Consider the following 143,361-nt stretch of genomic DNA (forward strand, 5'->3'; position numbering starts at 1 on the left):
CTTCAGAGCATGCAGTGAAGCCACTAACTTGGGGTTTGTTGTGCTCACACAGTTATGGCTGGGGCCTGATTCATTAAAACCCTTTCTAAAAGGTCTTATCCTTGGGGCCAGGGCCCAGCTCCCAGTCTACACAAACCCACTGAATCCCAAGGCTGGAGCAAGTGATATGGGATTTTCATTAGGATATCCTTTGACCCTTCCTTCAGATCTTTAACAATGTTACACCAGATCTGATGCCAACAAGAGATGGCTACCAGCATCCCAATCCTGACATTTCTCATTTATCATTCTTTGTACTTTCAGCTGGTTTCCAATCTGCCAGCAATGCTCCTGCCCCATCACGTGAGCCTGGACAGCTGACAGATGGACTAATTAGGGACCACACTATTCATAGCAAAGCTGATAACAAGGTCAAAGCAAGGTCACTGTGAAAAATAGATTTGACTTTGCAAAGAACAATTGGTATTTCCAAGGCTGGGCACAACTTGTGTTTTCCAAACCGAAGCGTCAGCAGAGCTGCCCAAAAACACTCCAATAAAACAGCTTCCAAGTTAAGAGGCCTAAGAACAGACTGTAAGGATAAGGAAACACAGGGGCAGGATGTGCTTGGGACAACAGCTGTAACATGGATGGGCTGTTCTGTATGCAATGGAAACGTATTTCCTGAAATATTAAAATTGTATCAAATTAAAAATTAACTATATTTGCACATCAAAGGAAGTTAAATCCTCAGTCATGTGGATTTAGTAAAGGTTTTTTCCTATGTTCCATAATGCAGTGGTTTGACCCAATGTACACAATCATGCAAAAAATAGGAAAAACCATACATTTTTATTATATTATGGGGTAATAAAACACCTACTTAAAGGTTTTCTCAGATTCAGCAGCTGAGTTGTGAGCAATGTGTGTACTCTGCATAGCTGGAGTGCATTCACACATGTTCCTTCCCACATGGACTTTCTAAACAACACAGGACTTCCAGCCCAGTCACTTAACATATTCTTTCTCTACTACCTGGTTGCACATTTCAGGGAAGAATCTACAGATCATTTCTGTGGGATTTATCCAGCAACAGGCTTGGAGGCTATAGGGAAGGGCAGACAGGCAGCCCTACAAGCTCAATGTCTAGAAGCAAACAGCAATCTGAGAGCGTAGTCTAAGGACATGGAGCCACCACACTCCTGCTTAATAGGTTTCTAGGGTGACTATCCATCACCAAGTCACCTGGGTGTTATTACAAAATCAGCTAATTAAAACCACACCCTGGGATCTAAATGAGCATGGGGAGTGCTGATGAGTAATGACAAGTTACACAAAGCCTGTCAGCCTCCTGGAGCTGGGAACTTGCTTGCTGTAGAGAAAAATATGTGTTGTAATAATCCCTCACAAGCACCACAGTGATGGAGGAGCACAGACAGGAGCACAGAAAGGCTTGCTTACCTACAGAATATTTCTGAGAGCTCCTTCACTCCTAGCAAAGGAAAAGTTAAAGATCTCTTAGGTCACTGATAAAAGGCAGGTGTCCCAAAAGAGAGTTTGATTCTCTGACTCCCAGGGTGGAGATGAGCAATCTTCACTGAATGGGCAAGGAAGGTGGCTCTGCAATCAGCCTGGGAGAGAGTGCTCACTCCTCCTTTCCCTAATGACTGTAGCACCAGGCACCCTTCCTGGGAGAATCAGCCTGGTCTTTCAGGAAGTGCAGTGCACAGGAGAAGGGCTCATTATAAGGCATGCCCTGAGTTTATGGCCTGCATGTCAAAGCCCGTGTGTGCCTGAGCACAAGGCACATGGCTGGTCCTTGGAGAGCTGAGGAGCAGGCGTGGGACACGTGCTTGCAGAGGCAGCTCCTTGGGAGGGGCTGTAGGATGTGCTGGAAGATGTGCTGCCACCCACCTGGGCCTCACCTGCACACCCTGAGATTGCAGCTCCCCTCTCCCTGCCACCTGCATGCCCTCACTGGGGCTTCCTTGATGTGTCCTTACCTTGGGAGGTGTCCTGTGAGATGCACACCCCTGGATATCCAAGCAGACAGACCCCGCTCTGGATTTACACCTCAGAGAGTTGACTTACGCTGTAGTTTCACTTTTCAAACAGAAATGAAATCTTGAGTTGATATTGCGATTTTGCTGTCACATGGAAGTTATCCTGGGCATGGAACAGAGAAAGGAGAAATCAATCTCCAGTACTGCTGGATGCATTTGCACAGCAAGTCCAGCAGCTTCTGGATAGCCACAGATGGTCAATCACACCCAAACCCAGCCATGCTTGGTGGGCACAGAGTGATGCACCATGCAGGACCTCCTCAGCAGGTCAGACAGGTCCTGTTTGTGCTGGTCCATTCCATGTGCACTGTAAAGCTGAATGGCAAGTTGTCTACAGCCACAACACCAATGTCTGGCAGGCTTGGCAGACCCCTTGGACTATTAGCAAGGCTCTTTGGTCAATGTATTCTGGACTGCTTGGTCTGAAGTCCAAGATATTCCAAGTATCTTCCTGGGTTTTGCAGCTTCTGGCCAGAATTCCCCTCACTGCCAATCTGGATGTCTGAAAAATCTCCAAGAAGTGACATTGTTTGTAATCTTGTGGTTTCTTTTCCTTGCCCCCCAAAAGTTTGTCCAGAAAAAAAATTACCTTATAAAAGCTTCTTATAAAATACCCCTCAAACCCATGCAAAAGGATGAGTGTCCTTTTAGATACCATTACAACTACCACAATCAGAAATGTAAGCAGCAGGACCAATGAAAAGGGAGGAGCATAGGACAGACACTGTGCCCCTGGGTGAAGATGAACACCCTTGGGCAGGAAGTTACAGTCTGTCTTCAAAGGGCCCCAAAGAGCTTTATTATTTATGGATAGCATCATTATTTAGAGTCCAAAGGTCTGCCCATTTTCTCCAGCTTGTTTCAACAAAGATCAAAAGAAGATTCACCAGTGTCTTCCTCTGCATTGCCAGAAGGTAGTAGTAACAACAGTAATTGGGGTTCTTTACAGTCAAAATGCTTCTAAAATACCTTTTCTAATTATTTAATAATGAGACACTTGATGATCCACTGGAAGCAACATTCATTGCCTCCAAGAAAACAGAAGTATCCTCAAATGTTTGCTTGAGGAAAAAATGCCATGGAAGAGGGTGCCCTCTGTAGACAATAATCCATGTAGTGGAAAGAGCTAATGATGCCTGCCTTTCCAAAACTAATTCCAAGGCAGACTGTGATAGATATATACCTGTATCTCACTACAAGTTGGGGAGCAAGGCTCAGTTTTGCCATCCTGACAACTGAATGACAATATTAAGGACTACTGATGGGATTGGCAAATGAGGTTGTGTATTTATCTGGGATATAACTTCTTCCTAGAAGCTAAACCAGAGGATAAATGAAGAGGTAATATCCAGCATCAGGCAGATGACACAGCAAGGCATGAACCTCCTCACCAGTTCAGGCTGTTTGACTTGGGTGAAGAGACCTGAGGTGCACAAATAACAGGTAATAGCAGAAATCAGCAAACAGATGACTGTCTCCTTTTGGAAACATTTTTCATCTCAGCCCATGAACAGCCAATTGGGGACTCCATGATACTTAGACATGGTCTTCATTTGACTAATCCAGCTATTGTAGAATCAACAATTTATCTCCTGCATTTACATGAAACAGATACAGATTAATTTGGAACAAGGGTGGGCTAGCAATGGGACAAAATACTTCAAGAAATTCTGTGCTGCAGGACTATTTTCAGATTGCTTTGGACACAAAGGCTACCCAGGAGTTCATCACTTGGAGGCAGGCAGGAGCCTCAGGGCCCCACCAATGTAAAACAATGAGTTCTTATGCCTCTGGTGTTTATGGAATCTCCCCCAGTTCCGTATGTTAATGCCACTTGGATACAACTCAGTATTTTGTGACAGTGATCTTAAATTCCATGGAAAAAGTTGATGAAAACCATTACTTAAAACATCCTGATCAAACACTGGTTAAACAGTGGGCTTGGGAAGGGAGAGATTTTGGAAGAAAAAAACTCTGGCATGTAAGAACGTGGAATAACTCACACACACATAGCTACACACTGTAGTGTGAGAGCACAGGGAGTTTCAGTATCACCTTGCCTTGATCCTTGAAGAATTTCTATATTTGCTTTGATTCTTAAAGGTATACAGAGCTGTGGCTGCAATGCTTGGAGTTCACTATGAGCTGAGCTAGAATGGTGTGTCAGCTAACCACAGACACATTTCCACATTTCCTCAGTTTTCCTTGGAGTACGAGCAGGGCAAACTCAAACCTGCCTGCAAAATCCCTGGAAGAAACCATCTTAAAATGTATAGCACTTACATACCCAAAGTTTAAATAACCCACTTCTACAGTCATTTACACACATGCTTAACTCCACAGACAACTGAAAAGTGGAACAGCTCCCCACAAATGGGAAGAAAAGCCTGTGGAAAAAATCCTTGCAGGACTGGGGCACCAGCTGGGAGCCAGAGGCCTTTCCTGGATGGCAGGAAGGCTCTTGGCATGCTGTGGTTGCAATGCAAAGCACCACCAAAGTCAAAACTTCATATAAACACTGGTTAGAACTACTTCATTATTCAGATATCAGAAAAGCTGAGGAGTCAAACATTTCCTTTCTTACAGGAGAAAATGTGAAAATCCCACACTGTTTTTTTCCTGGACTGGGTGCTGGGAACTTTCAGGCAAGACCCTGTATTATGCATTGGCTTTGAGACTTTTTTTCCTCAATCTCTACAATCACAGAATGATAGAATGGCATGGGTTGGAAGGGATCTTAAAGATCATCCCAGCCTAAGTCCCTGACAAGGGCAGGGGCTACTTCACCACTTCCCCTAGATCAGGTTGTTCAGAGGATGCACAACAAGCATCTCTTGCAGTTTTTTTTTTTTTTTTCCACAGGCAACAACCAATAGCTCCAACCCAAGTCCAAATGCAGTTTGGTTCAAGTTTCAAAAAGCTTTCATGTTCTGTCTGTGGGTATGCGCATTTTCCTTTAGTGTGGCTACAGCACTGCATTTGAAGGGCTACCTTTAATTTTTAATTTTTTAATCTCCAAGGCAGTTATCTCTGACAGTGAGTGTGTCACAGGACAACATTTCTTGCAGGGATTGCACAAATAAGCCTCCAGCCTCTTGCCTTAACAAGCTATGTGACCCAGTGATGTTCAGCATGGCACTCCTTGTGTTTTACTGCTGGCTGCAAAGATTTGTTTTCAGCCTCTTTCAGTGCCAAAGGTCTGTATTGCTAAACAGCCCTTGCTGTTGAGAAATACATGAATTTAATGTACTCATACTGGAATGCCTGCTTGGAAGGTCATGGAAATTCAACTTAAAACTGCAATCATCTCTTTCTTCCCCTCTTTTTCATTCTGAGTTTCCTCTTTGCTGTTTGTAAACCATTTCCTGAGCTGGTTGCTGTAGCTGGTGCTGTAGCAGCTCTTAATGAAGCAGGCAGTCACCTCAGTGCTGCTCAGACACATGAAAGGGATGATCTGGAGGAGAAAGAGGCACTGGCAAGTCTCATAAAAGCAGCATCCTGCTTGTGCTGCTTTGACAAAATGTGAACTAGTTCCATTCATCCTGACCAATTTATTAATAATCAAAATCCATCCACAGAAGAAAGCAGTGCTAGCAACACTCTCCTTGGTTGTTTGGCAAGATGTCTGTAGGGAGGACATGGAAGAATCTTATGAAGAGGAGCACCAAAGCCCATCCTGGACTATTTCATACCTGGAAGAGGTCAAGGAAGGTTTCTGGAGGGCCTGTCTTTGGAGAGGAAACAGAAATCAGGCTTTTGAACATCCTGCATCAAAGCTCTCTTGCCTGTGCCACTGTTGCCTCTGTACCTTTTGATATGAAACAAAAAGCTTCCATGACAGCTACCAGCCATTCCAGGAGTGGAGCTCTGTTACTACACTGGGAGAGAAGTTCTAAGTATGAAAATGTGTCTGTGAATTTTTAAATAAGTCTGGCACTTTTCACGTTGCTTTTCAGCAAGCACTCTCCACTTCCAGCAGGAGTTCTGACAGTTTACTGGGAGTAAATCCTATCCTGTATTCTGAAAGTACATTTGCAGTTTTATGCTCTCAGGTATTTCATTTTTCTCCCTAGTGTTTCTGGTGCTGGCATGTGGGATATAAGTGAGAGTACTCCTTTACTTGAAGCAAAAGATTAATTTTCAGCTCTCACAACTGAAAAGAAAAGCTGACAACCACAGACTCTAAAAAGACATGGTAATCAGAAAGGCCACCACGATGTTTGAGTGGTTTGGGGTAGTAAAACTTTAATTGTGGCTGTCCCTCTGATGGTTGCACATGGGAAATATGATTCTAAGAGTTATGTTCCCATGGTCAGCGAAGAGAAGCACATGAAGTAGTTAAGCTATCCAGTTAATGCTCCAAATCTGATCACCAAATATTGCATAAGCTGCTCTCAAACTAGTTACAAATTCAGTATTAGCTGCAGAAATAATAACAACCAGCATTTGGCAGCCTCAGAGAAATCTACTGTTTTCAAATGGGCTGTTCACAGCAACCCCAAATAGACAAAATTAATCTAATAAGGTGTTCATTATGTATCATCTATCAGCTTGTGCAAGTGTCAGCCCAGAACTCAGGACCACACCTGACCTTTTAATAGACACGTTTTTCTAACCACCACTTTCCAGCGGGCTGTGTTGTAAAGCAGCTTAGCTTTTATCCTGGTGACTGATCGAAATATCCCTCCTCCCCTCCAGTGCTGAGCATCCCGCTCCATTAATGCTCCACAACTCTTATCACACCTCCTCACTCCTGCTCCTGTGATGAAGGGCAGGAGGTTCATTGTGCCTGCTGCTGGGCCCTCTCAGAACATCTCTATTGCAGGTACAGGCCATTAGAAACGGAGCACAAAAAGCACCAAGCACAGAAGCAGTGGGGAGATGAGAGGAGGGGCTGTCTCTGGCAGGTCAGGGGTGCTGGGATGGCCCATCCACGTCAAAGCCCAGGGACTGAGGTGAAACATCCCCCAGGTCAGGGCCTGACTCACAGGCACTGACGCAAACAACCGCAGCTGTTAAATGTCACTGCCTGTCCTGCCCCGGGTGACACCCGGCAGGGACAGCCCTGTGCCAGCGCTGCAGCACACCCGTGGCACCTCCCACAGGCAGCAGCCAGCCTCAAGCCAGGGGCTGGGGACACCGGGATGTGTGCCCTGCTGCAACCAGGCTTTGGCAGCAGCTGGGACTCCTCAGCCCAGTCTGGGGGGCTTCCATGGTGCACTGAGCTCAAGATGCTTCAACACCATTAGAACTAATCTCAACAGCAAATGGGACAAGTGGCACACCAGTTTCTTATAAAATAAATCATCACACTGCCTGGAACACTGACTCCTGAGCCAGAGCAGCAAAGCATGAAGCCATAACCTAAGTTTGCAAATACCCAGCAGCCCCAGAAATCTTGGGGCCTGTTCACAGCTACTGCATGTGGTTTAAGAAGTTCCTCTTTTAAGGCTTTGAAGGGGGGCTCAAAGTATCTTCCCCACTGTGGAGGAAGAGAGAGCTGTGTGCTCCAATCTGGTGAGACCCCACCTGCAGAGCTGCCTCCAGCCCTGGGGGCCCAGCACAGGAAGGATGTGGAGCTGTTTGAGCCAGTCCAGAGGAAGCACCAGGATGATCAGAAGGATGGAGCACCTCTGCTGTGGGGGAAGGCTGGGAGAACTGGAATTTCTCAGCCTGGAGAGAAGGTTTTGGGGTGACCTGACTGGAGCTTCCAGTGCCTGAAGGAGCTGATAACAAAAATGAAGAGACTATTTACAAGGGCAAGGGGAATGGCCTCCCACTGACAAATAGTAGGTTTAGATCAGATGTTAGGAAGAAATTCTTCCCTGTGAGGGTGGTGAGACCCTGTCACATGTTGCCCAGAGAAGCTGTGGCTGCCCCATCCTTGTACAGTGCCAAGTTGGATGGTGCTTGGAGCAACCTGGGACAGTGGAAGATGTCCCTACCCATGGCAAGGGGGTGCAAGTGGATGATCTTTAAGGTCCCTTCCAACTCACACCATTCCATGATTCTATTTCAAACCCAGGGCAAAACTAGAGCCATTCATCTGAAGTGATGCTATGAGGTACTCCCTGTTATGAACACCATGGTCTCCTGCATCACCTTCCCAGTGTTCTCCCTGGCCCTGTGTGTCTGCCTTTACCTTGGCTGCTCTGTGAGGTGACAGTCAACTCATGCTTAAGTGTGCTAACAAAGAGAGACACAGAATCATAACCAGCTTTATCTCTGGCACATTAAAGTCCAGCCCACATAGGCTGGGGGATTTTTACTATGGAAGATCCTTTCCTTTGGGGTTCAGTTTCCTCTCACTTGAATCAATGATCATTTGTTACATTAATTCAGAGACAGAAATCAGCTACACTGCATTCATGCTCTCTAATTGTCCAGCCGGAAAAATCAATGCTTTTATTGAATTAGCCAGTTGCCACAGCAAGTTTTCTTTGATTTCTATGGTTCCCATGAATCAATGGGAGTCTGTCATTGCCTCTAAGTGGAGCAAAGTCAGGCCCCGAGTCACGTGGCTGGATGACAACATAAATCTTCCTGCAGAGTTCTGTGCATTAGGGACTGCTCGGCAATTTTCCGAAAAAGTACCTCCAATGATTTCCTCCCCTGCCTCAGCAACTGCTCCCAGCTCCTAACTCCACCCCTGCTTAACACTGCTCATCTCTCACACTTTGTATCCTCTGTTTTCCTGCCTCCTGATCAAGTTTTTCTGTGCCGTAGGCAGGACCTCCTGCTGCTGTCTCCGTATTGTTTCAGGTGCAGGTGTCTGTGCCAAAACATCTTTCCCTGATAAACACAAATGCCTCCTCAGGACTCCCTTCCCTGTACTGTTGGCAATAAGTCATCTTTAATCACACTGTTGGTCCAAAATTTCGTTTGGTTTGGTTTGGGTTGGGTTGTTTTTTTTTCAGAAAGGTAATTTCGTTGCTCTTTTCCAGCCTTCCCATAAAAGTGGCCATTTTTTATCAGCACAGCTGGCTGGGAAGCATGACTCATACATAAATTACCTCTTTTACTGCCTTCCTTCCCTTTGTCAGCCCTTCTGCTGTCAGCTACCTGGGACAGGACCATTATTCTTCAGTGTTTAGCAAACACTCTACACATAATGGGCGACACTGTAAACAAATGAAAATCAGACCCGAAATCAAATGCAAGCTGACTGACAGGACTTTTGTGAAGCCCTCTGAGCTCTGCAGGGGTTTAATCAGCTGTGCTGCAGGGCTGTGCTACAGGGCTCTCACAATAGCTCTGCCTTACTGCCGTGCTCAGACAGGATCCCAGGAGGGGGATGGCCACGGAAATCGGGTCTTTAGCTCTGTTACCCGTGGCACGCTCGGCTTGATTAAGAACGATCGGCGCCTTCCAGGCTGAGAAGAACCCTGTGACTTGTGACTGGCATGAGATGATGGATAGCCCAGCACTTACTGCCTAATCAGAATTTCTTCCAGGGAAATCGGGGGAAGTGATAGAAATTAATGCTAAGGAATGGCAAACTGCAGGAGATGTCAAAACTGATGGGGGAAACTTCCCAAGACAAGTTGGCCCTTTTTTAGTGAGGGCAGAAGCTCATAAAAAATCCTGTGCAAACAAATTTTGGTCATGCTGTAGAGAAGAGAACACAGGGAAAGGCAGGGATTGTAAAAATGACTAAGTGCTAATCTGAGCATGAGTGAAAATCAGGGGGAAACAGGAAAGCAAGTTCAGAGGGCTGCAGTATTTCAGCTACCAAGTGTGAATACGAGAAATGAGAAGCAAAACTGCTGCATGGCATGGCACAGCTCAACTGTGACCATTATGCCATCAAACCATTATGAATAGTATTGCATGGTATTATTTGTAGGAGAAACAGCAATGCTTTCATAGTACCAACAATGAGAAGCTTGTGAATATACACGTGTTGGAAGTGGATATTGTTTCTGTGGTATTGCCTACCTCAAAAGTTAGGCTCAGGAAATGGTGAAAGTAGCTTGAAAATTGATGGGCTTATAAAAAAACTCCATACATTCTAAATGTTTCTCTTCTAATTTTCAACCTTCATGGTTTATTTCTGTAGTGCAAGGGTAGAGTCTGCTCCAAGTGTCTGCAACAGAGCCAGGGATCAGACTTCAAACACCAGACTTCCCTCAGCCTTGTGGTTTATCCCTTCTTGGGAATACAAGGAACCCCATGGAATTCAGCATTCAGGATCTTCCCAAGATGCTTAGAAGAGGATCTCTTCAGCCTAAAATGTCTGTGAAGAATAGAGCCACCCTCTTTCCAGATGGGATGACGCTAATGACTCAGCAAAATTACGAAGTGTGTCAGCAAAGGGAGGTTTTGGCAGGAAAATGTCAAAGCTGAACAGAAATACAGGATGTGAATAATTAACCATCCTTTCCCCAAACCACAACATTAGAGCCAAATCTCCATCATTAATTCAGGCGTAAAAACCCTTTCACATGATTCTATCATGTTCTTAATTCCTACTCTCAGTGTGCTCCTTGCCATGGCTTACGGCATCAGTGGAATTTGAGGCTGCCTAACACTGGAATTTCAGTCCCTTGCAGTGGTTAATTTGTAAAAGAACTTTCCATATTCTATTTGAACGATTTTTATCTAACCCACTAGATTAAGCTGCCTGTTACCTGGAGAAATAGTTCTTCTCCCTGTGTGTTTGTTATGATGCTGATGTGTGCTCATGAGATGAGTTAAAAGGAGTCTGTTCCCAGGTCTGACAAGGTGTGCATTTATGTGGAAAACAGTGTAAATAAAACCAACCAACCAAAAAGTCCTGCTTTCCAGCTCTCCAGAAATAGCTAAATGTTGCAAATTGTCAGCAGAATTTTATGTTTTGGGAATTCTGTCCCCAGCATGTTTGCTTCTTTTCATCTAGACAATAAAACACAGCAACACAAACTGAAGTGTGACCCTGTCCTTATTTGTCACCCAAGTCTTAACAGAGAATGAGATGAGGTCATAATTATGTGATTGATGATAGTATCGTGAATTAAAAGCAGGGCTGGAGAAGACATTAGTTAGACAAATTGAAGAAAGTAAATTGAAAGTCTGTAGCTGTGTTTTGCAGGAAGACCCATTAAATTCCCTCTGGCCCTGCTGCCTTGGCCTGAGTCCCAGGCTCAGTTTTTACCACCAAACTCATATAGGGCCAAAATTGTCACCCCCATGTGTCTGCTAATTTAGCTCAGGAAAACAGCTCCACACAAAACACCAGTGGCTCCAGAGCCACTGAGCACAGATGGGCACAGGGACACAGTTTGTATGCCTGAAATGCATGGAGACAGGTGGAGGAAAGCTGCACTACAAGCAGAGCCAATGCTGATCCTGCCCTTGCTCCAAGAGAGTCAGGAATCATCAGGACACAAGGCATGAGCAGCACCACTGGAGCTCCAGGTTAATTAGTACCTGCCTCAGCTCTGCCTAATGAGGGGTGGTGTTTGTCTTCCCCATCCTGAAGGCTCCCTGCTGCTTCTGGGGGATTTGCCACATGAGCGCGGGTGCCCTGTGCCCAGGATTGATGGAACTCAGTCCTGCCCAAGAGATTTCAGCTGTGAACAGGCTTTTCCCCCCTGTTTCATCCAGGGAAACTCCAACACCCCTCACTGAATTTGCACTGGCTTATCATAACCTTGCATTTCCCAATTCCCCAACAGCTGTACTAAGCTAGCTCAAAATATTAATGGAACCTAGTAAATGGAACAGAAGTTACATGATTAAATCCTACTTTCCTGAAAAGTAGTATCTGGGAAATGACAGTGCTTATTCTAGAACCTGGAAATGTTCATTTTAAGGCCTCCTGAACAACTTCAAATACTTGGTTTTTAATGAAAAGCTGAGAAACTTGGCTTTGAGGTGAAAAATGAAAAAGCTTGATTGAATAATGTTTTCTGGGGGGGAAAAAACCCTTCTTTTTCTAGCCATAAAGCATCAGGAAGACGATTTTGAAAAGCCAGGACTTGTCCTGTGACTCGAGACTTGTTGTGACTCAAGACTCTGAGCAAGGAAGGTCAGAACAGAAAGAAGGAACCACAACTGATTATGAATGCAGGTCATACAAGAGAACAGCATTTTCAGAAAGCACAAGAAACTCCTGAGAACCCAAAGTCATTGGGTTTTGAACACAGAGAAAACATTTATTTTCAATTTTTTGTCCCTACAATTCTTCATTTAAATGTTAACCATGTTTCTAAGGCCAAAATGCAGATACCTAATACAGTTACTAAGGAAGAAAAAAGAGGAAAGGAACAAGTGATTTATGAAAAAATGTCTCACGCTTTTCTTGTGTTATTAAAATTAGACTGTATAAAATCAGCAAAATCTGAAAATGGATGATTTGCTGCAACTAAAACCATCTGCCAGCTAGAGACTGCTCCAAGCCTCGCTGGCTGTGGCATTGCCTGCTGTGTGATGCTGGCCATGCCTCTTCACACAACTCTGTCTCTCTTCCCATCCTCCTATTTAGCCATGATTTCTATTCAGCTCACAGGGTCTTGCGGCAAGCCCTGTTTTTATCCTGCATCCCGGCTCTCCAGGGTCTGGATCTCAGTTAGCTCTAATGTAACAGATAAATAACCACCTATGGCTGTCTTTCCCACAGAGCCTTCTCATGCCACCTTTGGCAAGGTGCTGTTTGTCCAGGTATTTCAGGAAAATGGCAGCTCTGCCTGAGTTTGCTGTCAGTCTCCTGTGAGCCTGACAGTGTTCCTGTGGTTGCCCAGAACTGGAACTGAACACAGGCTCACAGCACTTCCTTTCCTGGAAGCCAGCTCCTGGATGTCACACGGAAAGATGAGTCCCATGGAGTGATGGGGTTTGTGCCTAAACCCTTCATGGCCAACATGGCTTGTCTGCCACTCAGGGAAATCACTGTTTCCTCCCTGCCCAGTCTCTCTCTTCTCTAGGTACGAGTGTCAGGGGTTTGTGAAGCAGAGATGATTGGGGCTGGATTGCTATGTAAAATCACTCTGTTCCTTCTGAATCCATTGCAGGCTCTCTCACCAGGCTTCACTGATTTCCAGATGCTTCTCAACTACCAGAGCCATGACTCTGTTTGCATTTTGTACTAAGAAAAGCTCCTCCTTTAGGATTTTTGCTTTTCACCTTTGCTTTGCTTTTTGCTGTAGATCTACCAGAGATGGTGCCTGGTGGACAGTAAAACTATGTCACCTATCGCTCCAGGCTCTCGCTGGGACACAGGAGAACACCCGCCCATTTCATCATCTTCCAGATCCTGTTGGAGCAAATTCCAGCTATCTGGGGAACCACAATGAATTAAAATGCAAATTGAAAGCTAAGCCAAGATTCATGTCACTGTCATCTTTATGTATTAGACCGTAGATCATGAAAGGAATTATACTTCAGCTGGCTAATTAAGTAAACATGAAGCAAACGAGGGTAGCAGACAGGGGTCTAAGGGCCTGGGTGGAGGCAGGAAATTCTCCTGTGAAGATGGGCAAGTTTGCTAGGGGTAGCTTCAAAATGCACAAATGACAACAGCAGACCAACAGTGGGACTTTGAGGTGGACCCCTGTCCATGTCCAGGTACTGCACGGATTTCCACTTCCTCTGCCTTACAGAGCAGCAAGCAAAGGGACTGTGAGATGAGACAGGCCTTGAGGACAAAGCTTCTCCCTGCTCTCTGTCCAAGCCAGGGCTTTCCAACAGGTTTTTGCCAGCACTCATCCCAAACCAAACCTCAGTGCTCTAAGGCAGCTACAGCTGGCTTTGCTGCACACTCATCCAGGGAAACTGTACTCAAAAGATGGGGAACTTAAGCAGAATCCCTGCTGAAAACCAGAAATGCTGTTCCTTACATAGGCATCTTTGATGGTTCCACCGCGATGCCAGCGGAAAACCAGCTCCATTTTAACTGTCCTAGCGCGCTCTAGTGGGAGCCGGTTCCCTGCACATTTGGCAGCATCCCGGCAGGATCCCGGCGGGAACAAGCAGGACAGCTCGCCCGGCAGGACAGCCCGCCCGGCAGCAGCCCTCGCACCCAGGGACACAAACACTGATGTCCAAAGCATTGGGGGCAAAGGGAGACACCGATGAATCGGTGATTTCAACTTCCCAGAGAAGCTGTGGCTGCCCCATTCCTGGAAGTGCCCAAGGCCAGGTTGGATGGGGCTTGGAGCAACCTGGGATAGTGGAAGATGTCCCTGCCCATGGCAGGGGTGGAATGAGTCTGAGGTCCCTTCCAACCCAAACCATTCTGGGATTCCATGGTTCTGTGAAAAGCTAAACCAGCCTGTTATTTATGCATAAAGTTATTTCTTTGCATTTACAGCAAAAATAGCCATACAAAGTATTTGCTCCTCTTTCCTCTTCTCTGGGAATTCTTCCTTTCACACAAATAACCTGACAAGGCAAGGAAGCTCAAAGTGGATAGGATTTTTTTTACTGCAAACCCCGTATTTGCAATTGCAAATAGACCTGTTCACCCACAGCCTATAGGTGGGGTTCAGATCATAGAGTAGGCACTGAGTCATCAACAGGAGAAACTATTTCATATTTTTTTAGTATTATTTTTCCTTCTATGCTTGGATAGGAACCAGCCTCTGGGAGGAAAGGAATGGGAGCATTCAGAAAATAAATCGTCCTTCAGTTTATGCACCTTTGGGTCTCATTCATAAACCAGAGCATTAGGAGAATAACTCAGGCTGAAATCTGTAATATTTATTCTATTAAAAGGAAATTGGTTCCTTTGCAAGAAAAGCATTAGACACTGATATCAGAGGTTTGGGAAAACCAACCAGTGGTGATGGTGAGTGAAGAGGGGATATAACCTTCACACCCCAGGTCAAATTGAATGTGCAGAGCTCTTTGGTGTCTCTGAACTTCAGCTAAAGGCTCACTGTCACCTCAGCCGCTCCATGGGACCCTGAGCAGGGATTTACAGTGACAGCCGACAGCTGGCACAGCACGGATGTGATTTAACTGGGACCTCCGAGGAGCACAGTAAAACAAAAGCTGCTCCAAGCTGATAAGGGCTGAAAAAGAAACTCGAAATGCATCAGGGCTCTTGAGCCTCTCTGTTATTGTGGAACACTCCTGGCCAGCTCAGTGCTGAAGCTGCCCCAGAGTTAACTCACAGTGAATGGCACAGGCAGTGTGATGCAGCTCTTAAACAAGCTTCAACAGAGCAATACTTAGCAGCCCTTTTTCTCCTGGAATACACCAAGAAGATTTTACCCTGAAGTTCTCATGAACCCCGAGAGCACAAGGCAGACAAACCAAAAGCCTGCATATAGCAGTAACCCTCGAGAAGCAGCCTGGATTCAATTCCACTCTCACCTCTACTGTTGTGCAGCATCTGAGATAGGGCACTCCAAGCCTCCAGAAGGCTTTTGCAGTAAGCAATCCCGTAATATTGAGTAAGGGGCATAGATAAGTGCTTGCAAGACTGTGGTCTCTGGGAGACTGGAGAAACTGAGGCCCAGTGCCTGGCAAACAGCATCCTCAAGGGAGACAGTAGATGTCAGAACAATATACTTCCTTGCTTCTCCTTGCTGCCAGGGAAGAAAATTTGAGTAGGAATTTGAGTAGGACAGAGGTGTATTTGTCTTACATTTTGCTGAATACCACAGCCTTTGCTTGAGGGCAACACAGAGCATAGCACAGGCTAGGGGTTGTTGAGGAAAAGCGTGGGGAGGGATGTAAATGAAAGCAGGGCCTGGTTAAGGAAGATAAGCTTGGCATGATGGGGAATTTCAAAGCTGAGGACTGTGTTCATACAGGCAGAGATAGCCACAGTAACATGTTTTTCCAAAGCAGCCTTCTGATGATGAGACACCTTTTCTGAGCTAAGACAGATCCAGATCAGACCACTGGTGTAATGCTCACCACTCATGACACTTCATCTCTGAAGCTCCAAACCAGGCCAGCCATGGATATCCACTTTGAATGGAGTCCTACTTTTTGGCTGGGTCTTCCTTGTCCACTGGCAGGCCCAGCCCACCTTCTGCTAGCCACTGGCAACTGCAGGTAGCTGGAGAATCCTACCTTGTTTGCTTCCTACCCTAACAAATTAATCAACAGACTGACCTGTTTTTCTACACCCTTCTTGGTCTGCTACATGGGAAAAAAAACAACAATAGAAAACAAGACTTACAACAGAGACTCAGAGCCAAGCTAAAAAGCATTGCTTGCTCCCTACAGCCTAAAGAGAAGGGAATCTAGGGTATTGTCCTAACACCAGCAACACAATCCCTTTTGTATACCTCTATTCAGCTTCAACCTCTTTTTACTTCTCCTTATTAACACAGCAGAGCACAGTGCTTATTAAGCCTGATTTTTCTTTCTTGGATGTAGGCCCTAGTATGATTTAGAAATAACCTTAATGTGGTATTTGTAATTCTAGCATTTACCTCTTCCCATTATTTCCAATATGATGTTACTGCATTCTTGGCTCAGGACGAGCTTCTGTAATGCTTTAAAACACCAGGAAAAAGCTCCAATGAGACCTCATTCCTATTGAATAAATGATGAGACATGAGCAGAGCACAGGATATTTGAATATCCTTTAAATATCACCAAAACAAATTAAAATTAAGCCTTATAAAGCAAAACTAAACCTCTGGGAGGGAGATTGTATGATTTCCCTGCAAGCCATCCACAAAAAGCCATCCAGGACATATCAATCACATCCAAATCCAGACACCCCTTTAGCACACAGCCAGAACGTCCCTTCTCAGACACAGAGTCACAGAATGGTTTGGGTTGGAAGGGCCCTTAAAGATCATCCAGTTCTAACCCCCTGCCATGGGCAGGGACACCTTCCACTATCCCAGGTTGCTCCAAGCCCCATCCAACCTGGCCTTGGGCACTTCCAGGGATGGGGTAGCCACAGCTTCTCCGGGCAGCCTGTGCCAGGGCATCACTACCCTCACAGGGAAGAATTTTTTCCCCATGTCCAATCTAACCCTGCTCTCTTTCAGTCTGACCCCATCTCCCATTGTCCTGTCACTCCTGGCCCTTGTAGAGAGTCTCTCTCCATCTTTCTTGTCAGCTCCTCAGGCACTGGAAGGCCACAATTAGGTCATCCCAAATCCTTCTTTTCTCCAGGATCAACAATCCCAATTCTCCCAGCCTTTCCTCATAGCAGAGGTGCTCCATCCCTCAATCATGTTGGTGACCTCCTCTGAACTGGCTCCAAAAGCTCCATGTCCCTCCTGTGCTGGGACAGGGATTAAGCCCAAACCACCCCCTGCCACTCGTGCACAAACAAAAACCTCACCTCAGGTGCCAAGGGACAACGAACTGCTGGACAGGTAACAGAGCCAACACCATTATTGACCATGATAACATCCCTCCCACTGTTTGTCTGAAGGCAGCAGCATCCCTGTCCTTGTGCACAGGCTGACAGGGCCACCAGGCACCCTGCTGGAATGTACAGTTGCTCTCCAACGTTAGGTTAAAATGCAGTGCTCTGTCAAATTGCTCATACATGCATCGTCATCAAAGCACACCTCAGCTGTACTCTTTGCACAACTTTTATTCTCTCCAAGGTGTGTATTTTCATAATGATAGTGCTCATGTACCACTTAACAGTATATTTTCATTTGGCCCCAGACACCCTCTGAGCAGTAATTTATTGCTGCTTGTCACTAGCTGCTACTGAGAGTAATATATACACTGGGTTTATTCAGTATGTTTGATATTTCTGGCTTGACTCTTCCTCACATAGACAATACTGCCCAAGCTCAGAGACTCACAAATCAAAGCAGCCAAGTGTCTGGACCTTCCAGCTGCACTTGCGTTGTATTTCCCACCTTTTTGCCTGCAAGAGCTAAAAACTTCCATTTATTCCTTCTTTTTTTAACGCAAGTGGAGAGCCTAATGCAGTCTGAGTGCTCTGGGAGCTGCAGGTGTACAGTGAACCCCTGCGTGGCCGATGGGAATGTGACATAAACACGCAGGGATGCCTCAGGGGCCTGCCCGTGCTGACATAATTGCTGATTCAATATTACCAGGTGCGGCCAGGGCTTGTGCTGCAAATTAACTGCAGAGCTCTCTACTTGCAGAGCACTGCTGATGCTGCAGCTAGACCCTGCTGGGCTGTACAGGGGCACAGCAGAGATTTTAACCAGTTAAAGCCAGCATGTCCAGGCAGTGTTACCTGTGAACCACATGCAAACAAACAAAGGAGAATCAGGAAATCTGAAGGCCCGCAGAGAGGAAAAAAGCTCCCCTTAAGGAGACAAATAAAAAATAAATAAAGAAAAGCATCATTTTGCTGTTTGCAAAAGATTTTTTACCTCAGACTTGGTAAATGAGTGCTTTGCCTCTGCCCGTGTGGAAGCTCTGCCAGAGGACTTTCCATAGGTGAAACTCTTGTCAGTATTCCTGGAAAAAATTAATGGGTCTTACTGCACCACCTTCCACTGTGAAGAGATATTGCCTCACTTGCACCTCATTTTTCACCTGTGTACTAAGCTGGGTTCCCCACCACCGAGGTGCACATACATGGACCTGCGTGGGCGTGCTGCACTCACATCAATGCTCACATTGCTCATGGATACACGAGTTGTGTGTGTGTGTGTGTGTGTGTGTGTGTGTGTGTGTGTGTGTGAGTGTGTGAGAGTGTGTGAGTGTGCGTGTGCAGCGGGAACGCCCCGGGCCACCCTCACCCTCCAGGGCGCCTCACGACACGCGTGTGTCCCAACGCACACGTGCCCGCCTCCCTCCATTCCCCGCCCGCCCGGGCCGCCCCTCCGCCTCCCGCGCCCAAATCCCGCCGGGCCGCGGCCGCTCGTCCTCGCCCGCCTCCCGCACGCACGGACGGCGCCATGGCGGCGCGGCAGCAGCTCGGTAAGGCGGGCGGCCGATGGCGGCGGGGAGGGTGTCCCTGAGGGCGGGGGTGCCGCCGCAATGGCCGCCGGCTGGCTCGGCGGGGCGGCCCCGGAAGGCGCTCGGCGCTGGCTCCCGGGCCGGCGGCGCGGGCCGTGTCCCCCGGCCGGCTGTGCCTCCTTCCCGCATCGGGCCCGCGCCCCTAGGCGGCCGCCCCGGGGCCGTGGCCTCGCCGGAGGGGCGGCTTCCCCTGAGGAGAGCCGCGAGGCTCCGGTGCTGCCTCCCCTCCCCCGGCACCGCATAAACTCCTACACTACGCAACTTCTAAAAGCTTTACTCGCTTAATCCTGTCGTTTTCTCTGTTCCGCCGTTGAAACCCGAACACTCGTGCTCTTCCCGCCTGCCAGCTTTACTCAGCGTCTCCGACAAGACCAACCTGGTGGAATTTGCGAAGAGCCTGAATGCGCTTGGCCTGGGTTTAATTGCCTCCGGAGGAACAGCCAAGTCCCTGAGGGATGCTGGCTTGCCGGTCAGGTACTCACACTCCCCTGTACATCACCACAAAAAATGCTCTTTTAGGCCTTGAGGTTGCTTAAATTGTTTTCTCTGTGAACAAAAATGCGTGAAAACTGTTCTGAAAGAAGTCTTCCCTTCAAAAACAACAACAACAACAAAAAAAAAAAAGAAAACCCTACCCCAAAGCAGATTTCAGAACTTTTTGTCTACGGGTCTGTCAGCTGAGGCTTAGGAGTGTTACAGTGAGGAGAGGTGTTGGAGCTTTTTGTTGGGATTCCTCGTCTGCCTTGAGCCAGTTTTATTTCCATGGGACAATCTGTTACCTTGATGTTCATAATCTGTCCTGAGTGCTGCTCCTCACAGCCAGGTGGAAGCTGATCTTTGCCTGGTCCTGGAACAGCACTGATATGTCAGGAACATGTTGAAGCTTGCTGGAGTTCCTTGGTCACAAATAATTTTCCCAGCACAATCACTTAATGCAGATGGAGCCTTTAAGTGCTGTGCATCCACCGTTGGAAAGAGGTCACGTACAGTCACTGGCTGGTTTAGCGCATGATTCTGGGGAAGTTTGTTCTGGTTTCTTCCATGCTGTGATTTAAAAAGCCAGCTCTGGCCAAATAAAAATGGGTTTTGGTGCAGTGATGAAAAAAAAAATATTTGTCAGGACAGGTGACTGTGATTCTGTTTTTGCTCCCTGTGAACACAGTGGTTTGCCCCTGTGACACATCAGCACGAATCTACATCACTTCCAGAGCTCACTGTTACCAGCCCTTGGTTGTGTCTCTCCAACCTGTTCCCTTGGCTGTGCTGTCAGTGAAGCCTGAAGCAAAGGATGCTCACATTTCCCCTTCCCTCATTGTTATTACCACCATAAACAGTCACAAGGAGTGGTGAAACTCAGCTGGGAGGAAGAGCACCTCCATTCTCTGTGTAAACCATTCTGACTTGGGGTTTGCTTATCTTGGTTATGCCAGTGTATTCAAGAAATAGCTGTACTGCTTAGTTGGCTGTGACCCATGAACTCTGTTTCCATCTGTAAGAAAAGCAGTTGTTGCCCCATTGACATAGGGGGGTTTTGTTGTGAAATCTATGCATTTTCTTTGGTTTGGGTTATTCAGCCTCTAGATAAAGTCAGTATGGCACATCTGTTTCCTTGCTGTTCTCTTTTTGGGCAGAGATGTCTCAGACCTGACAGGCTTCCCTGAGATGCTTGGTGGGCGTGTGAAAACCCTTCATCCTGCAGTCCATGCTGGTATGTTTTTGCTAATACATCTTTCACCCTAAAAGAGGGCAGGGAGGGTGAGAAGGAGAAGTTGACAGGTGCCTTTTTTAAGGGTTGTGTGGAAGAACCGAGTAATGAGAACAGATTTGCCCCAGGAACAGAAGGAGAGGTGAAAAGCCGCGGGGTGGAGAAGTGCAGGGTGGCTGAATTACCTCCTTGCTGCTATGCTGGGATCTCTGCAGTTAGCAGAGCTCTCTCCCCGGGGCTATAAGTAACAGAGCTGCTTTGTAAATGCCTTTGCAGAGTCAGCTGCATGGAGTTTAATCTGTGGGTGGGACTGGTGTGCAGCACAAGGAACACAACAGCATAGGCTCTAGAGGTGATTTCTGCATGCTCTGATGTTCTCTGACTCCTCTTCAGCAGGGAGGATCTCTGATAACTGGTTTGCCTGCACCTTAATCCATCTGCTCTTTCATCTCCTGTTGCTGTGCTTGAGGTGCCTCAAGTGGAACCTGTTGCCCATTGTACGTGAGGGCTGGAGACAATCTCCCATGACCCTGAACACAGGACTGTGCTGCTCCTCACACAGTGCCAGCCTGTCACCCTCGTGTTTCTCTGAGTTCCTATGTCCACCAGCCACCTGCACTGCTCATTCTCTCTTGCTTCCCTTGTCTCATAGTACTGTTGCCCTTTTTCTCTCCCCTTGATGATGGTTTCAGTCTTTTAAGGATAGTAACCGAGTGCTTAGAAAGTACAGTGTTGAGGTTGCTGGTCAGAGTTTGTAATACTCTAGGATTTAGCATTGGGGGAAAAACACCTGTTATCATGGAATTTGAACAGCCAAAGACTGTGAAGTGAAATAAAGGCGCAGGGGCTGAGGGTGCTGTCTGAACTAAAATGAAAAAATTAAGATAGAAAGGCTCTGAGGACAAAAGCACAGTGTGAAGGGAGATGTTGAATTAAAAACCTGTTGGTGATGTAGCTCTTTTTTAATGAAGATGCACTGGTTTTTTGTAACTAGGCATCCTGGCTCGCAATATTCCAGAGGATAATGCTGATATGAAGAAACAGGATTTCAGCCTTGTAAGGTAAATGTTGGGGGATGTCATGCAATCCATCAGTAATCAAAAACCAACAACAGAACTCAGTCAACACCAACGAAGGGGAGCAGTAGGAATTGTAACCTCTGCACACCAGCAGATCTGCAGTCTCCTTTCTTTGCCCTGGCAGGATGTAGTATGTATTTAAAAACATAATTTTCTACGGGCTCCTCTTCTCCACTTGTAACAAGAGAAAAGTCAAGCAAGAAAATTATGTTGTGGTTTCCACGGGGAATTCAAAAGTTTGAATTTCTGATGGTTCCCTGGGAAATTTGACACGTTACACACAGTCAGTGTAGGGCCATGTTACACGTGTTGCAGAGTTGAGTTCAGTGCTTTTGAAGCTGGCTCGTCTTCCCTCAAGTTGGTTCCACGTGTCTGATCAGATGGCAATCCCCGATTTTGAAATGCTTGCTTAGTAAATATACCCTTTGATATTTGCATAATGTTTACTGAGTTTCCACACATAAATAAAGAATAGACACAGAAAATGGGTCAGGAACACTGTGTTTGTTCAGACAGAAAACACACAGATAAGAGACAGAAAACTTAAACTTTGAGAGCCATCTTGGGAGCAAGTGAGCTGCATCCAGAAGCTGAAGTAACAAAGTTTGTGCACTAATGTACCAAAGTTTAGGGTTTTTTTCAGGTTTTGTTAGAATGTGTCTACTAAGTTCAGTCACACAGGGCAGTTGGGGGCTGAATGTAACTAACTGGTGTTAACATCCAATAACTGCTTGTGAATAACCAGTTGTAAATCAGAGAGTAGGTCCTGGTTCAGAAACAAATGGCTGAGCTGGACATAGCAAATTGTAGGTGTAGCCAGGGTGGGAGATACAGTATGACTGTGGGCCAGAATGCATCTGGAGTTTCAAAATTACTTTTAGAAACTGATGGATGGATTTCTGGGCTGAATTTGAAAACCTGAAATTTAAAACCACAGGAATCCTCTTAGATGGCTCAGCAGTGGTGGCTCTTCAGAGCATTCTGCATATTAAAGCAGGCTCTGCTGAATTGCAGGGGGAATAATGTGCCTGTACATCAGTGACTTACGGTGCACTTGCATGCGGACTGGTAATTTGGATTCAGGTTCTCTTGCAAAAGGCAGAAGTAGCTGATCCTCAGCAGGACTGCCTTTGCATAGTTGCATAAAATTTGCATATCCAAGTCAGTGAAGGAAAGCCTGGTTTTGATTGTCTTGGTTTGCACAGGTAAAAGCGTTAGCAATGTTAAAGTCCACTGGTTCCTGATGGTTTGCAGCAGGTCAGGAGCATGAATGGGTTGGGGGGAAGGGGACATTAGAAGAGACAATAAAAGACGTTGTAAGAAATTTAGAGACGGGAGTTTCTGAAAGCCATACTTATCATCCCTTCTGCTGGAGTTCACATGGAGTGGGAACAAAGGAATATTGTAAGTTGGACACAAGGGTACTCATCACAGCAGTTCTGTGCCACACTGAGCATACCTTGGGAGTTCAATACCTTCATGTACTCAGATCAAGAGAGTAAATTAATTCTCTTGGATTAAAAACCCTGTTATTGAAGGTCAGAACGAATCCCTCTTTTCACTGCAGTTCCTGTGGCTCTGGTGGGATGAGAGAGGCAAGTTATTACATCATGCTTGATGGAATACAGACCTGCTTCCAGATCAGATGGAAAAACTAATTCCAGTAAGGTCCAGTCTTAGCTTGAGAGGGAAGAGTCGATTTTCTCCCCCACTTTCATGTGCTACAGAAGCTTTATGGCATTTAGGCTGCACACTCGGGTTTCATATATTGTTGGTATTTTAAAAGTCCAGACGGTGACATGTCGGTCATTTTCTGCTCCTGGAAAAGTTGTGAAAAATTAGATTGATTGTACTTCATTTGTAATGGACCTTTCTTGGGTGCTTACACTCTTTTGAGAATTGGTGGATGCCCATTTTCAGTACTGGTGAGAGTCCATTTTGAAGTTCTTTGAAATGGTTGTGCACCGAAATCACTAAACATTTATATTCAGGCACACGTATTTAAAGAAGCTCTTCCTTCAATCTGATTGCTGTAAGCTGTGGGTCTGTCATTGTTTGTTGAATGTTATAATGCACTATACCATCACTTGCCCTTGGGCTGAGCACCACTCTTGGCCACAGGATTTTATGCTGGTCCCTGATCTGAGAGACAAGATCATAAAATCACTGGGGATTGTGCTTGCCAAACCCAGTTTGACACTTTTATTACTTGCTGAATAACCGAGTTTCTTAAATCTCAGAGTTGTAGTGTGTAACCTGTACCCCTTTGTGAAGACCGTGTCTTCTCCTGGTGTGACTGTACAGGATGCAGTGGAAAAAATTGATATTGGTAAGTTGAAGGGGGGAGCAAACCTGCTTTCGAGACAGACTCTATGCTTCTGAACTCTGAGTGGTCTTAGCTCTTCTCTTTTTGTTTGGTGGTCTTTGCACACCTGTAAAGGAAGTCTGCTCAGGAGCTGCAAGGAGCAGGCTGAAGGCATAGTTGGGTAAGCCTCGTTGCTTTTAAGCAATTAAAGTGTCAATAACAGGCTGGCAAGGCATGCTGCATGGGGGGCAAGTCTTGCACTGCCCTAAAGGAGCCTGAGAGCTCTGCTAGGAAAGGCCAGGTGGACCTGCTTCGTGCTGAAACATGAGAGCAGACTAAACCTCTTTTACAGCACGACAGTGTAATAGAAATTTTAAAAAACATGAGCTCTGGAGAGCAGAGCTGAGCCACTGGAAGTGCTCTGACAGTGAGCAGGACTGCTCTGAGTTCACTGCAGAAAGCCATTAGAAAGAAAGGGGTTGGTCTGAATGTGTGGGAGAGTGCTCAGGACCTGTGCTGGGAAGCATGGACACCTGCATTAGCATGTTTTCTCTTGCTGCTAGTTATTAACACCAAAGGCTTGCTGTGCCTTCACTGCAGCCTCTCTGCTTGGCAGCCTGTGAACAGCACAGGCACAGTTAGGTGCCATGTGGTTGGATTGGGATTGGATTTTCTTGCAGTAGTTTAGTCCAAATGATGCCCAGCAGAGCTCTCTATTAAATGTTTTATGGAGTAATACTTGCTCTGCAGGAAGCAATGCCAGCCTCTACTTTTCCTTTGCAGCAGCCTAGTATCTTGTGTGATTTAAAGAGTTGCAATAGCAGTGCAGTCAGACTGAAGGGAGAAGTGTGGCATTTTATCTCACATGGAGGACCTGGGCAAGATTCATTATTATTTGCAGAGACATTTGGGAACCTTTGTTGTGTGGCAGTGTGAAAGCAAATCTTTCTGCAGACCCAGTGTGCAGAGGATGGTGGTTAAACCATGTGTGGGGACAGCCATCTTCTTTGGGATGTGGCTGTGCTGTTGGAAGATACTCTTGCCCCAGTGTCTTAGGTTGGAAATTTCAAACCAAGACACCCCACATCCCGTTCCCTTGCCCCTGCAGCTCTGCCTGGGTCTGCCAAGCCGAGTCAGTGTGCACCTTCGCCAGCAGATTGTCAAACCCACCAGCCTTGAGCATTTTGAAGAGCACTCTCACCCCTCTCTGTGCTGGAGGGAGGGGACACGTTCATGTGGCACAAAGGAGCGATGGTGCTGTCCCTTCCTGGCCTCAGGCACGGTGCCTCCTGGTTGTGCTGTGTCCAGGAGGGAAGTGCTCCAGCCTGTGCCCCTCTCTTGCAGGGGGAGTGGCCTTGCTGCGGGCAGCTGCCAAGAACCACGCCCGTGTGACAGTCCTGTGTGACCCTGCCGACTATGCTGCAGTAGCTAAAGAGATGGCAGCGTCAAGGGACAAAGACACTGCCATGGAAACCCGGCGGCTGCTGGCACTCAAGGTTGGTCACGTTTTCCTGCCGTGAAGGGCTGGGCCAGGCTTGTGTTGGAAGAGGTTCTTTACCTCTTTAAACACCAAATGTTTCTGAGTTGACAGGTGTCCCCCGTTGTGTCCCCAGGCCTTCACCCACACTGCTCAGTATGATGCAGCCATCTCTGACTACTTTAGGAAGGAGTACAGCAAGGGAGTGTCGCAGCTGCCCCTGAGGTACGGCATGAACCCTCACCAGAGTCCTGCACAGCTCTACACCACGAGCCCCAAACTGCCCCTGACAGGTGAGGCCCCGGCTCTGCTGGCCTACAGGGAGCTCTGGGATAGCTGGGAATGGAGGTGCTTGGACAGGGCTTTGAAACTGAAAAAACATCTTGTACCTTAGTCCAGGGAATGGCCAGCAGTGTACTCACAGCTGCTTTGTTACTGAGTGGCACTAACTTCACACTTAAAAGTTGAGCTGTATGAGACAGGAAGGCTGCTCTGTTGAGCTCCACTAGATCAATTGAAGTTCCATGTTCTCTGTTGCTGTAGGATTGTTTGTCCCAGATGATTTGAACAGATGTATGTAGTGTACTTTCTTTTAAGATGCTTTTCTACTTGGAATTTTGTTTGTTTAGTATCTTCCCCATTTTTTTGTGCCACTATTTACTCTGCCTAGAAACCAAGCTGTTTTTCTCTAGGTTTGAATTGGTTTTGGTTTTTTTTGTCTTTCTTTCTTTGATGGATTTGAACAGGGGTTTTTATTACCTTGTGTTTGTAGAATGCTGCTTCTGCTGATGGTGGCAGCAGGAAGGGATACTAGTTCACTTGCAAATTTGGGACAAGTCTGGTGTATCTCCGTTACATTTTACAAGGCTGTGCCACTTGCCACAGCATTGTTGTAGTGAGGGAAATCCCTCTCTTGGAGGGAAAGTCTGGCTGCTCTTGTTCTTGAGATCGCTTTCAATGCGTGTGGGCATTGCCCTGCTGAATAAGCAGTGAAGCTTTGTGTTACAGCATTTTCCCCATTTCAACTCTGGCACCTCTTAGGAAGCTTTTCCATTCCTGCGCTGGAGGTTGATTTGCTTGCAAGTCTGCCTCCCAGTATGGCAGGAGAACACCCTTCCTGGCTGTGGATTATTGTTGAAATGATCTTTTCTTCTCCAGTCTCCTCAAATGCTCACCATGCTGCCATGTCAGTACAAGCAGTTCTTTCAGGGCCAGAGCAAAACGTTTTGAGAGCAGACTTTTAAATGGCCTTTACTCTTGGTGTTGATTTCTGGGCACTCCACCAGTTGCTGAGGAGCCAGGGTCATTGAACAAGAACAGTTAGTAGTGATTTGAATGCTCTCTGGGCAAATCCTTTGTGCTGGCTCTCTAGGCTCTGGGGAGAGGGGTTTGGCTGCTTTAATATGTCTGTGTGCTGTGTTTGCAGTGGTGAATGGCTCTCCCGGGTTCATCAACCTCTGCGATGCCCTCAATGCGTGGCAGCTGGTGAAGGAGCTGAAGCAGGCGCTGGGCATTCCGGCCGCAGCCTCCTTCAAGCACGTCAGTCCCGCAGGTAGGCCGGGCCCTGCTCGCCCCCGGGGGCGTGGGCAGCTCCTGGGGCAGGCAGCAGCAGCTGCAGCGCCCTGGCTCCTGTTTCCCACTAGGTGCTGCTGTTGGAGTTCCGCTCAGCGAGGAGGAGGCCCAAGTGTGCATGGTGCACGACTTCCACAAGAGCCTGACACCCTTGGCCTCTGCCTATGCCCGGAGCAGAGGTGAGGGCTCCAAATAACCACAGCAAAGCAGCCTGCCCAAAGAACTGAGCTTGGGGCCCAGCACCTGAGCAGCATCCTCAGCTATTGCCCTGCTCTTCCCGTTGCATCACACTCCTCCTCCAGAGGGGTTTTCTCCGTAAGGATTGTCCTGATTGCCTATTGGGAGCTGCTTTCCAAGAGAGCAGCCCTTGTATATGGTTTCAAAGAGCTAAAACTAGCTTGAATTCTGCTCCTTGGTGAATATAGAAGACCTGTAAGATGATGTATTTTTATATTCAAATTTGTATATACACACACACACATATATATATGGGGCTTTGACTAAGGGATCTGGATAAACAGCAGTGCTGGTAGCACACTCAGCATTGGGGTGCTCAGGAATATTTAACTTGAGTAGAGATGCTTCTGTCTGGTATTTGATGGGTGTTTTTTTAATGCTTTTGTACTGCAGAGCTCACAGAACGAAAAAAAGCCAAAAAAGTAAACAAAACCAGCATCCTCTGCTTAGCTGAGATACTTTGCTATGTGCCTCATTTTCCATGGCATTCCTGGAAAATCTGCACAGATTACAAAAAACAAGGCAGACTTGATAAAGAGCATGTTGGCTTGGGTTCATTTTTCACAGACCACCTTTGAATGTTGCTCTCACAAAACCATTGCATGATTGCTAGAAAAATAAACCCTTAGAATGGCAGGGACAGAAGAACTGACCTTCCTGAGCAGTGGAACATTTGTAATGGGAATTGATTTTGCCTTAGCTATGCCATTAAATAGAAATACTTACTTTAAAACAAAAGAAGAAAAAAATTGCCACATTTCTGGATCTGCTTTCTTGCAGGAAAAGCCAGGTGGGAGCATAGCCATCTAAAAGCTTTCCTCTTTTTCCAACTGTCTCCTATGTAAAATCTTTCTGTGTGATCCTTGCCTCTCCTTGTCCTCCTGCCACCAAGGGTACAGCTGGGCTGCTTGCAGTGCTGGAGGTAGTCATTACAGAGTTAGAGCTTTGACAGAGGCAGTGAAGAAGGAAGAATATCTGAACTGTGGGAATATATAAAGGTCCATGTGTTTGAGGTAGGATTTTTCATCCTCGTTGCTTTTATGGCCTCTTTTTCGTTATTTTTGCTGTGGGATTGAATTCTTAGCTCTCACAGCAATTGACTGGACTGTAGGAGGGAAGAGTTTTCTTTGTCTGATGCTGAAGTTTGACAAATGAGTAAAATCAGGGTTTTTCAGGTGCTGATCGGATGTCCTCCTTTGGTGACTTCATTGCCCTGTCCGATGTCTGCGATGTGGCTACTGCCAAGATCATCTCCAGAGAGGTCAGTGGCAGCAGCAGATCAATCCAGGGCATCAAGGAGCATCATTTCAGATGCAGCCATTGCTTTGTAACAGCCTTTTTGTTGGAAATTGACCATTTTACCAGGAAGACTTACTGGGCCATTGGTTTAATGCTCTGATCTGGAGTGCAGAATTTACACCAGTCTTTTCATGCTTTTTTTTTTTCCCCTACCAATTATCACCTGGGTGTGTGCTGGAACCTGTGAAATAGCAGAGCTGGCAGTGCTGCTTTCCACAAGGTGATTGCAAATCTCTGGAAAGGAACCCTGGTTAGGCTGTCACAAGTGCCTGGTTGAGCAGCTGTCATGGGAGAAGTGAAGGACTTGGAATGCTGATGGCCAGCCCCTTGCCCAAGGCAGGAATTTGGAAATAAGTTGCTACCTGCCACTTACATGTAGGCTCAGCCACTTCCCAGGCTGTGCTTTTTTTTCCTTAGAATCACAGAATCTTTCAGGTTTGGATCAACCTTGTCTGGTGGGAGGTGTCCTTGTCCACAACAGGAGGGTGGAGTGAGGTGGCCTTTTCCAAGCCAAACCATTCTGTGATTTTATGATACCAAACAAATGAAAGAGCATATTTAGCTGGTTTGTGAGGGTAGCGTTTGGTACAGTGCTGCTGAAAATGAAAAAAACCTCACCAACACTGTAAGGCACAGATGTGGAAGTTGTGTATTGCTTCGCAGCACTGATGAATGTAAACTCTGTTTCCATGCTCTTAACAGGTTTTTTTCCAGCGTTTTTGCCTCCTTAGGAGTGTCACTGTTGAAATGAAGATTTACTGGATTTTAAGCCACGTTTACTATTAGGGCTGAGAAGTGGGGATGTCATGGTCAAGCTGTTTCCCCTTGGAGGAGAATATTAGTTATTAGTTCCATTCTGATTAGAGGGATATGAGGTGTTTTTTACTAACTTCTGTGCAGAGCTCACAATGCTCTGCTGGTTTTTGTTTCCAGAACTGAAACCCATACTGTAACAGCGCTTTTGCTGTTGTAGGATACAGACAGACCCCAAGAGAGGTGTGTCTTCAGTGCAGGAAATGGCTGGTGCAGCTTCCAGGCTTAGCCCCTGTTTCATTTTTCTCCTGTGGAAGCTGAAATCTCTCTGTGTTGCAGGTGTCTGATGGTGTGGTGGCTCCTGGCTATGAGGAAGAAGCTCTCAAAATCCTTTCCAAAAAGAAGAATGGTGCTTACTGTGTCCTCCAGGTTTGTACCCCTGCTCCAGTCAGGGATGAAGCTGGAAGCACAGACTCTTTGGACCTGAGATGATGCACCTTCACATTCTGCAGCCAGCGTGCTTGTCAAGCAATATTAATATTGTGTTGTCGAGTCAGTGTCAGGTTGCCTTCCTAGTTCTGCAGTGATTATTGGAACTCCAAAATCACCCAGTTTTGGTGAACATGACTCATGGATCACAGATTGCTGTCAGGTGCTGTTTCTGCTGCCTCTGAGAGACAAATGAGCAAAGAACTTCACTATAGCCTCACAAAAAGAAAATCCAAGGCTTAGCTGAAGTTGCAATTGTAGTGTAGCTGCCAGGGGAGCTGGAGAAGATGGCTCAGGAGCTTCAGGCAAGAAAGAATGAAATTGCAGACAGTCTTGGCAGCTGATTACCTCCTGGAATTCAATTAACTTTGCAAGGATGAGGTCATCCATTGGTGAAGCCTGTATCTTCAGGGCTGAATGCAGAGCAGTGCTAAGGAAAGTTGGTCTAAAACATTTCAGTGCATTAGGGAAACCACATAAAGCATGTGCATGCTCCTATTTCGAGCTGGTCTCCTTAGTCTGGGTTGTTTCCTGTCTGAAACCTCAGCTAGGGTTCCCAAAATTCTGAATAAGGCCATGCATGGGTGGACTTGAGTGCAGCGTCACAGTTCCAGTTAACCTGATCCCTGGGCTGGTGTAAATGAATTGTGCTTCTAGCTGGGATGGAGATGTGCCCCGAGAGTGCAGCTCTGGAAAGAATCACATTCACTGTTCCTTGGATGTCACAGAGGGCTGGGAGTTGTAGCTTGAGGCATGTAGGAAGCAGCTCCAAATATTCCTGCCTTCCTCTGGAAGGCTCTGTGTGTGTGTTTTTCCCCTTTGTGTGGAAACTGGGAGGCTGTAGGTTTTGGTCTAAAAGTGCTTTATTGGGCTGTCCTTGGCTTTCAGATGGATCCCCACTACGAGCCCGATGATGTGGAGGTCCGAACCCTCTACGGCCTGAACCTGATGCAGAAGAGGAACAACGCGGTCATCGACCGGTCGCTGTTCAAGAACATTGTCACCAAGAACAAAAATGTGAGTGTGGGGGATAAATGAGCTTCAAGACACAGGGAATGAACGAGCTGCTGTGCCTTCATCAAGAAATTTACCACTGGGCAATTTCAAGAGCTCCTAAAATATTTTAATGAGGTTTAACTGGCTCTTAGTAAACAATGCAGTGGACTTTCTGGGCCTAATATACTTGGGTAAATCAAGATAGCTTTCCTTTCTTTTGATTCCTTGGATAAAAAGAGGAGCTGGACCTTTCCCATTTTCTCAGACTACCATGATACTTGTAAATACTCTTTGTAAATAAGAAGTTACCATGTGCAGTTTTTGATGGTGAGATAGCCATGAGCTAAGGATCCATCAGATCTCCTGATTCATTGTTTACCTCACCCTTTTGTGTGCATGGTGTTGTATAAACTCTGGCCTGGCTGCTATTGCTCATCAATTAGAGCCCACCTCACTAGAAAGTTTTCAGTGGTTTCTTTGTCTCTGATCTCATTCTCATTAAAAAACAGACATTAATGAGCACACGATTAGTCATGGGCTCAGAAGCAAGTTCAGGTATTGAGGTAATAAAAATCATTTTCCTAAATTAGGAATGGAACTTAAAAATAACAGGAACTTTGGGAGTTCTAATTCTTGTAGTCCTGGTTTTTGCCTGTGAGCACATCTGATGAGAGTAAATGCAGAGGAGTTTTCAGGCTGAAGGCCAGTATGGAACCCAATGAGATTGAGTCTTACCCCTGAGAGTTGGGAGATCAGCTGCCAAACCAATCATTCATGGGTTTTAATCCAAACAAAATTTGCTGGTAATTGACCAAATTGAGGGTATTTTTAGCTTCCTTGTTTTCCCTGTATGTGCTTCAGTAATGATGGCTGGGGGTGTCAGGGTGCTGTTGACAGTGGTGCTCTGTTCCAGCTGCCCGAGGCTGCTGTCCGGGACCTGATCGTGGCCAGCATCGCTGTCAAGTACACCCAGTCCAACTCGGTCTGCTACGCCAAGGATGGGCAGGTAGGGAGCTGCAGCAGGGCTTCCCCACCCCACTGCTCACAGGCAGGCCTGGAAAACCCTTCAGCACGTGGGGAGCTGCTGAGCAGGGCCAGAGGAGCTGCCCTGCACAGTGCTGTGCAGAACAGTTGCTTCTCAAGAGGCTGCTTCAAAACCTTGCTGCCATTTATTCATGGTAATGGCAGGGCTGGCTCTTTAGTTGGTGGGCTTGGAAAAGCTCTTACATGCTTCTGCACTGTGGCTTTGAGTCATTTCTTTCTAACTACACTGTTCTTTCATATAATTTTTCTCAGGGAGTGTTGTAGTCAGTGCAGAGCCTTAGGAAATTACAGTAGGTTTCTCAACTGGATTCTGACTGTGCAAATGCTTCCTTGTTTTCACTTTTTCCTTTGAAAGATGGGATATGCTCTCTTTTTTCCACCCTTCTGGAGCAATAAAAATCTTCTGTTCTCGCTGATTATATTTTTTTAAAAAGCTGATGATGGATATTGGAATTTATAGGGGCATTATCAAATGTGTAACTGAGATTATGAATCTTATGGTTACAAAGTGTTTTTGAGCCAGAAAGGACCTTAAAGCCCATTTCATTCCACCCCCTGCCATGGGCATGGACACCTCCTGTCCAGCCTGGCCTGGAATAATTCCAGGGATCCAGGGGGAGCCACAGCTTCTCTGGTCAGCCCGTGCTAGGGCCTCAGCACCCTCAGAGGGAAGAATTTCTAATATCTAACTTAAACTTCCCCTCTATCAGTTTGAATCTTGGAATTTTAAAAAAGTCCATTCTTTCCAAGTTGCCACCAGGGGTTCAGCCTAAATAATTTATCTAAAAGTTGGTTGTAAAGGTATTGAAAGTTTTGTATTGTTGCCCAGTAGATCATTCTTGTTGTGGTGCTGTTTAGCTGGCTCTTTGCTCTCCGTGGAAGTTTTTCAGTAGGCCTGGATTAATACAGAAGAACAATACAGAGAATGTTTTTGAGCTTTGGTACATCATAAATCAGCAAAATGGATCAAAGAGTGAACCCTTCAGGTAGAGACTGAGCTGCAGTGCTCTCCCTGCACTGGCTCCAATGTGTGTTTGTAAGGTTGTTGGTACAGCCTGAAAAGGCTGCAGTGTTGTCTCACAGGACTTCTGGGGTCATGTGCTGTGTGGTTCCTCATCTCTGGAGATCCTGCATTTGTCTTTTATTCTGCTTTATGTTGGGTATTATTTTTTTTTTTTTTGCTTTTAAATGATCCTCTGCACTCAGCAGTGTTAGGTCTCATAGCCCCAGAACAAAGGTGTCCCTGTCTTTGCTCCTTTCCCTTCATCACAGCAGCAATTTCCAATTTCCCCAGTGCTTTTGCAAGTCTGGGCTGAGCATGGTGCTGCAGATGTTTCCAGAGTGTGTGTGGTAATGGATGTACCATATGGAAGGGAGAGGGCAGGAGGAGTAGCCTGGGCAGGCAGGGATTCAGCTGGCTGGGCTGCAGAGGTGGCTTGCAGATTTTCTTGTGGAAAGCACCTTCCACATTGCTACTCTTCATCTGCTCTTCCAGGCTCTGCCCTGGTTTGGGTTACATGAGTCAAGCCTGGGAAGTCCAGCTTGCTTTCCAGGGGTTATTAAAGCCTCACAGCATCCCTGAGAAATGGGGATGCCAAGGAAAGCTCTGGTGTATGAGACATCCAGAATGGCCCCACTGGGTTCAGGAGTGGATCAGCCCCTCCAGCAAGGTAGCTGTGTTAGTACATTCCAGGAATGTGTGGAGTGGGAAGCATTTCTAGACCTGAGTGTCACTTCATTTGCAGGAAACCAGCTGCCACTAATTGCAGTAAACACTTCTCTTGTTCTGGCTGACTTTTAGCTTGTACCACGTTGATTTACACTTGCTTTAATGACACCATCATGTTTTAAATTAGCAATTTTAAATTATTCTTTCTTTAGTCTCTGTACAGTAGCATAAAACAAACCTGTTAATTTGCCTTACGCTTTCCCAGTGACTTCCCTGGTTTGTTTGTCTTCCCAATGGTCCAGTCCTTTATTAGATTTTTATATTTCCAAGTGTCTTTAGGGTTTTTGTTTTCATTCATTATCCAGGGTTAATCTGAGTAAACCCAGACCAGTCTGGATCATTTTGCAAGAATCCTTTGGGTATTATCCATCTCATCCACTCTGTGCTGTTGCACAGCATGCCGTCTATGGAGTGTGTTTGACTCTCTTGTGAACCAAAGTGTTTTTAGTCAAGTAATTCTTAATTTTCACCCAATCTTTTTTCTATTAAGTGATAGTTTTGGGGTTTTTTTTCCCAACTCACCCTGTGCTGCTGTCGCCTTTCACTGCTCACACTTAATAGGCTCTGCTTAAGCACTTTTGGATTCCCAGGAGATTAGGCTCTGAAAGAAACATAATTAATTTTTGTGTAGGAAAGGAGGGGAATGGCTCCTTTGTGGAAGCTTTTGAAGGTTCGGCTGTGGGTTTGTTTTGGTTTTTTTTTTTTTTGTGGGGGAAGGGCACCATATGGGGCAGGGAGTGATGAGGTGTAGGAAGAAGGATTTTATAAAGTGAAAAAGGCAGGGAATAGGTACAGGCCAGCCTGAGGGGAGATGCAGGTACAAGTCTAGAGGCTGCTTTATTAAGCAGAAGCTCAGCCTACTGATTTTTCTTCTTTAAACCAGAAATTCCAGCCTGGATTGAGGAAATCTTCCCCAGCAGCATTCTATCAAAACCTGTGCTTTTAAAAAAAAGCAAAACTGGTTTGAACCAGTGTTACAGACAAACCTCTGCAGATGTGGGGATGCTTGTGAAGAATTTACAGGCTGCATCACTTTGATCAACTGAAGTACAAAGTCCCTGCCATTTTGGAGTTGTTGAATACAAGCCAAAATTTAGTAACTCATCAGTTGACAAAATTTAGGTCACAAAAAAGGTGAAATACTTTGAGTGGCTCACAGAGGAGGGGAAAGGAAAAGAAAGGTTCTTGGATGCTGACAGGTAGCAGAGCAGCCTGTTCCATCACAGGAGTGCCAGGCCACAGCTTACAGAGATGTGATGAACACTGAGACATCATTCTGGCTGGGGAAGGACACAGAACATCCCAAGTATTAGAAACTTGGGAATGTTTCATGGTATTTTGGCCCCTGCTAGCAGCAGGTCAGTGTGGGGTACTCTCCAACATCTGCATCCCCAGCTAAAAATTCCTGTGGGACACAGCCAGCCCTCTCCTTGGTGCAGGGAGGGAGGATAAACCTCTATGGAAGTGATAACACACCAGTGTGACGCTGCTGTCGAGCTCCTTTGGGTCCAGGGTCCCTTGGAAGTGTAAGGGGGTGGGTTGAGAGCAGAGGCTGGACATCAGCAATGTTTGTCAGGGACAAGGTGCCACTAAACTGTAAGAAACTTTGTGTCTGGTCAGTGTTTGTGGTACCACCAATATCCCTGTGGCTTTATGGTTTATTACACACTGTGACTGCAGTTATGGCTGAGCAGATTATATCTGATAGCAGCCCAAGCTTCCCAAGCCTTTCATTTGCTCCCTGGGGGAACAGGATCCAGCAGAATGTTTTATGGTTCTGGTAAGAGGTGAAGTCACTGTGTCTTGATGAATGGGAAGAAAAATGACTCATTCCTTTGAGGGCAGCCTGCTACTTATGGCTTTACCATCTGTTCCAGTCTGGCCAGCACCTCCAGCCTCAGCACTGTGTCCCTGAAGAAGGTCTGGGGAACAGCTCAGCTGTGGCTGAGCAGGAAATGATGGGAGAGACTTGTTTCCTGTCAGATCTCCAGATTGGAATGGCAGGAGCTGTCCATAGGAAGCAGGACCCACAGGATGGATAAAAGTTACCAGCCCAAATCTGACATCCCTGGTGGCTGGATCTGGCTGCAGAAGCTGAGCCAGTGCTGTATTTTCATAGCAGCTTCCTTGATTATGGTGTGGATTTTGCTTATCTGTTAGAGATCAAGCACAAGTGCTATTAAATAGGGTTAGCAGCAGCTATTTCAAAAAGCCTGGATAGAGACAGATGGCAGCATAGAAGATGTGTGGTAGCTTCAGGGCCTTGACAATTCATGGATGTAATGGTGCCACTGAGCAGCATTCCTGAGTGAGCAGTGGGTTTATTTCCTTATCAGCCTTGCCAGACAAACTGCACCTCTCAGCTGATGTGGTTAAGCTGTGTGTGCCTGACTCAGTGGAGAGATGATGATTGGGTGGCCTGGGCTCAGGCATTAACACTGTGACTGAAGTGCCCCTTTCCAGAAGAGGCAGGAAGCCATACTTGTGTCACTCTCCTGAGGTTAAGGCTTTGACACTGATGGCTGGGGCTGTGTTATTTAGAAGGGTGAAAGAACATCAGTGTTTTGAGTGTGACTGTCAGCTCCAAAGAGCTGTAGAAGTTAGCAGGGCAGACAGGATCAGGAATGCAGGCATTCCCCCACTAACCACCTCCACCTTCTCTGCTTGGCTGGGGGAGGTGTTTCCTGGCAGCCTGTGTGGGGTGCAGCTCGGCTCTGATCCCGGCGCGCTGTCCCGCTGTGCTCCAGGTGATCGGGATCGGCGCGGGGCAGCAGTCCCGGATCCACTGCACGCGCCTGGCCGGGGACAAGGCCAACAACTGGTGGCTGCGGCACCACCCCCGTGTGCTGGCCATGAAGTTCCGGGCGGGCGTGAAGAGGGCCGAGATCTCCAACGCCATCGATCAGTACGTCACCGACACCATCGGAGAGGTGAGGGCTGCCCCTGCAGCACAGCTCCTGCCACGACAGCTCTTTGTGCTGGTTGTACCTGGGGTGTGCTGTAATGGGTGACTCCAGAGCTGGGCCGTTCTCGGGGTCTGGGTGCTGGGATGATCCCAAGATTGTAAAAGCCCTCGTTTCCCAGCCTGTGCAGCCGAAGGAGTCTGAATGCGTTGGATTGGCTTCTCAAGGTTGTTTATTCTTCCTTCTCTATAACATTCTTTCTCTGTCCTGCTGAGCTCTGTCCAGCAGGTCGGCCATGGCATTCTGTCTCCTCCCCAGGGCGGTGTTTACATTTTATACTCAAAACTACGTGCACTATGTTTACAATAATGTGCCAATATCTATCACTTATGTTAGACACTGTCTCTACCTTAAACCAATAGAAAAGTGTCACCATCACACCAAGACATGGAGGACAAGAAGAAGGCCAGGACACGCCCAAATCCCTCCATCTTGACCCCCTGAACCCCTTAATTTCAAAACTAAAATTCTACTTTTTCACCCTGTGTTAATTCAAATATCACACTACTCAAACCCTTGTGGCTTGCAATTCCTCATGCAAAGTTGGCAGCTTTTTCCATGGGCTAAAATCAAAGCCACAGGTGTTTTTGACTTTGTGCCAAGGGCTCCAAGCCCCCTGCCAGGGTCTCGAGACAGCCAGGGCAGCCAGAGGGATGTTCTGGACTCCCACAGGCCATCCTGGGCCCAGGATGGTGATCCATCCCCCAGAGTCATTTACTGGCCCTGTGACAAAGTGTCCTTGATTTGCACCTCCCATACTGTACCCACAGCCCTGGGAGCTGGAGCCTGCCCTGTGCCTAAGTGAGCAGCTTGGCTTTAGCTTCTAGTTCTTCCCAGCAGTGAGGACAGGTTAAAGCTGCAGCTGGTGTTCCAGTTCTCCCTGCCCTGTCTGTGGCTCCTTCTCACACAGAACTGTTTGTTTGTCTGGCATTTTGGATTCTCAGAATCCCTCTGACGTCCCTGTTACAGGCCATAGTGAGACAACAAAATAGTATGTCCTTTTTAAGTATCAAAAGCCAAGAGCTTGATTAGGGACCTTGTGAATCACCTTGTGAGCAGTTGCTTGTTTAAAGGGGTAAGAACTGCATCAGTTGCTGTTCAAAGGGGTAAGAACTGCATCAGTTGCTGTTCAAAGGGGTAAGAACTGCATCAGTTGCTGTTCCAGAAGGTGAATCATAAACTGAGCTGACATTGGTCATGGGTTAAGTCATCTACCAGATGCCTGCTGGCATTTATGGAGCAGCACGCTGCAGGCAGAGCATCTTGGAATTCTGGAGGGAGAGAAAGAAGCCCTCAGGTCCTGTGGTGAGGAGAGGGAAGGAGTTAAAAGGCTGCAGAAAGACCTGATGGTGCTGGTGTGTTTTAAACCCCCTGGTGTGAGGTTCCCAGCAGCAGAGTCATGGAACAGAAATCCCGGGAATCAGAGGAAGGCCATCACTCATCCCCCTGGCAGGGAACTGGGGGAGCTGTGTGCTCTGGGGCTGAGCTGGCTTCTCATGCCTGCAGGATGAGGACCTGGTGAAGTGGCAGGCCATGTTTGAAGAGGTGCCCCAGCAGCTGACGGAAGCAGAGAAGAAGCAGTGGATTGCCAAACTCTCTGATGTGTCCCTCAGCTCTGATGCCTTCTTCCCTTTTAGGGATAACGTCGACAGAGCCAAGCGGGTAAGGCCATGGCAGGGCCAGGAGGCTGGGGTGGCTCCAGGGGAATGGCTGTGCAGCCCATTGTCCTTTTCATTCTGTGTGCACTGCTGGGCAAAATCCCTGCACTAGGATAGCAGATCTGGGAAGGATGTTCCTGGTGGTTACAGCTCTCACATGGACAGTAATTATCCAGTCATTGCTCATTTTGTTGATTTGGGATGAATAGAGGATTAAGTTTATTAAACCATTTAGGAATATCGAGACAAGGCCTGTTGGTTCCAAAGGAACAATTTTAGAGTTATTTCTGAGCAGCAAAGAGAACTTCTGCTCCCTTAAGGAGCATCTTTGAGACTGAAAGCCTTTGTTGAGAGGGATGTGGATGAAAAACTGGGACTGCCAGCTCCTACTGAGGGGAATTTTGGGTTTCCATCCTCTAATCCTCTGACCCCTCCTTGTGTGCAGAGTGGAGTGCAGTTCATTGCTGCCCCGTCGGGCTCGGCTGCCGACGACGTCGTGATCGAGGCCTGCAACGAGCTGGGGATCACCCTCATCCACACCAACCTCCGTCTGTTCCACCACTGAGCCTCTGGGCACAGCCTCACCAGCAGCCAGATGTCACTGCTGTCACTGGGAGGCTCCTGCAGCCTGTGCTTAGCAAGAGGTGCTCACTCTGAAGAGGCCTTTCCCTGTGTTCAGGGAGAAGGAAGAGGTACGAGTTGGCTTCCAGCGTAGAAAATCAGTGTCTTTTGCAAATAAACATACACTTGTTAGTTACGTGCTGTCTGTGTGGTCCTTGTCATCCAAATTCTGTACTCTCAGGAAAAAGGTTTATTTTTGAGGTAGGTTTTATGGTCCAGACTGCTAATTCAGTAGATGGCCTGTGGAATGGTGTGAAAGCCTGGCTTCTGCTCAGCTTCCCGTGGAACTGATAAAGATCTGCATTGTCCTGAACCAAGTTGGCTTGGTAGGGGTTTTTTGGGTCAGCAGGTACTTTTAATCCATTATCCTCTTCCCTGGGAGGATAAGGGGGCATGAGCCACTCTGAGGTTTGGTGCCCTGAATCCTGCCCTGCGCTCTGCTTTGCCAGTTGATTTCTCCACGGTGGAAGACCCATTGACAGGCCTGTCTCTATTATGGGAGCAGAGTTCACAGGCTGGAATGGGGGAAGTGTCTGGAGCCAGTTCCCTTCTCTGCTGTCTGCAGTTTGCATTAAGCAGATTGAACTTCAGTTTGGGAAAAAGCAAAGTGAAAATCTGGAGCACAGTGAGAGAAGTGCAGGATGAGCCCAGGCACATTTTTGCTGGCAATCACTGTGCCTGTTCTAAAGGGATTTTCTCTTATTGGTTCCATTTTATAAAATCTGCTCAGTTTTGCCAAGAAGCAGCCCAGAGATTTTCAATAAACACTTCTGTGAGCTCGGCTCTCAGCTGGTGCAGAGCAGGAGAGTGCACTTGTGCCCTTGGCTCAAGCAGGGCTGCCCAGGTGGGAGATGGACTTGGGAGAGGGGAAATTTGGGGTGTGCTGCTGACTTGCTGTGACTGTGGCCATGCCTTTTGTTTTACCTGGTTGGTTGATCCAGACTGGTTCAAATGGAGCAAAGCAAAGAGACACTTCCTAGGTGAGTTATTTAAGGTACCATAATCCACACACTGGTTTTCCTTTAACACTCTCATTCCATCTGCCCCTGCTCCAGCCTGAAAGTGAGCAGACTCCTCTCTTCCCTGATCTCTACAATGGATCATTTTGTCTTTTCTGATCTCTACAATGGATTATTTCCAAGTGACTGGATGAGACAGGACAGGGTAGAGAGCCTTCTACTTTTTTCATATGGATTAACACAGCAATTCAAAATAAAACCGGTCCATTTCTGGCTGGTTCCTTTGCTGGGCTGACCCTGGCTTCTGACTGTTTTCTGTGTTGTTGCTTCCCTTGAATTGTCATTGCTTGGAGTTTTACTTTAAAAACTGGGGTTTGGGACTCTTCCACAGAGGAGAGTCCACAATGTTCCTCACGTGTCTTCTCTGTCCTGCTATTGTGGCTGCAGCTGGCACAGACCCTGCTGCAGAGATTCTCCAGGGAATCCCTCTGGCCATTCTTTACCTGCATCTTCTACAGCATTAGCTAAAACAGAGACTGGCAGCTCCCAGTTGTGTGTATTCCCCTGATCTTTTGTTTACTGTCCTTGGGGCACTGTTTGTTTTACTGAATGCAATTAGTAGGTACTGATCTTCCAGGTGAGATCTGCATGAGATAGGAAATACCGACCTCAGCTGATAGCTCTGTCCAGGACCTGCTTGCTCTCTAACTTGTGCTGCATGACTCGTACACACCATCTCAGCACCTGCAGAGGGATGGTTCTGCCTCCTGCAGTGGTAAGGTTGTCAGAGGGGGGAAATTGGATTGTTTTATGTCCCACACAAGAGCTCTTGACGATCCTGCCTCACTTGAGTGGGCACAGGTTGATAAAAATCTCTGGTCTGGTTTCAGGTGTGAGATGACTTCACAGGAATGTCTCTGGGAATAGCTTGTCCCCTGAGCTGCAGTGAGAGTTTCAACTAGCCTGGCACCCTCTCCCCTGAAGCTGTGAGAGTGGCTGTAGGAAAGGGCTGTGGTGGTCTCATGGTGTCCCTCCTGAAGTGTGCTGATCTGCTTCTGCCTTGGATGTTTGCAGGTATTAAGAGCAGACTGTGAGCTCTGCTTGGTGTCATTTCCCAGAAGGAATGTCGGGAATGTCCCTTCAGCCGACGTGTTCTGAGGAGCAGCTGCTGCCAGGCTGGGATTTGCACTGTCACCATGTGGCACCTTGCCCCTGGCAGGTCCTGTGCTGGCAGGACAACAGTTCCCAAAATGTGGATGTGAACACTGCAGGGAGGAATCATTCTGGGCCTTGGCAGCCACTAACAGAGGGGTTTTATTTTCTTTTTCAGCCACCAAGGGACTTTTCCCTGGATAGAGGGCCTGACTCTGGTTGTTCCTGGGCTCTACACAAAGCCCTGTGGAGATGTGCCTCATGTTCTGGAAAAGAACTGCCAAAGGCTTAAAGTCTGCAGGGCTTGGCATAGCTGTGAGCAGCATGTGCTTTAAGGCACGGACAAACCTCTGCGGAGAGCTTGGGAAAACATGCTGTTTAAATGATTTTATCTTGAAATGCTCCCTGTGGGCAGGGGAGGTGTTTGCTGCTGGTACAAGAGATGTGGCAGAGGAGGTGGGCTCTGACTCCCTTCAGTGTGTTGGCAAAGTGAATTATTTAGTGACAAAGTGAAAGGATTGTTGCAGAGTTGTTCTCTGGTCCAAACTATGTAGCCCTCACTTGGGAAAACCAATCTAGGTTAATGGGAAACTACTCCTCTGTGTCTCTGTCTACGCAGTTTTAGTTCTCACTTTTTTTACGGACATGTTTGGTTTTTGAACACTGGTGGGGTAGATCATCCTAGTCGTTGCAGAGGTTTTGGGTGCTCTGCAGATAGCAATCCCTGATGGCAGCTGCCACATGTCAAGAAGCCAAATGTTGTTTTCATGTGATGCTTTATTGGGTGCAGAGAACACCAGTGACTGGAGCAGTACAGTGCGTGTGCAGCCGAGGGGAGGGGGCTCAGCAATCCTGACAGGACCTGTCCTGTTCTGCATTTGCAAAGGCTGGACAGGTCCTGGCAGAGCAAGCAAAGGGACTCACTGCTGACTTGGTTCACTCTCAGCAAAAGGGTTTTTGTTTACCTCCCTCCCCATCATGAGGTAGAAGCACAGGAGACAAGAAAGGGCCCTGTGCCTGTAACACCCAGGCTTAGATCCAGCTGGTGCCTGGCTCCTGCTGGGTTTTGAAACTTTGAACACATTCAACTTCACAGGTTTGGACTGTCTCACTAATTCTAGCACCTCAGCCACTGAAAGCTTATTGAATTCTAGGTATGGAACCAGCTCTAGCTCAGTCCATGTGCAAAGCAGGGGCTGTTTGCCTTTCCCTCCCTTCCCCTGTTGCCCCAAAGCAAGCCTGTGCCTCCTGCCCGTGCCATACCTACCCACTATCTGCGCTCTACAGGGGCAGGGGTGCAGCTGGAAGCCTTTAATTAACAAACTGCTCTACCAATATTCTCTCCAGGTTTACTTCACTCTTCTTGGGGATGTTTGTTCCATCTCGTGTCAAGGCAATGTTACTCCAGCTCTGAATCATCCCGCTCAGAATTATCCACCTCAGAATAATCCAGCTGAGAATAATCATCTTCATCCTAAATTCCATGGCAGCAAAGAGAATCCCTTAAACTATATGTCTGGTTTGTAAATCTTTTTATTAAAAGAGTTGTTTTTTTTTTCCTTTTCCACAGTAGTAAAGCTTTGGCACTTACAGTATAAAAATAATCACTGATCATAATTACACCAAATTCCTCTTTTGTCAACTGCATACTAAGTGTCTTCCATACATTTTATTCCCATATAAAAACACTTGAAGGTCAGGGGAACAAAACTGATAAATAACAGTATGAGATATAAAGATACAGCTAGAAAAATACTAGGACCATCAAGAAAGAATTAGGACTGTGCATATTTTAAATATCACAGTGATTGGATTTGCTGTTCCTATCTTATTGCTGGCTGCACGCTTATGTGAAAGCAGAAGTGTTTGGTGGACTTTCCTATCCCTAAACCTCAGTATTGTTGTACTCAAATGTACTCTTGCATAGCACAAGAATCTTGAATTTCTACACCCTCCCTTCCCATTAGTATTTTGATCCCCCACCAAATTTGTGATTTACAACCTCTCCCCCTCCTCCCCCTTTTTTTTTTCTTGCCCTCTTTAAATTTGAAAATTTGAGCAAAACCAAGACAATCACTATCAATCATGAGAAAAGTCTGAAACACTCCAAGAGTGGCGCTTGGAGAAGCTGTGAGTTGAGCTTAAGCTGGGAAAATGGCTCCAGAGCAGGGGGCCATTCTCACTAGATGCAGTTTTGCTAGCATCACTCCAGTTTGGATGGTAATCGTGGCACATAGGGGTTTACACTTTGGTTTGTCTGTTGCCATGGCCGCAAGAAGTCTTGCTCGATGTTACTTTCCCCGTGGCTGTTGTGTGTCTGCCTGTACATCTAGGGGCATGAAACACTCAATGGGGCAGTTGACGTTCTGTCGGGAGGGAAGGAAATCAGTTAGAGCTCCTGGGTGTGGTTTGTGCTGGGAGCTGTTGGCAGTGCCTGGGGCTGATTCCCAGCACAAAGCACACAGCTGGAAATCACTCCATGCACTACTGCCTCAGAGCATGCATCGAGGCCCTGCTGGGACACTGTGTGTGTGGAGGGTGAGCTCAAGCAGGTGTGTGTGTACTGGGGGCTGCCATGCACTACTGGGGGAGCACGAACCCACAGCTGCTCTCGCCCTCGAGCCCTGCAGCGACCCCGCCACCACTGCCAGACTCCACCGGGACGGGCAGAAAGGAAAGCTGTACTCACAGTGTTGGTGGCCTGGTGGTACCTCTGTGTGAACTGTGTGTAGGTGTGGCCAGCAGAGCCTTCGGGGGCCACCTCCACGCTGGGCCTGCGGCAGTTGTCACAGCGCCAGCCCTGCAGGGACAGAACAGGTCTGTCAGTGCCATGGCCAAGGAGCTGCCAGGGCTCACAGAATCCCAGACTGGTTCGGGCTGGGAGGGAGCCTAAAGCTCATCCCATTCCACTCCCCTGCTGTGGGCAGAGACACCTTCCACTATCCCAGGCTGCTCCAAGCACCATCCAGCCTGGCCTTGGGACACTTCCAGTGATGGGGCAGCCACAGCTTCTCTGGGAAATCTGTGCCAGGGCCTCACCACCCCCACAGGGAAGAATTTCTTCCCGATATAAAATCTAAATCTACTGTCCTTCAGCTTAAAGCCATTAATGATCATTCATACATGAGGCTAGAGCCACCAGCACCAATGAGGCTGCTCCTGTGCTCACCAGACAGGCACCAATGCAAGTACTGCAGCCCTCCTAATCACTTCTCTCCTTATATGGGCCTGTTTTGGCCCCTTCCATGACCTGCAAGCCAGCAGTCTGTTAAGTGCAGCCCAGCACAGCTTCCTGTGTCCAGCATAACACCTCCCTCCTGCTTACCTGCTGTCCTCCGTAACAAGTGCAAGAGCAGATGGCCCCAAAGTATTCCTTCTGCCACTGCTCCCCAACGTGGTACATCTTCCCATCGTCATAGCACGTGGTCTCATCTGTGGAGGCACAGGCAGAGCTCAGATGCAGGGCCTGGGCTTGGCTTTAAGCATTCTCAAAGCAGCCAGGTGATCAGAAGAGAAGTGTGCTCCCCTTGTCTGACCAGAGGCTCCCTGACTAGCAGGGGAACATCGGACATGCTCACAGCTCTCCAGACACTTTAACCTACAGCAGGGGGATGTTTTCCTGACAAGAGCAATGCACTTTAAGTCACAGTGTGAAGGCCAGAGGAGCTTGAAGCAAGAGGCCCTGCAGGAAAGTCCAGCTGGGGTAATCCACCCCTCTGAGACAGTGACATATCCCTGGTGTGCAACTCCAGGGCCAGAGGCAGACAGGTGCTCAGTGTGCTGTGACCTGAGCTAACGAAAGGTTTTCTTCTTTTCCAGCTCAGGAAAGTGAGATTTATGTCTTCATCTCTTGTGAGAACAGACTAAAGCTGTCACCAGCTCGGCCTGAACCAGACACACCGATAATCTGCTTGTCCCCCTGGCAGGACAGAGCTGAGATGCTGAGACTTGCTGCATGAGAGCTCAGACTAACAGCACAAAGACACTCACGAGGTTCACACTTGAATTCTCCTTTTCCATTCCCAAGGCAGGTGCAGCTCATCATCTGGCCATTCTCTCCTTGTCTGTCCCACTTCTCCCCAATCTTGTAGTTAACTCCATTGTCATGGCACCACTCTGGAGAAGGTAGGGGAACAAGAATCAGGAGTTATCCTACATACAAACAGGAGGAAAAGAGCTTGGCATTGTCTCAGGAAAGGCAGGAGAAAGAATCTTCTCAGCTCATCTAAGTCCCAAGGAGGGAATGGGTTCAGCTCCTGCAGTTTTTAACTGCTGAAGGCTGTTTTAGCTCTGGAAAATGTGTAGAGGTTCTTGGGGAAAAAGTAGGATGTGACAGAGTGGGGAGAAGTGGTTTGGCTCATAGGAGATGAAAAGAAATGAAAAGGAATCTAATAGATGTGGGGCAGGAAAGGAGAGAAAAATATTTAAATGCTCTTTTTTGTAAAAATATCCAGCATAAAATTTACCACAATCTTGCAAGACACCACGGGTAAGCCATGAGTATCAAATAATGAAATATAAATATTAATCCTGTAAAATAAGCATATTTTCCTATAAAATTAAATGTCTACATAGACTCCTCTGAATCTATGCAAATTGCAAAAATACTCTTTGCTGAGCTTATTCCACTATTTAAAAGCATAATTTCAATTAGCTGGGTATGTGTTGTGTTAAACTGCTCAATCACAGACTTTTTGTTCCATTCCCTTGTGTCAAGTTGGATATTTTTCCATGTAAACCACACAGTTCTGCAAAGAATAAAACTTAATGCCCTGGGCAGAAGTGTTAGAAAAATTAGAAAACCGTTTTTGCAAGCTGCTTTGCAAAGGCTGCCTGCAATGCAAACCAGATTTATTGTAATACCAGCACTGGCTGTAATACCCACTGAAATCCACACTTTTCCATATTGCCAAGGCATGTCTGTCAAGGTAAGAAAGTCTCTTATCAATACAATATTGATTGTTGCTGGTGGCAATTCTAGATTAGCTGCAAAGCTCAGAGGCAATCAAGGTTTTCCATCACTTCTTATGATGCAAAACACCACTCTGGTTTAAGGACTTCAGATCCTGCCTTCATTTGCATCATGTTTGGATCAGGCTGAGTCTGTCAAACATGGCACTGGTGCTGGGGGAGAGTGGGCATGGGGATGGTTAACAGCAAGCTACTCACTAGAAGAGTCACATCTGAAATGGCCACTGCCAAAGCCTAAACACTGGCACCAGAGCTTAAAGCCAGTTTCAGATAAGCGCTCCCATTCCTCGCCAATGGAATAGAAGGAGCCAGTGTAAGTATCAAAGCAGGTGTCGTCAGCTGGCTGGTTTAATCCTTCAGACACTGGAACAAAAAGAGAAGAAACAGGCATCACACACAGCAGTGGGAACTGCTGAAAGACAGACTGATTTTCAGTGAATACACACTTTTTTCTTCTTGTAATATCCTGGCAGTAATGGAGTTACCCCATGGGCATATACTTGACGGTTGTCAGCAGCCGAGCTCCCTGTGATTTATTTTCCATTTGCATGTGTCAGAGCAGTTGAATGATAAAAAAACTGACATGAAGGCTATTTTCATTTTGATTTGCCAAGTTTCAAGCAAGTGTGAGTTTTTGCATTTGCTACTGGTCAGCATCAACCTGACTCTTCCTGTTTTTAGGAGAAAATGTGCTGTAAGATGCTGAGGAACAGCATGGGGTTGATAGCTGCACATGCACCTTTTTGGGGTGCTGCAGGTTCTGTGTCATGGCAGGGGGATGGGAGAAGGAGAGCAGACCCTGTTGTTTGGCAGTGACTGGTGCCTTGGCTGGTGGGTGCTCTACAGCCACCAGTTCAGGTGTGATAATCAGGGTCAAGAGCTGATGGTCCAGTCTATGACAGATACAAGACTCCCTTTAAGCACAGCAAATTCCAGATCTCTTGGGGCCTTGGGGTTTATCTGCAGCCTCAAAGCACACACTCTGTGCTTGCACAGCAGCTCAGGACAGCTCTCATCCCACCATCAGTGTGTGTCAGTTATCCAGAACCGGAGGACCTCACAAATCACTTGTCCCAGTGTCCTGCTATGAGCTGTCCTTGTCAGAAGTTTCCTTTCTGAACTTTTGTCAAGCTTGGGCATCAGGTAGGTGACCTTGAGTAAGGGGAATGAGGCAGAGGCTGCACAGGTTCAGCCAGACTCCCTAAGGCTGCTCCTTACCAGTGTTGCCAACTGTGACCACCTCCTCCAGCACCTTCTGCCTTCGGTGGTCCTTCAGGGCTTCCACTATGATGTTGTAGGTGGCCCCTCTTGTGAGACCCTTGAGTGTGGCACTAGAGGAAGTGCCAGGAACCCTGAACTGCAACAAGAGACAATGCCAGGTCACCAGAAAGGTGGGAAGGAATACCCTTTAGATGTTACCTCTCTCATAGGAGAGACAGGATGTTTAGGATGTCCCCTATGCTCTGTACCATGATGGAGCCAGACTACTCCCCTTCAATACTCTGGGAATTTCAAACAATACCAAGTCAGACTTGGCTACTTCGGACTATGGATCACGAGGGGTTAGCTTTGCCATTTCAAGGAAACCAAGGGAGACTTCCTAGGAAGAGTGGTGTAGCTTGGAGAAGCAGCACCTCAAATCTTTAAAACTCCTATTCAGCTAGCTGCCCCTTCCCTGGTGAAACATCACTGCTGACAGCATTTCAAACTTTTCTGGTTTTGCAGTTTTATCTTGTAGCCTTTTCCATAAAGGAGACAAGGGAGGCTTTCACCCATCCTGGTCTCAGCTGTGTGTTAAACAGACTCTTTAGGCTAATTCCTGGCACTCCCTTAGCACAGCAGAGGCACTGGGGCCCTGAGAGGCTCAGGTGAGGCTACACCATCCCTCTGCTGAGACAGCCCGTTACCTGCAGAGTGTCCTCATCCTGGCTGACAGGCTGGCAGGAGATGATGTACTCGGAGCTCTCCAGCAGCGGCCTCCAGGAGATGGTGGTCTGGCTCAGGGCCTCCTGCCCCGCGCTGTCGTTGCGCCGGGGCCCGCGCGAGTGCGGGTATGAGGGCTCCACCACGATGGGCACCTGGTAGCCCGGGATCTCGATGGCTTCATCCACGCTGGGCAGCGGCTGCCTGGATCCCGGCCTGAGGGGAGTGGCTGTGGTGGGTCCAGGCCGCCTGTAGCCGTGCTCCTCGAAGAAGACCTGCTGCCCCTGGTGTCCCACTGTCTGAGGGTGCCCAGAGGAGCCTGGAAGTTGGATACCGTTGCCGTTGTCATACCTGTTGTTCGTGAGGTAAGGGGTCCCCTCGTCAATGGAAGGCACGTCCAGGATGTCAGGCTGGTTGGGGTGTGGTCTGCTAATCAAAGTGGGGAGATCATCTGGCCAAGGAAAGGTTAGAGGCCGTCAAGCAAAGTGTGACAAAGCACCAATGGCAAATCAAACAGCTGCATTACACCACCCCAAGCATCAAATATTAGCAATTACCCTAAGAAGCAACACACTTTTTATGACCTTGCACTGAGTGTAAAGTTAATTTCCCTCTGCATCTTTTACACATAGGCAGAACTGTGCTGGTATGAAATTTTCATACAGCTGAGCAACACTTCTGAACACTGCAACCCAAAGAAGCCATCACCACTGCTCAAACTGAGAAGAAATTATTACAAGAGATAGTTGCAGGTTATAATTTTAAGAGGAATCATTGGTGAGGAGGAAGAAACTTGCTCCTTGATCATATCTGGATGTCCAGCTGATGTTTTGCTTGCTATAGGTACCTCAATCTTGTACTGTGAAAGTTGCAAAGCAATAGGAATGCAACAGGCAACCAATGGAATGGATTCTGCACTTGAGGCCATCGAGTGTTACACAGTCATGTTAACTCTTGATTTAATTATCCATTAGGCACCCAAGCAAGAATCCAGCATCAAGCACACTGTTCTGTTGCTAGTGTTCAAACACAGGTAAATGTTATTAATATAAATTTAGAAGTGTACCTCCTACATCCTCAGAAAGGAAAACCTCCTAACAAAGCCTATTTGACTCAAAGAAAAGGTGAGGCTGCATGGTGTGAACAGGACATTAAAAAAAAAAAAAATTTCAGTCCTTCACAAGTGTTCTTCAATGTCTTTCACACTGTATTCCCCAAGGAGAAGCTATCTCCTGTTGGCACACAACAATCCAGAGCTTTGTTTTACCTGTCCTTCTTCTGCCAACCAGTGGTTCACTCTTCTGACTGTTCTTCACAGCAATGATGTAGATGATGTATTCAGTGCCAGGTTCCAAACCTAGGGAGGGAGGAAGGACATAGAACAATTTCAGACTTTTGAGTTGCTTTTCTTTTAGGATTATGTGTGAGAACTAAGGCAGAATGACAGGTGGTGCGTATGGCTACAGTAGTATGTACATTTCACACCCGAGGTTTTCAGGACAGTGCAGAGTTCATTCTCCTGCTCCTCAGAGCAAGTTTGCAGTCTGACCATGTCAGCTGGGATCATGGGCCCAAATATAAGGGATGTTTAGCACATGTGACTGGTGGGTGCCAGAATCAGGGGCTTTTCTTCCTTTAAAGGACAACAATTGTGGTGACAGTGGAAACAAGCACCAGACTGTTCAAATCTGGTGGTTGTTCTGATCAGTGAAGTGCAATGTGTTTGTAGGACAGGTGTACTTATAGGACCGCTCTCTAGTACTAGAAAACCACAATAAAGGAGCACAGTTTTCTCTATTAGCTAATCATCAATGCATTTTATAATGCATCCCCCTCCCTCTCTCTTGAAATTCAAGTGTTTCAGGTGAAGAGCTCCCAGACAAAACAGAGTTACCAGTAATGGTAGCCTCGGTGGTGCCGGGCCGGGGCCGAGGCAAGACCTCCTTGACTGGCGAGCCAGGTTTCTCATATCTGATGATGTAGCCCGTGATCTTGGCTCGGGGAGGCTGCCAGGTGGCCAGCAGGGAGTTGCTCGTGGTTGTAAGGAAGCGCAGGTTAGAAGGAGCATCGATAGCTGGGTGGAAACAAAAGGGTTTAACAAGTCAAATGCAGGAAAGACCAGCATATTTTTCACCTGAGCTACACCTGTTTGACACCTTCTCAAACCTATTGCTCTAAGTCACAGGGAATATTAAATGTGATCAAATACAGATGACTCCTAACTGGCCATATAATGATTACTGTGCGTTAACATGAGCAAAAAGGTCAGACAAGATCATTACCAGTGGAGGCATCCAGTACCACCGGGGAGCTGCGTGCATTCTCGTTCAGAGTGTACAGGTAGATCTTGTAGTCAGTGCCAGGCTGCAAGCCTAAAAGAAGTTGAAACACAAATGTTAGCTAAGGAGAGGAAGCCATCTAAGATGGCCATCAGAAGTTTTTTTGAGAACCTCTTCCTGGAGCCTAGTCTTGATGCCTCAGATATTTTTTCTCACCTTTTGTTCCTATAGTATTCCTCATCAAGGATAGTCAATTCCAAAAGAAGCCAGTGTACTTTCTGATATGACCCTGCAGCTGCAGAAGGCCTCACTTACCAGTGATAGTGTAACTCCTGAGCTCAGGGCTGATGGTCCTCTGAATGGGGTTCTGGCCACCCGCGGGGACGGCTTCCACCAGGAAGCCAGTGATGGTCTCAGTCTTGGTCCTCCAGGTAATGGTGATGGTTGTCTCAGTGACATCTGTCACCCGGGGCCTGCGAGGGGGACTCACATCTGCACACGAGGGAAAGGGCTCCTGTCAGTACAGTGGGGACTGGCAATCTTACCAGCCAAGTGTTGGTGCAGCCTGGGATGGAGCTTTGGACAGAGCCCCACCTTGGACACAGCTCCTGGCCTCTGCACCCACATAGCACTAAGTGGTCATGTGTGGGGGGGCATCACTTACTTTCAAGGGTTGTGACCACCCCCTGGGCTGGTCTGCTGGTCAGGGAGTCCTTCAGGGCATACACACTCACTTCATACTTGGTTGCTACCTAGAATGGACAGAGTTGTACCACGTTAGCAGAAGGACCCAGCACGGGGGGAAATACTCCTGCCCTCAGTCAGTGTTTGGTGGAGCCATGTTTCTCAGTCACCACTTACTGAAACATGAAACCTTAAAATAAACTGGGGAAGGACTGATGGCATAATTCTAATTATTTCCAGCTGAAATAGAAGAGTAGGGACCCTGACACACTGTGCATATGTGCACTCAGGAGCAGAAGAAATCCTGGAAGATTATTTATCACCCCTCATTTCAGAATCTGTGCTTCAAAGCTGATTCTTCAGAGAAACTCTAATTTCCCTCCTATTTTTCCCAGGGTTAATGGATGCTATTTGCTATGATAAAAAATAAAATGATGCGAATAAAAGAGAATTGTGAATGTAACAGCATGGGGGGTTTTGTCCTTGGCTGCATCAAACCATGGATCCACTTAGATTAGAATGTTTTTTAAGGCTCATTTTGGAAAATGATTCATATAAAACTCCTTAAAAACACATCAGTAGCTTTTTAAGATCACAGGAACCATAAAAGCAGTTATTTTCAGCCTTCTCCAGTTCAGGAACTCCCGAAATGCTTCCAGCAGAGAAGATGGCTATATAGCAAATTTAAGCCTACTCACAAAAGACTTGTATTTTTAACTTATATTTTGCAGATGTCTTAAAAATAGGCAATAGACTGCCAGAGCTCCCATATCACAGCTTGAGATCTCTGTGTTAGATCGCTTTATCTGACCTCTTTTGTGAAAGATGAGTAAAAGCATTTTGCTGGGTTATTTTTGATTGTGAACCCAGTAATTTGCATTTGATTAGACATCTAGTCTCTCTGTGCTAGATGAGGAAGGGGGTAGAATGCAGCTTCAGAAGGCCAATTACTTGCCTTTTAAAAAAAACTACAGTGCTGAGTAGCTGCAGGCTGACTTGCTATGAGCTTCAGAGCCAGACCCTTAGCAGCTGTAATGATCTACTCCAACTGAAGCTCCTGACACAGGAATCTGAAATTTCTTCCAAAATTTCCTTCCCACAACACAAAGAAAGAAGTTACCATCAAGCCAGACACAACTGCAGATGTGCTGTCTGGAGAAAGGTTGATTTCTTTCATAGGACCAGTCTTTTCTTTGGGGTTCACTCTGACTCTGTAGCCAGTGAGGCGAACGTTGGGTGCATTCCAGTTGATGGTGAGACTGGTGGGAGTTACCTGAGTAAACTTCAGGTTTGTTGGAGGTGGAATTGCTGCAAAAATCCAGACAGGCACATAGTTACTTTAAAAAAAGACATTTGGATAAGACAATACTCTCTCCTGAACACAAGAGATTTAGGCCAGGAAAGTGGAATGCCTTGTGCAAACACAGGCATAAAGCACCGTGGGAGGGGATGATATTCAGGAGGAGATTCTCAAATCTACAGAAATACTTTTCAGCAGAAATAAGGAGATACAGATGCTTCAACCCTGCAGTTAAGTGAGCAATGACATTTGCTGTGATATAAGGTAAAGGCTTGGGAAGGTGCTTAAATCTCTAGTAGGCCAGCCTGTTTTAATTATTCTACCAGTCTCTGCTTTTCATCACACAGCTCACGGTTTAGTCCTGCTCCACTTGCCCCAGTTTCCAAAATGCAATAGGTGATTTACAAAACTAAGTAGGAAGAAGGCTCAGGAATTGCAGAAAAGATACAAAAATACTGCAAATGGAGAGGGGAAGCATTTCACAGCCACTTACACAGCGAGCAAGGCAATGGAAAAGCAGAGCTGTGGTGGCCATAAGCTCATCACACAAGCTCCTGTTCAGGAGCTAACACATCCACTATCCTTACAAACAAATGCTTGCCTAAAAAAAGGAGTGTCCATTGAAATATTCTCTTGCCTTACTGTTGGTAAGCCTGGGGCTGTAAACAGAGCAAAGATACACCTTAGCATAGTGCCCACACTGCTATCAATGCTTTCCAGTTTTACAAAGTGGAAATACAGGATAATTCTTCCTTCTGGCTTAGGTCAGAGCCAATCTAAAGCCCGTGAGAGTCAATGGAAAGTCTTGAATTACTTCAAATCCACTTTTGAACAGCCCTCAAAAGGTAAACCACAGAGGTGTGTTTGAAAAAGCATTATATTTGCATTTCTGGCAGGTAGTCAGCCAGCTGTTCCATCATTACATCATTTTGCTTCAGTTTAGCACAGCAGATCTCTACACTAGGACCCACTGAATTCACTCCACCCCTGGAATTAAAGTGCCAACTTTTCAGCCACAAATGAATGTGAAACCTTTATTACACAGGTGCTACCTGTCCTTGTAATAAAGTCACATCTGGTAATGCTGGAAGCTTGCAATGGATTCCATATTGGAAGCAACATTAAGCTAATTCCTTGCAATAGTTTTCCTTTTTCATAATGGAATTTTCAATGCATGGAATTGTAGCTGGATCAGCCTGGCACAGAAGGGACTCTCCTGTGGAGGTGATGAGGGTGTGGGCATGCAGTGGGCTGTGGTCCCTACGGCAGCGCCAGTGAGGGATCTGCAGACTCTGTGAGACCTGAGGTTCAGCAATCTGCCAGCCCTTCCTGCTGGTATTTGGCAAGGTCCCTGGAGCATAAAAGCTGCCCTCATCTCTCTTGTTGGTCACTACCTGTGCTTTGAGGTGTCCCATACCTTGAAGGCAAGACAAGAGCATTGTGAGAGCACTCACCATGGATCATGCTCCGTGACCAGGGACAGGACACCACTGGACACTCCTCCCTCCTTTCTCTAGGATCTGTTCCTGAAATCCTGCTCTCTTGCCTGCCTTCCCTGATGTGTATGCAGGCTGACTCTGCTCCAGGCAGTTCTCTGGCCGCAGCCAAGCCATCCCTCAGGAGCAATCCCATCCCCTGGGCTGCCCCCTTGGGCTGTCCCGCACGGAGCAGAGCTGCACATGGAAGCACACTTTACCCCTTGGGCAGAACCCACTGCTGCCACAGCCTGCTGGGGGTGGTGGGAGCTGTACCTGTGGACTGGGTCCCAGTGAGGGGCAGGCTCTCCATGTCATCGTAAATGGCAACGATATTGATAGTGTACTCAGAACCTGGCCTGAGGCCATGCAGCTCAGCAGTGTCTTCTTCGCCACCTGGGGCCGGCAATAGCTCATGGATTCCATCCTCAGGGCTTGAGTAGGTCACCCTGTACCTGGTGACTTGCCCCTGAGGGCTTTCCCAAGCAATTTTGATGGAATCAACATCCACCTCAGTGAATGTTAGTCCTTTAGGGCGGTCAATGTCTGTTAGGCAAATTAACGGTAAGAGGTTAAGTGATAAAAAGCAGGTTGTGGGTGAGGAAAATAAAAAGCATTTCGATTACATGCAAAGCAGTTTTCAGTTTGGTGTGGCAAGGGGGGCACTGGATTCTCCTCTGTGCTGCACTTTGCACACATGCTTACATCTCTAAGCCTGAATTTGCAGGTGCCAGGCAGCAGGAAGGCAATCTTGGCTTTGTTGAAACCAAAAGGACCTGCATTGTGACCTTCAAAGCAGCCAGAGCATCAATTCTCACCTATTTTTGAGTCCCCTCGGCACCAAAACCTCTTTCACACAACTCTAGTAGCATTAAGCTACCTTAAAAGTGGACAAGGGAAAAAAAAGAAATGGGAATGTTAAAATCCATTTCTCCCATGTAAATGGCTGCCAGTGCCAAAGGCAGACAGAGAACCCAGCTGGGTTCTCTGTAACTTGGAGTTCATGCTGCACTTGCTGTTCACTACTGTGAGCTGCTGTGCTAAGTGCCAGTCCACGGAGAATCCATCCCGCTATTTTCTTTCATAAATTAATATCCAATTAACACACTCATCAAGAAAGCAAAATTACTCAGCATATTATATTGCAAAATCAGTTAGAAAAACTTTTCAGCTTTGTATTGAGTGCACAGGGAACGTCCACAGATGCAACTGGGTGATATGCACACCTCCCAATTAAATCAATTCACAGGATTTCCTGGCAAGGTGGGAGCTCAGAGAAGGGGAAGTGAGCCTTGTTCCTCAGAAATCAGGAGTGGCTATCACAGAAATACACCCATCTGCTACACAAAATGGGAGGATCTAGCAGGTAATTTTTATATTGGCTCAAAATCATGCTTTTCTAGAAAGTTTCACCTAATACAACATTTGCCATGTTGTATTAGTCCTCATTTTTTTTTTTGCCAACATTATCTAGTTGGCAAAGGTGATTTTTGTCCAGGAATTTGTTGGTTTGAATGTGGACTCTTCACTCATCTCTGCAAAGCTCTGGAGAAGCTCCTGTTGTCTGCAGTGTTTGGGGCTGAGTCATGGCATTGAACACAAGCTTGAGGAGGGAAGTGAGAATCACACAAATCCCTACCCCAGAGGTATACCTGAGTTACAAGGTCCCTCTTGAGTCCCCTGTGTGACCTGAGCAGGACTGCTGTTTTGTACACAGCACCTTAGTCCTGGAATTATTCTTTGTTTAGCAGTGCTTCATACCAAGTTCTTGGTAGAACCCATGTGGTTTCCCTTACTCTCTCACACAGGGCAAGTGCTCCCAAGCCAAATCCAGTCCCTTAACAGCAATCACCTTTGCCACCTAGCTCCACACAAAATAAATCTTAGCACATTTTATCCACTGATTGGCTGATGGCAAATGAAACCCCAAAAGACTTTGCAGCTTTAGTGAAAGAAAATAAGAAGCGCAGCACTTTGAGGGGGCAGGAAATTGCATTTTGGCAGTGCTTGAGGCAGAGGGACTGCATTTTTGCCAGCATCTGCAGTTTAGGTGCATGGTACTTCTCACGGGGCAGACCACCTCACACTCTCCTGGAGACCAGACCTCTGGCTTTTGCTTTCCCTGGGAATGTGATGGTAGGTTCAGAGATCAATAGAAAACATGTGCTTGTTCCCATGAAGTGAAATACGTACTGGTGACAGCTGTCTGAACCAAGGGCTGGCTCTCCCCGTTCTGATTCTGAGCAAAGACACTGACTGTGTACTCCACGGTGGGCTGCAGACCTTCAATAGTGACTTGAGTTTGATCTGGCAGGAAAGAACACCATCAGTCAGAAAGAACAGCACAAAGCTGCAGAGAGCTGGCCTCAAAGTGGCCTCAAATGAATGGCCTGTCTGAGCCACACCATGAATAAATGTTATTAAAACAAGGTGGGACTGACAAATTTGCCTTTAAATTGCACCATGCTTCTCTGGCAGTGCACGACTGCTATTTGCACCTGCTCCAAGGCTCCACAGCTGAAAGGGCAGATTAGCACAGTGGGTAAACAAGGTACAGGGAGACCAGCTTTCATCATTTTTTAGGATAGACTGACCATCAGCATCACAAGCATCCCCAAGTGCCCTGCTGAGCACACAATGTGCATTTTTCCTGGGAGCAGACATGGCAGGTTCCACAGGTACAACACTACACACCTGTAGTGTGTGTGACTGAACCCATGCTGTGACCAAAGGTCACATTATGTGACTTCCAGAAGGATTTCAGAGCAAGTTTTTTTGGATGCTAGAAAATCCAGTGGTATTTCTTTGAAATGCAGGTGCTTTTCATCCACACTGAGGCTGCCAAGAACAAACTTTTGCAATACAGTGGTGTCAAAGAAATATGAAGCTTTTGGGGCAAAAATCTGTCCTGGATGAGACAGAACTGAAAATCAGCAGGATGGCAAAAAAGGTACAAGCAGCAGCAGGATTTTAGTGGTCACACCTTGCATTCTTTACAGAGCCAGTGAAGGATGACATGACTCTTACCTGCAGGGACATGTTTTGTTTTTGAGGGCCCATGTCCATTCTTAGGGACAGCAGAGACCCGATACCCTGTGACTGGGGATGTTGAAGGGAGCCATCTGATGCTGATACTGTTGTCTTGCACATCGGTGACTTGCATCTGGGATGGTGTGTCTATTTCTGGGCAACAAAAATAATTTTTTGTGAGTATGTTGGTACAGGAAACCTTCCCTCCATTGTTATGTTCTGGCTAGATTTTATTCTGCACTGCTTGGAAGAGAAAACATGCTGGTATTTATTTTTCTGTCATCCTAGCCCAGAGCAAAAAAGCCTTAACCATGATGTACGGATGAGCGATCTCATATAAATTAGTTGAGGATTTTTGTTGTTTTAAAGGCTACTTAATGTCTTTATCTGCAGCTACAGCACGAGTAGGATTCAGCTATATCCAAATCAGAAGTGAGACAACAGTCTTGGCATTAGAAAGTTAAGTCTCAGGATCACATAATCTGACAGAGAAGCACTGGAGATAAGCCAGCAGTGACCCCACATTATGAGAGCCCAACAGATTTCCACTCTGCCATGAGCAGTAGAGCACTGCTTTTATCTCCATCCGAACTGCATAGGGTTTTCCTTCTCCAAGTCTACAGGCCCCTTCTGTGCCACATCAGACACCATGCTGGGCCACCAAGATACACAGCTCCACAAACTGATGGCCCTACAGCCCATGGCTTCTAAAAGAAAACAGGGATCAGTGATATACATTTATGGGGAAAAGCCAACACTAAGCAAGGGCTTTTGCCTTGTTTGGTTTAATCAGGTCTCACCTGTCCTGTAGGTGACAGTGACTGGCTTGCTGCTGGCAGGGCTGTCTCCACGGCCAGTTACAGCATACACAGTGATGGTGTATTCAACACCAGGCTTGATGCCAGTGATAGTGGCAGTAGACACGGTGCCAGGCACTGTGAACTCCTGTACTGGGCTGCTTCCACCTAGCAAGAGCAGGTTAAGAAACAAATGTGATGGACCTGTAAAGCATACATTTAAAATCTCTACAAAAACCAGGACAGTCCTGCATGCATCAAGCTGAAGACAGGACCCTGTTGATTTCCATGGTTGTTGTGTCAAAATTGTTTTGAGGAAAAGAATTAAACATGCACATAGAACCACTTTCAAATTACTGGAATACTCCAGATACTATTTCTTTTGGGTAGAAAAAATATGACTTGCTCTTTTTTCAAAAAGGCACCTATATGTCTGCTACAGCCCAAGGTGCCTTTGCAATCTGCTTTCTAATGGCCTCAGAACAAAGTTTCTGTCTGTGACCAGCTGTAGCAGCCTGCCCCCACCTGTTTCACCATAAGTGATCCGGTAGTATCGGACTGTCACTGCAGGAGCATCCCAGGAAATCTTGAGGCTGGTTGGGCTGGTAGGGGTGACTTCCAGGTCCCTTGGAACATCAGACACTAGAAAAACAGAGGAGGAATTTAAATGCAGTTGTACATCAGCTACAAACTCCACTTATACCATGCTCCTCTGCTACTCATCTGTCTGTCCATCCTTTGGCTCAGGGCATACTCCTCTCCAAAGAGATGTATCTGGTTAAAAACCACATGGCATTGGACTGGATTTAATGAAAATAGTTCTGCTGGCCCTAGAAACATCTGAAAGCAGCATGGGTCCTCCCACCTTCTCCTAAATCAGGCCTACCTCAGTACACAGGCATTTCCTCACAAGTGAAGCTGGCAGGGGAGATGTGGTTACCAGCAAGGACTTTGCTAGAGGATGATCCAAATCTGGCATTCCCTCCAGGCTCACCTGTTGTCTGCTGGCCAACCAAGGGTAGGCTCTCCTCCCTGCCATTCATGGCAACGATGCTGACCACATACTCGGTGCCTGGCAGCAGGTTGGTGAGGGTGATGGAGTTCCTGGAGGGGGGCACACGGTCCTCCTTGGGCCGGGCCCCGCCCTGCTCGGGCTGGTAGCGGATCCTGTAGCCCGTGATGGTGGCACGAGGAGCGATCCAGTGCACGGTGAAGGAGTTTGCCGTTATATCCGAGAAGTCCAGGCCAGTGGGGGAATCAAGACCTGGGTGTTTCAAGAGACACAAGGCTGATCTCAACCAAACTGCTTGGCATCATCACAGGAAAAAAAATGTAAATCAGTCCCATTAATGAATTCTTAAAGGATGGCATTACCCACATGTGTATCCAAGTACCTGTTTTCTGGATTCCATACAAAGGTGCACTCTCATGCTGCTCAGAAACGCTGTAGACTCTCACCAGATATTCAGTGCCAGGGAGCAGGTCTGTGGAGTTGAAGAACAGGAATCTGGGTTAATGTTTCTTTGCTAACATCAAGAAGTTAATCAACCTATACAATTTTAACTGTGTTTCTGAGGAGACAATCAGGTTTTGCCTGATGGAAGATCTGAGCCTCTGGGACAATCAAAAGTTTAAATCAGTTATTTTTGTGGCATTACGGTTCCTTGCAGTGCTTTATCATGAATGAGCATGATATCCTACTTCATTGCTTCACTAGTTTGTGGAGATTGACTAGAAGCAATTACCTTTTTACAGGGTCCACTCTAGTTATCTACTAGTTTAGCTATGCACCAGGCCAGAGCTTTAGCTGACATAAGCTGAAACAGGGCCAAGGATTTCAAAAACAGCTGTCCTAAGTCAGACAAGCTCTAGACTTAGTTTTTTATTCTGAACACAGGTCTTGTATCTCACTTAACCAGATTCTCAGATAGAGTAAAAATCCCCAGCTATAAATACAAGACAACTTTTGCCCCAAAAATTAATGTCAGCTTTTGGTAAATGCCCATATTTTGCTGCCATGTCCAGTAAGGTTCCAAAACAGGATGTGCTTTCTGGTCTGAGCATACAAAGTCAAAGGAGCAATGACCTTTTGCATATTCTGATCCTCTCCTGAACCTCTACACTGCAAGTCCTTGACATTATTGGCAAACCAGGTTAACAACATGTATTTACTGTTAATACCTAACCAGGCTACAAATCAATGCAATTGCCTCATAGCCTGATTCACCACTGTCCTTGGATTGATAGAAAAAAAGCTTGCCTGTGGTTTGGCTTTAACTTGGGTAAAGCTACAGGCCACATCCCATTTGGTGTGGGTTTCTATGAGGCTACTTGCAACATCACTTTAGATCAGCTGAGAATTTGGCCAGCCACACTTAAACAATTTTTTTTGCCTCATCTTGCATCACACGGACCTTCTCACCCTCTACAACTACTTGAAAGGAGGCCATAGCAAGGTGGGGGTCAGTCTTTTCTCCCAGGTAACAAGTGAAAAGACAAGACCTCAAGCTGCACTAGGGGAGGTTGAGGTTGGGTATCAGGAAAAACTTCTTTCCTGAAAGGTTGGTCAGGTATGGAGTCACCATCCCTGGAAGTGTTCAGGTGGTGTGTGGATTGGCACTTGGGGATATGGCTTGGTGGTGAGAACAGCAGTGCTGGGTTGATGACTCAATGACCTTTGAGGTCTTTTCTCTTAGTAATCTTACAATTTTATGATGAGGGGCTTCTCATGTTAGTTTGACTTATGCAGGTAACCCACTTACTTGTTAAGATGACCATGTTGTCTGAGGGTGAGACTGTCACCTCCGCAACGTCATCCTCCTTCTTGGCGGGGGAGTAGCGAACCAGGAAACCGCTCAGCACGATGGAAGTCGGGGCAGTCCAAGTCACCCTCATGGTGTCAGGCCCCACATTAGTGAAGCGCAGGTCAGTGGGAGGAGGCACAGCTACACGGCAAAGAACAAACCTACCTCAGTTGTCAGGTTCATATTGCTCAAGATGTCTGTTAAGGGAGTCAACCACCAGAGAAAGTATCTCATGCACAACTGACTACGGCATCAGACTCATGCAAACAGACTTCTAAACTACATTTGGTTGTACTACAGTTAAGAGAAAAATGTGTCTGCACTACTGTCAGGCTGCTTTAACCTCCTGGCAATTCCCGATATGTTAAATGTACCCCACGGGGCTAATTTAAAAACAAGGTAGCAAGTTTCACTAATGTGCTTCTAGCAGCTGGATTTTGCATTACAGATGTGGTGCCAAGAGAGGTTTAAAGTTGCCATACAGCAGCTTACAGATGGAAAAGTAATCTCATCTAGAATCCATACATGCACACACAGGAGAGGAGAGGGTATATCACTAATTTCCTATGACTCTACTTCTACTCATGTTGAAGGATTTACAGCCTCAGGACTTTCAAACACAACAGGATTTCATGCAAGAACCAGTTTCCAGCTCTCCTTCAGCTCATGCACTATAGAGACCCTTAATGGTGTGGCATGGCTGTCACTGGCATGTACTCAGGGAGTGGTGTCCATCTGCATCCATTGGGGCATTGTGGAAAGAGTGGGGCCACCATGGAAATAGGCTGCTGGAAGCACAAACAGCTGTCAAGGCTGGAGGGTGTCTACTGAGCTGCTCTGCCCTTTAGCACTCCCATTTTGAGGCATCACAGTTTTAAAATCTGGCAAACACACAGCTCACATTTCAGGCTCTTGATTCCAACTGGATCCTGGAAAACTGAACAGCAGAAGGTGAATGAGCCTGGCAAGTCTGCAGCCATTCATGGTATTAGAATGCCTCCAATTCAAGAAGGAGCAGCGCCAAATCCATCCCCAGCTGCCATGTGGGGAAAGGAGCGAGCTGGGTCTGCCTGGCTTCCCCGAGCGAGCGGCTCAATTCCTCTTTGGACAAAGCCCCAGCACCCCAACAGCCAGTGACAGCCAGTGACACCATCCATGTCACAAAACACAGAAGTTTTCAAAATTCACCCGTTTGCTGTGTCAGAGTGGTAGGGGCGCTCTCTCCGCCATTAATGAGTGTGATTACACTGATGTCGTAATCAATGCCCGGCTCCAAGCCTGTCACTGTGTAGTATCCTACTGAGGAGTCCACAAAATCTTCAAAAATGGGGACACTTTCTCCTGCCGCAACTACTGTGATGCGGTACCCAATAATGGTGGAGGCATTTAACGGGGTCCACCTCAGGCCGATGCTCGAATCAGTTATGTCAACAAAGCTTAGGTCAGTGAGCTGGGGCACCTCTAATGAGTTAAAGAGCAAACGGGAGAGGCAGAGACACACGGAGGCAAAAGAAAGACAAAGGAGAAAAAAGCAGTGTTCATCACTATTAACATCGACAGAACTTTGGAAGCAATTGTGGTGATATGCACAATTTCTCCTGGGGTTTGGGGGAAAAGGAAGAATTTTGGTGGGGTGGTTTTTGTTGTGTTTTTGCTTTTGCTGGTTTCCATTTGTTTTCTTAGATTTACCCTTCAATGCAGTCTTCCAGCTGCTTCCCTGGGCAGACAGAAGCTGAAACCCCAATCCCCTCAGAAGCTGAAACCCCAGTTTATCTTTACACATATCATTTTTAAAGAGCCCTACATGAGGCACTTAACTTACAACAAATTTACTTTGAGCAATGATAGGCCACAAAGACCCATCATTTTCTGACAAAAACAGAAGCAGAAAAAACACAGCCCTTTTTTCTTTCTACAGGTAAATTACAAGAGAGCAAAATTTCCTAAAGTGTAAATAAAACAACAACTCTGTTGATTGACCCTCTAAAATTCTTGTTTTGTTCAAATGGTGAATCTAACTTTTATCACTGGGATCATAAAAATATCAACTCACATGAAGAGGCTAAATCAGACCCTCAGCTGGTGAGAACCTTCACAAAGTTCCAGGGCAGATCATCCACTGTCTGAACTATTTACGGTGCACTTGGAAAAAAAACCTCAAATCCCTGCAATGGCTTGAGGATCTGGCCCAGAATTCCTCAGGTTCTACTTACCAACTAACTACTGCAATATATGCACTAAAAACAGATGATATGAAACACTAAGTAACAGAACACTCCCCTTGGAAACATGGAATTTGTTAAAAATGACCTTTAGATGGTATTAATTTTGTAAGAGTAACAACATCCCCGAATTCAGAGGTTATGCCCAGCATATGATGTGGCCAAGAGCCTGACATACGTGGCTAAAATTGTTCAAAATACCAAGTTGTAGCCACTGAATAAGAATGCCCTTTAATGACCTTTTGGATGCTGCCTAAATTTCTATAGGGAAAATAAGCACAGCTGGGATTGTTTTCCCTACTGATATTATTCCATTAGCAAAGGTGTTCATTTCCTGCGTGTTAGGATCAGCAGAATTGGGCAGGGAATGGGGAATTTTAGATGCATGTTCAATTGACAAGGGCCAAACCTTCAGTTGCTCAAGTCAATAAACTGGTATTGATTTAAGGCACAAGATTTGGCTGTGTAACTTTATCAGGGTGATCCTGAAATCAGTGGGAACTAATGGATGTTCTTCCTCACTCAGGATCAGACATCAGTGAGTCAAAGATGCAGGACTCTGTATACAACCTGCTCATTACAAGTTAGTTTGAAAAGAAATTACGAGACAGAAATATTGCTTTAATAACAGTGGTTTTGTTCTATTTTGATGTCTTTGGAAAACACTTATTTTACAGAGCAGATAAAAACAAAAAAGCCAGTTTTCTGTAAAATAATTGTTTATCCACATGGAATGCATGTACCATATCACCTTTAAAGAGTTGTAAAAGCCAGACACATACATTCTTAGCTTTCCCCCACCAGAAGATGGTGAAGGGCTAAAGCCATTACTGCATAACTATGCAGCATCACAGTATTAGTTAACCCCAGGGAGCACACAGCACTTCAGTGAAGCACAGAAATTTTAAAGCAGTGTTACAAGAGCAAGCAAACATAGTAGCTGGCATCATCTCAGAGCAGAAACAAAAACAAACAAAGCCCTCACAAAGGAGAACTAAATGCAACCATTTGGGGAAATGCATATTAATTTTTCTACTGTGGCTACAAAGGCAGTTTCTGCAGTCCCCACAGATGTCATTTGAGGTGGCACACCCCACACTGTGTCTCAAGTGCTACAGTGATGAACCTTTCCATCTTGGCTTTCCTCTCTATTGTGCTCAAGTGATCTTCTGCAACTAGTACTGCCAGAATTTCTCCTGTGCTCACTTCCCACTCATATCTCTGCTCACCTACTTCTTGTTCCCACCAGCTGTGCTCCAGATGCTGGGGCACTTCAGGGCTAAGTTAAATCCCTGTTGGTGCTGCCCAGCTCAGTGTACTGATACAGAAGATACATGTGCTGACCACCAGCCTGTGAAGCACAACACAGGCTGCCCATGTAGAGAAGTACACGGGTGTAAGAAATTCTCTTACAGGTTGGAATGTGGCTATTCTGCTTCTTGAGACTAAATGTGAAGTCTAAGCCCTCTACCATCAGCCTAATACAAGTCCTGCATTGTAGAGCTCTTGTGCCATTTGAGCTTGGGCAGCTGAAATTGCTGCTCATCCTTTCGTTACCTGGTGTGATGGTTTCTGAGATGGGCACACTCTCCTGGTCGTCCTTGACAGAGTAGACACTGACATTGTACTCCACACCAGGGTTGAGGTTCTCAAAGGTGCAGGTGGTCTGATCTGCACCCACCACCTCCTCCAGGGTAGAGCCCTGCTGCCCATCTGTGGGAGCAGTGGTCACACGGTACCCGCTGATGCCTGAAATACAGAGCCCATGTCAGGAGTTTCCTAATGGATCCGCTTCCCTTAGTCATCAGTGCAACAGCTGAGGCAAAAGTGACATTTTACAAGTGATTCTGCCACCCTGGGCCCAGCAGGAAGAAGGTTGCTTTGTCAAGCACCCCTAATTGAGTTTCCAGGAGCTAGCCATGCCACCCTCATGGAATTTGTCTTCCTTCTGACACCTCACCAAACTGAAAATCTCAGGAGTTGAGAGGAATTTCGCTCAGGACTCACTCAGGAAAAGATTCAGCTACCAACAGAGGTTTTCAAAAACTTTCAATACGTCTTTTATGGGAGTCAGTTGTGCAGCTCCCATCAGCTACTGTGGGAGAAGACTTCATCCTGAACATTATCAGAACTTCCACATTCACTTTCCACAGCACAAACTCATTTGTCACTTGCAGAAATCTTTGTTGCCTATTCTCTTTCCTTCCCTCAGACTATTTTTCAACCACTGGAGATACTTGAAGAAAACCTTCAAATCCTTAAAACTGCTGAAATATTCTGTCACATTCATGCTCCAAAGCAGCATTTTACACAGAATGTATATCATTAAGATTCCTACAGCAAGTTGTGAATTAGAACTTTAAATATATCTAGAAACATGTACATTTTTCTTTAAATTAATCAACAGCTAATTTCTCATCAAACTGCAAGGAACCACCGAAGAAGTGTTAGCATTCTGCTACAAGAGGAAGTTTGAGCACAGTGAGTTCACATGGTTACCTGGAGATGTGCTTCTCTCCCAAGAGACTATCAGGATGCCAGTGTCAGGATTGGACTTCAGGCGCAGGCCGGTCGGTGGGGCCAGTGCTGCAAGTGTTCAGACAAATGGGTCACTGATAGCACTGACAATCATGCTGGCTGCCTCAACACCCCTTTCCCCATTATATCCTCAACCTTTAGAATTAGCCAAAAATACTCCCCTGAAGCTGTGTCCCTGCATTGCATGAACCAGTGCTACTATCACCTATGCATCGAAAAGAAAAAACAGACCAGGACAGGGAGGAGAGACCAGAACTGCCTCCCAGAAGGCAGCGGGGAGTGGGAGAAGGAATGATGGTGGAAAAGCAGGTGCCATACGTGTAGTGACTCTCCTGACGATGGGGGTCTCTCTCTCCTGGCCATCCATCAGCACTGTCAGGCTGTAGGTGTACTCCACACCAGGGGTCAGCCCAGAGATGACAATGCTGCCGGAGTCGGAGATCACCTCGCGGGGAGCCTCTCCGCCCTGGCTTGGGCGCACTCCCAGCTGCAGGGCAGAGAGGTTTGCTTTTCAGTCACAAGCTGTCAGCACCCTGTCTGATCATCCAACAGCAGCACTATGGGCTCTCATGCTGAACTCCAGCTGTTAGGCCTGTAACTTGTGGTCTAGCTGTCCCACTTGACTTGAAACCCCACCCTGCACTGACTTCTGTCACAGCTCCCTGTAAGTAACAGGCCCTTTGCACCTCTCCCATTTGTGCTGCCATCTTCACCACAGTCCATAGGAAATGGCTTTAATCTGTCCCCCCCACCACAGTGAAGCAAGAGGAAAAACCAACACAGGACTCAGCTCTTCCTACCTTGAAACCAATCCTTGGGGCAGGTGTCCAGGTAATGACAATAGAGGTCTCAGTCACTTCTGTGTTGAAAGGAGGAACAGAGCCAGCAGGCTGATCTGTGGAGTGAATTGACCAGAGTTCAAGTCTACCTGCTGTGATTCCTCCAAACAGTTTGAAAACCTGACCTACAGCAGCAAGAACAGCCAGAGGTATGAAATGAATGCTGAACTAGATCACTTTTGAAAATCCAGTGATTTGGAAGAGATCTGACAGATGATTTTGTCTGCTGCTGTGCTTGACAGGCACAGTATGCAAGTGGTCTAATAATAGCCAGAGCTTTTAATCCTGAGGTAAACAAAAATACTCAAGTGGATGCATGATGCTCTATGCATCCAGCTTCAAGAATCTGGGGAATCCTGGTTTTTGGCATGATATCTAAAGTGTTCCTCAAAACTCAGCTGTTTTTTTGGTTCACCCACCATATGCCTTCCAATCAGCAGAACACCACACCCTTTGTCTGTCAACCAGCTGTCCCAGCAAGGACCATCTCATCCCTTAACAACATCTTGTGAAGTCAGCAGAAAGGAGCCAACGTCAGTCTGAGGCATCTGTGGTCTCACTGACATCTGTCAGAAGCATCACACAGAAGCCAAAGCCTTTGTGCATGCCAGAATCAGCCTAAATAACAAGACTGAGTTTAATCTGAAGTGGCCTTGTTAGTAATGTTATTAATGAAGAGGCTTGCTTAATCAAATCTATAGTCTCAAACTGGACTGGTTTCATTCAGACAAGCCAGAATTTGAAGGCAATATTAAGTCTAAGATACCAAATCACATTCTCATTGAGGAATATTTATAGATAAGACTGTCAGCAAAAAGCACCTTGCCAATGTCAACAATGTTACTCTGATTAAAAGTTTAAGCTCTTATTTTAGTTTCATATTGTTCTAAAAGAAACCACATTCTCTTTTGAAAAGAGGATGTGGTTCTGGGCTTGGGTGGCTTTGAGTTTTGTTAGTTTATGTGATGGCATCATCATTATTTAAATACTGGATCTATTTGTTCTTTTCAGACATAGGTGGGGGCTGTTACAGAACTCCCTTTCCCTCCAAAATTTGCTTAAGATTTCTTCCAAACCAGCATCACAAATAAAGATGACTGAAATACAAACAAAAACAACAACCAAAAAAACCTACAGAATACAACATGTATGTCCGTTTGGGTAACTGCAGTTGAGCTGCCTTAGATGGTATTGCTAAGCTTAAGAAATGACTGCTTTCAGCTTTATGTAAGTACCAGACTAATTATTCCTTGTCCATTTTAAAAGCATTCTTTCCTTGATTTGTCATGCCAAAACCAAGCAATTAGGAAGATCGAGTAAAATTAAATTTCTCTGACATTCAGTTAAGGAAAAAGTGAGATACCAGTAGTAAGTTTTCCCTCTTGTTTTTAATAATCAGGAAAGCTGAAATGTATTTTACTAAAAGCTTCTTGATGCAAATAGCTCTTTTTCCTGCCACTGAGTTTAGAAAGAACAACAAGGAGCTGGAATGCTACTTCAAAAGGCTGCCTCTCACAATAGGCACTTTCAGCACAAGTTCTGAAGAAGGGCCATGGTACAAAAGGAGACTGTGATGTGTGTGTGCGTCTCACTCACAGGTGGTGAAGACCCCGGTCTCCCTGTTGCTCTGCAGGTCGCCTTTAACCGCCACAAGGTACACGGTGTACTCAGTGCCGGGCTGCAGGTTCCTCAGGAGGTACTTGGTGGCAGAGGGTCCCACGTTGTAGGTGCGGGGCTGCCCTCCTCTGGTGGGCCCTGCTGTCAGCTTGTAGCCCGTGATCACGGCGCGGGGCCGCGTCCACAGCACCAGCACCGAGTGCTCCGTGGTGTTGAGGAACCGCAGGTTGGTGGGGGCATCGAGCTCTGGGGAGGCAAAGCAGAACACCCATCAGCTTCCCAGCTCAATCTCCACCTCACCCCCACTTCCAAACCGTGGTGTGCACTGGGCCTGTGTTTCTGATGTATTGTGTGAGGGCAGCAGAAGGGAAGAGAGAAGGTGGGACCCTGAGAGAGCTGGAAAGTTGTTTCACTTCTACATCCATGCCTCAGTGCCATCAATTAATACACCAAGACAGGCAGACCTGAGCACTCCAGGCTGCAATGTTTTGGGTTGCTGCCATCTCTGCATCCCATGGGGAAGGCAGCCTAAAGGTTGACCCCAACACACTCAGGAATTTCAACAGTTTCTCATGAGCTCTGAGCATTTTTTAAAAACCAGCTTGGTTTAGACTTGTCAGTGTAAGCACGGAAACCTAATTTTAGCCCTTTTCCATGAAAAAGATTTATTCTTTTAAATCCTTGCCCAGTCCTCTCAAAATCCCTTCCCAAAATAAGCCATCCCTACTTTGTCATTCGAATGTCAAAATAAGTAATAGTCAGCAACTTTCTGCAGAAAACCAGCTCCTAGATCTACTTAAAAATATTCACACCATGGAACCGACCATCCAGCAATTCCAAGCATGCTCATCTCTCCCCTGGGACTCAGGGAACAGCTCTTAGCAAGTTTCCTCCCCTTTTTATCAGTGCCCCTGGGAAGCTGCTGAAGCTGATAACCTAGATAACTACATAAACAAGAGGCTGAGGCAGCTCAGCTCCTTCACTGGAGCCACAGTGACTGGTGGAGATGTCACCACCTCTGGCTGAGGCAAGGTGAGGCTCTGGAGGGTAATTTGCCCCCACAGCAGGCAGGGTAGCACTGGCTGCAGCAAGGAGTTCACATGGCAAGTCTCCCCACTTTTTCTAGGTTCTAACCAGATGTTGAAATTAACAGCAATGAGGTTTCATCAGTGCTCTTTTTTGCTGGCAAATGTTTTTTTCTCCTTCTGGAGAAGTAATATTTTGGCAAAAAAATCTAATGTTTCATCACTCTCCCAGTGATTCAGCAGGAGAATGGTTTTGTTCTTCTTGTTTTCTCCCATTTTTGAGAAGGAAGGGAAAAGGAAGTGAGGCCTTCCTTCTTCCACTCCTGGAAAAAACTGGGGAGAATTCAAATAGAAAAAGGGTGAGTGTAACCCTGCTTAAACCCATCTCCAACCTACAGGCTGAAAGTCAAGTTTATCCCCTGCTGGAACTTTAGAACTGGGCTAAGTCTCATCTGACAGAGATCATATCTTCCTAAAATGTGTAGCCTAAAGTCAGTTCCTTTCTGCACAATTTAATTTGCCAGCTCTATTAGGCTTTTATCACTTCCTCTCCCCATACTAGAGGAAAAAGGGGAAGATTAAAAAGCCACACACACACACTTGGAGTTTATTTGTAGACTGCTTTTTAACGGAAGGCCAAAAAGAGAATCACATTTACACCGTGGGAAGAGACTTTTGCTGCAGAGTTTTCCTTGGGAACCCTGAATGATTTCTGTTTCCCAGGACTTTCGATTACAGGATGCAATTTATGTGAATAGTTTCTGCAATGTGGTTTAGGCAAAGCAGTTAAGCGGATGATCACAGCCTATGGAAAATGGTTCCAGACATTTGTGACGGGCACTGTGCTGTCTGAATTAAATGTCTATACTCCAATGTACACCTCTGTGGAGTTTCAGAGGAACCCTACACCTAGCCCAGGCTCCTCAAAACAACCACAAAAAATTACAGATCTAGCTGGGAACTGAGCCCTTCTTGTTCTAAACGCTTCCAAGAGAGTTCAGATTCTTAAGTCGCATCCTTGCTTTTGAAAGCCTCGCTTGAAAGAGCAGGGAGGGTGCTCACACCATCTGTGCTGTGCTCAAATTAGACACTTATGGCAAAGGATGGACATAAGGATCCCATTCTCCCTGCACAGTCAAGGGACAGGCACTATTCATTGCTCATAACTTTATGGATGGAAATATAGATATTCCTCAAACAGCATGGCTATATTCAGCTGATTATCCCATTTCCTTCCCTCTCATATTACTAAGAGCCAGGCTGGGTTCTCAGAAGTTGGTCTTATTTACTGAAAAGCATCAGGAGAGCAGCAGATGCACATAGCTGAATTTTGTCCCTTTGAATAAAGTGACCCAGCCAAAGAACATCACAAATACCCACTCACCCTTCTATTGCCCAATAAACAGGACCTGATCAAACTATGTCCTGTGTTCTGTCTGATCTGCTCCTCCTTAATCAAAAATGGAGATAACCACCCAGATAAAACACATTCTTCCATCTGAAAACCTACATCTTGCCCAGCCACTGCTCCTCTCTCTTCTCTGCCCTGTTGCAAAGCAAAAAGCAATGCCTGACAAAGTGCATTTCTCCTCACTCTGGTGAGGTGCTGCACTGCCACTAGATCATTAGCAATCAGGTTCTGAGGAATCATGCATGATCCTTCCTTGCATGTGCAGGCACAACTGTTACTGCTGCCAGGGGAACCAGATAGGTATGGAGCTGTCAGAAGGGAGATGGGGACTTTCAGAGAAATCTCAGCAAGGCTTCCAAGTCATACTGAAATCTGCCCTAAGGTACCAGCAAAAGAAAAAAAATATAAAAATCACAGGCTGTGATCTGTGCTGTAAAAGAACTGCAGGGTCCATCAATTCTCAGTCAGTAATAAAAAAGTTGAATTCCAGCCATACAAAATTGTTTTAAAGCACCATGAGACTTAAACTCCCATTGGAAAGCCCTGGAGGAGGATAAATCTGCTGAAGAGATCATTGTTAGAATGAATGAATTCCCAGCCCTGTCATCCTACTGATGGGATACCTCCTGGGCTAGAACTGTTGCACTTCAAGTGCTCTGTTTATACATTTCTCCAAGCAACAAAGAAATCCACACTTCAAAAGGCTGAAAAAAGCACAGAGGAAAGACACTTACTGGTGGTTTGCTCTCCAGTCAAAGGTTTGCTCTCCCTGCCCTGGTTTACAGCAAAGATCTTGAAGAGATAGGTTGTTCCTGGGATCAGGTCAATGACTTCAGCAAAAGAGCTCCTGGTGATGGGCAGTCTCTGGCCGTGCTGGCCAGGGCGGTTGACAGGGATCACCTCCACCCGATAGCCGGACACTTGGCTCTGGGGTGGGGTCCACATGATGGTGATCTTGATGTCAGAAACCTCCACAAACTGCAGATCTCTGGGGGAAGGCACTTCATCTGAAAACACAGGGGTACAACAATTGTCAGAGGGAGTCCTTAGCAGAAGTTATAGGTTTCCACGGATGGAAAAAAAGAGTGAATTTTGCAAGAACAACGACTTGCCCAAGAATATTTACCAAATTAAACAGTCAAGGTAACCTCACTGTAAACATGCCTACACACATTCCCAGACAAGCAGACTACAATTCTAAACATCACAATCTACTTTAAAGCATACTATGTCTTCAGAAGGTATCTTTCTGTGACTGAAAAACCAGATGTAATATGCTACAGAACTTCACGTATATGCAGAACCAAAGCCTGAGGGGAAAAAAAGTACTCCAGGGGTTGGAAACAGTAACCTCCTTCTAAAATTAAAAGAGAGGATTTTAAAAACCCACAGCATGTTCTGAATGTCTGTGATTAACTTGAAATCCACCTTTTATAATTAAACAAGTTCAGAGGCTGATCTGGCCTTACTATAGTCAAATGCAAAATGCAGTTCCCTCAGTGCTGGGCCACAGTACTGTACCCTTGAATTCCTGTGTTTAAATTAAGTTCCTTGAGACTAGGACTGATAGTGCCCTAAGGTTAACCAGTGCACATTTTTGGAAGATGCAGATGCCAAACCGTAAAATCATTGAGCTGAGTTCATTCCTGGTAAATTCCCATTTGCAAACACGTGCTTGCAACTTGCAAGACCATGAAATTCCACTGCTTACCACATCAAATCCCAATTCTTTCACTATCCCTTCTTTTGGTTTGGTTACTCAGTCCAACTGGATAACTAAAGAACCCTGAAACCAGAAGTTTTTTAAATACTGAGTGCCTCAAGTTTAGATCCTACAGTGTTGTTTTGGCACATCAGTCAATGCTGAGCAATCTCCTATCCCCACTGACTGCAAAGGAAAATAATGGGTAGGACTGGAAGGGAGAGGGAAAAGTCAGGTGAACTATCTGAATATCTGTTGTGGTGTCTGAGTACATAACCCTGAACACCTGCAAGCCAAGTGCTGGGTCAAAATGATACACCAGGCACTTCAGAGGATTTCTTAGCAGAATCCCTGTAAGATAAATTGGGAAATTGATCTCTCTTCTTCAGACAATGCAAGACCTGCCTGCAGTCCAATCCCTGGAATGATAACCCTCTTAATGCAGTGTGGTGTCTTGACTGTGTTAGTAAGTATGATTTTACTACATAACTTCAATACCAGTGAAACTTCCAAGTCAAACCCACAAAACCAGAACTGAGTTCATTTAAGCACTCCCTTAGCTACCAACAGAAATCTCAGTGACTGAAACCCAGAAGATGAGCATTACCTGTGCGTGGGACCCCAGTGGTTTCCTGCTGGATGAAGACAGGAGTGCTCTCCTGGTTTTCTTCCACAGCATAGATGCTGATGTTGTACTGAACCCCTGGCATCAGGTCACTGAGTGTCACAGAGGTGGCAGTGTCAGGCAGATTGAGCTCTGTGCTGCTGCCCTCCACAGAGGGTACATAGACAATCCTGTAGCCTGAAGCAAGAGAAATATGTAATCCTCAGCACAAACAGTAAGCACAAAGAATGCTAGAAATGAGGGCTGAACTGATCTCCCTGCTGAGCTTTGATAAAAATAGTCTTGAACTTCAGCAGGACCTGTGGCCTGCCTGTGCTCACGTCCCATCTACAGACCACACACTCACACCACCTTCCAAGGCACAATCTGACTTGGGTTAGAATCTCTGAGGTCTGACATGTGGATTTAGGCCTGTACTGTTCTCATGCTCATTATAGGATGGTCTGGATGACAGATACAAATATAAGGTCGCAGGGCTTGTTTTTATTTAACACAAATCCTGAAGGAATTGTTTTACATCCAGCCTTCTGCATTGCTTGGTTCAGCCACTGAAGCCAAGGAAATGCTAAACTGCCCATGTGCTTTCCAGCTGGTCTCTCTGACCAGGCAGAATTTTGCACCACCTTTGTCCCAGAGTTATATTTAATTTTCTTTTTCACCTACATTTCAGATTCTACCAATAATGCAGAATAAGTGCATTCCAAGTGGACAAACCTGTGATTGGAGCCTGTGGTCTGCTCCAGCTGATGACAATGGATGTGTCATCCACACTTTCCACTGTGTGGTCGGGTGGTGCATCAGGAGCTGTTTAAGACAAACACAGGAGAACAGCAAGTGTGAGGGTAAGAGGTAACAAAAAATTCTTGAGCAAACAGTAACAGATTTCTAACAGCTTTTGAAGTGCAGCAACAGCCAACCACACATACCTGTAGTCTGTGAAGTAGACAGGATCAGATTCTGCTCTCCTTCTTCAGAAATCTGGTAGACATTAACAATATACTTGCGACCAGGAAGCAAGTCAGGGATGTTGACAGAAGTGGCTGTGCTTGGAAGATCTGAGGAAGGCAGGAGAGAAAAATTTGTTTTAGCAATTCCATCTTCTTGCCTTCTCTCCAAACTAAATAATTGAGAAGGCTGTTCTAATCTGGGCTAAGTACAGTCTTCCTGCAATAAAACAACAGTTTCTCTGCAACACATTTGATTCACCTCAGAAGAGCTGTGTGGAGATCTGGGACCTGCAACCAAGGACAGCAAGGCTTGATGTGGGATATTGCAGGGCAGCTTGAGCAGCAGCCCCTGCACATTGTAGCTATCTCAGCTGAATACTCATTTCATACCCTGACTGTTGAACTTTCAGTAGAGAAATGTATGGAAAAACTTTCACATCAGTAGGTTATGTGGAAACACTGACTCATGAGTGAAGAAGAATGACATTATGAGGGCTGGTGAACTTCTTTCCCTTTTCCCAGATGTCCACCTACATGCCAGATGTAGAAAACTCCCCAAGAAGCAGCTCCTTGCTGACCAGACTGAAGCCAAGCATCTTAGGGGAAACTGGGGATTGCCTTTCAATCTGCCTGTAAACCTCTGTCTGCAGACAGACAAGCTCAGGAGCTGCTTCACAGCACAGCTCAGCTGTCTGGGCAGAAAGAAAAGTGGTGACAATGCTGGCAGTCCCCACAAGAGCCACTTCTGCTCAGTGTGCAAACCCATGAGTTTAGGGGAGCAAGATTCTAGGAAGAATTATTAGGTCAGGAGACTGCTGTTCTTTTTGTCATGTTCTTCTACCACACTCATGTCCCAGTAACTATTATAACTTCAAATGCTTGAGGTGAGATATTGGTATTACCACTGTTTATACAGGAAATTAGGAAAAAGAAGTTAAAATGAAATTACACGTAGTGGTGCCATGGGCTCTACAGTAAACACTGGAAAAAGTTTCAGTTCCTGTGTCTGAGTCCAGCGCCTTTAACCAGCTTCCCAGCTCAGCTAAATTGCCTTATTATCAGAGATGAGGAAGATCTGATCCAAACAAAACTGACACAGCAGACTGGAACATGAGATATCCATGAGATAAGCAGCTATGAGAGGACATTTCAGAAAGAGTTCTCTCTGGAGAAGGACAAAGGTATGCCAAAGGAAATTATCCAGGAGGCAGGTTAAAAAAAAAAAAACAGATTTGGTTCTCTTCTCATCTGATGCTCATTTCAGTGAGAAGCCAGTAACTTTACATGATTATAAAAGGAAAAAAACTGAGTAAATTAATGGAGATAAAAATAATTCTATCTACTCAGAGTAATAACTCATCCACTACTCCTGACTCAGGCAGTTTTCCTCTGGAGAATTTGGGTACAGTATTCTGAGGGAATATTGCTATTTACTTGCCTTGTTCTCTTCCAGCTAGTAATGGAGAAAAGACAATGAACTAAGTGAGTTTTTGATCTGATCTGCTCCTGCTACTCTCATATCCTAACTGAATCCTACTGAAAGACAGGGAGATGTTCACTGTTGACACCAGCTCTACTGACTGCCACAAAGCAGTGATGCCCTGGCTGTGAGCAATGCTTTGGTCTGGCACACTCCAGTATTGTCTCACCAAGGTACTGTGGCTCATCACCCTCCTCGCTCAGCTCATACTCAACACGGAATCCAGAAACGGTGTCAGAAGCAGAAACCCAGGAGACAACAAAGCTGTTGGATGTGATTTCAGTGACAGATTCTGAAGTAGCAACCACGGGAGGAAGAAGAGTTGTCTCTCCTGAAACAGTGTTGCCTACAAGAGGGGGGAGAGAGAGGTTGCATTAAACATCACTGCTTTTGTGTTCACTGGGATGCACAAAGCTAGGACATGGGTGAAGGAAATGAGGTTTTCCTGGATGTCCCCCTGCTCAACTCACTTGTCACTGCTGTGGTGCTGGTGGTGGTAAAATCAAAGCGGGTGACTTCTTTGTGGCCATACTGCTGGACACTGATGAGCTGTCCCTCATAAATCACACCAGGCTTCAGGCCTGAGATGGTGTAGGAGTTTCTGTGGCCAGGGATAGTGGCTTCCTTCCACTGCCTTCCTGAGTTTTTCTGCAAGAAAAAGGACATTCAGACAGTGAGAGACTCCCTAGGCTGCAAGCAGGGCAGTCTAGTGACCTAACCTGCTGTGTGGTCACTACTCACTGTAATATTCAAACACAGGTATGACCTGAATGGCTTTAATGCACAGACTGAATCAACTCAAAGGAGATGAGAAAAGTATGCCAAGAAGCAGGACCAATGGCATTGAGTTATTAGGTCTTACATGGGTAAACTAAAAACAACCTAGCTATGAACTTTGCCATTTAAAAGGGGCATTATTTGTTATAAATTCAACTCATTCCTTCACTAAAAGCACAGTAAGGCATGAAGTAGTTCCTGGAAAAGATACTTTTGAAGCTTGTTCATAATAATACACTAAGCCATCATCTGAAAACAATATACAGAGAGGTTCTTCACTTCTACCCTGTGTTTGAACTCTATGGGAAGCTTTAAGATAATGCTCCATCCTCTGAGGTTTGTACTCCAGTGCTTTAAAGTCCATTTCATTCAGGCCTTCATCCAAGATACACTGAAATCAGTAAAAAGTCTTGAGTGCCTTGAATGGCTTTGGATCAGGGCCTTTATTGTTCTCTTAATAACAGGCAGCATTGAGATACTAATGCTCTTAATCATTAGTGGTCTTCTGTGAAGCTGTACTCAGGGGAGCTGGAAGACAGCTCATCTGTGTTGGTTAAATCAAATCACTGCTCACAGAGGAACCAGCCAACAAGCTGTGGTTAACCAGTTTTGGTTTAGACTTTGGAGAAGATGGGAGTGACTGTTTATTTAATCCTAGACTAAGCTGTTTATGACTTCATATCCTAGTCATTTTTACCTCCACATTACTAGAATAAAATGTTTCCCAGTAGTTTCTGGATATACACAGTATTTATTTGGATGAAGAAGCTTCCACAAGGATTTATATTCCTACAGTATGGAAGGATATAAACTTGTCCACTTGCTGTACTAGTGCTTTGTTTAATAAAATACTTTATGAGCATAGCAACCAGTGAAGTTTGGGCAAGAAAACTTCAAGTGTTTATACAGCACTGGCTCTCCTTGATGCTCAAGAGTAGCTGTTGACCTCAAGAGGACAAAGACACTGAATAAGCAACTCAAGTTTACCGAAATTGTGTCAGCCACTTCTTTCAGACACCACAAAAAACCAAATAAAGTGCTCTTGAGGAACAAATGATGACAAATGTGGCACTCACAGGTCTCCAGCGCAAGATGTACTGGGTGATGTGAGATCGTTCAGGAGCATTCCACTGGATGGGGTGGGAGTTTGGCTGATTTGTACTCTCTGTGATGATCACCTGAACAGGTCCAGCTGAGCCTAAAAAAAAGAAATGCTGGTTTTAATGTTGTGGAGTCATCAAAAAGCAAGAAATTTGCATGGCTCACTATTTGTATACATGGGAAATCAGTTCTATTTTCTTTCTATCCTTAATCCTTCATTACTACCTATAAAACCAGTAAATTCTGTGGGGAAGTTAACGTGCACTGCTTGGGTCCATTTTTTGTAAGCTACCAATGAACTGGAAAATGGGAAAGGTCTAGTATAGAAAAAGTCTGCAAAGCAAAGTTTTGCTGTTCAAAGAGATGGGAGAACTTCTCAGCAAATAACTATTTTCTTCATTAATATCTCCTGCAATGGCAGCAGGGAAGCTGATAAAAACCATCTGCCAAATCCAAGTTTAATCATGCAGCACGGTGAGAGAAAAATTCTGATCTGACACTGAATACACCCTGAAAATACACAGTAATCTTCTACTATTTTACTTAATTTCTTAATCAGTTCATTTGAAACACTGAATTTTCATGACTCCGCAGAGGACTCCACAGATAGTGAGACTTTTCTTCCACACACAAATCACACCAGAAGGGTAGGTGGAAGTCCTGAGACAAAACAGGCCAATGAACTGATGAAAACACAAGTTCTGCAGCACTCTAATGCTTAAGACTACTGATTGCATTTAGCTAGGTCAGGCTCAGGCCTATTTCCTCCAACAAGCTCTCCAATAGAGGAGGACAGGTTTTATGAGCCTATAGTTATCCTTTCAGTCCCTTCTGGCCTCACTGGGGAGGTGTCACTGAACATGCAGCAGCACTGTCCTTATTTCTGTTCTCAGAAAATCTCAGCTAAGAGATCCCTGGAATCTACAGGAAAGTGTTTTAGCCACACCCTCACCCCATTCCCAACATTTCTAATAATAATTTATTTGGACATCCATGTAATATATATACTTGTTCCCATTTAACAGGATTTCTAGAAAAACAAACCTGTGCCCACAGGCAGAAAATTTCAACGCTCACCTAACCCAAACCTACATTCAGAAACATTAGATTTGGGTTATTTACACATTTTTAGTTACTCTTATGTCTAAAGCAGCCTTGAGCCCTGGTCTCCAGGCTGGAGGCATGCATATTTCACATAGCTCAGGGAGATGTTTAAGCAGTCCAACAGGAGTAAATGAAGCTCAGCAAGCTTTAATACTTCATCTTATTCAGATTAAGACAGTGGCAGCTGCAACCTTAAACAGGCAAGTAGAGAGGTTCCCCTTTATATTCTGTTCGGGGAACTGAAGCTGAGCAACAAACAGGCATTGCCCATCCCTATATAGAGTTCCTGGAATTGCTTGGACAAACAAGAGTTCAAATATTTAATTTCTTTGGGGCAATGATCAGGAAAAACATTTTGTTCCATGATGGATTTTTGCTTCTGTAATGAGCGAAAAAGGAAGAACTATATGTGAGTTTCAGGAAATATAAGCTAAAGATTACACTTGTGATATCACTAAATACCAAGAAGCAATGTAAACCCAAGCTCTTGTGAGCTCTGAGGGTGATCCTCTGAAATAACCCCGCCCTCAGGAATAGCTGCAAAAGCTTGAGCCCCTCTTTATAAACCTCTGACACCTGCTTGTGTCTTTGTTTTAAAAGGAAACCAGAAGGCATTAGGTACAGAAACCTGAACAGGTGAGGGGTGGAAAGCTGACCTCCCTCATGTCTCAACTCAGCAGATGAGTTCATTTTCTGCTGGGCTTCTTACCTGGGTAGGTCTGCAGAGGCTGGCAATGCCATTCTCCAATCCCACGACCATAGCAGTAGCACTGGTATCTGACCCCATGGACATACTTCTCCCAGGAGTCTCCAATTTGGTAGAAGGTGCGGGTTTCTGAGTCCTGGCACTGGTCTGAGGGCACAAGAGGGACAGTTCACCACAGTGAAACCACAGTGAAACAGCTACAAAAAAGTCCCAAAAGACTTTTGCACAAGGAAATGCAGCACTGATGTTTATTTGCAAATATAGGTACATAAAGTGGCAACAGAACTTGAGTCTCAAATCAAGGTTGTTAATACAGCACTGCATGCATTAAGTTGGATATTAGGGGGCTAATTCAGCTCTGATGCATTTCAGTAGGTTCTTTCTTCTAGAAAGAATTCCATCCACTCTGGAGCTCAATTCTGCCCTGGCCAATTGAGTTCATCTCTCATCCAAAGTTAAATCATGTTGCTTCTCAAAGAGATCAAAGGCAAAAATTCCTCCTGCCTTCAGCAGAATTCATTTATGTTTTAATAGTTCCCAGAATGCTTTTATTTCCAGCAGAATCTTTCCAGATTTACCATTGTATAAACCAAAGGGGGACAGATCCTGAAATACAGCACAGTGCAGCACTTCAGCACACTTTCTACTCTGACAACGGCATATATGCCTGGCTCTACAGAAATTTTCAGTGACTACTAGCATTGTTTTCTTGGATAAATAAGAACTTGGTTTAGAGAGCCAACAAAATTAAAACTTTAATTGCACTTATACAGATAGCTGAAATCATCCCCCCACCCCTTCCTTCAAACTAGTAATTTTCAGGAGCTTCACAATCTACGTTCCTTGAGCAAACATGTACAGATACTACTGTGAATAAAGCAGAGCTTCACAACTAGTAATTTCTAATAGATTTTCTTGGCAATAGCTTGAAGCTCTTTGACTTAGTAATTGCAAACCAAAGAACCAGGTCATATCTTCCAGTCAAGGTCTGCTAGGGAAGTGGGGGGGAAGAAGACATGAAATCTCATTCCTGCAGAGAATCTTGATGGTTTTAACTAACCTCCAGAGCCCTATTAACATGTGTTCTCATCCTGAGCTTTCTCTTTGCTAGAACAAAGGGCAGCCAAAAAATCAATTCAGTCCAAGGTAAGTTAACATACACTAGTGCTCCTTCCTCAGTTCAGGGAGAAAACTCTCAAAGATTTTAGGATAGAGAAAGGTAAGAAAACTGATCCTAGCATCAGGGCCCAGCTGCATGTTTTATCAGTGTTCAGGCTGAGAGCCCTGCTAAGCTGACAGCTGAGATACCAGAATCCAGCCAAATCACCACAGCCTGAGGCTAACTGCCCTGCTACCACAACCTGTTATATTTTACAACATATGCTTGCCACAGTCGTGGTTCTTCTGTGGCAGGTGTGATAATCCAAGCACATGTCCTAAATTAACAAATGCCCTTTCACTTACCCTCCAGCAAATGCAGAGCTGCTTTTACTTTTGTTTTTGTACAATTCAGGACAGAAAGTGGACAAAGACTGGGCCCAAACTCACACACCAGTTTCTCCATACTACAGCCAGTTTGTACAGAGCCACAAAGGGTGTGTGGCAAGTGGGGACAGCTGGTGACTCACCAACAGGATCACACTTCCATCTCCCCCGGCCCTGGCCAAAGCAGGTGCAGTTCAGCATGTGCCCCTCATCATGGCGCTTGTGGAAGGTCTGGTTCACGTCGTAGGTGATGCCATCCACAATGCACTGGTCTGGGGGAGAGAGTAGAGTTTATCAGCAATAGGTCTAAGCATTGAGACAGAACCCCTCTGCCTGGAACATTATTCCCTCTGCTTGATCAGCACATAGACTGACCATGACCAGCTCCATCCAAGCCAGAAAGGAGCCCTCCTTTCTGTAGTCTGTGACACTCACAGCCCTGCACACACAGCCCTGCTTCCAAGTTCATCTATCAGCACTGTACAAATAAGCAACACTTGCAGTAAAGAGGTCTGTAGGACACAATCCAGCTACAGAACTGCCTTGTTGCTCCTTCAGACAGATTCCACATGTGAACAAAAATCTAAAGCATCACACTGACTCTTCGACCATCTCTGAGGAGCATCTCAGCTGAAACTCTCCAGCCTCAAACCACTGCAACTACACAAGGAGAAAAGGGCTGTTCCAAATTTATGAAGATGCAATTAAGTACAGCCATCTTAATGATGTTATGCTGCTGGGTATCTCTGCTACCCTCTGTAGTAATCTGAAGGCAGAGGCAGGCCTTTTACAGACACAAGATGCTGTTGGTGCCCACCAGTCTACTCTTCCCTCATAACACAGTAACCAGACTCCATGCTGTAGTACAATGGTTATCACTCTGTTAGGTTCAATGTCCATCTGGGATCTGGCCCAGAATTCCTAAAGCCAGTCTAATCACATCAAGGAGCAGAAAGACAAAACAAACATGAAAACAAGCTTAGAAGCAAGTTGTTTTGTTAAGTGGGACCCAAGAGACCCAAGTTCAGGTCTGGAGTCAATCCTGGACCAGCTGTCCTTGGGGAAGTGAGTCCACGATTCCCATGATTTTGTTCCCCATGGTATTTTCCCACACCATGGGCACAGCATCTGGATAAACCAAGGAGCACTCAGACTCTCCTGCAGGCACCAAGGTCTGGCTGCTGTGTTTCAACAGCTCTACTCAGATAACCTTTGCCTTTTGAAAAAACAAAGCACCTCTTCCCTCTCCTCAGCAAGTAAGACCACTTCATCTCCAGAATGGAACTGCAGAGAACTAGCTGTGGAAGTGGAAACAGGACTTGCACAGACCAGAACTTTGAGCAGTGTCTTTCACACTGAAGGGAACACATTAAAAAACCCCTTCCAAAGCCCTTGAGTGAGCCTTTCCCTATAAATTATATCCCACTTCAGCAGTGGTATTAAAGAGTCCTTTCTTGGCCTCTTGACAACAACCCCCCTGCCTTTTCCAGACATGAAGCCAATGCTGTGAGCTAGCTGCAGGATGATCAAATGTCTGTGCTTTTAAGTCTTTTTTTGGTGTTGCTTAAGTACTTCTCCACTTGGACCACTCACACAAATGAGTAAATAAATAAGAGTAATCTCCATGTTTTCCTGCCAGTTTTTCATATAGATTAGCCAGCAAAAGGCTAATCCAGCACAGAGGAATTGAACATTTCACTGCAGAACAATAAAACACAACAGCTCTGCTTTCAAACTTCAGACAAGTCTGGAGTTTCGTCTGTTCCTGAGGCAGGGAGGTGCCTATACTGAGCTCTATGTAAAGTCACAGTGCTGCCAATACCTAAATGTAGACTAAAGAAAGGAGGGATACCACAACCAAGACAATCAAGGTTTGCTTCTGCTTGAGAGCCTGTGAAGGCTGGAATATACTTTTCCAGCACATAAACAAGACAAGAACTTCACAGCTCCTCTAATCCACTTCCTACTCCAAAGAGCAATCCACAGTTCTTAAGTGTGGACTCAAGCCCACAATGACAGCAAAGATTACAAATTTCTCCCACCTCCCACTTAGACTGAAGTGGTGGTATCAACATGAAAATCAGTACCTCTGAGCTGTGAATAGGCAATGCAGGTCCATTCTCCACGGCCATTTCCTACACAAGTACATCTCATCATGTGGCCCATGTCATGCTGCTTATCCCACTGGTCCCCAACACGGTACATGACACCATCATTGGTTGTGCAGATTTCTTCATGAGCTGGGTGAGAAGGATATTCATGAGGCCAGAACTGACAAGATCTTGAGGACTGAGACCATTTGCAATGCCCCTTCACATCAGCTAATGGTTTCTGCATCTTAACAAGGAAATTTTAGGCACACACTCCAATTTAGGTTCTCCAGCAGATCTACACCAGTTTGCACCAGCTGAAGAACATGCCTATCATTGGCTTGTAGCAAAGAAGCAATGAAAATTGCCTTCTCCTGGCACTGCCTAAATCTCTGCTAGAGGTAGATAATGAGGGGAAAAAAGGACAAAACAGAACTTCAGAAATGCCTTCAAGGACTTTGGGCTGAGACTCAGCTCATTAGAAGTCATCAGTACAACATCACCAACAACAGAGAGATCTTCCCTTTCCAGCTCAAAGAACCACATACAGGTGCTTAATAACCCCTTTATGGCTCTCAGCCTTACCAGCCATGGGGCAGAACCCAAACTTCTGGTCAGCATCGTAGTTCTCAGTGGTTCCACACCACTTCATGTTGTCCCTCCGTCCCTCAGAAGTACAGTCGGTGTAGTTGCGGTTGTTATACAGGAAGGGGAAGTGGCACAGAGCACCATTGGAATTGCCACCACGTGTCTGGACCAAAACTGTACGAAAAATGAAGAGAACAGATGCAAATTCAGCCTGCACGGAAGAGCTTGGAAAACAAACCACTAGCACTACTTTTTCCCCACATGTGCCCTGTATATAATCCACAGGCCTTTTTCTTGGCTTTAATTAATTCAGATGTGGAAACATAAGCTTCATAAGCTTTGCATAAGGTCAGGTCAGTTCAAGCTTTGCTCTGAAACGAGCTGTAGAGCCAGCCATGGGAATTCCCAGGAAACAGGGAAAACCAAAGCTTACTGTGCTTGGTAAGTAGCTTTGAGGATGCCTTCTCTCAAGGCCTAAGGAATGAAATAAACTCACAGCTCTCAGCACACCTGTATTATCTCTGAAACTATTTCCCAGTGGTGCCCTTCAGCTCTAAGGGAAGCCTTCACCATCAGGAAAGGGTTACAGCTCAGTTATATACAACAGGACAAGCCAAAACCTCCCTGCAGGCAGGAAGCTTCATGTTTTGCAAGCAGCAGTAGAAAGAGGGCTGTAATCTACCTGAACTAATCACCTCTTGAGCAACTCTGCTTTACAAATATTGGAGAACAACAAGATATTTACTGAGATTTTTCTATAACACATTTCTCTTTCCAAAGTGTATCACAAGAAGCCTCTCTGAAACATGATCATATTAATGGACAGGGACAGTGTTTGGGTGTTTTTTTGGGGGGGTTAATTTATTTTTTAAAAAATAAAGTATTTATGCCCTGCAGAAAAAGGCTTGACTCTTATCAGGAAAAAACAACCAAAGTAGAACAGAATTTTAAAGAAAGTGTCTACGCAGTGTAAGAAGCAGTATTTTCATGTGGGAACATGAAATATTCATTCCAAGGTCAGATCCCAAGAAGCTGCTTGGACAGACACTGCTCCATGCATGTCTGACAGACACTCACGACATGCAACCACAAAGGTAGATAGATCTGTGCTGTGAACACTGACCATCCACAGACAACAGGGAATGCTGATGCCTTAGTCATGCCCCAAATCCTGATCAGTGACCACAAATCACAAGATCACTGCTATATATGGCAGCCTGGCTAGACAGCCAGGATGGAGGGAGTGACAGGACTGCACAAAATGTACTCCATGGACATCCTTTCTTTGCAGCCTAATATGGGCATTGCTTGAAGCAGTTCACCCGAGCAAAGCCAGAGATAAGCAAGCATCCTTTGGGCCAAAGCTCCACCATGACCAGGTACTCCTGCTCTAAGTTCATCTCAGAGAACAGGACTCAAAGGGTACATCTGTAGCACCCTCCAAAGATACCAGGAGCATACAAGTACTCTGTCATCAGGCAGCCCTCCATCTACAGCACTGCCTTGCTGCCTTGAGTCCTTCCAGGCTGCTGGAATTGGTCAGGCAGCCTGTTCCTGTGTCCTCTGCTCCTTCCTCCATACCTCCATCAGGGTCACATGCATGTGAAGAGCCTGTGAGAAGAGCTCACCATTCTGCTCGGTACAGAAGGAGTATCTCCTGTCCTGCTCAAAGTTGGAAGTGGTGCTGCACCAGAAGTGCCCATCCGTGCGGCCTTCGGTGGTGCAGGAATAGAAAGTCCTTCCATCATAGGTGAAAGGCAGGACACAGGGCTCTCCATCAGAATTGCCACCATACGTTTGGGTCACGGCTTCAAAAAGAAAATCACAGCATTAGACTACAGCTTAAAGCAATCCCCAAATTTCAGGGCTCCAAAACAGCAACAGCCCCTCCAGGCCAAGTTGCTGGCTGCTGGGAACCCACACTGACTGCCATGGATCTGGGCCAATACACACCAACAGACAGCTCCATAGCTGTGGCATTCTCTCACATTCTTTTCCAAACATATATTATTGCAGCTCCATTTGAATAAAGTTATTAATGCTGCTCCCCAAGGGCACTGTTTCCCCTCAGCAGGTTATAAATAGCTCACTGGGAAATGTTTCTGCCCTAAACAACAAAGCTTCAAATAACCAAACCATTTCTTTCCCTCTTGCACCCTTCTCCAGTATGTCTTCTTCAGTGGACATTTCTGACACGCACACGAAGAAGTCTACTTGGAAATTAAGCCACAGAACAGTCCTAGAGACCTCACAGCAACTCATACCTATCTCCTGGCAGCTGACTCCGTTGCCCAGGCAGGTGCACAGCATTTGCTGGCTACCCTGTGTCTTGAGCCACTGCATGCCCACCGAGTAGATGACACCATTGTCCGTGATGCACTGGCCGTAGGGCTGGGGCTGCGGCTGCTGCGGCTGGGGCTGGTACAGCGCTGTCTGCACATTCGTGATGCTGGGGGAGCCAGAGCCTGCAGCACAACGTGGCACAGAAGGGACATGTGGCACTCAAAGCTCAGCAACAGAAGGCTGCCATTAAATGCTGGGATAATAAAACCTCAGGCACTCCATCAGACAGAAGGCACGGCACTCTTAAGCTTCCCAAAATGCGGCTTAATTATTCCATTTAGCAAATTTCAAAATTAGAAGAATGACTCCCCCTCTCTGCTAATGACAGCCTCTGGCTTCCAATTCTGTAGAGTCGCTTTAGAAAGCATTTAGAAACACTTTTTCATACAATTCTTTAGAAAACAGATTTTTTTTGGGAAAAAAATTAGTTGAAGGAAATGTAGAATAGAAAAATCAAGATCATTGACAAGAGAATAAAAATTACCAAGGAAGTAAGGCAATAATGCAAAAAGGATTAATTTTGATTTTTTCATTGATAAACAAGAAGAATAAACTTAAAATGGATTCTTTTACTCAGCAATTTTTAAATTTTGAATCAAAGTTTTTAGCACATTTTGATTTGGAATAATACTGAGACAAAGAGGCTTGTTGTTGTCTACATCATATAAAATTTTGCTAATGATTCCCACAGGCATCTCCACAAAATCAGCTCTGCTGAAATAGGGGAAGTAATAACACAAGCCCTTGAAAATACTGACATCCTTGAAGTGTTACACATTTTGAAGTTTAGACCTTCTTAGAGTTTTAAGTTAACCTGATGGTACCAAACAGTTAAAGGTCATTTACCAAGAAAAAAATCTAGTGCAGGCACTGCAGGAAAATAGAAGTTCTACATTGCACTCACTGATAAGAAACCTAGATCCTTAAAATGACAAAAAAAGAATTTAGGAGCTGAAGATTTAAACCTTGGGCACAAAAAATACGCTACCCATAAACTAGGCAATATTTCATACCGAAATTACAAGCTATGTCATGTACACATTAAACAGCATTGTATACATTCTTTGACATTTTTGGGTTTTTAAAGCTCAGTCATTAGTAGGTGTATTTATCATGTCAAAGAAACCAGATGGTCTCAGTGGGGTTTAAATAAGGGACATTTCAAGAAAGCTACCCTGAGGCGAATACATGAAGTTCAAACATTAACTTGGAGAGCCATGCTCCCAAGACAAAGATAGCTCCTGTGGATGGAGGGCCCTAAATGTGATTTACTGCCCTGTGATTGTGCAGGCAATCCCATCTGTATGTGCCAGCCCCATTTGTGCATGGAAGCAAGGTTCCAATTAATCTTATCTCCACACGCACAAACAAGGAGCATCTTCTGAACTCTGACCCTCTCTGCTGCTGATCTTTCCCAGACAAGACTCTGAAATACTTGAATTAGGATGGAACAACTCAACTCCAAGTCCTAGCATGCCAAAATGCGCTATTCCTCTTCCCCTTCCCAATGTTCCATGGCACGATGTCCCACTTACCAGTGCTGGTGGTGTGCAGGGACGTGTGTCTCTCACACTTCCATTCGCCTCTGCCGTTGCCAGTGCAGACACACTGCAGCAGGTTCCCACGGTTATCCTTCTTGCTCCAGGTGTCTCCAATCCTGTAGGAAGTCTTGGTGTCGTGGTCATTGCAGCGATCTGTGTGAGGAATGTGACTCTCAGCTGAGCCTGCACTGGGCAGCTCCAGCACTCGACAGCCAACTTATTCAAACCAAGCTCATCCTTCAAAGCCTGAATTTAAAAGGCCCACCTAATTCTCTGGAGCTCACTGCTGCAATTCCGACATGCACTAAAGTCTGCACAGACTGAGAGCATCCCAAAATCCTGGTGCTTTAGCCTAAGGAAAGATTTTCATTCATTTCCAGAACTGTGCTTTCACTTTGCAGCCATTGTCAAAATAAGCTACTTTTTAAAGCCATTCTAACTCCATTCTGTCTAGCACACACCTCTAAAGCTAAACTTGTTTTAATGACCCTTTTTTTCTTTTAAGAAAAAAACACAGGTCTTTGCAGCTTGGTCATTTAATACTATACAAAGGGCACAGTTCAAGTTCAGGGTTCTCTCTCATCTGGAAGGGACTAAAACCTGTTTGAGGGAAACACATAAAATCCCATTTCTTTCAAAAGAAACCTGCATGAAGCTGCAGTGAAGTAAATCCAAGCTGCTCAAGTAATACCAGGACTTTCTAAATCTCTTTAATAACCCACAGCCCCCAGTGAATTGAGCAAATGGGTTCAAAGGACAGCACAACAAACTACTTTTGTCTGGATGCCAGATCCACATGGATTAACTAGTTCTTCTTCCACTACAACATTTTATCTTCTAATTCAAGGGAAAACTGATACAGTGGTTCAAATATAATCATGGATCAATGAACATGGATTTATGAAGAACTGTGGAAGGACATATGCATTAAGCCAGATTGCCACTGAGAGAGCACATGGGATATAATGTGAATGTAGAAAACATGTTACTGACTCACACTGCTAGAATGACCAGAAATTGAGCATTTGCCAGAAGTATGGTAAATTGGTAAGGTATTCATCATACAATTTTGCAAATGGGAAAAAAATGCATCTAATGGACACACTTCCCAATGAAAAGATGAAATGTCACTGAAGCAACCAGCTGTGATTCTGGAAAATGCTTGCCATAAAAGATACATAACAGCAGCACACACTTGAAGTGTAATGCCATTTTGTGGGCTAGAGGTATCATTTTATATACATAAATTTGAATTTCTCTATTCAAATGTAATTGAAAAATCAAAATGAAAAATGAACAGCTCCTTATATTGCAATTTCCCCCATGATACAACAGCACAGACCCGAGTTATGGAAAGAAAGCTACTGCCAAATGCATTTTATTAATAATAAGTCCTCCAAAATTCACAAACAACACATTCTGTTTTATTCATTCCCATTTAACAGCTAATGATTTTTTTCCCACATGTCTTTAACAGACTTATTAGTGTCAAGGCTGGGTTGATTTTTATAGCTTATTTCTTGACCAAGTGTCACCAGATCTTCCATTTTACTCTCAACCCTCCTTAGTGTCTTATTCTTTACTGCTTTTTAAATCATCAGGTCTGCTGTTTACATCAGCAAAAATCTATTATTTGTGTGCCCCAAGGCAACTGAATATGAGGCAATTGAAAGGCTACAGAAGAGTTTCTCAAACCTTGCAAAACCAAGGCGTAAGGTACAAAGTTAAATTTTCTTGAGGCAGCTGGTATAAACCTGAGACAGAAGTAAGCTCTGTGGTGGAGCTAAAAGGACTGGAACAGAAGGTCAATAAACAAGCAAGATTTTAGGTTTTAAAAGTCCTGTTTGCTCTGCAAATACAAATAAAATGGAGTATTTATGGTAATGTCCCTCAATGATGCAAAAACATTTTGAAAAAAAACCACCTGTGCTGCTGGAGCAGGACATGGTGTGGGAAAAGTGATAGGTGAGATGGGAGAGCAGGCAAAACAAACCCTAGTTTAGCTAGCAAATAAATGAAACAGTAATAGAGAGAAAGAAGTAAGAAAATGTTTTAATCTTACAGATCCAGCTGTTGTAAAGGGTTTTTAACTTAAAAACCACTCGACTGTCCCTCAGAAGGCTCCTCGAAAGCACAGAAATAAGCATCCTAAGCTAAATGCTCTGCCATTTTGTGGGCCAAGCCATTTCCCTGACTTCCTGGGAGATGCCTGGCTGTGGCTCAGCTGACATACAGATTTCTTAAACATTTCTCTCTCCGTGAGATTATATCCCCAAAGAATCCAGGCACCCTTGAGTGTTCCCAGAGTGCGAACGGTGACCGGAGCACCACACAGGCCCCCTCCCCTCCTCTGCTTCCTGCCACTTCCCAGGGGACGGCCATCCCTCTCAAACCACTGTTACTTGCACAGGGCAGAGGAAGGAATAACCTTCCTTTCCCATGCAGGATGAAAAGTAAGTAAGAAAATAAAACAATAAGTAAGCTAAACAAAGCGGAGCAGCTGGCAGCTGCCAGGCTGGCACTTACTTCTGGAGGTGCAGGTGATGCGGCCGCTGCCCTCACCGAGGCAGGTGCAGTCCACCATCATCCAGCCCTGGTAGGGCTTCTCCCACGTCTCTCCCACCACATAGGACGTCCCCGCCGTGTTGTCGTAGCATCGCTCGGCTGTGAGGGGAAAGTGGATCAGAGCCCACCCAGAGCCTTCCCACGCAGGGACACCTCGGGGAAGACAAGGAGAAAGGGCCCACGCGCCCTGACTGCGCTGAGGGGGAAGGAGCCGCTTACCCACGGGCTTGCAGGTCCACTCGCCCTTGCCGTTGCCCAGGCACACGCACTCCAGCATGTAGCCGCCCGTCTCGTGCGGCCGGCGCCACGTGTCGCCGATCTTGTAGGACTGGCCGCCCTCATGGCAGCGGTCTGTGGGGGCAGGCAGGGGAGCCGAGGTGAGGGACACGCCGGGGATGGCATGGTGGCAACAAGGTAAGGGGATCTGGCCAGGGGCAAAGGGAGTCAGACGGGGTAAGGGGCAGCACGGAGGAGGGACACTGAGGAGAACGAGGGGGGACATCAGCCTGTAAAGTGGCGCTCACCATTTCCCACTGGCTCCCAGCTTTTTCCATTGGCGCCCTCCATTTTCTGCACTTCCCAGGCCCTGTCCTCATCCCTCAGCTAACTTCTCCTGCTCCAAACCCCAGCTGAAGTCTGGCTGGTGAAAAAGGGAATGCCAGGGAGCGATGAGGTCCTGTTTCTCCCTCAGACCTTGCTCTCAGGCTGAGGGCTGGCGAGAGAGGGTTTGCCTCCATCTCCTTTGAGGCAATGCCACTTGGGCTTCTCTGCGGCCACTCATGAGGGACATGGTGGCCAGGACAGCACGTAGAGGATAAGGAGGTGCTTGGTGTGACAGCCCAGTGGGAAATCAGACCTCTTTTTGGGGTTTGGAAAGCTTTTCCCAGAAAGGCAGATTCCTCAGTGCCCCACAGCGCTGAGGCAGCCCAGGCTGAGGGAGGGCAGCATGGTACAGGGCAGTTTGCAAACATAGGGTTTGTTTCTTTGGAAGAATCCAAGGAAAAAAAAGAAAGAAGAAAACACCCACATCCCATCATTTATTAAGAGCCAGTAAAATGTTTTGTGGGCTCATTTGTGAAAGCAGGGAATCTCAGAGCTCTGAAGATTGATTCAAAGCCAGTTGCAGTCAGTGAGACTCTCCAGTGAGCTCTAAACCAGGCTGATGATGAGGAAACAAGGCTGCTCTTACACTCACAATTTCCTTACTGACTCTTTTTCTTACAACACTTAGCATCCCTGCCCAATAAAGTGCCATTAAATTCAGAAGGGCTCCAGCATTACTTGTTAGATTCAATGCATTGTTTTTTTCCCATGCTACAATGATGGCTGGTTTCAGAGTCCTCTGTGGCAACACTACTAGGGTCTGCATGTGTGTCTTAAGCAAGAAACTAGATACTTTTAACAGCAAGACTTTTCTCAAAAGGTACCTCAGAGACTTTGAAATCTCAGTCTAGAAATCCTGACACACAGCAATCTTCCTCTGTGCTCACAGAAAGTCCAATTATGAACTAAGGGGAAATTGTGAACAATTCAGTGACTCAATAAGGAAAGGATTTCCAGACAGAGACATGAAACAGGAGCTGGGGAGAAAGGACCAAGGGAAGAGAGGGAAGAGCAAGAGGAAAGTATGGGTCAGGCTAGTGAAAAAGGAGTTACAGAACATGTTAAGCTGCTGTCTGGATATCAAATCCCAGTTCCCCCTGAGACAAGTTCAATGACGTTTTTGGAGGATGAAGGATTGGCTATCAGGTGGCATTCACTTATTATCATTTATTCTGAGTAGTCCCACTAATGCTGACAGTGTTATTTTGACCCATCAGCTCCAGAGCAGACTATCTCCAGTCAAAAAACTACTTTTATACTTGCATCTGTGAAGATGTACCACACACTCTTGTACATAGCAACTTACTAGCCTGTATGGCTGGACACTAACAGTAATTTTTGGCCTATGTTTCCTCACATAGCACTTGACCTCTTAAACAAAAGAGGAGTTTGGTTGTGCAAATATATGTACATGGGGCAGGGACTTTTAATTTCAAAGCTTTAGTGAGCTTTGGACTAAACCCCATGCAACTGTAGCTAACAGGCACTGGGAATAGTGTGTAAATTGCTGTGGAAAATATGACACTAAGGAACAATAGCTCTAGGAAGAGGCTCTTAGTTACATACTGGCAATGGTGCAGCTGATTCTCCCACGTCCAGCTCCAATGCAAGTACAGTCCCAGATCATGGAGTCCTTGGGGCGCTCATAGGTCTCCCCGACCCGGTAAGTGGATCCAGTGTATTTGTCAAAGCAGGTCTCTTCAGCTATGAGGGAGAAAAAAAATTTAAATAATCAGCTTCATGCAACCACACCAGTAACACGTACAATCAACGGAAACACATTCCTTGCCTCCTCACACAGATACTCCTTTTTTCCTGGGGAAAAATGCCTATCAGCCTCCTCTTTCCTCATGGGACAAAACCGCAGAGAAGAAGTTGGGTGAAATTTGCCCCCTCAAGGGCCCCATGATGCTCAATAACCTCTTCTTCCCTCCCTCAGGGAACCACAAGTTGCACATGGCAGGCATGCCTGAAAGCATCAATCCCAGCTGTTTGAAGCCAACAGTAGGGAAGACAGGAGGGAGCAAACAACCCCTGGAAACTGTGTGCTTTGTCATGCTAATCATCCTTGCTCTGACTTAGCAAAAATGGAGTAGATTAATCCCAAATTCTGCAGCAGTCCCACCAAAGTCAACAGCAAATTTCACTGCTTGTGTATTGCTCATACTCATGCATAGGTGAGTGAATCCAGAACATCAGTGCTGCCACCAGACTCAAGATGTGAAGCAGAACAATTTTCTTCACTGCTGGGCAGATAAAGTTCATTGTGTCATAAGGAAACCTTCCTGTTGGATTTCAAAATTGTAAAACTTGGGAATCTCTGCAGGGGAAGGGAAAGTACATTGAACCCTCTTTTATGGGGTAAGGGGACTCCTTAGAGTACTCCAGTCGTGAGCCAGGCAGCACACAAACCTCACAGAACAGATGGCTGAGATGCTCACATCTGTCTTACATGAACACCGTCAGCCAGGAACCAGATTTTCATCTCTTCTATCTCCAGAGCAACATAAAGGAATTATGGCAAACCAGTGGCTTCAGACCAATAGAGATAGATTGCATCTGATAAACTGAACTACACCGAATCCTGGAGAGACACATCCTCCAGCAGACCTTGCATTTAAACTTCTTTCTGTTCCCTAAACTTTTTCTGCACAGACTAAACAATCTCATTTTACACTCAATTATAGAAAGCTCACAGCATGGCCGGGACGCTGTGGAAAGTTGTAAGTTGAAATATTTTTAAACAAGCTGACGACACTGCACAGCTATGAAAAGTTGGGGTGAAGCAATCAGAGCAGAGCCAGAGCTGCAAAGTGACTCCAGATTTGAACTTCCCCATGCGAGTCCAGGAGTCAGTTCAGTTCATTATAAAGAAGAGGTTGGCTCCAAAATTAATGTTTAGATCCAATCCTCCAGAGAGATGAGCGATGTTTGGCTCAGGGTTCTGGTGGCAGGCCCATCGCTAATGAAAAGCATTTCTTAAAATCCCAAGCCAGATCTTCAGTGTAATTGAGTGTAGATCCCATTACTGACCCTAAGTACCAAACTTCAGTGGAAAACCCGGGCTGCCAGCCCTAACTCGTACAAGGCTTGGCTTACTCGGCACCAAAAGCGCTGGGGTCTCGACGCAGACAAAAGGGGCCACCAACTTACGTTCGGGCTTGCTCTCGCAGTTGAACCCTCGGCTCCCACCGTAGCAGGTACAGACCAGAGTGTTTCCCAGGTAAGTGCGCTCCCACTGCTGGTTTATCTGATAGTACCGTCCATTGTCATAGCAGGTCTCTGGGGGAAGAGGAGGAGTGGGGTTACAGAGGGGGAAAGAAAGCAAAGTTCGGCGTTACCGAGGGCAGCAGCCGGGAGGGACGGGGCGCGGGGCGCACACGTGTGCGGGTCCGCCGAGCCGAGGGGCGGCTGCGGGCGAGCGCGGGGGTCAGACAAAGCGCCCCGGGGCCACCGGCGCGCCGTGCCAAGCCCCGCGCCCTGCCCTGCCCGCGGGCGGTACTCACGCTTTCCCTGCGCGGCGGTGCCCTGCGGCAGCGAGGTGGTTTGGGTCTGCGCCTGCCGCCGGCTCTTGCCGCCGGCTCCGCGGCGCTGTCCCCCCGCCGCCGCGGCCCCCAGGCAGAGGGCGAGCAGCGCCAGCCGCCACACGGTGCGGCCCGGCATCCTGGCACGGCTGGGCTCGGCACGGCTCGGCACGGACAGCCCGACGGACGGCACGGCGCCGCTGCCGGGCGCTATATAGGGCGGGCTGGGCGGGAGGAGGCGGCCGCCGCCGCCCCAGCGCCCATTGGCCTCGGCGCCGCCGGGGGCCGGGCGGGGGCCGCCACCGCCCCGCCGAGCCCCGCCGGGGTGGGAGGCCCGGCCCCCCTCAGGCACAGCGGCCGTGCCATTTTGTAAAACATCTGGCTGAACAAAATGGCTTTTTTTGAGGGGAGAGGCAAACTTTTCTTTTTTTTCCCGTGGAGCAGCGCTGCCTGTAAGCGGATACTGCTCCGTTGAGGAGGAGTAGTGTTCTGCACAGGGGAGAAGGTGAAGTGTAACATACGGGTGGGAAATAGCAACCCTGAGTTATGTTTTATCTAGTGCTGAGAGCTCAAGGTTAAAAGCTTTCACACCTCACTTGGAAAATCGGTGTCATTGCATTCCATTCAAAATAAATTTAGCACCTTCTTTGTCTGACTTTATTTCTTGCTGTCTAAAATCAACTCTGAGAAAAAAAAAAAAGGTGAAAGAAATACTAGGTGTTGAACCTTTATTAAGTAGAAGGGTTCTTCAACGTGATGCCCTAATGTAACCTCGCTGTACACAAATTTTGTCAACCTCTTCCATCTCTCTTCTTCCCATGGGCATCTCTGCTGCTCTGGAGGTGTTCCTTTTCCCTAGTTTGAAGGAATACTGCAAAGCAGAGAGTAGAGAGTGTGAACAGTAAGTGTGGCTCTCAGGCTGCCAGTGAACAAAGCACAGTGCATGCCCCATTCTGGTACGGTGCCTGGACCAGCACCCCAGTTCAGACCATACAGGAAGGTTGTGTTTCATGCTTCTCACACATATTTTGTCTTGGCAAAGGGATTGTTAACCTAAAAAGTCTGCTGCAGTTCCTGATGTATAAAAGCAACTCTTCAGACAAACCTGAGAGTGAAGTAGCGTACATTGTTTCCAGACATCTTTAAGGTGAATATCCACAGCTTTCCATAAGACTTCTTCAGCATGCCGAGCAGCACGCTCTGGTTCCACTTCCTGCAAGCCCATTGTGTTCTCTTTACTGACGTGCAAGCAGTAATATCACTCCTGGGATGAAGGCTATGTCAGCAGGCAGAGTACTGATCCAGCACGTGCTCTGTTCCAGGAAAATACGGACTTGTGATGTCAGGTATCTATTTTCAAGGAAATTTCTTTTCCCTTGTATGAGGAGTGTCCACAGATACATTTACACAACCTACTCTGCTGAAAACTTACTGGAAATTGAAACCTGACCTGTAAATTGAGGTGAGCTGTGGTGAGCTAACTCCCACCTTTCCTAATTTTTATTTTTAGATCCACTGCACTGCCTTTTTTTTTAATCTATTTTTTTTTGAGTCACCAGACACACATTATCCCTCATAATAGTCACAGAACTAAGGTGGCCACAGCAAGGGAGAGTATTAGCTTTTGAAGCAGGACATAGCATCATAAACCAGCAAATATCCAGTTTCTTGAAATGAGAACCTGCTTTCAGAAACTGTTGCTGCTCTTCCAAGACCTAAGATATGATGTGTCATCCTCAAATTCCATCTCACATTCCACCTTATGTCTGGAAGTCTCTGATAAAAGCCAGGTGAAAAGCACATTGTCAGAAAATGCTGCTGTTTGAGCATTGGATGTACTTTACCTAGCTTGCTCCAAAGGAAGAATTACTAAGTGGAAGTCAGTGGGAAAGAGGAGTTTTGATCCATATATGCAATGAGGAAGCAATTTGCGGTCATTTTTCCAGTTACTCAATAAAGAGCCAATGAATGTGTGAACAGATTCTGCTGCTGATACAAGCTGCTAATTAAGCTCAGCTGGCATGGTAAAGGAAAGGGTTATGAGAAGTCTTCAAGGACAGCAGGGTTATGATATATAAAATTTGCTCAGGGAAATCTGCTAAATGTAAGAGCTAAGTACCCAAGGAACAGGATGTAGTGGAATATGCAAATATGAGGAATAAATATCTGCTTTTAGCAATTATTTGCAAGTGGTATATAAAAGGTTCATGTATCAGGTGTAGTTCCCATGAAGATTAAATTATTGACATTGACCTAATTTCTGTCTACTTTAAATCCAGATCATGTAATTTTGCACTGCACTTAGGTATTCAAATGCAGTATAAGTATTTACACAAAATGAAAATTGTATTGTCTGAAATTTGAATGGGAAAAGACAGTGTCAGCAAGCGTGTGACTGTGCTAGTGCTTTCCGCAGAATTAATTACACAAATACAGGGACAAATGTAAGATCCTTGTTTGAGAAAACATTACTGGAAGCACACAAAACAAAATTATAATTTCCAGTGGTGTTCAAATTAGTTTCTTGCATAGCCATCATTTGCAAGCCAGCAGAAATAGTCTTACAATGTGATTATAGTCTCTCAATGTGATTTGGAACAGCCTGGTTTCTTTTTTAAAGGAATCTCTGACAGTAATTACAATACAAGCATGTAGTAATTATGATATTGCATGCTGTTAAATTTTGTGAGAGGTCTCTTATTTATTTCAGGAAAGGGATGTATCTCCTTTTCCGTCCCTCTGTCAGTTTGTCCCTCAAGCTAACAGGAAATGAAAGGAAGATTCACCTGAAGTCTTCCTTCAGATGAGATCAGTTTGAATTTATAAACCACCCGTTCATGGGTTCTGCATCCAAATAAGGATTAGGAATGTCCCAAACCTGTGCTTTAGCCATCGGTATTCTGATTCATGTTCTTGGTCTATTTGAAATTTTTTTCCTACTGAAATCCTACCTTTTTGGCTCTTGGCTAGGAAAGGCACATACCCTTATACGGTTCTCCTGACTTTTGTTGCTCCATCGTATTGCTCTGCAGATAAACCTCTCCACTTGATTTCCTTCACTGCACACACTTGTGGGGAGCCACACGTGTGACTGGGAGCATGGTCTGTCCCTGTAGCCATTCTTCAGCACATTCCAACAGCAAAGAGAGGATGAATCAGTACATTCAGGATCAATCCAAGTCACTTGTTATTCTATAAGCAACCTTAGAAAAAAAGGCCACTTGGGCTTAATTATATCCTTCTAAAATTATTGCTTATAAGGAACAAGAACCATGAAGAAAAAAGGTCAGGATTCCTCTCCTTGACATAGGGAGACCATTAAATGCTTCCTGCAGTTCCTAAATATTTTGCAAGAACCCCTGCTGCGAGCTGAAAATTTCTGAATCATCACAATTTCAAGTCTGTGGTTTTTGTTAGGTCACAGCAAAATTCACTTCAAGGCTGCTGAGGCTGTGCTGCACAGTGCTTCATTCACTGCTGAGTGTCTTGTCCAGGAATCCGGAACATCGCTCTTGAAATGAAATCCATTCCTTCTGACCGTTAGCTGCAACTTCAGGGAGATGTAACTCCATGCCGGCTACAGCACAGGAATGAATTTTATGGGCTATAAACACTCCATGACAGGACATTGACTACATCTCTGGCATTATCAATGGAAATTCCTTCTCTTCTCCCTCCTCCCTAGTCCTTCCCAACAAACTGTTCAATATCATCAACACGGAAAAATGCATTTCCTTTCTCTAGCTGTCCGTGGATTAGGAGATTTAGTTTGGTCTACCCAAATTGTTGTAGTTTGCCAGTGAAGTGAAGTTTGCAGCCACAGCTCTTGTTTTGCATTAGAGTCTGCAGTACTGTCAGCCCCAGACATTTAACCCTCGTGAGCCACTCCCTGCAAAATCAGGGGAGCAGCTTTGGAGGGCGAGGGGGAAGAGATTTCCATTCTTTCCCGGGTAGAGGAGTTCTCCTGGGGCTTTCGAGTTGTTTGTTTGTTTTCCTGACTTTCAATGAGGTGTTTATATCACATATTAGTGATTTAAGAACAGAAACTGAGATCCTGACATGCTTCCTGTTGCCAAAACATCAACAAAAATGAGAACTCTCATTAGACACACAACAGTGGGAATTGGCAGGCAAGTGGCATGGGACAAGTCCCTCACTCCCAGGTGAAGCTTCCAGATGGGCAGCACCATCTTCAAAGACCTGAAAACCTGTTCTTCATCACATTTTGAGATGTTTGGCAGAGACTTTCACAGATGCCTGAATCCTACCCATGTTGCCCTAAATACTTTGGATGCCCCATCCTGATGCCCCTAACAGGGAGTTCTGTAGCACCTCTGGGAACTCTCAGGACAGCTCTGGAAGTCTGAGTCGGCGTTTCAGGATGTGTCACAAGCACCACTGATTGGGACTGTGGGACCTGGCTTGGTGTCCCACACCAAGAATAGCGGGGCCAGCTCTTGAAAAATGTTATTTTAGGCGAAGTTGGAACTATTTTGTCTCAAGGGCTGTTCCATCTCCCAGTTGATGTCTGCCTTGCTCACATTCTGTTGGCCATTTTTATTCAGTCATTATGGGTTTCTAACAGTAATTTGACTTTTGACTAATAAAGGGTTTTTTCTTTTAATGAAAGGGCAACAGTCAGTTATATTCATTTTGTCAGGAACACTTGCATCTCCCTCAAAGCACAGAAACAGAGCTGAGCCCCTCCCTTTCTCCACAGCATTTTTAAAAGTACTAAAGTGAAGTGAAATAATGGTGATATCACCATCAGCAGCATGAGGTGAACTTGGCCACAAACCCTGGTATTTGAGTGCAATTCCTTTTATTCTCTCCCAGTGAATATGGCAAACCGCACTGAGTCTTGTTTGGTTTTAGGCAGGCCTGGTTAAAATCCAGAAATAAATGCTAGTGCTGGGTTGAGCTTGGCTTGCTGTGAGGAAGTTGAATACACTGAGCAAGCAAACAGCCACATATTATGATGATTATAGGGGAGTGCATAAGGGGTTGAAATAGAGAGTCACAAAGGGCTGAACTGAGCCAGGAGCATGCAGAAGGGAAATGTTTTGGCTCCAAGCTGTAGTTTGTCCCCTGTTTCTTTCTTACCCCTTCCACCCAGCATTACATGGAGTCAAGAGTGTGGATAGGTTTTTGCTGCCAGTTTTGAGAGTTTTTTCTTTTTTATTTTGTTTTGGGTTTTTTTGTTTCCTTCTTCTTCTTTTACTGTGAAGAATCTGATTTTTTGGCTGCATTCTCAGAAATTAGAGAAGCTCTCACTTTCACTTGTTTTTCAGCCCTGCCCAGAAGTTCTCATTGGCCTCTGCTCTACACTTTTCAGCTTCTGGGGTAGAACTTGAGTCTTCTTCCTGTCTTCATTATCACTTTCTTCTTATTGCTTTTCCACCCTCTGCCTTCTGGTATTCCAGGCCAGAATGATGTTCCTTGGTTTCTGATGTATTTATTTTAATTTGGCCATTTCTATGGCCCAGCAATAGTGTCACTTCTCCTGTGGGACTTTCACAATTCTTTCTCTTCTGTGGATGGGAATCCAGCCCAGAGAGAGGCCCAGAATAAGGCAGAAGGGCTGTTTCTGACTTATTCAAACCCTCTGTGGAGGCTGAGCTTCCAGCAAGAAATTGTAATAAAGCAGGCTGGAGTATCATTCTATGTCAATCTGTCAACTCACAATTAGTCTGAAGTCAGGGCTTCTTACAGGTATGATTCTTCTCTGGGGAGCTTTGCCAAGGGACAATTTTGGTTCTTTATAGGCATTAATATTGAAATTTTTTTTTTTCCTCCCATCACTTTCATTGGAAACCCCTAAAGGGAGTCAAGTTGGCAAATGGAGCTGGCTTATTCCTGATGTCCCATTACCCAATTGTTTCTGGGGTGGCTTTGAGTTACCTTCTAGTTGTGCTTGTATTCATTTTGGTTGAAAGTTGAGCCTTATGGCAAAGGACTTCCTATACTGACTCAGAAAATTTCTGCTCCGTCATTAATCCTTTGAATTTCTTCTTTACTTTCAACTGTTGATTATAGTGGGTTAGACTTTTTTTTTTTTTTTTTTTTTTTGGCACTCAAAACTGATAATAGTCTGCATCTGTTTTTTGATTCTGGCCTATTTTTTTGATTTTGGTTTTGGGGTTTCTTTGCATCTTGGACTGGCTTGGAGCTCGTATTTTCAGTCTGTAATGAACTACCTATCCATGAAATCATACTGATTTGGAGCTTCCCAACAGCTGTCCCTCACTTCATTTGCCTTTCTGACAGCATTTATAATTTGCAAAGTCCTCCCTCTTGAGATGATGAATGACTGTAGTAACAATAAATGTACATGGTTTCCATGGGCCATTTTACATAATTATTTTTGCCATCTACCCTGATACAGCCACACCAAAGGAGTTTGTGTGGAAATGGAAGCTTTACCACTGATAGGATTCAGGCTTGACGTGTGTTGGCTTAGCGAGAGATGCTGCAAGAGGTTTTCCACTGGGACATCACAAGTGAAAACAAGTCAGTTTGCCTGGAACAAGCAGCCATGCCCATATTCCAAGAATCTGTTTCACTACTTCCAAACACTTAAAACACTGATTTAAAGCTTCAAAGTGTTTTGCAGGAAAGCTAGTGATTCAGACACATCTCTTCTCTTGCAGAATTCTCCTCTCAAGACCAGCCAACACTTTGACTGCTGGGCAGAGGAATGGCTTCATAGTTTGGCCTACACTTTCTTGGTTACACTTTTCCTGTAATGGCATGGGAGCAGTGGCCTGGCAGCTACTTAGGCATGTAATGGATGAAAAATTAAATCTCTTACTTTATAATAAGGTAATTGCAGTCCAGCCCCTTGAACTGAGCAAAAAATTCACATTTTTCTTAAAAGGTGCAGAATTTCAGTCTGTTCGCAGGATGTTCTAGAGTAATGATTATCATTTCCATAGTTATGGAAATGGAGGGGAAGAAAGCTTTTTTAAATGGGAAAAAAAAAACAAAAAAAAAACCTGAAGAGTTTGACACTGTCTGAAGAGAAAGTTTCTCTTTATGTTGTCCAGGATAGCTTCTGGCAAGACCAAAAAAGCTGAACATTATTATTAAGTGAAGTAGGAAGTGTTTCAAAGATGCATCATATCTTGGTTGTATGCAAAAAACAAATATCCCAAAGCTCTTGATGATGTATCTGGTGTTTGTACTGGTTGAATATGTCCCAAGCCAGATATATTTATTGGAGGCACATTTTTGCTTAGCCAGATCATGCAGAAATTGAAGTAAACATTACCTAAATACGTATCATCAGATTAGGGTATTAATCCGGCGGGATTAGTATAAACCCACTTGCTGTCCATCTGAAAGATTTATAGGGGAAGGTAGAAGCTTCAGAGTCTGGAGATATACATTGCTTCTGCATCTGATTACAGTCTCCAGATTTATATACAATGTGGAAAGAGGTCATAGCTCACTTTCCAGGAACAACATTCACGTTTTCCACAGAGTGCATCAATATAAAGTGAAGATTACATGCTCATAAAATGAAGGGGAAGTTTTGACAGAAGGTATCTTCAATTAATTTATAGTCAAAAAGTGTCATGTGTAGTATTGAAAATTAGTGCTACACAAAGAATTTATCTCCTGATGGACTCTTCCTTCTTCCTTTTTTCAAATTTTTTTTAACTGGTGCACAGGGACATAGAAATGGAAGGCTGCAAAGGGCCTGTATAAGTCTCGTTTCTTTAGAGAAAATTTTCCTGAAATATAAATTTGAAAAATTACTCTTTTTCCTGTATCAAATAAAACAGCTGGAGACATTTCTTATATTGAAGAAAAAGTGGGGAAGAGAGACACACACCTTTGATAGGAATTTTTATAGAAGGTGGAACATCTGTGCATGGGAAAGAGATCATTAAGACAAGAGAATCCTGAGTATCAGAGACAAAGCAGTAGTGTTTTACCAACTTTGTTTTAAGATGGCTCTGTGGCAGAGCTATGGGCTCTGGATACTGGTGTTTAAACCCCTCTGAATGCAGGGGGCTCAGGACAGCCTAAGGACATCTGCCTGCCATGTGTTTATGACCTAAGATTGTCTGACAGGCCAGGTCCCAGAGGCTTGAGAGCCTGAATCTCATTGAAAGACAGTAAATTTTGGTGTCCTAGTGCCCGAGTCTATACAGCCATGTCCTTTATGCCCCTGGCTCCTGTAGAAACAGTGTCAGGTAGAAACCTTGTCAGTGGGAAGCACATCAGCTGGCAGAAGCACTGTTAGGCCAGAGGCAGCTCAAGGCACTGAATTCCTTGCTGTTGTTGGCTCTCAGCTTGGAGATCTGTGAGGGTTTACAGCTGAAGGGCTCACATTCTGACCCTGCAAAGACCAATTAAAGTGTGTAGCTTTACCTGCTGCAGTTATTCCACTATTTGATTTGCCTTAGCTGTCACCTGAATAAAGGCAGGCATGTGCTTTTTCAATCCAGAGCTCACTCCCTGCACTCTGTGAGCAGCATTTAGATACCTTGGTATCCTCAGCCTTGCCACTGGAAAAGTGTGTATGAATAAACTGCATGACAGGGTCATCAATTACAGGGAGAGTAGAGCAAATCTTGGCAGCAGATCACAGCTACTGGACAGATGAGAGCTGTGGCAGACACATGAGGAGAGAAGCAAAGGAAGACTAATATTTAAGAGGAAGGCAGAAATTTTACTACTAGACTTTGTTGCACTGAAATGAGACCATTTCTGACCTTGGTTTCTTTGGGAGCAGGCTCAGTCTTCTAATTTCTGTTTAATGCTTTTCTTTTTGTCTCAAGTCTCAGGAAAGGGTTTGATGCTTTAAGACCACTAAAAATTCTTCCTTCTTTATAGAAAAGCCAAACTCAATACCATAAAGTGGCACTGATTTTGAAGCAGGCCAGAGCAACCTCACAAAAGCATACATACTGTCCATGCTCATCTCCACATCCATGGACTGCAGCTATATCCCTAAATTTGTGTGCCACCCTTCACAGGATGTGGGCCTAAATATTCCTTCTACATCCCATGTCCATCACAAACTCTAAGCACCATTACTGTGTAAAATTAATTTTTTTTTCTTTGAAGTTTCATACACTTATAACAGTCTCATAAGTGTGTTTGAAAACTGTGGTGTGACTTTAAGACATGCTTGGAAAACCTTCAAACAATTACAGATATGCACACTAAAAAAATCTGTGCTTGGGTGAGGTAATCCACAAGAGGGTTTCCAGTTAGCCTTTTGAAAATCAAGTATTTTATATATAAATGTCAACGTTAATTAAAAATCAACATAGAACAGGAAATAAAACCCCATAATGCTGTATTGGTTATGATCTGAACACACTGATTAGGTATTTCTAAGAGTCTATTCCTGCTCTTGGAAGCAGTCAAGCTTTTTAAAAGAAACAAACAGATATGCACCCACTGGAGGATGCAGCCCAGCAGATGATTTCATACTGAAACAAACACGTGGAGAAGAATTTTCAAAGACATTGTGGGTCCTTGCATAGTGCCTGGGTATTAATGCAAATGGAGCGTCCTAATCCTTTTGGCAGCTAGAAAAATCCCTCCCATGATTTAAGCATATTGGCCAAATCCCCCTCCCTGGAGAGCTGTGTAGGTTCATTCCATGAATCAGTGAGACCTCATGAGTTAATATTTGTGTGCTTATGCTCTTTGTTAGCTTTTATGAGTGGTGCTAAATGGCTTTTTAGATCCAGTTCTCAGATACACACAATGTGCCTTCCAACACTGCTGGCTACAGCCAAGCTGCAGGAGGAAAGAGGAAATGGCCTGAGCTTAATCCATCCTCAGGACAATCTTAAAGTGATTAATTTGCGGTTGTCCTCGAGTGCCACACAGCAGGTTTCAGTGCTACTGAGTTGTTCCAGAAATCTGTTTATTTATTGGTGCTGCATACATTACTGCATACATTTTTTTAGGAATGGCAGAATAGGCCACAGCATCCCAGGTGCACTTAATGCCTTGTTAGTGGGGAGTGCACTTGGAAAAAATGTACAAGTCACAGCACTTTAAATCAGGGGTCATACAGAGATAAAATTAATTTTAAAACTCTATGCCCCATGGTGTGTTCAGTGCTATGCACACTATTTGTTTCTGTGAGTGCACAGAAACACTGCTGACATGCCTCAGCTAAGGGTGACTGCTTACATCTTTAAGTCCTTTTAGGTGAAATTCTCTCCTAAATGGTAGAATATAAATAAACTGAACCACATTCACCTCCATGGAAGGTAACACTTTCTGGTGTTCAAATCCCACACTAGATATCAGTCACTGATTTGTTTTGCCTTATTGAAAGAAGAAGCTTCCTTTACAAAACTGATTTTTGATATTGATTTTAAGTCCAAGCATAACTTCGGGATGTTGTGACCTGGGCATTTTAATTTAGATTCATAATTAAATTTGTATGAATGTGTCTACTAAATATAAATTCAGTCTCAATGAACAAATTACATCATGTTTGTTGAGCGGGAACTAGAAGACATGGCCTTGTTAAACTGGTGCCAGAAGAGCCAAGAACAGAGAGAGCATCACAAACATCACCTGTAAGTGATGCCTTTCCAAAAATAAAGGGTTTTTTTGTAGTAAAAAGGCTCAGCAAATGTCCGTAACTGTCAGGAAAGGACCAGAAATCAGTCTTCAGTCTTTCCTGCTGCAAAGGAATCTGAATGAGGCTGCAAGCAACTGCTGAATCCTGTGAAGAAGAAAGAAAACTTTTCACCTGTTACCATTTGCAAGTTGCCAGAGGCAATGGAAGTATAAATACAATAACTCACTGCAGTAGCAAGAGCTTTGCAGTGAACTGCACCATCACCCTGAAGCCCTGTGTTAGATTATAAGGGTATGCTGTGCATGATGAATGCTTCTGGTTTAAAATATTCCAGAGAGAACATTTTTTATCTCTCCCCCTCCTCAAAGTCTACCAACTGTGTTTGCATCTAATAAAGTCCAGATGCTACTTGAAGTATAATTGTTGCTACATTGGACCACAAAACTTCTTTTAAAATTAGGGTTGTGGCATTTTTAGCAAATGTTCCCTTTTGCTGCAGTGGGCTCAGAGCAGGAGGCAGTAACACAGGCAGAAGGTGTTAATTTTATCTGCTAAACTGTGGTGTTACTGGTGGACAGGTTCTAATATGGCCTGGATCTGATATCCAACATCTTGGAAAAACTTTCCTGAGAACAAGTGAGATTTCCCCTAATCTACTGTATACTTACCTCTCTTCACCTGCAAGACATCTTAAAAATACTATTTTCTGTCTCAATGGCCAGAGGAATTAAACCAGCAGTATGCATGTGAAAATTTGGAGGCACACTTTCTAAGGAAGAAATTTAGGATGCTGTGTCAAGGAAGGCTATGAGGCATCATTGCAACAGTTTGCAACACGTTTATGGCAGAGGGCCAAGCCAGACAAAAAGTGAATTTATAGCAGGTCTATTATGTCTGCAGTAATAACCATCTTTTTTGCTGGTGTGACAGCCTGTTTTTATTTTGTTTAAAGGACCAAAGGCTTTTATGGGCAAACCTTGGCTTACACATCTCTGTCTTAATCATCTCTCCTACTACTATGGTAAAATACCTTGATTCCTTGTGTGTTTTGTATTTTCAGCCATCCCTGTCCCTTTCTTCCAGGAATCCTCTCTTGAACACACCTCTGTTATTGTGCAGATTTTCCCTTATCCAATTTGCATTAAGAAATATGGTTCATTTTTTTTTTAAAGAACTGAAATACTTGGATTACAAGAACTGTTCCCCCTGTGTTCCACAGGAATTCATTTGTGGCCAGATGCTTGTGAAAGCCTACTGCCCTTCCTGAAGAAAATGCATCTCAGAGAATCACAGGTCACTTATCTCTAGTGTCAGGTGCTACATGGAATAACATGATGCTCTTTTCAAGTTTTGAAATTATTTTCAAATTCAATTTTAAGTCCTTTTCAAGCCAGCAAAATCTGACAGCTTTCCCCTTTGAAAAACTGAAAGTTAACAGGGAGAAAATCAGTTTTCAGGTCCATCTTTGTAGGGAAAAAAGTCTTACTGTTGAACAAACTAAATGTAGCATTTCTAGAATATATCATTTATAAATGTATCATTTATATAAATGTATAATTTACAGAAGATATATCATTTATTTTTAAAGAAAAAAGATAAAGGCTTCAACTTCAATGTCATAGCAATTTTTAGCAATAAATGAAAAACAACCAGCAATAAATTAAAAAATAAAAAATAAAAATAAAATAATATTAATAAAAAAAAAAAACTATTACAATTTCTAGGTATCCTGATACTCACTTGGAAAACAATATTGAGGGGACTCAGGGAGGAAAGATGTCAATGCAAGAATTGTTTCCTGCAAAGGGCTATAAACATAGCTATTTTGGATGTTGTAAGTGGAAATTACTTTATGTACAACAAATGAAAGAAAAGATGGAAATCTCTGCTCTGCAGATCCTGATGTCAACCATTTAGTCTGCTAATGGGTCTGTGTGTATGAAAATTCACACTGGTTTGTTTTCAAGGTAGAAAGAACACTCAGTGTCTCAGGTGGATTTAGATTTATAAAAAACTCTCCCTTGGGAACAAATAAAGAAGTCAAATTGAGTCTTCAAAATAACCCCTCTGCATTTCAAAAAACAACATACTATTTTTCAAGAACTATCATTTCTGTCTCCGGTTTTATATATGTTCAGCTTTACTGGTGAAAGAATGGACGTGAGTCCTTTGCAACAGAGAAAACTTGAATTTCACTGGTTTTTGACCTTCACTTTCACAGTGAACATGTTGGGACTCAAAGTTTGAGATCTGGACTACCTTCAAGTCTGGTGCAGAACTCCTTCAGTTTGTAGAAGTTCAAGATTTCAGCTATTAATCTTGACTGCAGAGAGGAATCACATGTAGACCTGGTTACTGCTGGTTCTTGTTGGAAAGTTGGAAAGTAAGGTTAGAGAATCCAAAAAATAACAGTCTCCAGTTTGCTCAAGTGCACATGCTGCACTTTGGTACTGAAGGAAGTTTTTCCTAAACCACTAAAGATAAAAACTCTGCTCAGTAATGCTCTTTGTGGATGTTCCCCTGCAGCCTCAGAGTGACAGATCTTGATTTCCTTCCTTCCTTCCTTCCTTCCTTCCTTCCTTCCTTCCTTCCTTCCTTCCTTCCTTCCTTCCTTCCTTCCTTCCTTCCTTCCTTCCTTCCTTCCTTCCTTCCTTCCTCTTCCTCTTCCTCTTCCTCTTCCTCTTCCTCTTCCTCTTCCTCTTCCTCTTCCTCTTCCTCTTCCTCTTCCTCTTCCTCTTCCTCTTCCTCTTCCTCTTCCTCTTCCTCTCTCTTTTTCTCTTTTCTCTTTTCTCTTTTCTCTTTCTCTTTCTCTTTCTCTTTCTCTTTCTCTTTCTCTTTCTCTTTCTCTTTCTCTTTCTCTTTCTTTCTCTCATTCTCTTCCCTTCCCTATCTTTCCTTCTTTCCTTCCTTCTTTCCCCATATAAAACTCACTTTCAGATCTGATCATCTTTTATTCCTTTCCTCCTTCTCCCTTCTAGACTCTTTACAGTTTGTTCCTAGACAACTTGTTGAAAAGCTTCGGAACAACAGGAGTGGTACCACAGGCAGAGGATGGGGATCAGCCTCTGAGTCTTGCCTACACTCTCCTACCGCTTTTCTCCTTTCCTACAGCCCAAAGTGAGAGTTCTAATTTTTGGCAACAGCATCTCATTGATTTTTATAGTCTGTTATTTTCCTTATCCCTTAATTCTTTGCCTGAGTTCTGCTGCTGCACCGCATAAGCTCCCTTTATCGCTGAGCATTCTCCACTTGTCTCTATCAGATGTCAAGCTATTGATTTGGAGGTGATATCGAGGTCATTTGGGATTCTGACACTTTCCTTGAGAGTTCTCCTTGGGAATGCTTCGAAATTTTGGTGACTTTTGGACAGACACAAATGTCCTAGTTATGTTCTATTTCTTCTTGACAGCTGTACCAGGGAACAATGTTTTAATGGGAATAATTTAAAATTTTAATATGTCGGTCCCTGAATAAAGAGCGTTCAAGACTGAAGAAATTCAAAACACTATCATACTTAATGCAATCCTCATCCTACCCTATCTTTTATTTCTCTTATTTTTTGAAGAAGATCAAAGGAATGATTTATTCATAGTCTTTGTAAGTGAGTGCTAGCAGTTATGTTCAATGTGCTAATCATGTGCAGCAGCAAAGCAGAAATGGAAACTGGACTATGTGCAAATGTTGCCTCTTTTTTCCCCCCACGCATTCTGATTACTCTGTGGATTTAGCATCCCACAAAATATATGAAGTTTACATACAGAGCAACAGACAGAACAAGTTTCAACGAGAATTCCTTTCTTCCTGGCTGAAGTGTATAAACCCAGCAACTGTGCTCCCAACACAAGCTGCAGTTTCCATGCCTCCTGTACATGTGCTTGTGTTTTTGTGGGGCTTTTCAAAACAAACTGGGCTGAATCACACTGCAGGATCTTCCCAGGCTGTGTCCTTGGCCAAGCCTGGAACAGCAGACTCACACCAAAGCCTCTTGCCTGCAGGCAGGTAGGGATAGCAATTGTTTACTCACTCGCACGAATCTCGAGGGGGTTTTCCCTTCACTTTTTAGTCCCATATGGTGATGCTTTTCCTGTTGGGCACTCTCAGCCTCTTCTCATGCACCCAAACTGCCTCCAGGAGCACATCCTCCATCCTCTGACCCACCCCAGCCACCCTTGGGCATGAGATCCTGCTCACTCCTGTTCCCTTCTCTGGAGCCACACTCATCCTGCCTATCACACCATCCTGCACTTCCCCCTAATTTTGTATCCTGACTTTTAATTATGGCAGGTGGGCCAGAATTTCTACCCGAGAGACAGAAGAAGTGCCCCAAGAGATCTTCAAGAGACAGAAAAAGTGTCTTGCTCTGACAGTCACTGAAGGATTTGCAAAAGCTTAAGATGACTGACAGCCTTTTGATCTGCACTGAAGTGCTGGTGGAGGGATTACAGCATGTAAAACGATGCACAATTAAACACCCAGGGTATTTATTGGATATAAACTCATAGCAGACAATTGTCCTCTACATTTTTGGGGGTTATTTTGAATAAATCATTATGTACTGGCCTAAACTAAATCTGTGGAGGAGGAGATTAGCAGGACTATTATGCCATCTTGCCTAATACCTCTCAAAAGTTATTCTCACTGGAAGCTATAAAGAAATATTTTGTAATCTCCTCCAGGTTAAATACACATTGGCACACCTCCCTCATATCAGGATCACCATTTCCTTCAGGGCTGATGGATGATACTGTAGGAACAGAGATAAACTTGGCCCTTGGTGTATCATGAGTCTGATTTCAAAAGCAGTGATTTTTTGCATCAAGATTAAATGCATAAGCTTGCAATTTTAGGAGACATTTATTCAGGGAATCCATGCTCTGGCTGTCCTGAGCACATGAACCCCTCAAGAGAGGCTCCACAGCCAGACTGCTGCTGCCCTAATTAACTCTCTTGTGCATTGGCATTTACCAGCAATAATTTGACTCTCTCTATTTTATTAAAACACATATTGTAAAGTGCTCAGCTAAGGAGGCAATAAAAATTTCCTTTCACACCCAAGACTTTCCTGGTATTGCAAATACCTTGATGTTACAGCAGCCAGCATGTTGAGTAAGCAAAGCAGGGCAAACCAGCCAGAGACAGATTTCATGGAGAGAATGATCAAGGGTGTTTGTGGAGGCATGAATTCCTCTGCTGCAGAGCTGGGGCAAGAGGCAGGAATGAGAATAACCTGACCAGATCTTTAGCTGCTGCAGTTGGGAATAATTTAATTGATTCCAGAGGAGCCACTGTCCCTGAAACAGAGTGGGTGGAAATCCTCAGAAAGGCTTTCACCAAGGACCTCTCTATTCATGAGATGTCTCTTAAAGAGCTTTGTTCTTATCATAGGCAAACCTGAAAGAGGCTTGAAATGTAGGGTTAAGCATGGAGGCCAAGGGTACATCTCTTCCAGCTGTTCCACAGTTGGGATGGGAGAAGTGCTCCACAGCTCCACCCTGTAAGGTCCTGAAGTGCTTTATTTATTCACAAGGATGATTATTCACTAGAAAACTTATTTAGTGGAAACACTTATTCAAAGGAAATAATCACTCAAGAGAAAGTAGGCTCAGGAGGAATGAAGCAGCATATTCACCATATACATCCCTGTAGAGCAGCATTTACAGGAACAAGAGGGGAACAGCAACTTTTTCTGGTTAAAACCACAAGTAAAATTATAAGCAGGCGAAATCCCATTTGAAACTAAGCCAGGGCTGTGGGCTTTCACTCCTACGATTGTGGCAAATGGGATGGGGTTTTTAATGATGACATACAGCTGATGTAGAGTGGTGCCTCCTGAGAGAAGCAGGAAGATCCCCTCAAATTGACTTTTCCTACCTCCTTAGTGGATTTTACCCTATGTCTTTGTCATTAGGTGACATCAAAAGTGCTGGGCAATGCCCTGTGTGTCTTTTAGGAATTTGTATTATTTCTTTTTGCTTAACTTAATAGCTATTACTTCTAATTCTTTCATGACCCAAGGTGTTGAGTGCATTCCTGGGTGAGAATCTGTGGGACTCAAATGCCATTATGAAATAGTTTGCTATTGGAAGTTACTGTATCCTCAAAGTCAGAACTTTGGAAATGTAAGCAAAATGTCCAGAAAATTCCCAAACAATCAGATCCAGCATTTTAATAATATCAAATACCCCTAAAAGGGCAGAAAATCTGATTTTTAAAATTTATGCTAATTTAAAAATTTTAAAGAAAATTTTCTTTTAAAACATGGTATGAAAGTCAGATTGCTTCTGTTTTGATCAGAATCTTGGAAAGCAATATTTCCATTTGATTTGGAATGAAAATAAATGCTGAAATTGCAGGGCTTTTGAAATGCCTTGGATGTGAGTCTGCTCTGATTGGAAAGTCAGATTGCTCGTTTATTACCTGAAACACAGGTCTGTAATGAGCCTTGGTGACACGTAAGAAATTCCAATGTTTTAGGGCTAACTTTCTGCACAGGTATGTCCCTGAATCTGTTAAATGCTGCTTCTGTCTTACAGTCTCGAGGAGGCCACTGTAAAAAAGCAACTGTCTCTATTTTTTCAGGATCTTTCAAATGGTGGAAACATGAGATCTCTGGCATTTTTTGCCCTGCTCTATTAAATAGGAGTCGCAACATGTAGGAATGGGCCTGCTTTCCTTGAAATCCCATACCTGTAAGGGGTTTATCAGTTCCTGATGGATTTCCTGCATGGTTGGACTTCTGTCCTTCTTGCTTGTACAACCTGCTGTGTTCCCTGCTTAGGAAAGCAGCTGGCAGCTCAGGAGTGGGCTGCTTTGAAAAATAAGGATGGAATGTGCTCTGAGCTGGGGTGCTGGGAATGGTGGTTTGGATTGAAGGGAGAGCAGCTTTACCTTCTTAACCATCCTATGTTTGCTTAATTATCCCCAAGTATGTTTTTCATTGCCCTGCCCCCTCTGAGAATGTGAGGCAGGCTTGCTGGGAGCATTAGGAAGTATGAAAGGTGAATTTCCCCGTAATTTAACTGATTTCCGAGTTGCACACGCTCCCTTCAGAATACAGCTGCTTTCTCTGCTGCTTTTTGATTGCTTTTCTTCCAGCAGCCTTGCCTTCCTTTGGCCTGTTTTTCCATCTTCCACTCCTCCTCTTCTGAGTCATATGTTGACACAACTCAGTGTTGGTCCCTGTTGTTAGAGCGCGGCATTGTTGCTGCATATAGGTACAAAGAGGTGTTATTTTCATGTTTGCCATGTGGATACCAAAATTCCCTTCACTTCTATTTCTTCAAAATCTGCTATTCAGTGTCAAGAGGTTCAGCTGGTACCAGTTCACTTTTAGCTCTGTCCTGGTGGGCACCAATTGGAGTTGATGAAGACCAGAAGGTTTTTGTCCAAAATGTCCTCTCTCTCCTCCATAGCTGTTTTGAGTGCTGCAGGAATGCCAAGTGTTTCCAGGAACACACCAGTATGGAATACCCTGCCCTGATAGCTGCTTGTAAATGGTGATGAAAGACAGCTGAGAACTGTGACTGTGTTGTGGCATGACCAAGGTCATATCACCATGACACTGATTCCCACCTCAGGACAGCCCAGCTGGCCATCCCATCTGTGCACCTACTGATTTTGGAAAACCTTGGTCTCTGTGACCACAGGAGTGCAGCTTTCTTGGGCCACTCCTGTGTCCTGGGGTAGCCTCTCATCAATTCCTTCCTGCTGCGTTTCTTATTTTCCTTATTAATAGAAAATGTCACTGGTGAGAGACCAGCCTGATGGGTTTACAAAACAGCACTTCAGGCTTTGAAGTAGAAATAGGTTTAAATAAAAAAACACTTCTTAAGTGGTAGAAATCTATTCTTCCTGAAGGAAAATAACAGACTAGGGAGTTGTTGCACTGAACATTTAACTGGTGTCAGGGGAATAAGTGTGCTGTTCCCACTCCCTCTCCTACAACTCTTCGGGGCCTGGATTTTCTTTTCCTCTGCCTCTTGCCTTCCATGCTGAAGCAGTAAATACTTCAAGGCAAGGAGTGTCTTGTAGTTTGTTTTACAAAACATCATGCTTTAGAATTCTTGATCATCATTTTAGGCCTCATGGCGCTAGCATAAAGTATAAAAAAACATTGCTGTCTCAGATATTATGTTTAATGGAGCTTTTTTCTCCTTTAATGATGTGCTTTGTTTTTAGAAGGATTTCTGGCCTTTCTACTCTACTATTATTCTTTCCTCTGTGCTTTTCCTTCTCTGGGTGATGCCTCATTGCTCTTCATTCTGCTCAGAAGACATTGTAAAATGAGCTTGGGTTGTGCTCACTGAAATAAAGACACATGAATTTGTATTTATTTTTGAAGAGAAACTGAGAGCCATATCTTCAGCTCTGAACAGGCTGATTTTGCTTTAATTGGTTTTATGACCCCTTTTCTTTGCTTTCGCCAAACATCTGTCTGAGCACTTTTATTTACAACAGTTACAAAACTGGAAAAGAGCATATCTGAAAAAATGGAAAGGAAAAAGCATGACACCCTCTGAAAGCATTTGCTCAGCTGTTTTGGAAGTTCTTTGTGGGTGTTGGAGTGTTTTAATCATTCAGTAAAAACAATGCCATGTAATTTAGCAGTTCAGAGGCCATTTACACAGCCTACTCAGTATTCTGGGGCTGGAATACATTCAGCTGATCTTGACCACCAAAGGTCTACTAATGCCTGCAAAGCTGGCTCTATGAATTTGGGTGGTTCCATTAACATGACTTTTAAGTGGAGTCCTTGTTGACATGCAACTTGCACTCAGAAATACTGTCATATAACTGTTTTCCCCCAGTGGGTCTTTCTAAGAGCATTTTGCAAAATGCTTTACCATCAGTTCTTACATAGCCTGATTTTAAAAAAAGAGTTTGTTGTAGAGGAAGTGATTCAGCAACAGGAGGAAGGATCCTTAAGAGATGGACCCACACAAATGAAATAACAATCCTCCACTGGGGTAAATTACGCAGAGCAGAATTACATGTGAAAGCAATACTGTGAGTCTCTGGTGGACCAAGATAACGTAAGATCAAAGAGATAGGATGAGATGAGTACACTGGAGATCTTAAAACTCCATGGAGTGACTCTTAATTGGATTAAATGCTGGATGAATTGACAGAAGTATAAAACCAGTCAATATGTCTGAAAATGGAGGAGATTTACCCCATTTCCTGCAGCAAGACACTGTTCTGTTCATGGCTTTGGGACCCTTAGAAGTTTCTGAGAACAAGGATTTGGGAATTTGCCTTTTCTATGGCAAAAACTATTGCAAAAAGCAGGGTCAGGATATGTCAAAAGCTAAACACTTTCCATAGTGAAAGGGAAAAAAACCCCAGGCAATAACATTTTGCTTTCCAACTGCAGGACATTAAGCAGAGTGCTTAATTAGGTAGCTAGTGATTAATAGCAGTAGGTGTTTATTAGAAAAAGAGTGAAGCGATCATAGAAAAGACAGGGTTTCTCATTCTTGGTAGAGAAACATCACTCAAACATGAAGGGCAGAATTGGTAGCAGAGAGAAAAAAAAGGAAAAAGACTTGTAGGAAATTTTGTTGCGACAAATGGGTGGTGAGTCCAACACTCTGAAGAAAGTCTTGTTCTATAACATGACACAGCAGCTAGAATTAGATAGCTGCTTGTGAAACACTGCTTCCTTGGAAACCTCATCACAAATGTCTCTTGAGCAACAGGAAACCAGGATATAAAGCTTTGCAATATTTATTTTTTAATTCAATAGTACATGGGGTGATCTGCCTTTATAGCATGCCTGTATTTAATATATTAAAGAAGTGGTCATGCTTACAGCAGATGTTTCCCATGCCTCCCAATTCCTAAGATAAAACATTATATTCTGTCTATGCACCCATACAATAATGCTAAAAATAACACTCAAAGTTCCCATTTGAGCCTCCTTATGATAAATTCTGCTTTGAGTCTTGCTACTTGCAAGCAATCATTTCAAGAGAGAGTCACATCTCTAGAAAATATGAGGTTGGATTAAAGATTATGAGATCTTTTTAGCTGTGTCACCCACACTTTGTTTCCTTAGCTGATCATCCTCCTCTCCCCTCAACTTCTGAACTCACTGACTAAATCCAAACCATTGCACCAGGCAGAAATGTCAAGGATAATTTTGTCACTGTAAGAGTCAGCAATAAATTGTTGAGTAGGAGAGAGAGAGAGAGAGAGAGAGAGAGAGATCTTGTGACTGAAAGGAAAAATTGAATTGTGAGCTCAGGTGTGAGGAAGTCTGAATGTGCCCAGGAGAGATGTTATGAAAGCTCCACTAATGGGGAAATGATTGAGAATCCCCATATCTGACGTGGCTCGGTAGCAAACCAGCTTTCACTGCCTGTTGAACTAATAAAATTAATTGGGGGTGCTTTTGACTTGTGGCCTTGGAATCTGTAAGGTTCTCTGTTCTGCTTTCCTCCACAATCTAGCAGGGGTTTTTCACCATGAATGTTGACATTGTTCTAGTGCTCTGTGTCTTTAGAAGCTGAGCTGTTAAGAAAAATGCCAAATAAATTGAGATAAATGGTAAAATTAAAGGTGTTGACAGCACAGAAGAGGTCTTTGGAGAATCCTGGATTATAATAGTAGGGAGATCCAGAGTTGATATGCCATGGGAACTCTATGAACTCTCAGAAAACAACTTCATGGTCATTATTCTGGGTGGCATTGATAGAAAAAAATGGTTTTTAGATACAATTCCATCCATTTTCCTATACTTCCCATCAATGGACTTATTCTCCTGCCTCCCTGCATTTACTTTGAGGTGTCGCTGTGCTTCCTGCAATAGCTGAAGTGGCTTTAGAGATGTTAAACCCTGCCTAGAAAAGGCCTATAAGGACCTGAGCAAAGCTGTCCCTCCTCAGAAGGGGAGGCAGGTTGCACCAGCTGACTTCCAGAAATCCACTCCAATCCATATCAGCCTGAGCCTGATGCCCCTCTGAGCCTGATGCTCCCACTCTTATTGCTGGCTCAGAAAATCCTGTTCTTCCTCCCTACTGGGTGATATCTTTAAAGATCTTAGATTAGATTCCAGCTTTATTATGTATCTTTAAAAAAGAAACAGGAATTTAACAACAGGACCAGTCTTTTACCATGTTATGCAGAAGTTGGGGTGTTTAGGAAAATAACCAGATGTTGAAAGAACCATTAAAATAGCAAGAAATGGTAACATTTTTTTATAGCATTACTGGCAAGGACTGTCTGTGAGAAATGTGACAAATTTGGTTCCAGAGTGCCTCTTTGTCTGATGCAGAGCCTCTGATGTTTTGATTCTAACTGAGAGTAAATGCATATTTCCAGGATAACTTTCAACTTTCCTCCATGGGGTGGTGGGGAATGTTACTAAAATAATAAACCCACCAACCAATCTGAGGGGGACACTCAAGTTCTTGGAGACTGTGAGGGAAAATGCTGGTTGAGTAAACTTGTCTATGCAACTTCATTAGACACAGACTATCTGCTTCTGCAAATCAGCATAATTTCAGGGATGTGACGTGCTGCTGGGTTAGTGGTTGGACTTGATGATCTTCAAGGTCTTTCCCAACCTAAATGGTTTATGACTGTGAAGTAGTAATTTTGCCTTGCACCAGATGAGTCAGTGGCCTCAGACCTCCCTCTGGTGAGGATTTCCTACGTTCTTCTGGAAGCAATCATTCCTGCAGCTCTGCGGATACATTTTCCTCTCAAAGCCCTTTTGTCTGTGCAGCCATGGGACAGGCCCCTGTGCTGCCTTCCTTTGGCCCTTCCTAGAGCACATTTTTGTATTTTTGTCTGCAGATTAACAAGAAAAATCCCTTTCTATATCTTCCATGATCTAGAAAACGTGACCCTAGAAAATTTACATTCTAGAAAATTTACATATGATTTACATATAAAAGGTTCATGAAAAAGCTGCTGATGGAGGTGAGGGTGGTCCTTGGAATTCCCAGGCTCAGAGGGTCTGCTGCCATACCCTGCCCTGCCCGGGAGCTGCCTTTTTCTAAAATGTGCCTGCCTCAGACCATGGGGGCTGCCACCCTCACATCTGGACACATCTGCATAGCAGATGATGTGGGATGCTCCTGGAGCAGTAACCTGGAAATATCATCTGTGGTTCCCTTCCAGCCACGCTATTAACCTTAGTGCCACTGAAACAGGGAAAGTTTTGCTGTTCATCCCTCTGGGAGATGGATATGCTTCTTAAAGGGTGATAATAGTGTCCAGAAGAACTATTAAAGCTCTTTGTCATATTTTTCCCTTGCTGGATTTCTCTTTCCTAGCTTTTCTTCGTGGGGGGATGGTGAAAAATCTGGCTGTACAGCTGATTTTTTTTGCAAATGAGAGTTGTCAGTTCACAAATTACAATTTAATTTGACCATGCCCTTCTTGTAAATGAGTGATAATTAAAATCAAATGGCTTGTGATATTAATAAGAGGAATACTGATGGTTCTAAAGGGTGTGATTAGAAATAAATGGATAAATAGGATGAAAAATAAATTGGGTGAGGAGTGTGATTTGAAACAGACAGCCCCTTCCTGCTGCCTCTAATATATTTGGGGTAAAGGAAAACTGGTTTGAAAAATCTGGTCAAAGCAGGGTTATGATGGAAAATGTTCTTTCTCAAGTCCTTATGGCATGGCTTAGGTGGACAAACCCCCGTGCATGACAGAGGGCTTTGTGCCAAAGGGAGAGCAGTGCAAGAGGCACTGAATCTTTGCCTCTGAAATACAAAATATTAGCGTGTACTGAACAAAACTGGAACCAAATTAAGTTTGGGATTTACTGGGCCTTTTCAGTTGTCTGAAAAGGAAGGGAGACATAAATTAACCTCAGCTTCTGTCAGCCTGGAGCCCGGTGTTTGTGCCCAGCTACGGCAGAAAGCTGACGCTAGTTAGCTCATTAGCGAACTCATTAGCAAGCTCATTACTGGGGTGGCAACCGGACGGGAGGAGGGGAGGACGCCAGGTGGATTCCAAGGTAAGCACCACGTGGTTGCTGCTCACAACCTTTAAATGGAGAAGAAGCTCTGCAGCTGCTGTTTTATAAGGCAGAGTCTCCTCTAGGTGCTGTCCTTGTTGGTGCAAAATTCTCTGTGGGTCATGGTTTGGAAGAGGTATTCCTGGAACAGCTATGGTGTCCATTTTCCCTGGCTTTCTATTGCTTTATCTGACTGCCGTGAAGCTTCCTCCAGGCTCAAAAGTGTAAAAATTTCCTACAGTGAGCTTTTTCTGGAGAACAACTTGTGTTGCAAAATCTGCTGTGTCTGTGTGTAAAAGGGATGGATGCTGACTATTTTGCTTTGTTCTGATTACGCACTCTCTCCTTAAAAACTCAAAAGTATTGTAGAGAGCTGAGCTGACTATTTAAATCTCCTTTATGCCTAGGACGATGTTTTAAATAGAGAATATTGACTCTCTTGCTGCTTGTAGTGCTGCCTGTGTTTTCTGCTGCTACTAACTGCTGTGACTGGAATAAACCCTTGTACTCCTTTTGGCCTGCTTGCTTTGAGTACCTCTGAAGTGTGTGACTGATTAAAAGCCCCTGTGAAGACTAATTATGAAAGTGATTTAAAGATTTGTTTTTTTTCCTGTGCTCTCATTTAGTGCCTTGCTATGCATAAACTTACATCTAGTATCAGCAAGTGCTCAGCTACAGTTCTGTGACTGAGCAAAGAGAGCGGTCTTGAAGTTTTTAGTAGGTAATGCCTTTCATCAAGTTTTGGGTATTCTTGATGGAATTTTTTTCAGGGTAGTTCCATGAGTTGTGCACGTAAGACAACTATTCTTGGTGCTGATGTGCAAAAGAGCAAACAAAACTGTATAAATACAGGTATTCAGAAGCATCTCTCCATGTTTTCATGTGGGAAAGCTGAGACCATTCATGGTACAGAAGCCTGAAGACAGCAGGTCCTTGTGTGTGGGAAATGAGCAAATGGATGGTCAATGATTGACCATGGAGATACTGATTCACAGAAACATTGCCTATGATGTTCTTGAGAAAGAGCTTTACAAAGGGGGTTTTCCATGCTTTTTCCCTGGCCAAGATGATGGAGTTGTTTTCTCTGCACATTTCACACAGTGCTTGAAGACTTCCTGTTATTAAACAGAAGAAAAATTAAGTTTATTTCTTTGAATGAAAAAAAATTCTTCAGTTTGTGGCCTTTATGACAATGAAATAAGTTTCTTTGAAAAACAAATGTGGTGTATAAATAGGAGTTTACAATATTTTGTCAATTATCCCAATTCTAGTGTTTTAAAAAAAAAAAAAACAATTCAAACTCGGTCCTTTGTTCATGTAGGCAAATGGTGAAAGTCTTGTTTTCTTATATGGAGAAGTGTTAATATTTCTACAGAAACCACTGAAAGTGCTTTTGTAATGAGGTTTAGACAGAGTGATACTTCCCTCTTTGAGCACAGCACAGAAGTCCAGGCTGAGACAAAGACTGGCTTGTTTCTGGACGGTGCACAGAGAGCATCTGGAGTAGTTAAGGGTTAGAGGAATCCTTCTATTTCTTCTGTCTTCCACTCACAGACCCACCTATCTTGTATGCTTTTGGTCCCTGGGGAACAGGCAGAGTGAAATCCCAATGCAAAGCACTGTTTCTTCTCATTCCTGTTGTTCACAGCCTCTTTGGGGAACTGTATCTGGTAAAATTAAATAGATGATAGGCAGTATTTGTAAATAATTTCTTGGAGACGAACTGTGTAATTGCCATCTGGGTTATCTGTGAACAAGGAGCTGTGCTGCAAAGTCTTGTCCAAATTCATGACTCTGTTTGCTGGTGTTCTATTTGCCTTTGATCGTGGTCATACAAGCTGGTGGGAAATTTATCCCAGGACTGATAGATTTTGGGCAAGAAATAAACTCAATCACCAATTTTAATACCTCCTGTGTATTGAGAAGTTCTAGGATCCCTCCTGGAGATTTATGGCCTCATCCTGTCTTGCTCCTGGCTTCTACAGCTGTGGCAAGGCTGGCTGTTAAGGGCTCAACAAGAAGCGAAGTGTGAACGCTTGTCATGGTGAGTTTCACCCATTTAAAGCTGAAATGCTCTATTGGTACTTTTATTCCAGCCCAGGCAATTCCAAATGCTTGTACTGCACTCAGCTGCAGCCATCAGTGTCCTTGGGCTTCACCCTGCAGCTGTCCCCCATGGTGAAATGAATTCTTTGACCTGTTGCCAGATGGTGGGGAGGGTTATCAGGGTCAAGCTTTTGAAAGCAGTGTTCAGCTCACCTTGGGGTGTTCAGAACCTTGGGGAGGTTACAAGCTTGATAGAATTCAGTATTATTCATTTTTTTTAACTAGCTGAGAGCCCAGTCTATGTTGAGAGTCAGTTTGGAGTATTTTGAGTGCAGGCAGTAGTTGGCTGGAACAACAGAGTTGGAGGTTGTGCTATTTCTGCAGTGATGGCAAACTAAAATCTCCCTGTCAGGAGGTAACTGGGAGATTGGGCTATGGTCATCCACACATTATCCCTGCTCCCTACAGCTGTCTCTGGCTTTACACCCAGGCAGAAGATTGCTCATTTTACAGACTGTGGCTGAAATGCATTGTCCTTGCACCACACCACAGCAGAGGCAGAAAGGCTGCAGACTGTGACTCAATAGTCCTCATTATTTTCCTTCCACTATTTGAATTATCCCAATCTTAATATTACTGCTCTTAAATCTGTTTATTTCTTCTTTCTTGGCCATCCTTTTGGTTTTTTCCTAGAGTAGAAGAGCAGTATCTGCCATCATTTCTTTGAACATAAATATTTTAAGGTTCTGATCCTCAGTTACAAAAAGGCAACCTTTATTAAATGTTATGTATCTCTTTCAAAAGCCTGGATAGAAATATGATTTATGGAAACACAGAGCATTCTTCTTACCTGGCTGAAACCTGCAGGGCAGCAAATTGGTGTCTTCAACAGAGACATTGCTTGGATAATTACCACCCTGAGGCATGGCTAGGAGAAACTGAGATGAGAAGCTTTATAAACAGTGTATTTACAGCTTGGAGTTATTTTTTCTTCTTGGTTTATTGATCAAAAATCACTGAGGTGGGGAAACCATGCAAAAATGGAGCTGAAGCTATAAGTGGGAATCTGGGCTCAGTGTAAGGAATATAAAACTTGTGCTTCTGAATATTTATTGACACACAAACAATGGTCTCTCAGCAGTGGGGAGGTGCTGATCTTTGGGGGTCCTGTCTGCAACCTCCTGACTCCTCTTCCAGAGCCCACTGCCCGACAGAGCCTTGTGCTGACAGCTCTGGAGAACACATGTGGATGGAAGCCTTCTGACAGAAAGCTTCCACACAAAACAAATTTATTTTAACAAATCCAAAACTTTGATGGTAAAATGCTGGCATTGGTGTAGCTCTCTCAAGTAAGCAAACAAAGATGAAGGATTTCCTTTCACAATAATGCTTTCATGGGGAATATGTTGAGTTAGTTTTATCAAGCTTCAAAAAACCATTGTTTGAACAAACCTCCTCAATTTTATTGAAATAGAATGATTTTTTTTTTTTTTTTTTTTTTTTTAACTCCAGCAGACATTTTCCTGAGATGGTAATTTAATTGTTGAAACAGAAAACTTCTCTAATTTGGGATGAAAACTGACTTGGAGGTTTCAAGTAAAATTGAAATCTGCAATTGGGAGTTTTGACCATGCTCAACATACAGAAGGAAACTTTCAATGGCAGGGTAGGGGAGATGCCAAACCCTGTGTTAAACATCTGCTTCCAAGAATGTGACTTCCAGGAATTAATTCCTGAGATCAATGACTGTGTGCCAATTCCAAGTGTCAATGCTATGGTCAGGAATCAGCCTTGCAGCTGAGCTCCTTTGTGTCTGAATCTGGGGGTGAGGGGTGTATTTAAGTGTTGGGTGAAGAACACATCTATAGAAGGAATTTATTTAAGTTGCTGCTCCAGTAGGGTTATGGGCGGAGGAGGTCCCATGGGGGCTCTTTTAGCCAAGTCTGCCTGTGTGGGAGCTGTGAGGGAAGCCACAAAGGTGAGCAGAAAGGGAGGGCACTTGAAAAGAAACCTCCAAGCTGAACAGCTGTTGCTGTCCATGCTTGCACAGCTCCCTCTCCTCGTGTGCCATTTGTGTCCCAGGAGCTGTGCTCTCAGACCTGAGGCCTGTTGGGAATGCCACAGGGGAAGCTGTGACTGCTCCCTTCTCCAGCTGTAGGATGAGCTGGCTGTTGCCTCATCCCAGAACAGCTGACTGTGACTCTGCTCCAGAGCATCATGAGTGGGGACAGCAAAGAAGAAACATTTCAGCTGTGTTGACTAAAAATCAGCCTGCTGACACATCACTGGAGCATGGCAGGAGAGGTGAGAGCCTGGCCTGCAAACCAGCCTCCTGTTGCCCTCAAAATACTGCAGTCAGCGCTGAGGAGTTAATTCCCTGACTTAAAATATTCTGTACTATGTGTCTGTCTCCTTGGCCAGCTGTCTGCTCTGGTCTCTACTTCTCTTCACTGAAAGGCTCCTTCCTCTTTGGTCAAGTTAATCTGAGAGCTCTGTGATGCACAGGGAATGGCACATGATGAGAGCAGTGAACTTTATCACTTTAAGCTTTCTTGATGATGTTGGGCTTTGCAGATATAATGGTGGGGAGATACTGGTACACCTTACTGATATTAGTCACAACGTGGGAGGAATCCTGTACCTCTGGTTCATATGAATAAACCAGGAACTGTGTCCTTCCTTCCCTGTCCTTGGCTTCTCCAAAGGAGCTTGAAGTAGATAAGAAATCTTCTGAGGCAGAGGGAGCAAAGATAATTTGTCCTAGATCACAAGGTATGTGGTGGCCCAGGGAACAGCTTGAGAAATCTTGCCTTATAAATCAGTGTCCATCCAATCAGCCATAAAACTTTGGGTTTAGGCTGAGAAAATAAGATTTGGGAGCATTCCTAGTGGTCCTTGCCTAGAAACAGTATTTTCTACCTCATTTTGCCCTGGCTCTGGGTGCTGTGAGGAGGGTGGAGTAGGTGCTGATGCCAGTGCTGCAATAAGATGTTTCCCCACATCCAGACTAATGGCACTTGGCTGGCTCTGAGTGTTTAGGTCACCAAAACAAACCAATCCCACTGGGGCCAAGGCTGATGGGACTACTCTTGCAAGATTAGAGGTAAATGTCTGAGTGTACTGAATGTCAGTAAATGGCAAAGTTTGGTAGTGTTTGAATCAGGCCATAAATGGTCACATCAGCCAAAATCCCCTCCATGCCAGGATCTTAAAAACATGTGAAATCCTTGTCTGCCAGCTCCTGATAAAAGAGCAAAACTGTTCTGCAAACTCTCTGCAAATGAAACTGTGTTTAAGCACTTCCACCCTATAATTTAGTGCCTTTTTTAAACTGCTAAAGGTTGATGACTTTATAACAGACAACTTCAGTATACAAATATTATTTTTAAGTGGTGTAATGGTGGTTTGTTATGGTAATGTTCAGACAGCTCATACTGGTCCAGTGGCTAAACTAGTGGAAAGTCACTTCCTAATTTTTCAATCTTTGAAGCCTTCAGGGTTGTACTTTCAAGCATGTGTACTGAGAGCATACAATAACTGAAAAACAACAGAACAAAAAACAATTGCAATAATCAATAATTATTGAGGATAGACCTTTTCAGAAAATCTGGAGTTTGATCTTGCTTTTAGGAGAACTAATGCTCATCCAGTTTTTCACAGGTTCTACCAACAATTACTGTAATGTTCTGGAAACAAATATTTTTTGCATGAAGGTGCTTTTTGCTCCTGTTCTCTCTGGGAAAAGCTTTGGAAATGAACTTTCTCATACTCTACAAGCCAAAAGTAATCTTGCCTATTCCAAATGCACAGATGGAGAAAACATTCCAATCCAGTGCTCTTTTGATGTCCAAATGTTTTGGTTCATGCTCCTCCCTGGACATGGCTAATATTTGAGGTGACAAAGTTATCTGAGGACTGCTATGGGAGTGTGGCTCCTTGCCCCTGTAGTAATTGTACAAAAATGTCTTCTCTTAATTGTACTAAAGTGTCTTCTCTTAAACATTTTTTTTGGGGAAAAAAATATCTCTGGCTGTTGTACGTGTAAGTAGATCCTCCCCTCTCACTTGAGAGCAGTTAACTCTGGGTTTGGACATGAAGTGAGCCACGAGACCTGGTGCAAGCCTGGCAGTGGAATTAAGTGGTAGGCACAATCCCAGGCAGAAATGTGCAGAAGGGCTTAAGCAGCACTAAGAAATGTTCAATGGTCTGAAGGCAAAAATCTTCACTGGCATTCCAGGAGGATCTCAGGGAAGAAAAATTTGGCATATCATGCATAAGTTTCTTTTAATACAAAATAAAGAGTAATCCAAAGGGGTTGGATGATTTAGTTGTTCTAAAACTGATGTATTTTGCACCAGACTTTAGAAGCCACTGGTCATGTATGGTGTTGGTGTGAGTTTGTCACAAACCCCCAGGATTCAAATCAGTGTAAGTCTGATGCTGACTTGGAAGCTTTCTTTTCAGTTTGGAGTTTTTAAGTTGTTGTTTGTAACTAGCTTGAGTCTGAATTTTCCTGTGAACCTTACAACCAAGATATGTCACTCAGGAAATCCAACATAAAGCCAGAGTACTGAATTTATTTTTGTTGTGACAACACTGCTTGGAATAAGGTTCCTCACTGCATGGTACTGGGGATTTGTCCAATAGCCATTAGAATGGAACTTCTGAGGTTGGATCTGAAATTCAGCCTTGAAAACACACAGAAATGTCTGATCAGAAACGGGGGGAGAGACTTCCTATTAGGGTGGAGTGTTTACTTGGCTCTGTGATGTGTTTTTTCAGTGTTCTTTGTTTCTTTAAAGCTCTCTATGCAATCATTTAAGAAACCAAAAGGTTGTCAGCCTTGTTAAAAGCAAGTCCTGGGAGTGTTTTCCAAGCCACCTCTGATTCATCCTGCTAGCTCTCTCTCCAATATCTACTATACATGTGCACAGTTGATTTTTGAGTTCCATGTTTCATGCTAAAAACTTGCTCCTGCATGTACTTGGAGCTTATGTTTTGTATTGAAAAGGTTTAGTCAGCAGCAGTAGGGTTATATTTGTGCACTGTCTGTCTGTCCAAACAAAATACTTTCTGCTCAGGACATTTTTGTAAACTGCTTTTGGCTTTGCTATGTGAGAACATCAGACTATAGCTAACTTAAGGATGAATTTAGTTATACTCCCATTGAAATGTGTCCATACAGTCCTGCTGCAGGCAAAGCTTTGTGATCATATTTGTACTTATAGCTGTGCCTTGCCTGCTCCAGTACATACAAAAGATGATTGACAAAGCCACCAAAGGAGTGTTCTTGGGGCAAAAAGAAGGGGGAGATGTTGAAATCTGAAATTTAAGGAATTCCCAGAACTCTAGGCCTGTAAACCAAAACTTAGAATTAAACACAGGACTTATAACATTTAAGAACTAAATGTTCTAAACTTATATGTTCTAAAATTTAGAACTTATAAGGCTTTGTTTAAATGCATCTGAGACGTTGCCTCTACCTCCCCACTTTTCTGAGTGCTGGAAGCCCCAGCACTCATGAAGCAGCCTTGTATCATTTTCCATTGCATCAAGTGATGATACCTTCATGGGGCATCCAGGATTTACATCCCATTCCCCATTCTATTCTCTAGGTCACAGATTAACCCCAAAGAGTTTGTGGATGAAGCCTGCAGACCCTGTCCTCATGCTGTTACCTCTTTGCCTCCCTGTCTTGAATTCTTCCTTGATGGGATTGTTTCCAGGAGGCATTAGAGGGAATGAGGTAGATCTGGTTTCCAAAAGGACTAAAACCAGCTGCTCTGTGTGTACCACAGGCAGCAGGACATCAGCAGGGATCAGGCTGTTTTATCTAAGTCACAGATGCAGTCAGCTTGTTGAGCAAAATCTCACCAGGAAATGTGAATTCCAGCATTCTGGATCAGCTGATCCTGTCTGCTGATGACCCCTTGATCTTCACAGGTATCACTGATTGTTTTGGGCCTGCCCAAACACAGTGTGAGGGTGCTTTAGGTTAGAGGGGCTGGTGGGACTTGGTTCTAAGTTCCCCTGGATGTGGCAGGATGCAGTGAGCATCCCAAACTGGTTACTGGTTATTTCCCAAACTTGGAGGCACACCAGTCCTTCAGAGCCTGCCACTTCCAATAAGCACAGTTGAATTGTGGGCTGGAGTCAAACTGAAAATCCAGAATGAGAGCAGCTATTTCCTCTCTGAAGTTAGACAAGGAACATTGAGTTTGCTAAAAGGAAACACATTTTTGTGATAATGTATCTCCTCCAATATTGATAGCGTAGCTCAGTGTGTAGAACTGCTTAGACAAACCTGCCATAGGCTGCGGGAGGAAGTTACTGCTCCTGCAATATGCTGCAAAAAAGGTGCTCTGTTGATAAGATGCTACCCAGGAGCAGGTTCAGTACAGGTGCACCTGCTGGTATCTCCTGGCTCTACAAACAGCTCCTGCAGGGATGTCCTAAATGCTGGAGAGCCTGCTTAATGCTTGATGCACATAACTTGCAGCCTTAAGTGTTGCTCAGTCAAGGAATTTAAGAGCAGCCCAAGTCATGGTGATGCTGCAAGGTTCCCAGAGCCTGCTGAAGTTTTTACAGCAAAAAAGGCAGGGACCACCCCATCCCTGCTGTCAGCTAAATCATATCACTGGTCCTGCTAAAGCCATTCTGACCCCTCAAGCCACTGCAGCGAATTCCACCTGCGTTCCCCATCTTGATTCAAGATCATAATCTTCTTTGCCTTTTTGTTCTCCTAACTGCAGGGGGGCTTGGTTCTTACCTGTGGGCAATGTTCAGGCTGAGATTAGCATGGTGATGGAGGAAAGAAACCCTGAGAGAGGATTAAGCAGTGCCCAGCTCTTTTTCTGACCCTTGATTTCCCCCACCTGATAAGAGCTTCCTCAGAAAGCTCACAAACAGCAGCTGGTTATACAGTAATGGAGATTAAGAAAAAGGGATTTGCTGGAGATCTCCATGCTCTGGGAAGTCTCTTGTTAAAACCCTGTTCTGCATTTTGCTGTTATTTCAACCTCAAGAAAGGAGAAGGTGTGCTGCCAACTCATGGATCATTAATTTCTAAGCCATGCTGGAAGGTGCAAAGGTGTGCATGTTTTCCTTGGTGTTTACTAACAACAAATACTTGTTTGAAATATGTTTGTGAAAAGCAGAGCCCAGGGCTGCCTTGGAGCTCCTCATCACACCAGTCTGTGGTGAGGTGTTAGGGAGACTTTAAGGCTGTGTGAGACCTGCCTAACAGGCCGTGGCAGTCATTCCCATCCTGAGATTTACAGAATGATAACAGGTACAAAGGGTTATTTTTTTTCTGTCACCTGTATGCTAATACTTAGTAAAACTTACCTCCTCTAGTTACTCAGAAATTCTGCAGCCTCTGGGTTGGGAAATGTTTGAGCATGTTCCCCTCCCAGCTTTGCTGTGCAATATCTCATCCCATGCAGGTGATGCTAATAGCACTCAAATCAGTGGCACTCTCCTCTGGGGTTTGCTAAATTAAGATAAACCACATCAGAGATGCAGAGGCAAAGTTTTGACTTGTGAACATATTGCTGAATAGCTTGTGTTGTGTTTTTTGCCCGGGGAAATGATGTAAAGTCTAGTCCTGGTGAAGTTTTAATTTAGGCTGTTGTATTGTGCCTTCCTTGAACCTGATGGATTTATTTCTTCTGTGGTGTGGAGCTTGTGAACAGCTTTGTCTTGCTGCAGAGATGTCTGTATTTCAGTGGGATGTAAGAAATCTTTCATGCACACTCACTTCTGCAAATATATAAACTGGTGACTAATTTAAAATAAATGAATAATCTCACTGAGTTGGAAATAGTCTGAATAAAAGTCCTCAGGGTTTTCACAGGATTTGAATGGGTTCCACATGTAAAGCTTTTTGGGAAGAATGTCTTCAAAATACAATTCTAAATGTTTGTTTGTAGTTACACAAATCTGCATTCATTCAAAAGTAGAGGAATATCTTCAATTTGTAGCCTAAACAGTGTAAGTGATTTGTGGTAGGTACTTTCAGATATCCTATTTTCTATGTCAGTTTTTATGCTCTTACAGTTATAGTTTCTTATGGTTAAAAGGCTGTTTTTCCCCTTGTTGCTAAGAGAAAAACACACAAACAGAAAAGCAAATTAAATACAGTCAGTTTAACTATTCATGAGAAAACCTTTTATTTGGGCTTACATTTAATGTCTCTTTCTCTTAATTTTTCCATTTACAATACACACATTTCACAAAGCACTAATAAGACTTTTTGAACAGGAGCATAATTAAGAACATGCACTTTAGGACAACGACAAATTGGTTTGTAGAATTTAATATGTGCCTCAGAAAATGGTGTGGCTGTAGAGTTGTGCAGCTTTAAATCAACTGTCTATGTTCAGAACCACATCCCAGGTTTTATTATTTGCTCTTGAATGCTATTTTACCTATGACAGTGTAGATTTCTTACATATCCTCAATGCTAGTCTGATCAATATCATTATAAATAAACAAAAGTAAAAATTCTTTGCTGTGCATTTCAGACTTAAGACACCCACCCCACTGGGTTTAGTTTCTCTGCAAGCTGTGATTTTTCAACTAGACAGTGGTAAAGGCTTGGGAGGGATTGTTGTTGTATCCATAGTTTTATCTGGAGTTTGTGGGATTCAGTGTTAGATTTTGGCAGTCAACACTGAGGAGTTTTCATGTGGAAATACCTGCTGCTTTGACATTCCTATACTTTTAAAAAACAAAAGCTTTAAAAACATGAAACCCTGAAAACTTGCTCTGAAAGGGCATCTTCAAGAAAATGCTGTAAAATAATTGTAAAAATTATGTATAACAGCAGTAAATTCTTCCCCCGAACACGTAATGGACACTACAGATTTGTGACAATATTAATTCCAAATCAGGGATCTGGATTCACCTGGTTTTTGTTCAGATCAGGAAGGATGCAGTTTTGTAACTAAAATGAAGCATTTGAAGAACTTTTTTTTTCTTTCTTCGGAAGTTTTTAACTTCTGAAAATAATTTATTTCCCACCTGAAAAGAACACTTTGGAAAAGCAGAAATCAAAATAACTGTCCAGACTTGCTGCACTATGGCACAATAACCATAACCGTGCAGGTCTCAGCCACTCTTGTTACTTCTGTGTGTGTCAAATATCCATCATTTTCTACTTTTAACCAATGATTTAAATAGAAAAGTATTTATCTGTATGACCTAGAAGATTATCTGATTTCTTGGATGAGATAATTTACACTTTGCACAGATTTATTTTCTAGCTCCTGGATGGTCATCAATGTTGAGACTCTTTTTCTTTTCAGAGCAAAGCCTCCCTAACACAGAACTTGACCACAAACATACATATTTTGATGAAAAGCTTATCCCAAACCAGTTAAGATTCTGCTTTAGAAGCTTGTATCAAGATCTATATCAGAATTGACAATCCTGCAGATGAGCCCAGTGTGTTGGGCACAGCAAAGTACAGCAGAGATCTGAACAAAGATTTCAAATATCCCTGAATGCCTTATCTACTGAACTAAAGCAAAGAAAAAAGCTTATTATTGTCTTTTTGGTAAAACATTCCTTCAATCCTCGCTGCTGCTCTCTGCCAAGATTTCTCATCTGGGTTTAGTCATCACTTATGACTGTAAGACTAACAAACATTTATCTAAACACTTATGTAAAGCCTTGTACTATTACTTTGGTATGAAGAAAAGTACATAAATTCTGCTTGTCTTTGTTAGAAAAAAGCATGATCCTCATAAAGAGCTAGAGATATTTTCAGTGAAATTTGGGGTTTTTCCTATTTTCCTGTGCAGCTGTGAGAAAGTTGCTGATGGAAGGCAAACCCCACACTACTTGCAGCCTCTCCTAGACCCGCCTGTTCAAACACAGCCAGCTCCTGCCACCCTGCTGCTTCCAGGGCTGCACCTTCACCTGGGCATCTCTCCTGAGATCTTCCCTTTTGTGGCTTCCAGTGACCTTGTCTGAGACTTTGTGCTGTTTCTCATCTTTATTTCATAGATCAGGGTGTTCCTTCCATAGCTTGTCATTCAGTATGATTCCAGCTGTTACAGGCATTTCTCCAGCTCCAAACACAGAATAATCTGTGTATTCCATAAGAAGTCCAAACACAGTGGGTCCAGTCTTTCTACTGTTGTTATGTAAGGAGCAAAACAGAAAAATATCAAGGATGATGCTGTCTTGCTTTTTAGACCATGTTCCTGAGGGTTTTGATTTCTATCCAGCTATGGTCAAATAATCCCTTGTTCTTGCAGATGAGCAGTGAATTTCCAGTAGGGATGATCTTAGGAGGCTGGTCAATCCACACGTAGTTTCATCTGTTCCACACATTTCTCCTTGCTTTCTGCCAGCCAGTGTTCTCTTGAACACTTGGATTTTCTGTAGAAAGCCATCCTTGTCCCATTCCTAAACTTGTTGTTTTTCTTCTCCAATCTCCCAATGTTTCTCTTTAGATATTAGACCCCATTTCTTTTATCAGGTGCTTAAATCCTAAAAGCAAGCTCTGTTCTAAAACTCTTATGATTATGCAATAATCAAATAGCTGATATCTGATCACTCTTTAAATGTGAGTTTTGAATATTATTCAATATATGTGGAGCAACTTCGCTGTGAACTGTAACCTCTTGCTCAGAGGATACCTGGGAGTTCCCCACTAGGGAGAGTTTTTGTAAATGGTCCAAGCTAAGGAAAAGCTGCAGTTGAAGCTGGAGATCAAATTTTTAGATTTCCAGGCTAATCAGACATGAAGATACTTCTGTGCATACCTGGGGACAGGTGAAATGTTTCATGCTGGATGCTCATCTGCCTTTATTATTTTTTAAATGCTCATTAAAACACTTGGCTTCTGCTTAATAGGAAGGTCAGTTCCATCCTGGGGTCACTGTTATGCAGCATCCACCTAAGTAATAACTAATCAAACTTCAAGAGGGATGGCTTGGTGGCTCTACACCCCTGGGGCACGCATTGGGCAATTTCCCTGTGCTCCTGCACTCTCAGCTGAGCTGGCTCTGAGTTCTCTTCTGCACTACACTTCTTGTATTAATATTTGTGATGTTTATATTTATTTAACCAATATATTACAGGCAAGACTCCTTTTTCTGCAGCACTCATGGTAGAAAAAATATGCCATATTTGGAGCATGTAGTCTTTATTTACAGCATTTCTGTAACCAATAAATCCCTGTGTGATGCTTAACTCTGAATTAAGGAAGAAATTAGCTTTCCTTTTCAGTAGATGCTGTCAGAGTGGCTGCTGAACTGTGCTTCAGGCAGAGAAAGCTGTGGCAGTGCCTGGGTGGGCTGAACAGCTCTGGGGCATGGAAAAGGAGCAGTGGTGGGTTGTACTCCTCCCACACCATCCTGGCACTGGCAGCTTAATCTTTGACAGCAAATTGTTCCAGGTGTTGATAAAACAGGCTGAGGAAGGATGGCAGACTTTGCGCCAATCTGGCAGCTCTGCCTTGGGCACCTCGAAATGCAGTGACAGCCATGACTTTCCTTGGGTTAAGCTGTTCCTAAATGTTTGGATTTGCAGGGATACCATCCAGCTGTTGCGTACCCCCTTGTCTTGCTGAGCAGCATGTCTCTCCTCACAATGTCCTTTTTCAGCAAGATATCAACAGTTTGAATGCAAGCAAAGAGGACATGTTCCAGATTCCCCCATTTCTGAGAACTGTTGTGATACACACTCGCATCACATGGTTACATTCAAAGTCTATAGGGTATTGTCTGAATCTGGGAGGGTGAGAGATCACACATGACATGGGATGATCTCATCTGGCTGTTAGGAACATGTTTCTTTCTACTCATCTGCTTGCAAAACCCTTGGGTTAAAAATTATCAAAAAAAACCCACAAAACCCAATTGCAGAGTGCCCAAGATGTGAACTGGCATTGTATGTGACAAACAAAGCAATCAATAGGAAAAAAACAAACACAATATTTTAAAGAACAGCTAGAGTCTCTGAAACCACATCATTTTTTGGGGGAGAAGTTTCCAGAGTGGCATCAACTCTCAATACTTTTGATTGATAAGCTGTGATAAGATATGGCTGCAAGGCTGGAGTTCACCTTGACTGTTCTTAGTAATGTCAGATGTCACAGACTGCAGTACCAGCCTAAAGATGAGCCTGGGATTTTAGCTCTCCTTATTTTTCAGTTTTTGAGCTGAATTCTACTCTTTCAGAAAAAGGAGACAAGCAGCTAAAACCTCCAGACTTTGCTTGCTAGATAAGATGGATTTGGAATAAAACTTACATGGGAGATTTTGATGTCTCCAGTTCAAATGTCACAATAAAGGACTTCAGCAGGGTAAAGCTTCCTGACACATCTCTCCAGAGCAGGTGTACTTCATGTAGCAACGAAACAAACCAACAAAAATCTAAAAAAGCACAGTTATCCAAGAGAACAGTAAGAGAATACATTTATTTAGTGCTCAGTTCTACCTGTATTTTAAACAGAAGGCTGCTTCTCAGGGCTAAAAAATGCTGTAGCAGGTGAAAGTGATTTTCTCATGTGGTGGAAGATGAAGGCAGTATTTTGAATCTGAAAAAATACATAATAGTGCCATCAGATAGCTTAACTCTGAATTGAGGAATTTAATCTCACCTTGTTTAGCTCATGTCCAAATACGAGTGCTCCCAATTTAAAATGGAAAAGGAAGCTATTGCATGGTAGTGGATATTCTGTAGTGTTGTGGGGTCAGAGGCTTCCTTGAGAAATCCAGACAGATGTGGAACAAAACCAGCTTTTCTTCCAGGGAAGTCAGGGTTTAGCTGAATTAATCCACTTCTTTTGACTTCTATTGCTGGAATTACACTGCTTTCTAGAAGAGGCAAGTTGCTGTTTTCCACAACTGGAATGAGAACAAACATATTTAGCAGTAAAAATCTTAGCCCTTTATAATATTTGGTTTACATTAATACCTCTTTCTTCCATCTTAGGTACAAATGAAACTTTTTTTATATCATAATTCCAGCAGAATAGATTGCTCTACTTTTCCTTCCCAAATATTTCTTGATAGAAAAATAAGCACTTAAGGTTAATTTCAAGAGAAAGTGTGTGAACTGCTTATGTAGCTCATATTTGACAAATTAATCAAATCTCTAATTCTAATTACCTCCAAGGTTTATAATGAAGCCTCACATAACTCTTAAGAACTGCAAGGACTGATAAGTGGATATTTTTCCAAGTCCAGCTGCTTTGCTGCTTCACAAGAGCTGCTGGATAAAGTGAGGGACAGTGCAAGTGTCTCAGTGGGAGCTGATTGAGCTGTCACAAATGCTCATTAAATCAGAAGGTGGAGAATAATACACAATGAATAGCTGGTGTTTGAAACTATTCAAGGTCCATCATCACTTCATATATAAACTTGATAACCACTGTGAGACTCTGATGATTGATTAATTTCTATGGCAGCAATTCTGTGCCCAAAAGGGAGGAAAGGGAAATCTGTCCCACCAAGTACAGAGGGGGAAGGAAGTGGAAGTGTTGCCCTGGTGCTTGTTTGGAACTACAGGAAGGCAAATGCAGTGCTAAGGTACCACCACAGCTAATGAAAACTCTATTAAAAAAAAAAAAATTTTTTTTTGAGTGGTTAGCTTTTTTATGAGACACTACTTAGTGGTATCTTGAAGGAGGATTTTTAGAGCTGTAATACTTGAACTGGAAGTGAAAAACAAAGTAAAACCAAAACTCAATCAGTATCATAAAACGTTGGTATTGTGAAAGCTTTGAAAGGCACCAAAGGATTCAGAATTTAGGTTGAAATGAGCGCAAATCTTTTGGCTGGATATTCTCAGCCTGCATCTCTTCCCTGTGATGACATTCTGTTTCCAGTTGCATCTGTATCTGGAGCCCTTTCCTTTAAAAGATCACCCTCATTTGAAAAATGAGGTGTCATAATCCATGGGTCTTCCAGCAAAACCTTGAGGCTGCAGCACTGTGGATGGCTGCAGCCAGAAGCCATTGTGCAGCTTGAGATACCTGGGGACACCTCAAGCCTCAGATACACTCAGATCTGTTAAATGTCTCACAAAGTGCAGGGGTGATGCTGTTGAAATGGGAGCAATGCACAGTTTGAGCACATCTGGTGGATTGTTCCATAGGAGAGAATATTTTGGATGCTGGTGATACAGCAGACAAAAAAATTAACAACTTCAGTATATCTTCTGGCCATTTCAAACCTGCTAAAGCATCCTAATTCTTGATGCTACTGGCATGCCTTAGCATGTACCAGTAGAAGGGAATTAGCTTCCTTTAATGTGAATGTAGTCAGAGTGCTGGATGTTTTATGGACATTCATTTGGGAGTTTGTCCCTGTGTGGACGGAGAAGGCAGAGGGTGCTGGGGTATTTTGTGTTCTCATCCCTTCATTTTCATGAGCTAAGGGGCAGGTTGGTTTCCCCTAGATGCTGTGAGCATTTACTCCAGGGGACTTGGCAGGTATGTGAAGAGTTTACAGGTCTTGGGAAAATTTGACTTGGTTGAATATTATGCACTTTCTCCTTGAGGTGAATTGTGATTTAATTACAGAAGTGTAAATCAGCCACAGAGTTGTGGTACCACTCATTGGAGGCATGAGCCAGCTCTTGCAAACACCCATGGTGGTGGCAGGAATGTCCTGCTTCCCTTCCTGTGAATGACACCACCTTCTCTGGAAGGAGGGGAGCTGCTGGGGCAGGGAAGATGAATTGAAGCCTCTGTTTTTGATGCTATCAGAAAGATTAGCAGAACCGATGTGGTTATTTGTTGCCCTTTGACTGAAAGATTGTGGTGTTCTAATTGGCAGCACTAATTTTAAAGTGTTTTGTTTCTTGCAGTTATGCCAGTTTGGGTATATTAAGCAATTTCAACTTGCTTTTAAAATCCTTTTTTATAGGTCTGGTGTTTGCTAAATTGAGTGAAACAATGATCAATTTGGCCTCCTAAAAAGGAATATTAGCTTTGAGGAAAACAATTTATTGTTTTCCCCTTAACAGCACCTCCCTTTCATTTCTGTTTGTTTCTTTTTCCTGTTTCCTCTGAAGTTCAGAGATTTTGTAGTGTCAGCTGATGGTCATTTGGGAAACTCTTGATCTAGTGAGAGGTAGGAGTTGAATGTTTCTATCTCTGATTAAATAAATTTATCTAATTTCTTCTTAATGAGAATATCTCTTGTTTGTTTCTTTGTTCCCATCTGGGAGAGATTTTTGAGCAGTGATGCTCTAAGAATGTATGGCTGAATTATCTGCTGCTGCTCTGATTTCAGTGGAGTTGGGCCAGCAGAAGCTTTGGCCCAGTGTTTGTCTACATTTCCCAGAAATGCTTTTCTGAGCAGATTTGCACTGTTTCCCAGGGAAACCCTAACCCCATTTTGTGAGTTAATTCTGGGGCGTTTGTAAATGCAAGAACCACATGGCAAAGTGTAACATGGGCGTGAAGGCTTTGTGCTGTATAGCACATGAAACAGTGAGTAGTAACCTTCTATCCTCAGAAAATCTGGATATAAGGATCTGTTGGTTTTGTTTGCCACCTGAAAATCTCTTTTCCCCCTGCAACTCTTGAGTGCATAACCCAGCTTCTTACCTATCTCAGGGCCAAATCAAGTGGTTTGTTTCCCACTTAGATTTAGTTTAGATTTAAATCTGGCTTGTGGGCAGATGCTCACTGTGCAGTAGCTGACTTCAGCTCAGCTATGAGAGACTTGTACATACATTATAAAGATTCTGTCATGGAATGAAATCTGATGCCCACTGCCTTGTGGGGTTTTTTCTTACTGGTGTAAGTGATTTCAGGATGCTTCTTGGTAAAGTAACAATCTTTTATGGACACTTTGGAGGGATCTTTATCCAAACCTGCCTTAAAAGGTCACCTGGGAGGGACTCACATGATTATTTGTTGGACACTTGTAGAGCAAAGGAGTCTTGCCATGCTCTAACTGCCAGTGCTGGGAAATCTGTTGGATATAAACATTTGTGATCTTTCATAGTGAAGTTGTGTAACTCACCAAGCACTCTGTCAAGTGAGATGAGCCAAACTGGGATGCCAGGCCCATTTTACTGAGTTTTGTTTGGATCAGTGTTCTTTATTAGTCCCCAGTGGAACTTCTGTGTCTTGTTCCAGGATGAGGTACTTGTCACTGAATGAGGCGACCCGCTTGGGCTGAGCCAACACAGAAAGTGCCTGTGTCCTTGGAGTGACAGAGGGAACTGTAAGAGGTGAAACCTCCAAAATGGATGGGTCACAAGCAGCATGTTGAGCTCCAGAGCCCATACATTTCTATAGCTAGCTGACTTCCTTGGAGCCCCTATTTTATACAGGGGGGTACAATGCAGGAGTCTGGTCTCCAATCCTAACGCACAGGTCAAAATTCAGCTTTTGGGATCAACCAAAAATATGTACGTGGAGGATTCCTCACATTACTACAGCTTCCAGACCTTGCTGCAAGTGTCAGGCTGGCTGGCTGCATGCCTTCCTGAGACCAGACTGAGTTGCTGGCTGGTTTAAGTGCCCCTTTTGGCACAACTGGCAGCAAGCCTCTGCTTGCTCACTGGATGTGGAGCAGTTGTGGCCTGTCTCCCTGCTTTGTAACAGAGGCACAGCATGGCCTTGTATCCCTGTACAAAAGGCCCCGGCCTTACTGACTATATGCCATCACATGAGTCACTTCAGATTCATACTGTTCCAGGCTGTGTGAGCAATTGTGAGAAAGGTCCTGGTAGGAGCAGCTGTCAGAGTGTCAGTCCAACTGGATCCATCTTTTCCTGCCATTTCCCAGCATCTGATGTTGCAGGCAGACTTAGAAGAAGTTGACTGCAGAGCTAGAGGGCTATTTCCTAAGTGCTCCTAAAATAGAGACCACCTAAAATTCCTGCCTGAAGATCAGAACAGTAACTAGGGAAGAACCTTCTGTAGATGAGAAGAAAGATTATGGCCTACTCCTTAGAACAACTTTTTTCTCCTTTTTCAGAAACTTTTCTGAGCTATATGGTTCGAAGTCTTTCTGTTGGGGCCTAGAACATGTATCTGAATACCAGGCACAGATGTGTCTGCAGCTTTTCTTTCAAAAGAGGAGCTGAATATTTGTGTGACCCAGTAGCTCAGAAGTTCTGAAGGGTGTGAGGGTGAACCCATCACTACTGATACCTCTTTGGGAAGGTTTAGTAAGAGATGGCAAAAGGAGGGTCACCATGATGGGGACAGTGTTGTGCTCTAGTGACTGTGGGCACTCAAGTGCTATTCTCAAGTAGACTGGATGGAAAAATTCCTTCTCCTTCAGCAGGGCCTGAGCAGACAAAGTCCAGGCTATTCCTCTTGCACCTGTCCCAGTTCAAGGACAGGAGTAAGTCTGGCCTGCCAGGTCTGTTTGTCCCAGAACACGGTAATCATTTACCATAAAACACCAGCCAGTGACGCTTCCCTGAAACACACTCTGAATAAATATTTTTTTTTCTCCTTCATCTATTTCTGTAGAAAGGGTCTTTTGATGAAAATACCATTGGTATGTTTGAAAAAACCAACACCTGAATAGTTATTTACTGAGCCCTTAAATACACAGGCTGAGTAGTTGACTGCAGTGAACGCCTTGTCTGCAGTGGCAGTGCCGAAATGCCCCATCTCAGCCTGGAGGCTCCAGACATTTCCTGCCTGTGCTGCAGTGATGTGGCTCTGTTTGTGTGGGTCCAAGGGGAGAACCTCTGCCACCACTCCCTGCCTGAGTGATGCTGTGGGGCACAGACAGAGTCTCAGCCTTGAAAGACAAGGGACACTGAAAAAGGATGTCAGAGCACCTTGGGAGGTTACAACACGTTATTTTCCTGGTGGTGCATAGGGCTGGAGTCAGTCTTGCCCTTCAATGTCATCTAACAATGACTTTAATAGAGTTGAAGGAGTTTCGGTGTGGGTTTTGTACCTCTCCTGGCTCTGCCTGGAAGGTGCCAGCAGTGTGGGGCTGCTTCTCTTCCCCCATCCAGCTGAACATTCTAGAACCTCAGGGAGTGAATACAGGCGTCACCATCTACATCAAGCAGCACAATTGACCCCTCACTGAGTTCCTGTCCCAAGTGAACAGTGGTGTGGGAACTACAGCTTGGGTGGAAATCTGTGCAATGGCTGACTTTGCAAAACTCAGAAGATGCTCTTTACTGAACATGACCTATTTTGCTACAAGCCAAATATAAATATATATAAAACATATATAAAAAAGGTGTGAAGTTGAGAGGCTGATGAAAGGTTATCCTATAAGCAGTTGATAAATCCTTGACCTGTTTCACATCTCGTTGAGTTTTTTACAGACTAAGAAGCTGTAAAATGTCCATGAGTCCTGATGACCAGCAACTCAGATGAATAACCAGCTCCTACTGGAGAGTGAAACAGGAGCCAGGAAATGGAAATAGTCTTGGTTTCCTTTTGTTTTTGCAAACATTATTTTCAGTCATTGTGTGTATCTTCTATAATGTACTAAGAATGTTCTGAGGGATGGGTTGTGACCAGGTTTCATTAGCCAGGAATTGCTTATTTTTTTATCTTGCATTTGTCCTGATTTAGGGAAGGATGCAACACCATACTTATTCTAAGTTTTAGGGTTTTTATCTACAATTTTGCCTAATATTCCCTGAAGTTTAAGCTAGCTCAGATGGGGAATCCAAAAATAATCATGTTTGGAAGAAAAGCAAAAATGAGTGAGCTAAACTAAATGTTCTGTTCTTTATGCATCTTCTGAGAGAGACTAAAATACATTGAAGGGAATACAAATCACTTAATCCTCCAAATCTCTGAGATGCTTTAAAAATTTGACCATACTTTCACTAAGAGTTTTAAAAAACAAGTTTTTAATCACTGTCTGCATCTTAGTGTGCCTAGAGTAGCTCCTAACTTGGTTGTATGCCCAAGAGCCTTTAGGGTGTTTAGATATCTGCCACTGACCTAATTCAGTTTAGAAGAAAATGAAACTTACACTCTGAAACCAAATGGTGCTTTCTCATAGAAAACCTTTTAGCCAGCTGGTGTAAAAGAAATCATAATAGTCAACTGCTGACCTCCAGAAACTTATTCTATTGGGTATTTTCTAGCATGGATAAATAACTTGATTTATCTAGAACCAGGTCCATTTTGTAGTTGATTTGATTGCCTGTCTAATCATTAATTTCTGGTTGCTTTTTCTATTAATCATTAGTATTCTTTTATTATTCAGCAAGGCTTAGTATTTTTTAATATAATCTTAGCAAATAATTTACTGGTGTGTTTTGGCTGCTTTCTCCACTAACCAAGGAGTGCTATGTTACACTTCTGCGCAAGTCACCAAAACCTACCTAGTGAGTCTTGTTCTGCATATGCAAACTCAGTGTGGATGAAAATGTTGGCTATGACTTTGCTGTTGGAAAGGTGATGGGTATATTTTATGATCTTTTATGGTGTCTATGGTGTCTTTTTGTGGGGCATTTAAATTCCTGGTAAAAATATATCAATCTATTACTGTCATGCACATTTTGAAACCAAGAACCTTTTGAGGCTTAATGATGTATGAAGTCTTTCTGCATGATTTTGAGGAAGATTGCAGAAAAGATCCCTCTTATGCTGCCAGTGCCAGATCCCTTTTATGCTGCCAGTGCCATGCAAAGAGCTGGTAGTCCAGGCTGGAGTTCAGTTCTTCACATTTAAACTTGGGGAGGGGGTGTTTGAACCAAACCTCTTTGTATAAATAGTATCTGATTTCTATTAATACCTGAAATACAGACTTCTTCAACAGCCTCAAAATACACTTAAATATGTGCCTGAACTGAAAGTGTCCAACTTCCCATGTCCCAAGCTCATCTAACTCCAGAGTTAGATTTGTGTGGGTAGGAAATGCCTGTTTTAAATACACTTTTGAAATGTGCTGTTTAAGAGCTGGAAATTGTGCCTCTCTTCTAGGCATCTTTAATTTTCCATAGTTCTCATGCTAGTGTCTTAATAGTGTTGCTTGTATTTATATGCAATGTTGAGGGGAGGATGGCTTTATGTTCTTCTCTCCCTGGCCCATTTTCAGGCCACAGTGGTGGGCCAGCAGTGGCAGCACAGTGACTTTGCTCTCCAATGCTGTTTGAACACTTCGGTTTTTTTAAATTTCACGTTCATCCATGCTGTCATGCAGACAGCAGTCATTCTTCTACTTAGTCATATGACTGCCTGTTCTGTTGCTGTTTCCATAGGAAAAGAAGAGACTTGGTGTGTTCAACAGCTTGGAAAGCCAAATGTCCCATTCCCAAAGTGAGCCCTTTAAGCCCTTTAAAGTTACCTTAAAAAATTCTCTTTTGTATGAATACAACTCATGTCCTAAAGTTACAAATGGCATAGGTTCCTTCATATTCAGCTTTCTCCTTGCACTGCACAGGGTGCCCAGAGAAGCTGTGGCTGCCCCTGGATCCCTGGAAGTGTCCAAGGCCAGCCTGGACAGGGTTTGGAGCAAGCTGGATAGTGGAAGATGTTCCTGCCCATGGCAGGGGGTGGAACTGGATGGGCTTTAAAGTTCCTTCAACCCAAACCATTCTGTGATCCTCTGATGAAATTTGGTGTATAAATATACATTTTGAGCTGGCATTTATCACTGTAGACAAAACTAGGCTGAGCTAGGTATTATATTTAAAGAAGAGGTGATAATAATACTACCAGCTATGGTTACAGGCTTCCCATAGTATAAGGGAAACACGACAAATTAAAGCCAACAATTTTTCCAGAATTTGAGCCAGAGCTCAGTTTGCATAGGTGGCAGTATTGGAAACTCTCCAGAGAAAGCTTTTTATCTGGCTATTCATTTCTACCAGCTCTTCTCATCTTGAATGCCACTCAGGTTGAGCCTAAACCTGCCATGGCTGCATAAGCCAACCATTGTACTATCCAAAAAATTCACAAGTTTCAAACCTACTGCAGACTGAGAAAAGCAAATCTCAGACAAAGGCCAAGCTGGGCTTTTCCATTTCCTCTGCTTATCAGAGCCAAAAGCTCTCTTCTAACAAGTTGAACTAATCCAAAATGAACTAAAAAGAGAATATGGATTATTGGCTGCTTGCTTTCTACACAAACATAGTAGTTTTCCACCACTGACATGGGCAAATGAAATATCACGTGTTATATGGAAGCCCACCCACAGTTGGGCTGGCAAATGTGAATTTGCTTGTAGCTGTTCTTGGTTCTCCTGAGGGAGGTTGGAGGTGAGAGGGGAAGGAGCTGTAAACAGTTACCTCTGCCATCAGAAGTTGTGTCTGTGTCCTGGCTGAGTGACTGTCACCTCTGAGTGACAGCACCAAGCACTTAATAATAAACTTTGGGATGAGATTTCAGACAAAGGCTCTGTTGTCGTGAAACTTTGGGAATTTGGGCTGTTGTCCAGTACCTGGAGATACTGAATGCTCATGTTCCACAAATAATAGAAGAAAAATTCTGAAGCACTTCCATAACATAGGTACTCTTCTACAATATACACATATGGGGGAAAAAAATCCCAATGGTCTTTTTGAGCAGTTCTTCCAACTGGCACTCACCCTAAGCCAGTGCCCTTATGGGAACCAAAGCTTTTGGAATTTGTGTTTTCATCTGGGGAACTCTTTTAGCAGTCTTGGAAACATGACCTTCTCCTTTTGGAGCAATGTCTCTGGATGTCTTTGCAGGGAGCCAACAGGAATGGCCACAAATGGGGTCACCTTCCAAATTCAGGGTAATAGATGGGTGATCTGTAAGCAGCTGATGACAATCAGGGCCCCATGGGTTGAAACCTCTTCTGCACCATGTCTTGAGAGCAGTGGTTTGTCCTAAGCTCTCCTAAAATTCCTAAAGTCACCAATTATCTCAAGGTTTAAACAGCCTCTGAAAACCTTTGACTTTTCCTTTGAAAAGCAAAGGAAAGATCAAAATCTCATGATTAAACAAACTCAGGATATTCTCATAAAGACTTTGAAGGCTGAGATTCCCCTCTCCTCCAGAGAATATTAATACTTTCTGCTGAATTTTGAAAAATCAGGTAACACCAAAACGAAGAGCACTGAGTGGAGTGGCTGATCTCATATGTGCAATCCCATGTGCAGAATACTCCCATGGGATTCCTGATGGCTTGACTGAGATGACTCCTCCTGAGATGTATCAGGGTAACTCACCAGATTGGCTTTTAACCATACATTAAAAGGTTTTCACTGTTCTCTAGGCCAGGAGAAACAGGAGCTCTGCAAAGCTGGAAGGCATAGCCAGTTGGCAGTAAAGGGACACCTCTCATTGGAGGCCTCATGAGCCTGGGGTTAGAAAATTAAACTGGAGCATACTAGGAGTATCAGCAGAAGGTGGAACTTGCCAGTGAGAAGTGAAATGCTGACTAAAACAAATATCCTTGCAAACCTATGCAGCTGGATTGATTGGCAAGCTTGATTACTCATCCTTTCCTGTCTAGACAGAGCTAGTTTTTAGATTTCATATAAAAAGTTAATACTTATCATGTTTGATGGCTGTCTTGGTGTTGGCATGAAGCTCCATGAATTACTGTCAGCTTGAGTGGAAAGGGAGTTTGGGAAGGCATTAGTAAAATGGCCTTGACTTTGGGTAGCAAAAAGAGAACCTTTTCCTGCCTCCTTTTTGGAGTTCAATTACAGCAAATGCACTTGGCCTATCGTAGGCTGCTGTATTTGAGAAACTCTTACCCCATTTGTCTGTAAATAAGAAATACTGCACCAAGCCAGGTCTTAACGTAAACCTGCACCAAAGCAAAGTTGTCAAAGGTATCAGATATATGGAGGAGGGAAGTAGATTCATTTATATCTGGAAGATTTTTATATCTTGGGGGTAGCATGGCTTGTTCAGAACTATAAAGGCAGAAGGTGACCTGTGTAAGCTGGGCCCCAGGCTTTACACTGTACGACGATGATGAAGCTTCCAAACACTTGGTGCATGCCCAGGCAAGGTAAATTCCTTCTGCTGCTCTGGTTGCAAGTGATTTCTCCCTGCTGATGGGGAGAAGTGGGGATAGGAACCCCAGAGGTGGCTGTGTGCTGGGTAGCCTTGAAAAGGAGCAGTTTTTCAGCCCAATCAGCGGCACACGGAGCATCAGAGCTGATCTGAGCCAGTCCAATGTGTTTTGATAGACTCCAATAGGTCCAAGGGAAACAAACATGAGAAATAGCTTTGACATTGTCAAAAAAACCTGAGTTTGGTTGGAGAAAGGGGATTCACTGAAGGCTTAAACAGGTATTTGAACCATCCTTTCATCTTTTGTGAAGCACGTTATGCTAAGTGCTCTTTGGCTGCTGTTTTGGGAAGCTGGCAACAAGCAGTGCTAAAGAGCTCATTTAGACAGAGCTGGCCTCATTAGCATTCCAGATGCTGAAAATGTGCACAGCTGGATCCCTGCCAAAAAGCAGGCCCCTACATCTGTGGTTTTCAGCTGGCCTAAAAATAAAGTTCAAAGGGACTTTATTAAGATCTCCCTATATGTGTACCTATATAAACATACATATTTATACATACATAAACACATTATGGCCAGACCATGTTTGCCTGTTGCCTGCCTAAAGGGTGAGGTCCTGCCCAGTCTTTTGCTGGTGGAGGTGGTGTCAGATTGTAAGAACTGTGTGCACATCCAGGTGCTGAGGTGACAGGTCAGGTTGGGATGCTCTGTTGGTCCCTGAGCTCAGAGAGCTGCCACTTAAGACTGTCATATCGCCCTGATCAATATGGCTGTGTCCCCTATGTGACCAGCCTGGGATTTCATCATCCATGTGCAGCTCTAACTCCTAGTGAGTTGGAATGTTTTAAACCCAGCTTTTTCAGTAAAAGCTGCAATAGGTGATTGTGTGGAAATAGTCACTCAGCTCACAGATTTTAAGAACTACCAAAACAGAAAACATAGTAAACTAAACTTGTGGCAATGTATAGATCCTCAGCACATCATTCCCTTAAGGACTTTGTGTGCTATTTGATACCCAAAAAGAGAATAAAGTATACAGAGAAGGACAAAAATAGATCAAGGGTGCAGAACGGCTTTTATGCAAGAGGTGTCTGAAAATGTTATTTGTTTTAGCTTGAAGAGAGGTACAAGAGAGAACTCTCTTTTATCTGCATAACCTGCAGGGAGGAGATCAACAGGGCAGGAGTAGTCACTCATGACTTAAAAATCAAAGGCTAAATTTCTAGTTAGAATCTTCAAAAAAATTTCCAAAAATGAGTCACATATGTTGAAATAGTGGTGTACATCTATGTCTTATCTCTGTGTTACCAGCAGAAAGGAGTGTCTTTCTCTGACTGCTTGGTGAAGGTCTCTCTTCACCACATTCTGCCAATTTCTGGGTTTCCAGACATGGGAGTTTCTACCTGGGATCTTAAAAATGTCTCATCCATCTACCTGAGCCAATCACTCAGTGACACAAAGCAAATGAGGTATGGTGAAGGAGAAGCTTCCTAAATCACAAAAGTGAATAGAATTGATTTTAGGGGAAAGGGAAGAGTGAGAAAAAGCCCAGCAATCTGAATGCAGACCAAGACTGTGGGAGATCAGTGTCAATGCACATCATCCAGGAGGAGAAGGAGTGGTGGCTGCAGAAGGGCAGCAGAGTGCTTAAAGTCACAGCTGTGCCCAGAGAGGAACGAGGTTCCTGAATGGTGACTAGAGTTTCCTGGAGTAATGCTGCACCATTGCAGGCCTTCCAAGGATGTCTGAGATGGGAAATATCCTTCTACCATTTATTTACCTTTACACAGTGGCTCAGTGAGCGTGTTTGCAAGTTATCCCAGTTCCCAATA

At 44.4% G+C, this 143,361-nt stretch overlaps 2 protein-coding genes across 6 annotated transcripts; one reads left to right on the forward strand and one right to left on the reverse strand.

Annotated features, from left to right (window-relative positions):
- The first annotated feature begins 18,763 nt into the window (after positions 1–18,763).
- Positions 18,764–38,956, forward strand: ATIC (5-aminoimidazole-4-carboxamide ribonucleotide formyltransferase/IMP cyclohydrolase). Its single transcript, XM_021537219.2, has 16 exons — positions 18,764–18,854; positions 19,241–19,367; positions 20,525–20,601; positions 21,593–21,659; positions 23,918–24,006; positions 25,327–25,478; positions 25,596–25,752; positions 26,886–27,011; positions 27,103–27,210; positions 28,444–28,529; positions 29,660–29,749; positions 30,698–30,826; positions 31,719–31,811; positions 36,326–36,508; positions 38,048–38,203; positions 38,645–38,956. The coding sequence occupies exons 1-16, from the start codon at positions 18,833–18,835 to the stop codon at positions 38,762–38,764; spliced, it is 1,782 nt and encodes a 593-aa protein (XP_021392894.1). The 5' UTR covers positions 18,764–18,832; the 3' UTR covers positions 38,765–38,956.
- Positions 38,957–41,690: 2,734 nt separating this feature from the next.
- On the reverse strand, positions 41,691–93,195 carry FN1 (fibronectin 1). 5 transcript variants are annotated; one of them, XM_021537224.2, is made up of 46 exons: positions 93,010–93,195; positions 92,657–92,785; positions 91,070–91,207; positions 89,120–89,251; positions 88,862–88,999; positions 86,330–86,488; positions 84,716–84,916; positions 84,080–84,259; positions 82,449–82,625; positions 81,861–82,013; positions 79,917–80,045; positions 78,292–78,435; positions 76,454–76,575; positions 75,071–75,248; positions 74,770–74,946; positions 73,100–73,228; positions 72,888–72,977; positions 72,156–72,350; positions 70,581–70,853; positions 67,390–67,656; positions 65,755–65,849; positions 65,273–65,441; positions 64,916–65,002; positions 63,974–64,165; positions 61,383–61,655; positions 60,153–60,335; positions 58,785–58,874; positions 58,385–58,654; positions 57,916–58,032; positions 57,394–57,558; positions 56,591–56,746; positions 55,757–55,870; positions 53,840–54,109; positions 51,909–52,096; positions 50,769–50,856; positions 50,420–50,596; positions 50,108–50,197; positions 49,720–49,899; positions 49,093–49,182; positions 47,810–48,276; positions 47,121–47,259; positions 46,101–46,265; positions 44,922–45,047; positions 44,257–44,363; positions 43,621–43,731; positions 42,447–43,297 (listed from the first exon to the last, which is right to left on the reverse strand). In XM_021537224.2, exons 1-46 carry the CDS (start codon positions 93,164–93,166, stop codon positions 43,223–43,225), a joined length of 7,452 nt encoding a protein of 2,483 aa, XP_021392899.1. In that variant the 5' UTR covers positions 93,167–93,195; the 3' UTR covers positions 42,447–43,222. The 5 variants fall into 5 exon arrangements, with proteins under 5 accessions (XP_021392897.1, XP_021392899.1, XP_021392898.1 ...); XM_021537223.2 differs by lacking the exons at positions 53,840–54,109; positions 61,383–61,655 and having other exon boundaries at positions 47,810–48,041; positions 48,177–48,276; XM_077785194.1 differs by lacking the exon at positions 61,383–61,655.
- Positions 93,196–143,361: the final 50,166 nt, after the last annotated feature.

This window comes from Lonchura striata, chromosome 8 (assembly GCF_046129695.1).
Source record: "Lonchura striata isolate bLonStr1 chromosome 8, bLonStr1.mat, whole genome shotgun sequence".
In the NCBI taxonomy this organism is placed as follows: domain Eukaryota; kingdom Metazoa; phylum Chordata; class Aves; order Passeriformes; family Estrildidae; genus Lonchura; species Lonchura striata.

Excerpts from the sequence above, each read along its gene's own strand:
- ATIC (XM_021537219.2), top strand. The coding sequence starts at position 18,833 with ATGGCGGCGCGGCAGCAGCTCG. Across the intron at positions 21,660-23,917 it reads CAGGATTTCAGCCTTGTAAG|AGTTGTAGTGTGTAACCTGT; the intron begins GTAAATGTTGGG and ends CTTAAATCTCAG. Across the intron at positions 30,827-31,718 it reads TTGTCACCAAGAACAAAAAT|CTGCCCGAGGCTGCTGTCCG; the intron begins GTGAGTGTGGGG and ends GCTCTGTTCCAG.
- FN1 (XM_021537224.2), bottom strand. The coding sequence starts at position 93,166 with ATGCCGGGCCGCACCGTGTGGCGGCTGGCGCTGCTCGCCCTCTGCCTG. Across the intron at positions 72,351-72,887 it reads ACCACAGGCTCCAATCACAG|GCTACAGGATTGTCTATGTA; the intron begins GTTTGTCCACTT and ends CTCTTGCTTCAG. Across the intron at positions 49,183-49,719 it reads CACCGAGGCTACCATTACTG|GTTTGGAACCTGGCACTGAA; the intron begins GTAACTCTGTTT and ends CTCCCTCCCTAG.